Genomic DNA, 144,179 nt, shown 5'->3' on the forward strand with positions numbered 1-144,179 from the left:
CATTTATTTATTGACTTTATTTAACTAGGCAAGTCAGTTAAGAACAAATTCTTATTTACAATGACGGCCTACTCCGCCAAACACAGACGACGCTGGGCCAACCAATTGTGCGCCCTATGGGACTCCCAATCACGGCCGGATGTGATACTGCCTGGATTCGAACCAGGTACTATAGTGACGCCTCTTGAACTGAGATGCAGTGCGCCACTCGGGGTAATGGAGATCAAACACAAATCAAATAAAAAAAATACTGTGTGGTAGAAATGATTGTTTTCCCATTGAGAAATAGGCTTTACGGCTATTTTCATGCAGACGATTGTGTCAAGTTACCTACCCTCTGATGTCATCGATGTGCGACTTTACAAGTACTTTTTGAACAGGGGAAGCTAACGTTCGTGTGAAAGGTAAAGTGGAAACATCACATATGCTGAACGTTTATTTAATTTAGTGGTGCTGTGTTATGTCATGACAGCTGTGATGTCACATGCGTTATTAGCAAAGATTTCGCCAATGACATCAAGCTAAAGCGTTTCGATAGTTGAGTTGACATGCTAACTTAACTAGCATAGCATAGCTTCAGCGTTCTGGTAAACACATGGTTAGTCCTTTGCTAGATTTGACTTCTGTCCTATTAATTAAAATAAAGACATCCAAATGTAAACGTTTATTAATATCATGACTATTTATAGGTCTACCCGTTACTGTAGCTACATATTAACACCAGATGTGATTTAACAAAGACGTGTTATCGATTACTGGGAGTTAAGGTTAATTAGGTCGCCTGGAAACCCGACGTTGAATTCTGGCAGGTAGAAATTAGCCTTTGAATCAGGAAAGTTAAGTCTTACGACCTCTTCAAGCCAGAATGTTAAATAAAATGATATTTGAACGTACTTAACCGGTTGGTTGTGCTGGTTGGTCCTGTTGGGGTAGGAATGTGAGCCAGTATATCCACAGGAAAGTGTAATTACATGAAAAGTTTCAAAGCGTTGGTAACAGTAGTGAGTTCAGATTAACATCACCTGAAGGATCCGCACGAGACGCATGCATACCTGCCGAGTTCGTGTTTACATGGGTCTGCGCATGTCTCAGGTGATTTAGTCTGGTTTCAATTTACCCTACTCTCCCCACCAATTTACCCTACTCTCCCCACCAACTTACCCTACTCTCCCCACCAACTTACCCTACTCTCCCCACCAATTTACCCTACTCTCCCCACCAATTTACCATACTCTCCCACCAACTTACCCTACTCTCCCCACCAACTTACCCTACTCTCCCCACCAACTTCCCCTACTCTCCCCACCAATTTACCCTACTCTCCCCACCAACTTCCCCTACTCTCCCCACCAACTTCCCCTACTCTCCCCACCAATTTACCCTACTCTCCCCACCAATTTACCCTACTCTCCCCACCAATTTACCCTACACTCCCCACCAACTTACCCTACTCTCCCCACCAACTTACCCTACACTCCCCACCAACTTACCCTACACTCCCCACCAACTTACCCTACTCTCCCCACCAACTTACCCTACTCTCCCCACCAACTTACCCTACTCTCTCCACCAGTCATAGATACCAACAATTTTTGGTTAAATTACATTATCTGGTGTAATAATCTATAGCTACCAGTTACTTTTACTGTATCAAAACATTCTGCATTGTATTATTTTTTTATTTTTTTTACAGCTAGCTATGTACAGGGTCATTTCACTGTTAGCAAAATATACCAGCTTATGTAGTATTTATTTATATGAAGTATATATTCTGCTTCACCCCAGGTATGCCAATGTGATCATGGCCAGCAGGCAGTGGTGTGAGGGCCACTCCACCCCAGTGCTTTGTGTGGGGGCCTCTGGGGGTCCGGAGGGTCTCCTAGCCTCTGGCTCAGAGGAGGGTGAGGTAACAGTGTGGAACCAGGAAGGAGCGGTGTTAGCTAGTCTCCGTCTGCCCAGCGGGGATGATGTGACCAGCGCTGTGTTCTCGCCGGCGGCTCCAGGCCTGTTGTATGTGTCCCACGGGGAGATGGTGAGTGTACTGGACCCTAGGAGCCTGACCGGGGCGGTAGAAGAGCTGCAGGGTGCAGGAGAAGAGGAGATCAACTCTCTGGCTCTGAATGAGACAGGCTCAGCTCTGGCCGTAGCTGATGACTCAGGGGTGGTGAGGGTGCTAGAGCTGCCGGGGGGCAAAGTAAACAGGACGCTCCGCAGACACACCAACATCGTCTCATCTGTGGCTTTCCGCCCTCTCAGGCCCAACAACTTGGTCTCAGCCGGGCTCGACATGCAGGTGAGACGACTGGAGACGGAGAAAGAAAGGGCATGCTTGAGAGTTATCCTGTTTGACTAAGTAAGCATGTCTTGACCCCTTCTGTCCTCAATCTCTTGCAGGTGATGTTGTGGAGCCTGCAGAAGACCCGCCCCGTCTGGACCCTCAACCTGCAGGAAATGGCTGAGGAAGAGGAGGGCCATCAGCAGAAGGCCGGTCAGCTCTTCAACCCACCTCTGGCCCACTGCGTCTCTGTAGCAACCTGCGGGAACGTTTTGGCCTGCGCCGCCGAGGACGGACGTGTGCACCTGATGCGGGTCGGCAGTGGCTCCAAACTGGACCAGCAGGGGGCCATCAAGGCCCACAGCCATGGAGCCTCACAGGCCCACTTCCTCAGCTTCTTACCCCACCCATACTGGCTGGTCACTGGGGGCAACGACGGCATGGTGGCCCTCTGGGACCTCAGTCAGAACCCGGTAGTTACTGTTGAGGATAAGGGCAAGCCACAAGCAGCGCCAGTCCACCGCAGAAGACCCAAGGCCAGGGCTAAAGCCAAACTCCAGTCCCAGGCTAAGCCCCAGCAGGCAAAAGAGGAGACTAAGAAGGAGAGGGAGGAGGAAGAGGTGGAGGAGGGCAGCAGTGTGGATCAGTCACCAGGCACAGAGGAGGCCCTGAAGTCAGGACCTAAACTCAGCTTCAGCCATGGGGACAAGGTGAACTGGGTGTGTCCCACTCTGCTGAGAGGGGAGCCCAGCCTTGTGGTGGCTGACCAGAGCCCTAACCTGTCTGTCTACTCTCTGGCTGGTCTATAGACCTAACCTGTCTGTCTACTGTCTGGCTGGTCTATAGACCTAACCTGTCTGTCTACTGTCTGGCTGGTCTATAGACCTAACCTGTCTGTCTACTGTCTGGCTGGTCTATAGACCTAACCTGTCTGTCTACTGTCTGGCTGGTCTATAGACCTAACCTGTCTGTCTACTGTCTGGCTGGTCTATAGACCTAACCTGTCTGTCTACTCTCTGGCTGGTCTATAGACCTAACCTGTCTGTCTACTCTCTGGCTGGTCTATAGACCTAACCTGTCTGTCTACTGTCTGGCTGGTCTATAGACCTAACCTGTCTGTCTACTCTCTGGCTGGTCTATAGACCTAACCTGGCTGTCTACTCTTTGGCTGGTCTATAGACCTAACCTGTCTGTCTACTCTTTGGCTGTAGCAATATACAGACTGCCTTACCTTGTATTACTTACTAGTTTAAGGGGCCCTCCTTCCTCTGAGTTTTGCTCACTGAGCGATAGTATCATCAGCCTGTCTGTGTAAAAAGACTGGCTGACAGAACCTTCTCTAACCAGAGGCATCCACCTAAAGGAGGGCTGAACAATGTCTTTATCAGCAGGGTTCTCCCTTTCAAAAGACTGAAACACTGACCATCTGACAGGACTGTACCATGACAAACCAGGGGGGTGAAGACAGGTCCATCTGATAGGACTGCACCATGACAAACCAGGGGGGTGAAGACAGGTCCATCTGATAGGACTGTACCATGACAAACCAGGGGGGTGAAGACAGGTCCATCTGATAGGACTGTACCATGACAAACCAGGGGGGTGAAGACAGGTCCATCTGATAGGACTGTACCATGACAAACCAGGGGGGTGAAGACAGGTCCATCTGACAGGACTGTACCATGACAAACCAGGGGGGTGAAGACAGGTCCATCTGATAGGACTGTACCATGACAAACCAGGGGGGTGAAGACAGGACCATCTGACAGGACTGTACCATGACAAACCAGGGGGGTGAAGACAGGTCCATCTGATAGGACTGCACCATGACAAACCAGGGGGGGGTGAAGACAGGTCCATCTGATAGGACTGTACCATGACAAACCAGGGGGGTGAAGACAGGTCCATCTGACAGGACTGTACCATGACAAACCAGGGGGGTGAAGACAGGTCCATCTGATAGGACTGTACCATGACAAACCAGGGGGGTGAAGACAGGTCCATCTGATAGGACTGTACCATGACAAACCAGGGGGGGTGAAGACAAGTCCATCTGATAGGACTGCACCATGACAAACCAGGGGGGGTGAAGACAGGTCCATCTGATAGGACTGTACCATGACAAACCAGGGGGGTGAAGACAGGTCCATCTGATAGGACTGCACCATGACAAACCAGGGGGGTGAAGACAGGTCCATCTGATAGGACTGCACCATGACAAACCAGGGGGGTGAAGACAGGTCCATCTGATAGGACTGTACCATGACAAACCAGGGGGGGTGAAGACAGGTCCATCTGATAGGACTGTACCATGACAAACCAGGGGGGTGAAGACAGGTCCATCTGATAGGACTGCACCATGACAAACCAGGGGGGGTGAAGACAGGTCCATCTGATAGGACTGTACCATGACAAACCAGGGGGGTGAAGACAGGTCCATCTGATAGGACTGTACCATGACAAACCAGGGGGGGTGAAGACAGGTCCATCTGATAGGACTGCACCATGACAAACCAGGGGGGTGAAGACAGGTCCATCTGATAGGACTGCACCATGACAAACCAGGGGGGGGTGAAGACAGGTCCATCTGATAGGACTGTACCATGACAAACCAGGGGGGGTGAAGACAGGTCCATCTGATAGGACTGTACCATGACAAACCAGGGAGGTGAAGACAGGTCCATCTGATAGGACTCTACCATGACAAACCAGGGGGGGTGAAGACAGGTCCATCTGATAGGACTGTACCATGACAAACCAGGGGGGTGAAGACAGGTCCATCTGATAGGACTGCACCATGACAAACCAGGGGGGTGAAGACAGGTCCATCTGATAGGACTGCACCATGACAAACCAGGGGGGTGAAGACAGGTCCATCTGATAGGACTGTACCATGACAAACCAGGGGGGGTGAAGACAGGTCCATCTGATAGGACTGTACCATGACAAACCAGGGGGGTGAAGACAGGTCCATCTGATAGGACTGCACCATGACAAACCAGGGGGGGTGAAGACAGGTCCATCTGATAGGACTGTACCATGACAAACCAGGGGGGTGAAGACAGGTCCATCTGATAGGACTGTACCATGACAAACCAGGGGGGGTGAAGACAGGTCCATCTGATAGGACTGCACCATGACAAACCAGGGGGGTGAAGACAGGTCCATCTGATAGGACTGTACCATGACAAACCAGGGGGGTGAAGACAGGTCCATCTGATAGGACTGCACCATGACAAACCAGGGGGGTGAAGACAGGTCCATCTGATAGGACTGCACCATGACAAACCAGGGGGGTGAAGACAGGTCCATCTGATAGGACTGCACCATGACAAACCAGGGGGGTGAAGACAGGTCCATCTGATAGGACTGCACCATGACAAACCAGGGGGGTGAAGACAGGTCCATCTGATAGGACTGCACCATGACAAACCAGGGGGGGGTGAAGACAGGTCCATCTGATAGGACTGTACCATGACAAACCAGGGGGGGTGAAGACAGGTCCATCTGATAGGACTGTACCATGACAAACCAGGGGGGGTGAAGACAGGTCCATCTGATAGGACTCTACCATGACAAACCAGGGAGGTGAAGACAGGTCCATCTGATAGGACTCTACCATGACAAACCAGGGGGGTGAAGACAGGTCCATCTGATAGGACTGTACCATGACAAACCAGGGGGGTGAAGACAGGTCCATCTGATAGGACTGCACCATGACAAACCAGGAGGGGTGAAGACAGGTCCATCTGATAGGACTGCACCATGACAAACCAGGGGGGTGAAGACAGGTCCATCTGATAGGACTGTACCATGACAAACCAGGGGGGTGAAGACAGGTCCATCTGATAGGACTGTACCATGACAAACCAGGGGGGGTGAAGACAAGTCCATCTGATAGGACTGCACCATGACAAACCAGGGGGGGTGAAGACAGGTCCATCTGATAGGACTGTACCATGACAAACCAGGGGGGTGAAGACAGGTCCATCTGATAGGACTGCACCATGACAAACCAGGGGGGTGAAGACAGGTCCATCTGATAGGACTGCACCATGACAAACCAGGGGGGGTGAAGACAGGTCCATCTGATAGGACTGTACCATGACAAACCAGGGGGGTGAAGACAGGTCCATCTGATAGGACTGTACCATGACAAACCAGGGGGGGTGAAGACAGGTCCATCTGATAGGACTGTACCATGACAAACCAGGGGGGTGAAGACAGGTCCATCTGATAGGACTGCACCATGACAAACCAGGGAGGTGAAGACAGGTCCATCTGATAGGACTGCACCATGACAAACCAGGGGGGTGAAGACAGGTCCATCTGATAGGACTGTACCATGACAAACCAGGGGGGGTGAAGACAGGTCCATCTGATAGGACTGTACCATGACAAACCAGGGGGGTGAAGATGGATGCCGATGTTTGATCAGCTCAACAATGATAAGACTGTGCCATGTCAGGATCAGGCAGATGTTACTGTGCTAGTTTAGCCGTTTCCTCCCTCAACTTGCCTCTGACTGGACTTAACACCAATGTTTTCCAACTCCAGTTCTCAATTACCCCCCCCCCCCTCCAACACTACACATTTTTATTGTAGCCCAGGATAAGCACACCTGATACCTCTTGTCAACCAATCATCAAGCTCTCAATGAGCTGAATGAGGTCTGTTTTGTTTTTCTTCAGGGCTACAACAACAAAACCGTGTACGGCTGAAAGTACTGGAGGACCGGCCGTTGGGGAACACTGACTTATACCAAAGTCCTCTGTCTCGCAAACACACCTGAACCCTCGCTTGACAATATGTACAAACCAGATGTGCCACTGAAAAGGATATGATTCCATTTATCCAGGAAACAATCTCACTTCATTAGCCACTAATCTTGTTGCTAGTTTTTGGTGTGATAAGATGTTTGTCATCAGTTTTACTCCAATGGAGCTTATTACAAATGTGCTGAGTGGAGTTTTTTCTTTCCTGAATGTATATATACATGTACACTATATATACAGCAGTATGTGGACAACCCTTCACATTAGTGGATTCGGCTATTTCGGCCACACCGGTGTATAAAATTGAGCACACATCTATGTAATCTCCATAGACAAAACATTGGCAGTAGAATAGTCTGTACTGAAGAGCTCAGTGTCTTTCAACGTGGCACCGTCAAAGGATGTCACCTTTCCAACAAGTCAGTCAGTTAAATTTCTGCCCTGCTAAAGATGCCATGGCCGAGCACACAAGCCTAAGATCAACCATGCGCAATGCCAAGCGTCAGCTGGAGTGGTGTAAAGATCACCGCCATTGGACTCTGGAGCAGTGGAAACGTGTTCTCTGGAGTGATGAATCACGCTTCACCATCTGGCAGTCCAACGGACGAATCTGGGTTTGGAGATCGCGAGGTAGAATGCTACCAGCCCCAATGCATAGTGTAAAGTTTGGTGGAGGAGGAATAATGGTTTGGGCTAGGACCTTTTACTTCCAGTGAAGGGAAATCTTAATGCTACAGCATACAATGATATTCTAGACGATTCTGTGCTTCCAAATTTGTGGCAACAGTTTTGGGAAGGCCCTGACCTCACTAATGCTCTTGTGGCTGAATGGAAGCAAGTCCCCGCAGCAATGTTCCAACATCTAGTGGAAAGCCTTCCCAGAAGAGTGGAGGCTGTTATAGCAACAAGGGGGGGGGGGGGGGCAACTCCATATTAATGCCCATGATTTTGGAATGAGATGTTCGATGAGCAGGTGTCCATACACTGAGTATACAAAACATTAGGAACACCTGCTCTGTCCATGACATAGACTGACCAGGTGAATTCAGGTGAAAGCTATGATCCCTTATTGATGTCACCTGTTAAATCCACTTCAATCAGTGTAGCTGAAGGGGAGGATGACATGTTAAAGAATGATTTTTTTTAAGCCTTGAGACATGGATTATGTATGTGTGCCATTCAGAGGGTGAACGGGGCAAGGCAAAAGATTTAAGTGCCTTTGAACAGGGTATGGTAGAAACTTGCCAGGCGCACCGGTTTGTGTCAAGAAATGCAACACTGCTGGGTTTTTCACACTCAACAGTTTCCAGTGATTGTCAAGAACGGTCCACCACCCAAAGGACATCCAGCCAATTTCACACAACTGTGGGAAGCATTAGAGTCATCATGGGCCAGCAACCCTGTGGAACGCTTTCAACACTTTGTAGAGTCCATGTCCAACCAACTGAGGCTGTTCTGAGGGCAGAGGGAGGGAGGAGGTATTAGGAAAGTGTCCATGTTTGTTTTACTCAGTGTGTTGCTAGGCATTGCGGCTTTTAAAGGCAATTTCTGATTGAGCCGACATATGCAAAGTTTACCGTGAATGGGATATCAGCAAATGCCGGAACATACCCTTTAAAAAGAGCCACAAAGCCCATGACCTACAATCAGATTGAATCTCACTGTATTTTTCATACAATCGAGTCTATCAGTCAAGATGTCAGCAGCTAGGTAAGGATGTGAGTTAGTCATAACAGGTCAAAAAAAAAGTGTGGCTTGATTTTTTTCCAATTAAAAAAAAAAAAGGTTTTGCAGTGTGTATGACTCAACCTCGTCAGTAAGCTTTTTCTTGCACAACTTTGTCACAATGGTTACGATGATGCACTCACCAATAAACCACAAAAACAGATTTTATTTACAAGCTGAATAAGACAAAAACATTTTTAAAAAAACATTCCTATTTGGCTAACAGTGATACAGATTCATGGTCAACTTCCCCTTTAAAAAAGGTGTTGGAACTACAGAATACACTGGACCACAATACAAACTGATGGAACATTCAACTTCCCCTTTAAAAAAAGGTGTTAGAACTACAGAATACACGGGACCACAATACAAACTGATGGAACATTCAACTAACCCATTCCAGAAAGGAACCAAAAACTGATTTGGGAATACAAACTGCTGTACCGTAATTTCCGGACTATAAGCCGCTACTTTTTCCCCAGGCTTTGAACCATATTAGCCGCTTAAACAATGACGCGGCTAATATGGATTTTTCCCGCTTTCAATTTAAAAAAATAAATAAAAAAACATTCTGTGACGTGCTTAGTTTTTTGGCGGCATGAAGCTTTCATTAGACCAATGAAATTGCCGAACGGGTTAAGGTCAAACAACTTTTTTTTTTACTGTTTAGATTAAATCGAGTGCTCTCAAACTTCCCATCATTCTGATTACGGTAGTCATTTTGTCACCCTCATCATGGCAAAGACACGGAGAAATGCATGTGATGCAGCTTTCAAGTTGAAGGCGATTGATCTGGCTGTTGGAAAAGGAAATAGAGCTGCTGCACGGGAGCTTGGTCTTAATGAGTCGATGACAAGCCGTGTTTCGTTAAAGCCTATTTATTTTTGTTACAAGCCGTGTTTCGTTAAAGCCTGTGTAAAGTTAATTTGTTTCAATGTACCGGTAGGCACCTGCGGCTTATAGACATGTGCGGCTTATTTATGTTCAAAATAATTTTAAAAAAAATATTCAGTGGGTGCGGCTTATATTCAGGTGCGCTCAATAGTCCAGAAATTACGGTAATCTAAATGCAGAAATCCGATAGGTCGTCTGAGGTGGGTTTAGTGAAATATCTCATCACATTCACAGGATATCATGATTGATGGGTTAGTTAAATGCTGATGAGGGAAACAAAACAAATAGACAAACGATAGTATAAATATATGTTGACATTGTTTCATAGCCGTGGGTGAGAGTATCCACTATGAAAAGGACGGGTCATTTGCTAGACAAAAAGTAACATCTGCTAGAGATGAGCAAAGCAACAACAAAAAAATAGAAATTAATCAGATCTTTTCGCAAAATTACCATTCAATACATCAAGTACCGCTGCTGACCTTGTGATGTCAGCACAACTCACTTCCATAGTGTAGTTGTGTTGAGTCTGGAGTTCTGAGGACCGACGAAGATACCTGATATGCTGAGAGACCTTAGCCTAATTCCCCATAATGCACCCCACTCAAGAGCTCTTGGCCAAAGTAGTGACCTATGGGAACTAAATGGTCACTAATGAGACCCAGTCATCTCACAGCCTCGCCAGGCTCTTCTCGAGGCTGGCGATGTCTGCCTCCCTGTCCTCCCCCTTGCTGCCTCGGGCGCTGCACTCCAGGAACTCCACCTTCATGGGCAGCTGGCTGAACTCAAAGTCCTTGCCTTTCTTCCCCAGGTGCACGCTGGCCCCCGCAGACCCATCCTGGGCGCTCAGAGCCGCAGACCGTGTCACTTTCAGTGTGTTCCTGAGGGGAAACGGTAAAGGTTAGGATCAATTCATTCTGTAGAATCACACTTCCATTTAAAATTATTGCTGTGACTTTAACAATAACAAAATATATTTTTTTATGGCAAAAAAAACAGAACGATTCGGTCCTTAAACTAGTTGTATGTAAAATATTATGCTACAGCTTAGTAAATAAATACATGCGACTCTGGATGACAACAGTAATGTTTGTTTCCAACATTAGGACTGTTCTAAAGAAGTTAAATCCGTTTCCTTGCCATGGTACTAACGAATGTCGTGACACTGGTACCATCCCGGCCCTGGTGTTGGTAACAGGAGGATTGCTTGCGTGTCTTTCTCAACTGGTACCATCCCGGCCCTGGTGTTGATGTTGGCAGAACTGTGAACCCCGTCTAACTTTTTAAGAGTACCAGACGCACGCGGCAAATTGGAGATTCAACTCGCAAATCTAGTGCCAAGGCATTTTAGAAGCATTGCCTCTATAGCTGATACCAGACACTCATTCATTCTTCATCACTCAGTCTTCTAAACTCACGACTCCATTTAATGCCAAGATGTTGATTTTTTTTATTATACTTTTGTAATGCTTTTTGTGACGTGAATCATAATTACAGTTGCAGTTTATCAGGGTGCGTGATCCTCGTAATGTTACGTGGAAAATAAAACTAATGGGACGCAGAATTAAATGTAGATCATACCTCACACAAAAATGTGACCAGTTCATTTTCGTTATTTGCATTTCATTTCTTTCACTAGCAAAATGCGAGTGAACTGTTGTCACTTTAGATAGACATTCAGTGGGCTCTAATGTTCTCTAACGTTAGCTTGAAACAATTAAGTGTTTCCCTTTCCACAACACACGGAGTCCAAAAGGGATTCGTAACGGCAGGGTGACTTACAGCTCTTTCTCCAGCTGCTGACGAATCAGCTTAGCAGATTTTGCCATGGTGATATCTAGAGAGATGGAAAATATATGAAGTAACACTTTTTAAATCATTAACACACACACACAACGTCATCCTGGGGAGGGTTTTTTTTGTAGAGGGTGATGGAGGGTTTGACAAGTGATGTGTCACCTTGCTTGTTGCAGGCCACTATCAGAGAAGGGACATTCCTGGACACTACACTGTCAGTCAACAGGAAGTACAGGAACTCAGCCACGTCTCTCACTTCCTTCTGGAAGATGGCACTGTCCACCACAAAGACCATGGCTCTGCAGTCAGAGAGAGGAGAGAACAAAAAGACAAAGTGAGAGGGCCTCTCTCAGGATCTTCATCTTAGGTCAAGCACTGCATGTTACTCCTATTACAGACCTCCCCTGAACACCTGAAATACAAACACCATATTATTTATATTCATTATGGATCCCCATTACGTCGGCCAAACCCAGACGACGCTGGGTCAATTGTGCGCCGCCCTATGGGACTCCCAATCGCAGCCGGTTGTGATACAGCCTGGAATTGAACCAGGGTGTCTGTAGTGACGCCTCAAGCACTGAGATGTTATCATGTGTGTGTACAGCATCTCTTCACAGTCTCCGCTGTTCCATAAGGTGTATTTCTATCCATTAGAAGAAAAATACAATCTGATTCTACTGCTTTTATGAGTTACTTGATGTGGAATAGAGTTCCATGTAGTCATGGCTCTATGTAGTACTGTGCGCCTCCCATAGTCTGTTCTGGACTTGGAGACTGTAGAGAGACCTCTGGTGGCATGTCTTAGATAAGTTATAAACCTCCCATGGACACCTTACACCTGAAATACAAGCACCATATTATAAAACCTCCCCTGAATACAAAGATTTTTCATCTTTACTCACCTGGCAGCTGACTTGAACTTCTCCACATACTGAGGCCGAAGACTGTCATGTCCAGGTAGGTCAATCAGGGTCCAGCTGCTTCCCTGCACGGCGTCGTACAGAGTACAGGGGGACGGTCAAGCCGGTGTGTGACACATTAAGACAAATGCATTTGTCTTTAATAATGTAAAAGTTCTAAACAGCCATTCCTGAACCTTGAACTCACTCCCTCACCACAGCCGTTTCCTCCTTACCCTCTCGTTCTTGGCTTTGTAAGGGGCACTGCTGTCTGTGATGGAGGTCTGGGTTTTCTTGAACTTTCCTGACAACAACTGCAAAACAATGACCATCCATCAGTATCATACACCTTCTGCCATCTGTAAATAGTTGGACTGGACATGCCATGTGTTGACCGGAAGTACTCACTCGACTAAAGAGAAGGGTCTTTCCAGAATCGCAGAGACCAACCAGCAGCACAGCACTTTGGACAGTTTTTCTGCTTTGTAAGTACTTCAACAACACTGAAATGTAAACCCAATAACAGCAGGTTTGGTTTTAACGACCATACAAAGCAGACGAGCACCTGACAAAGAGTAACTAGTACAGTAACGTTAACTAGACAGGTCGCTAGTGACACCTTTAATAGCAGGCTTGATAAAAGACTAAAAGTTTGTTTTTAAAATATTATAGCATAGAAAGCCAGCAGGCTGAAGCCAGGCTAGCTAGCTAGCTAACGCTGTGGGTCCAAACTCCGGTCCTCGAGTACCTCCACAGTACGTTTTTATTGTAGCCCCGGTAAAAACGTGTCAACTAATCCTCAGGCCGTCAATAAGTTTAATGAGGTATGTTTGTCCGGGGCTAAAACTAAATTGTGTGTTTTTGAGGATACCCAATGACTGGATATGGGCAACACTGTGTTAACGTGAACTGGAATGAATTTAGCTAGTTAAATTAGCTTGCTAAACTTACCGAAAGTGATGACAACAACAGCCAAAGAAACAATAATTCCGATAATAAATATGGGGTCTTGGTCTTCCAACATCTTCTTTAAAGCGTCTAAATGAAGCTCAAAGGGTTTTTCTCTCGCTTCCACGTCTATGTTGTCCTCCATATTGATGCCGGTCTCTGTAGCCATATCAGCCTCCGTATCTGAGCTGTCACTTCACCGAGGACACGTGTACATGCTGCTTCTTCTTCGGGATTAGGTTGGCGAATTGCGTCCAACGTCTAAGGTGCTTACACCGCCACCTACTGTACTGGAGTGTGAGGCCAGTCACGGTCTACCTACATTAAATGATCTGCATTAGTCCTGTTCCTCTAAGAGAGTGAAATAGATCCCTAGACACCACTTCCCTTTCCTCCCCCCACTACACCACCCAAACCCCCTCTAGAGCCCTAGACACCACTTCCCTCCCCCCACTACACCACCCAAACCCCCTCTAGAGCCCTAGACACCACTTCCCTCCCCCCACTACACCACCCAAACCCCCTCTAGAGCCCTAGACACCACTTCCCTTTCCTCCCCCCACTACACCACCCAAACCCCCTCTAGAGCCCTAGACACCACTTCCCTTTCCTCCCACCACTACACCACCCAAACCCCCTCTAGAGCCCTAGACACCACTTCCCTTTCCTCCCCCACTACACCACCCAAACCCCCTCTAGATCCCTAGACACCACTTCCCTTTCCTCCCACCACTACACCACCCAAACCCCCTCTAGAGCCCTAAACACCACTTCCCTTTCCTCCCCCACTACACCACCCAAACCCCCTCTAGCCTCTCTAACCCTCTAGAGCCCTAGACACCACTTCCCTTTCCTCCCCCCACTACACCACCCAAACCCCCTCTAGAGCCCTAGACACCACTTCCCTTTCCTCCCACCACTACACCACCCAAACCCCCTCTAGAGTCCTAGACACCACTTCCCTTTCCTCCCCCACTACACCACCCAAACCCCCTCTAGAGTCCTAGACACCACTTCCCTTTCCTCCCCCCACTACACCACCCAAACCCCCTCTAGAGCCCTAGACACCACTTCCCTTTCCTCCCCCACTACACCACCCAAACCCCCTCTAGAGCCCTAGACACCACTTCCCTTTCCTCCCCCAACTACACCACCCAAACCCCAACCCAGTCCAGCCTCTCTAACCCTTTCACACAATCTCTCCCTATCTACGTCATACAGTTCAGAAAATATCGACACATGCTCCACCGTTTCCTCCACTAAACACTCATCCAACAGACCTGTATCATGTCTCCCTATCATCCACAATGTGGCATTCAAACCTGTGTGGCCAAACCGTAGTCTACCCTACACAACTTCCTCTCTCCTACATCCCATACTCCCCACCTCTTCCTTTACTGAACGTTGCACGCGATAAAATTACCTCCCCTTACTATTTATTTATTTATTTATTTATTTATTTATTTAACCTTTATTTAACTAGGCAAGTCAGTTAAGAACAAATTCTTATTTACAATGACGGCCTACCAAAAGGCCTCCTGCGTGGTTGGGGCTGGGATTAAAAATACAAATAAATGAAATAAAAATATAGGACCAAACACACATCACGACAAGAGAGACACCACAACACTACATAAAGAGAGACCTAAGACAACAACATAGCAACACAACATGACAACAACATGGAAGCAACACAACATGTTAGCAGCACAAAACATGGTACAAACATTATTGGGCACAGACAACAGCACACAGGGCAAGAAGGTAAAGACAACAGTCCCACTGTTGCTCAGTTGGTAGAGCTTGGCGCCTGCAACGCCAGGGTTGTGGGTTCGATTCCCACGGTGGGCCAGTATATAAAAATGTAATAAAATGTATGCACTCTACTATAAGTCGCTCTGGATAAGAGTGTCTGCTAAATGACTTAAATGTAACAACAATACATCACACGAAACAGCATCCCACCCCTTTTGCCAAAGATGGAGCCCTTTTGCCCTGGTCCAGAACTTCACTTCCCTGCTGCCCAGCGGGACCTGAATATCCACCCCTCTCTCTCTCCTCACAGCATTCTTAGCCACAACATCGGCCTTCTCTTTTTACCCTCCAATCCCATCGACAGCACCATCATCTCCATAAACAAGTCTGTCCTATCCGACATGGCCGTCTTCACACGACTCTACACTGCAGCCCAATCAAAGCAGATCACCACTCTGAGTTGTTTCACCTTCGCCCATCTCAAACCTAGAATCATGGCCATCAACTCGGCCGCATACACTTGACACAATCAGTTAAATTGTTATGTACTCACTCGGCGGCAGGTAGCCTAGTGGTAAGAGTGTTGGGCCAGTAACTGAAAAGTTGCTGGATCAAATCCCTGAGCTGACAAGGTAAAACATTTGTTGTTCTGCCCCTGAGCAAGGCATGGATGTTGATTATGGTAGCCCCCCCCTGTACCTTCTACAACTGACTAGGTCTTTCCCTATCATGGGTTCTGTCGTCACCTCCCATTCACACCTCCCTGCCACCGCTGCAGGTGTCAACTACCAAGTATGACTTTGTACCCCTTTCCACATTTGTTCTCCTTACCATCATTAACACGCACTCGTCCCGTTATCTGTAAATTCTTCAATGCGTACATCCCCAGAGTTCATTATTGGCATTAAAATCACCAAACCATATTACCTTCCTACCCCTTCACGTCTAATCAGTTCCTTCTAACTGTGCTAACAGGAGAGGTTTGTAGGGGTTATAGAAGACAGCTATTACAATGTTACCTCTATTCACACATATTTCTATCACCACACATTCTAATATCTCCAAAATACTGTGTACGTACGCCATCCCCTCTTTTACCAACGTAGCACGACCCCCACCTGACCCCTCCACTCTATGACACCGTACAGAACTGAATCCCGGAATCACAAACTCCAGTTGACAATCTTCTTCTTCTACTTCTTCTACATCTACTACTTCTTCTTCTTGAGTTTTTATGGAAGACTACATATTGATGTATTGCTGGTATCTACTGTACGGGGATAGTGAAACAGAAATATTCCAGAGTTCCAAAAAACAATCAGCCGACACTCACAAAATTATGCCTATTTTCTCAGATTTAAATGTGACAAAGTCCACCTTCTAAACATGCAACATGTCAGGATCTCTCTGTTGACAAGGAACATCATCTGGTGTCTCTAGTCCTGCTACCATTACTTCTTCAACTCCACTCCTTTCCTCCACTCTTCGCACCGTCTTCGGAGAGGAGACATGCTGGACAGTCCTTATTCTCAACACCTCCAGAGAGGAGACATGCTGGACAGTCCTTATTCTAACCACCTCTAGAGAGGAGACCTGCTGGACAGTCCTTATTCTCAACACCTCCAGAGAGGAGACATGCTGGACAGTCCTTATTCTCAACACCTCCAGAGAGGAGACCTGCTGGACAGTCCTTATTCTCAACACCTCCAGAGAGGAGACCTGCTGGACAGTCCTTATTCTAACCACCTCCAGAGAGGAGACATGCTGGACAGTCCTTATTCTCAACACCTCCAGAGAGGAGACCTGCTGGACAGTCCTTATTCTAACCACCTCCAGAGAGGAGACCTGCTGGACAGTCCTTATTCTCAACACCTCCAGAGAGGAGACATGCTGGACAGTCCTTATTCTAACCACCTCCAGAGAGGAAACCTGCTGGACAGTCCTTATTCTAACCACCTCCAGAGAGGAGACCTGCTGGACAGTCCTTATTCTAACCACCTCCAGAGAGGAGACCTGCTGGACAGTCCTTATTCTCAACACCTCCAGAGAGGAGACATGCTGGACAGTCCTTATTCTCAACACCTCCAGAGAGGAGACCTGCTGGACAGTCCTTATTCTCAACACCTCCAGAGAGGAGACCTGCTGGACAGTCCTTATTCTAACCACCTCCAGAGAGGAGACATGCTGGACAGTCCTTATTCTCAACACCTCCAGAGAGGAGACCTGCTGGACAGTCCTTATTCTAACCACCTCCAGAGAGGAGACCTGCTGGACAGTCCTTATTCTCAACACCTCCAGAGAGGAGACATGCTGGACAGTCCTTATTCTAACCACCTCCAGAGAGGAAACCTGCTGGACAGTCCTTATTCTAACCACCTCCAGAGAGGAGACCTGCTGGACAGTCCTTATTCTAACCACCTCCAGAGAGGAGACCTGCTGGACAGTCCTTATTCTCAACACCTCCAGAGAGGAGACCTGCTGGACAGTCCTTATTCTAACCACCTCCAGAGAGGAGACCTGCTGGACAGTCCTTATTCTAACAACCTCCAGAGAGGAGACCTGCTGGACAGTCCTTATTCTAACCACCTCCAGAGAGGAGACCTGCTGGACAGTCCTTATTCTAACCACCTCCAGAGAGGAGACATGCTGGACAGTCCTTATTCTAACCATCTCCAGAGAGGAGACATGCTGGTCAGTCCTTATTCTAACCACCTCCAGAGAGGAGACCTGCTGGACAGTCCTTATTATAACCACCTCCAGAGAGGAGACCTGCTGGACAGTCCTTATTCTAACCACCTCTAGAGAGGAGACCTGCTGGACAGTCCTTATTCTAACCACCTCTAGAGAGGAGACCTGCTGGACAGTCCTTATTCTAACCACCTCCAAAGAGGAGACCTGCTGGACAGTCCTTATTCTAACCACGTCCAGAGAGGAGACATGCTGGACAGTCCTTATTCTCAACACCTCCAGAGAGGAGACCTGCTGGACAGTCCTTATTCTAACCACCTCCAGAGAGGAGACCTGCTGGACAGTCCTTATTCTCAACACCTCCAGAGAGGAGACATGCTGGACAGTCCTTATTCTAACCACCTCCAGAGAGGAAACCTGCTGGACAGTCCTTATTCTAACCACCTCCAGAGAGGAGACCTGCTGGACAGTCCTTATTCTAACCACCTCCAGAGAGGAGACCTGCTGGACAGTCCTTATTCTCAACACCTCCAGAGAGGAGACCTGCTGGACAGTCCTTATTCTAACCACCTCCAGAGAGGAGACCTGCTGGACAGTCCTTATTCTAACCACCTCCAGAGAGGAGACCTGCTGGACAGTCCTTATTCTAACCACCTCCAGAGAGGAGACCTGCTGGACAGTCCTTATTCTAACCACCTCCAGAGAGGAGACATGCTGGACAGTCCTTATTCTAACCATCTCCAGAGAGGAGACATGCTGGTCAGTCCTTATTCTAACCACCTCCAGAGAGGAGACCTGCTGGACAGTCCTTATTATAACCACCTCCAGAGAGGAGACCTGCTGGACAGTCCTTATTCTAACCACCTCTAGAGAGGAGACCTGCTGGACAGTCCTTATTCTAACCACCTCTAGAGAGGAGACCTGCTGGACAGTCCTTATTCTAACCACCTCCAGAGAGGAGACCTGCTGGACAGTCCTTATTCTAACCACGTCCAGAGAGGAGACCTGCTGGACAGTCCTTATTCTAACCACCTCCAGAGAGGAGACATGCTGGACAGTCCTTATTCTAACCACCTCCAGAGAGGAGACCTGCTGGACAGTCCTTATTCTAACCAGCTTGGTCTCTTTCAGCCTAACAGGACACTTCAGAAATTCACCTGCATGTTCACCATCACAATTACACCATTTGGGCTCAGCTGGGATACACCTATTTTTCAGTGACAATTGACAAAACTATAACTTGACTAATAAGACCCAGAAAAAAACTATAAACCAAAACATATTTTTCATTTCAGTTAAGAACAAATTCTTATTTACAATGACGGCCTACCAAAAGGCAAAAGGCCTCCTGCGGGGATGGGGGCCTGGGATTAAACATTTTATAAAAATATAGGACCAAACACACATCACGACAAGAGAGACAACACAACACTACATAAAGAGAGACCTAAGACAACAACATAGCAAGGCAGCAACACATGACTGAAACAAGACAACATTTTCTCTGTCACTTAAACCTGATTACTATGTGGACTGGACAAGAGTTTTTGGAGAGATTGAGAGCTTTTCAGTGATAAGCACAATTACTAGGACTCGCCACACACAGCACACACAGCACACACAGCACACACAGCACACACAGCACACACAGCACACACAGCACACACAGCACACACAGCCTGGCCTAAATCAGCTGGTGAACTGCAGGGGGTGCAGACAATGGGGTGTGGGCAGACATGCAGACACATCTCGCTTGGTTAGCTAACCAGTCACCACCAGCCTTCTAGTTAGATACCCTTTGACTGGTTAAGAAACGCAAGCTGTTTTACCAAACTAAAAACAATTAAGTTTCAATAGTAAAACAACAGTCTAGCTATGTTTTTTTACACCCTTGAGTATTAAAACGCTATTGAATTTGTATCTCGCTCAACCCTTGCACTTTTCTCAACTTTTTTTCTTAGCCAGGTTCTGTAGCCAACGTAGTAGCCAAGTCTTCCTCTTTTCCTCACAGAAAACATCTTGATTCTATCCTTAACCATTCAAAAGATATCACCCATAATATATTTTACATTTAATTAGTCACATACAAATTCTTATTGACAATGATGACCTACCGGGGAACAGTGTGTTAAATGCCTTGTTCAGGGATAACAACAGATTTTTACCTTGTCAGTTCAGGTATTTGATCCAGCAACCTTTTGGTTACTGGCCCAATGCTCTAACCACTAGTCTACCTGCCACCCACACCAGTGCTATGTTTTTCTCCAAGTTTAGATAGCTGGCTAGATTAACTAACAATCAAAACATTTCTAGCTGACATGGCTAATTGAGTGACTGACATAAAAGGAAAAACTGCTGATGCCCAATTTTTTTTCTTGAAATTTCACCTGGTGTATTCTATTATTCTTACTCTCAATACTAAATTGCGATCCCGACTGAGTTCCAAAAATAACTGCCTATGGCTGGAGCCAGCCCTGAGAGGCCAGCAGCCTGGGAGAGAAGGGTGCAACTGCAGCCCGCAATTCGGGGAGTTCCTGCATGTGGGCATTCCTGCATCTGCAGGAACCCGTCTTTATACTTCTATTGGTCAATTATTAAGCTAGGACAGGTGGGAGGTGGGGATGCTCCAGAACAGTAGGTGACAGCAATGCACCGTGGCGTTGGATGCCAACCCCCGATTAACCCCACAGATGAAGAAGAGGCGGGGGTACACCGGTAGATAAGATTTGTATGACTAACCCGGAAGTGTCCTTCGCCCCCGCCTGTCAGGCACTCTTATTCACTGTTTTCCCTCAGTTCTGTTAACGACGGCGAAGACAGGTATCGCCCCCGGCTCCTGGCAACACCGGTAGACAGTTTCCTTCACCCCCGGCCTTTTTGGGCACTGTTTTCCCTCAGTTCTGTTAACGATGGTGAGGGCAGGTGCTTGGCAAGCGGGAGAAAAGGACAATGTCTAAACGGCACATGCTAACTAGCGAAGAGCACATGGGAGGAGGGGGACGAAACAACTCAGATAATACTTTTATTTCCCTTTTTGACCCACATTCATGATGATGTCATGCTAGAGAGGTGGTGTTCATGAAAGAACCAATGGGATGCTGGAGGGGTGGGGGGGGGGTGAAGGAATGATGAAGGAATGACGAATTGTGGGCTGCAGTTGCACACTATTGGCCTGGGAGGACGGGGGGAGTTATTCCTGGGAGGACGGGAGGAGTTATTCCTGGGAGGATGGGGGGAGTTATTCCTGGGAGGACGGGGGGAGGCATTCCTGGGAGGACGGGGGGAGTTATTCCTGGGAGGACGGGGGGAGGCATTCCTGGGAGGACGGGGGGAGTTATTCCTGGGAGGATGGGGGGAGTTATTCCTGGGAGGACGGGGGGAGGCATTCCTGGGAGGACAGGGGGGAGGCATTCCTGGGAGGACGGGGGAGTTATTCCTGGGAGGACACGGGGGAGTTATTCCTGGGAGGACAGGGGGGAGGCATTCCTGGGAGGACGGGGGAGTTATTCCTGGGAGGACAGGGGGAGTTATTCCTGGGAGGACAGGAGGGAGGCATTCCTGGGAGGACAGGGGGGAGTTATTCCTGGGAGGACAGGGGGGAGTTATTCCTGGGAGGACGGGGGAGTTATTCCTGGGAGGACGGGGGGAGTTATTCCTGGGAGGACGGGGGGAGGCATTCCTGGGAGGACGGGGGGGGTTATTCCTGGGAGGACGGGGGGAGTTATTCCTGGGAGGACGGGGGGAGTTATTCCTGGGAGGACGGGGGGAGTTATTCCTGGGAGGACGGGGGGAGTTATTCCTGGGAGGACGGGGGGAGTTATTCCTGAGAGGACGGGGGAGTTATTCCTGGGAGGACGGGGGAGTTATTCCTGGGAGGACGGGGGGAGGCATTCCTGGGAGGACGGGAGGAGTTATTCCAGGGAGGACGGGGGGAGTTATTCCTGGGAGGACGGGGGGTGGCATTCCTGGGAGGACGGGGGAGTTATTCCAGGGAGGACGGGGGAGTTATTCCTGGGAGGACGGGGGGAGGCATTCCTGGGAGGATGGGGGAGTTATTCCTGGGAGGACAGGGGGGAGTTATTCCTGGGAGGACGGGGGGAGGCATTCCTGGGAGGACGGGGGAGTTATTCCTGGGAGGACGGGGGGGAGTTATTCCTGGGAGGACGGGGGGAGGCATTCCTGGGAGGACGGGGGGAGGCATTCCTGGGAGGACGGGGGGAGGCATTCCTCGGAGGACGGGGGGAGTTATTCCTGGGAGGACGGGGGGGGAGTTATTCCTGGGAGGACAGGGGGGAGGCATTCCCGGGAGGTCAGGGGGAGGCATTCCAGGGAGGACAGGGGGGAGCGATTCCAGGGAGGATGGGGGGAGTTATTCCTGGGAGGACGGGGGGAGTTATTCCTGGGAGGATGGGGGGGGCATTCCTGGGAGGACGGGGGGAGTAATTCCTGCAGGATGGGACCTGTGTACTTTAGATACAACAGACACGCTCAGTAGTAACTGATTTTAGATTCTGTCAGTAGGGGGCGATCTAACCAGAACAATAACGATGCACTGTGTCACACCCTGATCTGTTTCACCTGTCCTCGTTATTGTCTCCACCCTCTCCAGGTGTCGCTTGTTTTCCCCGGTGTATTTATCCCTGTGTTTCCTGGCTCTCTGTGCCAGTTTGTCTTGTATGTCCAAGCCTACCAGCGCTTTTCCCCGGTTTCCTGCTTTGCCGTTTCTCCTTTTGCTAGTCCTCCCGTTTCTGACCCTTGCTTGTTTTCTCTGGACTCCATGCCCACCTGCCTGACCATTCTGCCTGCCCTGACCTCGAGCCTGCCTGCCCTTAGGTACCTCCTGATCTGGTTTTGACCTTTTTGCCTGTCCACGCCCATTCTCTTGTCTATTCCTTTTGGATTAATAAACATCTTAAACTCCAACCATCTGCTTCCTGTGTCTGCATCTGGGTCTCGCCTTGTGTCACGATAATATATTATACTTACTGTATAATACTACAGATCAGGGTATTATATATTATAGTTACTGTATAATACTACAGATCAGGGTATTATATATTATACTTACTGTATAATACTACAGATCAGGGTATTATATATTATAGTTACTGTATAATACTACAGATCAGGGTATTATATAGCAATGTATCCGTGTATATGCCATCGAGATATTAGCAAAGATACCTCCAAAATGTTTAGACCGACATTAATTCCAAAATTTATTGGAATGAATTCCGATTAAACACATTGATATTGTGATTTTTAAGCTAGATATTCATACAATTATAATTTTTTAGAATGTTTTAAACAGAATTAAAGAGGTTTCGCTACCAAATATGATGAAAATGTTCTTCCAATTTAGGTTTAAAAAAGAGCACATAACCTATTAAAAATGGTCCATGTGGATGTGACAGGCTCTGCATGCCTTTATAATCCATAGGATTAAGTGAAATTGTTTAAAAATCCTTGCGATTTAACCTAAACATGAGAAGCAGCGGCTTTGCTTCCCAAACTCTCTCCTCTTGAGACAGAGAGAGCGAGAGACGGTGCTCAGTTGTGATGTTCTACCTCACATCTGCGCGCTTTTTACGCGCACGGTGGGAAGCTAATTAAAGTGGATATCTGACTCCTTCATCCTCGCAGGGGGTCAGACGTCAGAGTAACGTTTAAAACGCAGATATCTTCCATGTGCATGATGGTGTGATTCATTTCACTTGAGTTGTTGGGTTAAAGCACTCTGTCTTGAAGTCACTCTGCACCATGACGAACTCATGAGCGCTTAGCGTACAGTGGATTTTTTTGGGGGAAAGCAATCGCCCCCCATCTGGAAAAAGAAAGGTTTCAAACGCACATTTTCAAAACTCATCGAAAACTCGCCCTACAACAAGTAGCACTTCTGAACTCTGTCGAGATGGCAATGTCATCGCTCCCGTGCGCTCTGTGCATAATATGGATATGTCTGATCTGTCATTCGACGGGAACGAGATTTATTTACCAGTTTCCCGGCGTAACTGTTCAACGTGTCAACTCGGAGCGGAGCCCGAGTACCGGTTCACCACACAGCGGATCAAACACCCAGCCCAGGTGAGCACGTCATTACGGACGGAGAGGATCTTTTTTCGGGGATGGCCAGGGTTTAGCCAAGTAACATCATTTATTTACAATGTCACCATAGGAAGAGTGATGTCAAAATGTTTATTGACTATTGATGATCAGCCCTAAGCGGAAACGGGCAAGAGGTGACGCTTTCTATTATTGTATGATCGACATCTCCTATAGTGGGTAAAGAGATAGATTAATGGGATACGGGAAAAGGTTTTGGAGTGTTTGAGAACCTTACTAAAAAGGTAGTAGTCAGTGTGACCTGTGATAGATGTTTAAGATAACAAGTCTCATATGATCTGTCTGTGATTACAGGAACTGGTGCCAGTTCACAGTGTCGAGGACGGTGACATGCCAGGTGCGCAATGGGACAGAGACCACGGTACAGAGAGTGTTCCAAGGCTGCCGCTGGCCAGGACCCTGCTCCAAACTCATCAGGTAGGACTGGATGGACCAGACGACCCCAGAGTCCTGTTTTGATATAAATGTTGTATTTTATAGTGTATATAGTAGTACTAGTCCAAATGATGGCGTTCCTGTCAGCTACAGGACCGTGGTCAGGCCTTCTTACAAAGTGGACTATCGGCAGGTCACTGCTCTGGAGTGGAGGTGCTGTCCTGGGTTTGTAGGAGATCAATGTCAAGTAGGTGAGCATCCACACTTATAATCATGCCCTCTATCCTACCTCGCCCTAATGTAAACCCATATAACCCTCTATCCTACCTCGCCCTAATGTAAACCCATATAACCCTCTATCCTACCTCACCCTAATGTAAACCCATATAACCCTGTATTCTACCTCACCCTAATGTAAACCCATATAACCCTGTATCCTACCTCGCCCTAATGTAAACCCATATAACCCTCTATTCTACCTCGCCCTAATGTAAACCCATATAACCCTGTATCTAATGTAAACCCATATAACCCTGTATCTAATGTAAACCCATATAACCCTGTATCTAATGTAAACCCATATAACCCTGTATTCTACCTCACCCTAATGTAAACCCATATAACCCTGTATCCTACCTCGCCCTAATGTAAACCCATATAACCCTGTATCTAATGTAAACCCATATAACCCTGTATCTAATGTAAACCCATATAACCCTGTATCTAATGTAAACCCATATAACCCTGTATCTAATGTAAACCCATATAACCCTGTATCTAATGTAAACCCATATAACCCTGTATTCTACCTCACCCTAATGTAAACCCATATAACCCTGTATCTAATGTAAACCCATATAACCCTGTATTCTACCTCACCCTAATGTAAACCCATATAACCCTGTATCTAATGTAAACCCATATAACCCTGTATCTAATGTAAACCCATATAACCCTCTATTCTACCTCACCCTAATGTAAACCCATATAACCCTGTATCTAATGTAAACCCATATAACCCTGTATTCTACCTCACCCTAATGTAAACCCATATAACCCTGTATCCTACCTCACCCTAATGTAAACCCATATAACCCTGTATCCTACCTCGCCCTAATGTAAACCCATATAACCCTGTAATCTACCTCACCCTAATGTAAACCCATATAACCCTCTATTCTACCTCACCCTAATGTAAACCCATATAACCCTGTATCTAATGTAAACCCATATAACCCTCTATTCTACCTCACCCTAATGTAAACCCATATAACCCTGTATCTAATGTAAACCCATATAACCCTCTATTCTACCTCACCCTAATGTAAACCCATATAACCCTGTATCTAATGTAAACCCATATAACCCTGTATCTAATGTAAACCCGTGTAATCAGTGATGTAGTGGTAAAAAGAAACATGAGTATAAAGTGATTAGCGGTCGCGTTGTGAAAGTAACTCTCCTTATACTTTCAATGCATTTTTGGATAAACTGTTTTTACTTGTGTCTATCCTCCACTGGTTACAACCCTCTACCTTAATCCTTTTCCTCAGTAATCTCAGTAATCTTAGTTCAACAACAAAGTACTGTATGTACTCTATGTGAGTTTTGATGGCATTAGCCAGTTGCTGTTGTATGGGACTGTAACAGACTCGACATGAGTATGGCACATCTGAGGTACAAGTACAGAGTAAGTGAGATAGCCGTTAGCTGGCACACGACGGAGAAAAGTAACGGTGTGAAGTATTGAAGCTACTGTCTGATGAACTGCTGGGTGATGTACTGCTACAGTACTGTAGCTATGATGAACTGCTGGGTGGTGTACTGCTACAGTACTGTAGCTATGATGAACTGCTGGGTGGTGTACTGCTACAGTACTGTAGCTATGATGAACTGCTGGGTGATGTACTGCTACAGTACTGTAGCTATGATGAACTGCTGGGTGATGTACTGCTACAGTACTGTAGCTATGATGAACTGCTGGGTGATGTACTGTAGCTATGATGAACTGCTGGGTGATGTACTGCTACAGTACTGTAGCTATGATGAACTGCTGGGTGATGTACTGCTACAGTACTGTAGCTATGATGAACTGCTGGGTGGTGTAATGCTACAGTACGGTAGCTATGATGAACTGCTGGGTGGTGTAATGCTACAGTACGGTAGCTATGATGAACTGCTGGGTGGTGTACTGCTACAGTACTGTAGCTATGATGAACTGCTGGGTGGTGTAATGCTACAGTACTGTAGCTATGATGAACTGCTGGGTGATGTACTGCTACAGTACTGTACATTTTACATTACATTTTAGTCATTTAGCAGACGCTCTTATCCAGAGCGACTTACAGTAGTGAATGCATACATTTCATACAATTTCATACATATCATACATTTTTTTCTGTAGCTATGATGAACTGCTGGGTGATGTACTGCTACAGTACTGTAGCTATGATGAACTGCTGGGTGGTGTAATGCTACAGTACTGTAGCTATGATGAACTGCTAGGTGGTGTACTGTAGCTATGATGAACTGCTGGGTGATGTACTGTAGCTATGATGAACTGCTGGGTGATGTACTGTAGCTATGATGAACTGCTGGGTGATGTACTGCTACAGTACGGTAGCTATGATGAACTGCTGGGTGGTGTAATGCTACAGTACTGTAGCTATGATGAACTGCTGGGTGATGTACTGCTACAGTACTGTAGCTATGATGAACTGCTGGGTGATGTACTGTAGCTATGATGAACTGCTAGTTAGCAAAATCCAGGAAAGCGACGTTCAATTCTACAACCATCTAGAACAGTGGTTCTTAACCTTGTTGGAGGTACTGACCCCCACCAGTTTCATATGCGCATTCACCGAACCCTTCTTAATTGGAAAAATGGCTCTCTTCACCTTGAATTCAGCGAGCGTTGTGTTCTTGTATTGTCCATCTCCATGCAGCTTAAGGAAGTGTTCTCTTAGTTTTGCCGGTGCTAGACTAGAATTGCTCAACTTGGCATTGCAAATCATGCAGTTAGGACGCTGACTCTCATCACGTTCCGTTATACATGTGAATCCATATTGTACATATTCGTCCGACCACTTTCTTTTTTTGCTCGACATAGTTAGTATGAAGGGATTAAAATATTAAGAAAGAAATCACACGACGTACCATCACGACAGTCACAATTCGACTACTGAGCGTGCCAAATTCCCTGCAGCACAGATAGGCCAAGCGATGTTGCGTGATCACCTGCAGCCAATGATGGCCAAGCGGGGCGTGTCATCACGAATCATATGAGTCGGGTGTGTGTCTTGACCTCCGCCGAACCCCTGAGACTGACTCACCGAACCCCTGGGGTTCGATCGAACCCAGGTTAAGAACCACTGATCTAGAAGGAAGAGACTCCCAAACCTTCCATAACAAAACCATCACCTACAGAGAGATGACCTGAAGAAGAGTCCCCTAAGCAAGCTGGTCCTGGGGCTCTGTTCACAAACACACCCCACAGAGCCCCAGGACAGCAACACAATTAGACCCAACTAAATCATGAGAAAACAAAAAGATATTTTCATTATACATTGGAAAGAATTAACAGAAAAACAGAGTAAACTAGAATGCTATTTGGCCCTAAACAGAGAGAACACAGTGGCAGAATACCTGACCACTGTGACTGACCCAAACTACCTAACCTCCTGCCAAATGTATGACCATATTAGAGACACATATTTCCCTCAGATTACACAGATCCATAAAGAATTCAAAAACAAACCCAATTCTGAGAGTGAGAGAGAGAGCTGACTATCCATGATATCAACGTGATAGTTTTAACCATGTTTCAAGGCTATATAGTGTTTACATTTACTTGTGTTTACAAACATTGGCATAAAACAAGCTTCCCACTGGGCACAGAAATTAAACATCTATTAAATTAAACATCTATTTAATTGAAATGACTAGGAAACAATGTTGATTCAACCAGTGTGTGCCCATTGGGTCTATTCGTCAAGAATGAATGAGTAAATATCAGTAATTTATACGTCCAAAAGTAGAGTCAATCTTCCATATCTCCCCTCTAATGGTCATGGAAAGGTTTTGGGAAGGTAAGGTGATCCTAGATCACTGCCATCGGTGGGACACCTTCTGTTTATCCCCACTAATCATCTTTGAAGGCCAAAGTTGATCGGGAGTCCTGTAGGGCGGCTCACAATTTTCCCAGCATCGTCTGGGTTTGGCCGGGGTAGGCCGTCATTGTAAATAAGAATTTGTTCTTAACTGACTTGCCTAGTTAAATAAAGGTTCATTTTTTATTTATTTTTTAAGTAAAAAAAAAGACATTGTTTTCTCAGCCCTGTCTGTGTCCTCTGGTAGCTGGGTCATGGTGGATATTTCAGAAGACTGGCTGATACATCAATCAAACTGCCCGCTTGTTGTCCTCTCTCCTCCTCTCTCCCCTTCTTTCCTCTTCTCTTCTCCTCTCTCCTCCTCTCTCCTCCTCTCTCCTCCTCTCTCCTCTTCTCTCCTCCTCTCTCATCTCCTCTCCTCTTCTCTCATCTCCTCTCCTCTTCTCTCCTATCCTCTTGTCTCCTCCTCTCTCACTTCTCTCCTCCTCTCTCACTTCTCTCCTCTTCTCTCTTCTATCCTCTTCTCCTCTCTCCTCTTCTCTCCTCCTCTCTCCTCTCTCCTCTTCTCTCCTCCTTTCTCCTCTTCTCTCCTCTTCTCTCCTCCTCTGTCCTCCTTTCTCCTCCTCTCTCCTCTTCTCTCCTCTTCGCTCCTCTTCTCTCCTCTTCTCTCCTCCTCCCTCCACTTCTCTCCTCCTCTGTCCTCCTTTTACCTCTTCTCCTCTCTCTCTTCTCTCCTTCCTCTCTTCTTCTCTTATTTTAGCCTTATTTTCTCTACTCTCATCTTCCCCTCTATAAAATACACCACCATTGATCGTTTTGTTCTCAATCAATGTTTCCATAATGGATTCTTGCTGAGGCAGGAAAAAGGTGTATATTTGTGTGTGCTTCCTGCTTGTGTGTGCTTCCTACTTGTGTGTACTTCCTGCTTGTGCGTACTTCCTGCTTGTGCGTACTTCATACTTGTTTGTACTTCCTGCTTGTTTGTACTTCCTGCTTGTGTGTACTTCCTGCTTGTGTGTACGTGGGTCAGTGTGTGTAGTGTAGAAATATCATGGCATGGGAAACATTTGGGAGAAATGTGGAAGTAATTTAGCTGCCGTTGGCCCCTGGCCCCTCTCCACTCTTTCTTAGCGGCACCTTGATGCCTATCTCCACACACTAACAAGGTAATGGGGCTGTGTGAGGAGGAAACTCTTTAGAGGCAATGCCAGGACCTACCCTGGAGTCGCTTTACTGGCAAGACAAGAAAACATCCACATAGTGCACTTCCCCAACACTTACTGAATAGACAACCTCTCAACTCCTGCATACATAACCAAAACTTTAACAACCTTACTGAGTAGACAACCTCTCAACTCCTGCATACATAACCAAAACTTTAACAACCTTACTGAGTAGACAACCTCTCAACTCCTGCATACATAACCAAAACTTTAACAACCTTACTGAGTAGACAACCTCTCAACTCCTGCATACATAACCAAAACTTTAACAACCTTACTGAGTAGACAACCTCTCAACTCCTGCATACATAACCAAAACTTTAACAACCTTACTGAGTAGACAACCTCTCAACTCCTGCATACATAACCAAAACTTTAACAACCTTACTGAGTAGACAACCTCTCAACTCCTGCATACATAACCAAAACTTTAACAACCTTACTGAGTAGACAACCTCTCAACTCCTGCATACATAACCAAAACTTTAACAACCTTACTGAGTAGACAACCTCTCAACTCCTGCATACATAACCAAAACTTTAACAACCTTACTGAGTAGACAACCTCTCAACTCCTGCATACATAACCAAAACTTTAACAACCTTACTGAATAGACAACCTCTCAACTCCTGCATACATAACCAAAACTTTAACAACCTTACTGAGTAGATTTTTCTACTCCCAAAGCGATAAATTAATATATTCCCATGTGCTAACCTGCAGGTTAATACCTGAATCCTTTTAACAGTTTAACACCCAGGAGGAGCTTCATGAAAATGAGGGAGGACATTAAGGAGGAATTATTCAGTTGTCAATCATGTATTACTGTAACGTTGTAGGTGATCCTTGCTAAGAGTTTTGTAGGGTTTAATATCGACAGTGCTTCACAGTTCCATTATTCAACACCTCTCCTATCTAGCTCTAATCGCCTCTCCTCCCCCCTCAGCTCTCCCTTCCTCGCCTCCCAACCTCAGCTCTCCCTTCCTCTCCTCCCCCCTCAGCTCTCTCTTCCTCTCCTCCTCCCTCAGATCTCCCTTCCTCTCCTCCCTCAGCTCTCCCTTCCTCGCCTCCCCCCTCAGCTCTCCCTTCCTCTCCTCCCCCCTCAGCTCTCCCTTGCTCTCCTCCTCCCTCAGCTCTCCCTTCCTCTCCTCCCTCAGCTCTCCCTTGCTCTCCTCCTCCCTCAGCTCTCCCTTCCTCTCCTCCCCCCTCAGCTCTCCCTTCCTCTCCTCCTCCCTCAGCTCTCCCTTCCTCTCCTCCCCCCTCAGCTCTCCCTTCCTCTCCTCCTCCCTCAGCTCTCCCTTCCTCTCCTCCCCCCTCAGCTCTCTCTTCCTCTCCTTCCCTGGGTTCTCCTTTCCATTTCTCTCTCTCTGTCCCTCTCTACCAACCCTCTCTCCGTCTCTCCTCCATTCTGTATTTCCTCTCTTCTCAGTTAAAGTAATAAAACAGCACCATATCCCCCATGTGGTGTAATGTTTGACTCTGAGAGGGCGCAATGAGTAATGTGTCTGCCATTTGGCTGTTCTGAGAGCAGACAGAAGCCAGACAGTCACAATTGACCCCTAGGCGGTTCGGGAGATCCGTACCTGATCCTGGACCTGTCAGTATGTCAGTTTGTCTGTGTCCTAAGGGCATCTATCTGAACAGTCTGTAGTTGTAGTGTCCTGATGAGGTGTGGATCAACAGTCTGTAGTTGTAGTGTCCTGGGCCAGATGAGGTGTGGATCAACAGTCTGTAGTTGTAGTGTCCTGATGATGTGTGGATCAAGAGTCTGTAGTTGTAGTGTCCTGATGAGGTGTGGATCAACAGTCTGTAGTTGTAGTGTCCTGGGCCAGATGATGTGTGGATCAAAAGTCTGTAGTTGTAGTGTCCAGATGATGTGTGGATCAACAGTCTGTAGTTGTAGTGTCCTGGGCCAGATGATGTGTGGATCAACAGTCTGTAGTTGTAGTGTCCTGGGCCAGATGTTTTGGCTGTGAAGCAGTCTGGATGGTAAACTGATGAACCGTTGCATTCTGAGAGTATGAGAGAATGACAGAGAGTGTGTGTGTGTGTGTGTGTGTGTGTGTGTGTGTGTGTGTGTGTGTGTGTGTGTGTGTGTGTGTGTGTGTGTGTGAGTGTGTGTGTGTGTGTGTGTGCGTGTGTGCGTGCGTGTGTGTGTGAGAACATGAGAGCATGAGAGAACGAACGGTCCAGTCTCATTGGCCCTGTTGTGACAGCCCCTGGCATGCTGAGCTGGTAATGTCTGTGACTGAATGGGTCCCTTCTAATGAATCCATAGATGTTATGATGCAGTCAGTCACTACAGAACCTGCCCACTGGGCACAGACGTCATTTCAACGTCTAGTTTTGGTTTACATTTGGTTTGAGTTGTCAACTAACTTGAATTCAACGTGAAATCAACCAAAAATCTCACCATGTCATTGGATTTAGGTTATAAGTTAGGTGGAAAAAATACAAAATTCCCTTACGTGGATTACTTTTTGGCAAATCCAAATGTTTTCCACGTTGATTCACCGTCATCACGTTACATTTATTGGTTGAAATGATATGGAAACAACGTTGAGTCAACCAGTTTTTGCCCAGCGGGTGGCTTTGGTCCTGAGCATGCTTTCGATGCATCCTCTGTAATATAATACCGTGCTACTAACCTCGGTTAACACACAACTAAAGTCTCACCTACTGTAATTGGTCAGTTGCTCGATTTAAGTTCTGAGTCCATAAGTTTTAAGAGAAGAGATGAAGAGATGAGCTGAACCAGAACGAGGAGCTCCACCCTCTTTCTATGCATGTTACGGGCAGGTCTATTGGCCAAACGTCCCCTCCCCTTACGAAATATGGAAGATGCTAACACCTGAGAAATCGTGATTGGTCCAAATAACCAGTGATGAAAAGCCCAAGCACCAGAACTATTGTCGCTCGTTAGCTATGGAGCCCATAGTATAGATATATATAACCTTAGTGTAGATCAATATAACCATAGTATAGATCTCTATAACCATAGTATAGATCTCTATAACCATAGTATAGATCTCTATAACCATAGTATAGATCTCTATAACCATAGTATAGATCTCTATAACCATAGTATAGATATATAGTGGCTTGTGAAAGTATTCACCCCCATGGCATTTTTCCTATTTTGTTGCCTTACAACCTGGAAATAAAATAGATTTTTGGGGGGTTTGTATCATTTGATTTACACAACATGCCTACCACTTTGAAGATGCAAAATATTTTTTATTGTGAAACAAACAAGAAATAAGACAAAAAAACTGAAAACTTGAGCGTGCATAACTATTCACCCCCCCAAAGTCAATACTTTGTAGACCCACCTTTTGCAGTAATTACAGCTGCAAGTCTCTTGGGATATGTTTCTATAAGCTTGGCACATCTAGCTACTGGGATTTTTGACCATTCTTAAAGGCAAAACTGCTCCAGCTCCTTCAAGTTGGATGGGTTCCGCTGGTGTACAGCAATCTTTAAGTCATACCACAGATTCTCAATTGGATTGAGGTCTGGGCTTTGACTAGGCCATTCCAAGACATTTAAATGTTTCCCCTTAAACCACTCAAGTGTTGCTTTAGCAGTATGCTTAAGGTCATTGTCCTAATGGAAGGTGAACCTTCGTCTCAGTCTCAAATCTCTGGAAGACTGAAACAGGTTTCCCGAAAGAATTTCCCTGTATTTACGTATGTATATATATATATATATATATATATATATATATATATATATATATATATATATATATATATATATATATATATATATATATATATATATATATACTATGGTTATATATATCTATACCATGGTGTTATATTTATATATATATAAATAAAACCATGGTATAGATATATATAACCATAGTATAGATCTACATTATATATCCATAGTATATATATATATATTGTAATGAAACAGCAAGGAGCAGGTTTCGACCAGGGTCATTACAATATATATAACCATATTATAGATCTATTTAACCATAGTATAGATCTATATAACCATAGCATAGATAGATATATAACCGTAGTATAGATCTATATAACCATAGTATAGATATATATAACCGTGGTATAGATCTATATAACCATAGTATAGATATATATAAACGTAGTATAGATCTATATAACCATAGTATAGATATATATATATAACCATAGTATAGATATATATAACCGTAGTATAGATCTATATAACCATAGTATAGATATATATAACCGTGGTATAGATCTATATAACCATAGTATAGATATATATAAACATAGTATAGATCTATATAACCATAGTATAGATATATATATAACCATAGTATAGATATATATAACCGTAGTATAGATCTATATAACCATAGTATAGAACTATATAACCACAATTTGAGTTTGCTATTCACAAGAGGCATTACCTGATGTGAACCACGCCTCGAACAAACGGGATCTCAGAAGACCTAAGATTAAGAATTGTTGACTTGCATAAAGCTGGAAAGGGTTACAAAAGTACCTCTAAAAGCCTTTCATGTTCATCAGTCCACGGTAAGACAAATTGTCTATAAATGGAGAAAGTTCAGCACTGTTGCTACTCTCCCTAGGAGTGGCCGTCCTGCAAAGTTGACTGCAAGAGCACAGCGCAGAATGCTCAATGAGGTTAAGAAGAATCCTAGAGTGTCAGCTAAAGACTTACAGAAATCTCTGGAACATGCTAACATCTCTGTTCACGAGTCTATGATACGTAAAACACTAAACAAGAAATCCCAGTTCATGGGAAGACACCACAGAAGAAAGAACTGCTGTCCAAAAAAAACATTGCTGCACGTCTGAATTTCGCAAAAGAGCATCTGGATGTTCCACAGCACTACTGGCAAAATATTCTGACAGATGAAACTACAGTTGAGTTGTTTGGAAGGAACACACAACACTACGTGTGGAGAAAAAAAAGGCACAGCACACCAACATCAATACCTCATCCCAACTGTAAAGTATGGTGGAGGGAGCATCATGGTTTGAAGCCGCTTTGCTGCCTCAGGGCCTGGACAGCTTGCTATAATCGACGGAAAAATGAATTCCCAAGTTTATCAAGACATTTTGCAGGATAATGTTAGGCTATCTGTCCGCCAATTGAAGCTCAACAGAAGTTGAGTGATGCAACAGGACAACGACCCAAAACACAGAAGTAAATCAACAGCAAAATGGCTTCAACAGAAGAAAGTACGCATTCTGGAGTGGCCCAGTCAGAGTCCTGACCTCAACCCGATTGAGATGCTGTGGCATGACCTCAAGAGAGCGGTTCACACCAGACATCCCAAGAATATTGCTGAACTGGAAAAGTTTTGTAAAGAGGAATGGTCCAAAATTCCTCCTGACCGTTGTGCAGGTCTGATCCACAACTACAGAAAACATTTGGTTGAGGTTATTGCTGCCAAAAGAGGGTCAACCAGTTATTAAATCCAAGGGTTCACACACTTTCCCACCCTGCAATGTGAATGTTTACACGGTGTCTTCAATAAAGACATGAAAACGTATAATTGTTTGTGTGTTATTAGTTTAAGCAGACTGTGTTTGTCTATTGTTGTGACTTAGACGAAGATCAGATCAAATTTGATGACTTATTTATAAAAATTCAAAAAATTGTACCTTTTATTTAACGAGGCAAGTCAGTTAAGAACAAATTCTTATTTACAATGAAGGCCTAGGAACAGTGGGTTAATTGCCTTGTTCAGGGGGAGAACGACAGATTTGTACCTTGTCAGCTCGAAGGATTTGATGTAGCAACTTTTTGGTTACTGGCCCAACGCTCTAACCACTAGGATACCTACCTCCTCTACACTCTAACCACTAGGATACCTGCCTCCTCTACACTCTAACCACTAGGATACCTGCCTCCTCTACGCTCTAACCACTAGGTTACCTGTCTCCTCTACACTCTAACCACTAGGTTACCTGTCTCCTCTACACTCTAACCACTAGGATACCTACCTCCTCTACACTCTAACCACTAGGATACCTACCTCCTCTACACTCTAACCACTAGGCTACCTGCCTCCTCTACACTCTAACCACTAGGCTACCTGCCTCCTCTACACTCTAACCACTAGGCTACCTACATCCTCTACACTCTAACCACTAGGATACCTACCTCCTCTACACTCTAACCACTAGTCTACCTGCCGCCCCAATTTATGCAGAAATCCAGGTAATTCCACAGGGTTCACATACACAGTACAGATCTATGGTACCGAATTTCAGCCCGCGAGAAATTACCGTACTACTAGCACACTTGGAAAACCTGTCAAGCGCTTGGAGATCAACTGATTCATTGAATTATCTTTGTTAGTATTGGGCTGTAACAAAAGCCTGCACACCTTGTGAGACATAGGGACTGGTAGAGCATGGTGTTTTGCAACGCCAGGGTTGTGGGTTCAATTCCCACGGGGGACCAGTACGGGAAAAAAAATGTATGAAATGTATGCATTCATTACTGTAAGTCGCTCTGGATAAGAGCGTCTGCTAAATGACTAAAATGTAAATGTAATGTAAATGTAGAATTGCAGAACACTGTTATAGAGCCTAGGTTTGGTTGTGAGTGGTCAGTAGGCTGGCATGGGGACGAGAAATGCCGTATGGTCTCGCTGTGGAGAGCTTGGTATCCTGGTTTGGGCACAGAGTGTTCAGCGCCTCTCGCTCCTGTTGCCAGCGATTGCCGACCACATGCTGGTCCTGGGCAGACACAGCACAGACTGCTGGGAAACGGCCAGCCCTGGGAGGCTGTCTATGACATGACACCCTACCAGATAGACACACATACTGTACACTCGCTCACACTGCCCACCCCTCTGTGTATCTTGGGGAAGTGACAACATTCTCTTTCCTGTGTCTGTCTCTTGTGGGTTGCGTGCCTTAGCAATGAGGATGGTCCAATGCGCACGCACACACACACGCATTCACACACGCACGCACAGGCACACACGCGCACGTGCACACACACGCACCGCACACTGCACTTGCTCCATGAACCTTATGCATCTTCAATAGAGCTCAGCAGCTGCTTTATCCAATTGTATTGAATTAATTAATCAATGTATAGATAATACATAGTTAAAACACTAAATTAAAATACGCTGAATTATTCACAAGCAGGTCAAAAAATACAAACACAGCAAGAGGATAAGCATTGTACTATAACACACAGGGGTTTATCTTTATACTATAACACACAGGGGTTTATCTTTATACTATAACACACAGGGGTTTATCTTTATACTGTAACACACAGGGGTTTATCTTTATACTGTAACACACAGTGGTTTATCTTTATACTATAACACACAGGGGTTTATCTTTATACTATAACACACAGGGGTTTATCTATAACACACAGGGGTTTATCTATAACACACAGGGGTTTATCTTTATACTATAACACACAGGGGTTTATCTTTATACTATAACACACAGGGGTTTATCTATAACACACAGGGGTTTATCTTTATACTATAACACACAGGGGTTTATCTATAACACACAGGGGTTTATCTTTATACTATAACACACAGGGGTTTATCTTTATACTATAACACACAGGGGTTTATCTATAACACACAGGGGTTTATCTTTATACTATAACACACAGGGGTTTATCTTTATACTATAACACACAGGGGTTTATCTATAACACACAGGGGTTTATCTTTATACTATAACACAAAGGGGTTTATCTATAACACACAGGGGTTTATCTATAACACACAGGGGTTTATCTTTATACTATAACACACAGGGGTTTATCTTTATACTATAACACACAGGGGTTTATCTATAACACACAGGGGTTTATCTTTATACTATAACACACAGGGGTTTATCTTTATACTATAACACACAGGGGTTTATCTTTATACTATAACACACAGGGGTTTATCTTTATACTATAACACACAGGGGTTTATCTATAACACACAGGGGTTTATCTATAACACACAGGGGTTTATCTTTATACTATAACACACAGGGGTTTATCTTTATACTATAACACACAGGGGTTTATCTATAACACACAGGGGTTTATCTTGGCAGAGAGGATGGGAAATTCAATAAACAATAAAAGGTATGATTTATATTTAGTAAAGAGATGGCTGTAGAACTACACTATAGTGTATGTTATGATTGTGGATATTACTTAGAGGACCCGTTGTATCTGTTAAGTGATGCGGGTGAGGTTATGATGTCGTTAGGACTACCTCCTATTGCCACAGCCTGTTTCTCTATTCCTACTTCTATAGTTAGGTATCTGTAATACATTATCTGTAATACATTACCTGTAAGACATTATCTGTAAGACATTTTATGTAAGACATTTTATGTAAGACATTATCTGTAAGACATTATCCATAATATATTATCTGTGATACATTATCTGTAATACATTGTCTCTAAGGCATTATCTGTAATATATTATCTGTAATACATGATCTGTAATGCGTTATCTGTACGACATTGTATGTAATACATTATCTGTACGACATTATATGTAATACATTATCTGTACGACATTATATGTAATACATTATCTGTACGACATTATATGTAATACATTATCTGTAAGACATTATATGTAATACATTATCTGTACGACATTATATGTAATACATTATCTGTAAGACATTATATGTAATACATTATCTGTAAAGACACATGATGCACAACAGGAACCTGCAGTATTTATGCAACAAGAAATGATCATGGAAAGGACTTTCCACAGCTATGTGTGACAGGGTGTGTTCTGCAGGTGTGTGTGTAGTGCAGTGCATTCTGGGCTCAGTGGAACTTCTATATATTCTCTCTGTTGTTTGACTCAACCGCCTGAGGATCTATGGTGATCAGGTTACCGTCTGTCTTCAGACTCATTTACATAATCTTATAGTCTGTTACATCCTGGTTCATATTCAGTAATTATATACAGATGTAGGATTTTCATTTGAGCCAGTTTGCTATAGCAGGAAAATAATACTGCAGCAACAGGAAATGTGAATTATTATGTGGATTATAAGTAATGGACATTGTAAGGGTTGATACATTTTTTCGTGAAAAAAAATCAAGTCTGAGATGTATAAAAGTGGAAATGACAAAAATTCAGAAGCCCCTTTTTTCAAAAACCCAAATACAATACAAGTTTTAAGTTTCCTGCATTGCAGGAAAGTTATGCCGCAACAGGGTGATCAAATTAAGATCTTACATCTGCAGTGGATCATAGAGCAGGATCGTTCACATGCTAAAACATGGTACCATATTAAAAAAACAACAACAGGCTGGGCAGCACCTCCTACTGGAGAATGTATCTATCTGCAGATACTCTTTGGTCTCCCATCGAGTGATTTATAACCAAGCCCTTGCCCTGCCCTCCTTAGCGATGATATTTGTCACTGACTACTACAAATGTACTATTGTGAGAATGATTGTTGAGAGATCTCCACTTAAAAAAAAAAAAAAGAATAGATTTTACTGTTGTTGTCAAAGTCATTCTAAGGTTTAAGGGGGTAGGTTTAACAGAGCAAATGAAATGTAATCATACTTTATCAGTTATGTATCATCACTAATATTATTTATGCCTGTGTAACATTTATAAAGTCATCAACAGCTATTGTTTCAATTCAGCCCAGGGTTCAAGTTTAACATAGTCTTCAAGGAAGTAGGGTTTCAGACGTTTTTTGAAAAATGGGCAGGGACTCCGCTGTCCTGACTTTAGGGGGAAGCTTGTTCCATCATTGGGGTGCCAGGACAGAGAGTTTTGACTGGGCTGAGCGGGAGCTGCCCTCACGTAAGGGTGGGAGGGCCAAGAGACCAAAGGTGGCAGAACAGAGTGCTCAGGCTAGGGTGTAGGGTTTGACCTCAGGCTAGGGTGTAGGGTTTGACCTCAGGCTAGGGTGTAGGGTTTGACCTCAGGCTAGGGTGTAGGGTTTGACCTCAGGCTAGGGTGTAGGGTTTGACCTCAGGCTAGGGTATAGGGTTTGACCTCAGGCTAGGGTGTAGGGTTTGACCTCAGGTTGGGTTGTAGGGTTTGACCTCAGGCTAGGGTGTAGGGTTTGACCTCAGGCTAGGGTGTAGGGTTTGACCTCAGGCTAGGGTGTAGGGTTTGACCTCAGGTTGGGTTGTAGGGTTTGACCTCAGGCTAGGGTGTAGGGTTTGACCTCAGGCTAGGGTGTAGGGTTTGACCTCAGGCTAGGGTGTAGGGTTTGACCTCAGGCTAGGGTGTAGGGTTTGACCTCAGGCTAGGGTGTAGGGTTTGACCTCAGGCTAGGGTGTAGGGTTTGACCATAACCTGATTTATTCTTTAACTTATATCTTTGGTTGAGATAGAGACGTGAATCCATCTCCTTCAAATGTTGATATTTGGTTGCATTGACAACCAAACACAATTCAACATCCCTTTTGAAATACAATAAATAGCCCATTAACTTGTTGACAAGTTAACAAATGATTTGTTGGATTCACGTCTCCAACTCATCCAAAAATAAAAGTTCAAGAATGGGATTTAGCCAGTGGCTCAGATGAAACTATCCAAGCAGTAAATACATCTCCTTTAAACGTTGATATCTGGTTGTGTTGTCAACTAAACACATTTCAATATTACTTTAAATACAGTAAATAGCCTAAAGTTAAGGCTGTCTTATAAACTAATGTTTACATTCAACCTTAAAATGTGGCCATGTAACTGTTACTCATTTTAAGGTTACTGTAACTATAAATGTCTACTTATGTAGTAGTATATGTTCAAGATAACATGCAAAGGTCGTAGGTCAGTGGAGATGTTCACAATCTGCACAGAATCTCCAACAGCGTTGATCACTTGCTCCATGTACTTTAATGTAATCTCAACTAGCTACAATCCAGGGGATTTGGTTCTGCTATTAGACCAAGTACAGTAATAATGCATTCATACAGTAAATCCTATAAATACATTAAATCTGACATTTTGTTCCCATTTGAACTTTGTTGTGCTTTTAAATGGTTGAAAGTGCAGTGATAACATGTTTAGATGAGAACTAAACCAAAAAATCAGACATGGTTTTTCTATTGGAATCTGGTTGTGCTTTTAGATGGTTGAAAACATACTGATAACACATTGTAAATTCAACTAACTTTCGGCTGTCTTTTTGAGTGGGTGTATATAGGTTGTAATCTCAATAATCAACGTCTCAACCAAATATTACCGAATGATCCACGTTGAAATGACATGGTGTGTCCAGTGGGGAGTTGTTCTTGTTTTGTCAGTAAAGTTCCCAAAAGTGTATCTGTTTGTAGAACTAGACAAAAACATGAATGTAATCAGACAACTCCTCTGAGAATTTAAACAGGAAAATGTAGTTAGTTTGTTTATTTAGCGCAATACCTTGTTACTGTAATAACTACAGTATAATGGACTACGTAATTAAATCCTATCCCACAAACTCAGATCATTCCAAGAAAAATAAATAGAACGAGACTCCAGATCTTTGTGTTGCCATGGTGTCATTGTGTTGCCATGGTGTCTTTGTGTTGCCATGGTGTCTTTGTGTTGCCATGGTGTCATTGTGTTGCCATGGTGTCTTTGTGTTGCCATGGTGTCTTTATGTTGCCATAGTGTCTTTATGTTGCCATGGTGTCTTTATGTTGCCATGGTGTCTTTGTGTTGCCATGGTGTCTTTATGTTGCCATGGTGTCTTTATGTTGCCATGGTGTCATTATAGATCCCAACATACTTCCTCTGTAGGTTGTGGTTCCACTATAAGCGCTGCGTTAGCGTTCACACAACGGAACTTTGCCTTTCTCTGCTCCACACGTTGGTGTAGATTACCTCTGGCTCACGTTCATGACACAAAGACTTGTCTCTGTGGTGCGTGTTTATGACATGAAGACTCGTCTCTGTGGTGCGTGTTTATGACATGAAGACTCGTCTCTGTGGTGCGTGTTTATGACATGAAGACTCCTCTCTGTGGTGCGTGTTTATGACATGAAGACTCGTCTCTGTGGTGCGTGTTTATGACATGAAGACTCGTCTCTGTGGTGCGTGTTTATGACACAGTAATGACTCCAGATCCCAACATACTAAATGGTTTTAAATGGTTAAGGGTGCACCCATCCTGCCCCTGGGGGATGGGTAAGAGCTGAAATAACCCTGGATGATGGGTAAGAGCTGAAATAACCCTGGATGATGGGTAAGAGCTGAAATAACCCTGGATGATGGGTAAGAGCTGAAATAACCCTGGATGATGGGTAAGAGCTGAAATAACCCTGGATGAGAACAGAGAGGGAGAGAGGGTCATATCAGTTCAGTGCCCTAACCAAACCCCCCCCCCTGCACTGTACCCTGAACACTCCATATCGATCTGTACATACATCACCCCTATACACCCTACTGTACTGATACTCAGTGCAATTACTAATTGGGTTCATTTTGGTCTCACTGAAGTGGCTAGATAAACAGTACTGAGTGTGTGGGCAGATTCATGACGGAGGAATGTGTTTGGTTGAGCCCTTGATTGGTGCTTCTGTTTGTGGATGCTTATACCAATGGTAAACCAACACTTTGGACCCCCTCCCCCACCCCACACACACACACACACCTAAACCCTGCCTGTCCTATTTCAGACCAGAAACCTCAATGGCTGCCAGTGGAACCCTGTGTACCGTGGTTAAACCATGATATAGGGAAGCCAGAACAGTTTCAGCTCGTTTTGTTGTTGCAATGACTAGTTATTTATGACTGCTAGTTGTCCATGGCAATGGCATTCTACATCATTAGGTTTGAGTGGCCAGATGTGTCTGCGGAATGGGGAACATTCCGGAACACTTCTGTTCTAGACTTTCTAGAACAGAACATTCTATTTACAGGCTTTACTCATAGACTAACGTTCCTCTGTGCATGTCATGTAGTTTACTCAGAGGTGACCAGGTTATTATACAAGTGGTGTATTGATTACACCATGGACCAGATTATTATACAAGTGGGGTTTTGATTACACCATTATTGTGGGAACCAGTAGATTAGTTGATATGGTCTTGACTTGTGTTTTCTCTCAAAACAATTAGATGCCAATAAAACCTATTGGATTCATTCATACCCCTCAGAATGTTGCTGTAGAAAGTGTGTGTGTGTGTGTGTGTGTGTGTGTGTGTGTGTGTGTGTGTGTGTGTGTGTGTGTGTGTGTGTGTGTGTGTGTGTGTGTGTGTGTGTGTGTGTGTGTGTGTGTTGGAGAGAAAGAGGGAAAGATGATGTTTAGTCTGTCTGAGTGTGATTTAATGAAGAAAATATTTAAGAATAGCTAATAAATTCATGGATATTGTTTTACGGCTATTGTTCTTTTGTATGTCTTTTGGCTTCCCAGTAGCGGTGCTATAACCCACTGCCAAGAGAGGCTGTGTCTGTGTGTGTGTCTGTCATCTCCTCTCTCCTCTCTCTCTCGTTGCAGAGTGTATGAACTGCACCGGCTTCACTGACATGAACAGCAGACTGAACTACATCGAGTCCAAGGTAAGAATGAAGGACAGAAGGAAAGGAGAACAGAGGACATGGAAGAAAGATGGCTGGTTGAAGATGATAAAGAAAATGAGGATTATGATGGACAGAAGATTACATGTCACATCAGTATATTTAATCTGACCCTGGCTCTTTGTTATTCCAGATTAAACTGCTAGACGGGGCAGGTTCACCGTCACCGTCCGTCAACAACTCAACAGATAACGAGGTGTACACCCCTAACCCCACCCCCATAGGCCCTCCATCCTACCTGCAGCCAGGTAACACCCCTAACCCCACCCCCATAGACCCTCCATCCTACCTGCAGCCAGGTAACACCCCTAACCCCACCCCCATAGGCCCTCCATCCTACCTGCAGCCAGGTAACACCCCTAACCCCACCCCCATAGGCCCTCCATCCTACCTGCAGCCAGGTAACACACCTAACCCCACCCCCATAGACCCTCCATCCTACCTGCATCCAGGTAACACACCTAACCCCACCCCCATAGGCCCTCCATCCTACCTGCAGCCAGGTAACACACCTAACCCCACCCCCATAGACCCTCCATCCTACCTGCAGCCAGGTAACACACCTAACCCCACCCCCATAGACCCTCCATCCTACCTGCAGCCAGGTAACACCCCTAACCCCACCCCCATAGGCCCTCCATCCTACCTGCAGCCAGGTAACACCCCTAACCCCACCCCCATAGGCCCTCCCTCCTACCTGCAGCCAGGTAACACCCCTAACCCCACCCCCATAGACCCTCCATCCTACCTGCAGCCAGGTAACACCCCTAACCCCACCCCCATAGGCCCTCCATCCTACCTGCAGCCAGGTAACACCCCTAACCCCACCCCCATAGGCCCTCCATCCTACCTGCAGCCAGGTAACACCCCTAACTCCACCCCCATAGACCCTCCATCCTACCTGCAGCCAGGTAACACACCTAACCCCACCCCCATAGACCCTCCCTCCTACCTGCAGCCAGGTAACACCCCTATCCCCACCCCCATAGACCCTCCATCCTACCTGCAGCCAGGTAACACCCCTAACCCCACCCCCATAGGCCCTCCATCCTACCTGCAGCCAGGTAACACCCCTAACCCCACCCCCATAGGCCCTCCATCCTACCTGCAGCCAGGTAACACCCCTAACCCCACCCCCATAGGCCCTCCATCCTACCTGCAGCCAGGTAACACCCCTAACTCCACCCCCATAGGCCCTCCATCCTACCTGCAGCCAGGTAACACCCCTAACTCCACCCCCATAGACCCTCCATCCTACCTGCAGCCAGGTAACACCCCTAACCCCACCCCCATAGGCCCTCCATCCTACCTGCAGCCAGGTAACACCCCTAACCCCACCCCCATAGGCCCTCCATCCTACCTGCAGCCAGGTAACACCCCTAACCCCACCCCCATAGGCCCTCCATCCTACCTGCAGCCAGGTAACACCCCTAACCCCACCCCCATAGGCCCTCCATCCTACCTGCAGCCAGGTAACACACCTAACCCCACCCCCATAGACCCTCCATCCTACCTGCAGCCAGATAACACCCCTAACCCCACCCCCATAGACCCTCCATCCTACCTGCAGCCAGGTAACACACCTAACCCCACCCCCATAGACCCTCCATCCTACCTGCAGCCAGGTAACACACCTAACCCCACCCCCCATAGGCCCTCCATCCTACCTGCAGCCAGGTAACACACCTAACCCCACCCCCATAGACCCTCCATCCTACCTGCAGCCAGGTAACACCCCTAACCCCACCCCCATAGACCCTCCATCCTACCTGCAGCCAGGTAACACCCCTAACCCCACCCCCATAGACCCTCCATCCTACATGCAGCCAGGTAACACCCCTAACTCCACCCCCATAGACCCTCCATCCTACCTGCAGCCAGGTAACACACCTAACCCCACCCCCATAGACCCTCCATCCTACCTGCATCCAGGTAACACACCTAACCCCACCCCCATAGATCCTCCCTACTACCTGCAGCCAGGTAACACCCCTAACCCCACCCCCATAGACCCTCCATCCTACCTGCAGCCAGGTAACACCCCTAACCCCACCCCCATAGACCCTCCCTCCTACCTGCAGCCAGGTAACACCCCTATCCCCACCTCCATAGGCTCTTCATCCTACCTGCAGCCAGGTAACACACCTAACCCCGCCTCCATAGGCTCTTCATCCTACCTGCAGCCAGGTAACACCCCTAACCCCACCCCCATAGGCCCTCCCTCCTACCTGCAGCCAGGTAACACCCCTAACCCCACCCCCATAGGCCCTCCATCCTACCTGCAGCCAGGTAACACCCCTAACCCCACCCCCATAGGCCCTCCATCCTACCTGCAGCCAGGTAACACCCCTAACCCCACCCCCATAGGCCCTCCATCCTACCTGCAGCCAGGTAACACCCCTAACCCCACCCCCATAGGCCCTCCATCCTACCTGCAGCCAGGTAACACCCCTAACCCCACCCCCATAGGCCCTCCCTCCTACCTGCAGCCAGGTAACACCCCTAACCCCACCCCCATAGGCCCTCCATCCTACCTGCAGACAGGTAACACCCCTAACCCCACCCCCATAGACCCTCCATCCTACCTGCATCCAGGTAACACACCTAACCCCACCCCCATAGGCCCTCCTTCCTACCTGCAGCCAGGTAACACCCCTAACCCCACCCCCATAGACCCTCCATCCTACCTGCAGCCAGGTAACACCCCTAACCCCACCCCCATAGGCCCTCCATCATACCTGCAGCCAGGTAACACCCCTAACCCCACCCCCATAGACCCTCCATCCTACCTGCAGCCAGGTAACACACCTAACCCCACCCCCATAGACCCTCCATCCTACCTGCAGCCAGGTAACACCCCTAACCCCACCCCCATAGACCCTCCATCCTACCTGCAGCCAGGTAACACCCCTAACCCCACCCCCATAGGCCCTCCATCCTACCTGCAGCCAGGTAACACCCCTAACCCCACCCCCATAGACCCTCCATCCTACCTGCAGCCAGGTAACACCCCTAACCCCACCCCCATAGGCCCTCCATCCTACCTGCAGCCAGGTAACACCCCTAACCCCACCCCCATAGACCCTCCATCCTACCTGCAGCCAGGTAACACCCCTAACCCCACCCCCATAGGCCCTCCCTCCTACCTGCAGCCAGGTAACACCCCTAACCCCACCCCCATAGACCCTCCATCCTACCTGCAGCCAGGTAACACCCCTAACCCCACCCCCATAGGCCCTCCATCCTACCTGCAGCCAGGTAACACCCCTAACCCCACCCCCATAGGCCCTCCATCCTACCTGCAGCCAGGTAACACCCCTAACCCCACCCTTATAGGCCCTCCATTCTACCTGCAGCCAGGTAACACCCCTAACCCAACCCCATAGACCCTCCATCCTACCTGCAGCCAGGTAACACCCCTAACCCCACCCCCATAGACCCTCCCTCCTACCTGCAGACAGGTAACACCCCTAACCCCACCCCCATAGACCCTCCCTCCTACCTGCAGCCAGGTAACACACCTAACCCCACCCCCATAGGCCCTCCCTCCTACCTGCAGCCAGGTAACACACCTAACCCCACCCCCATAGGCCCTCCCTCCTACCTGCAGCCAGGTAACACACCTAACCCCACCCCCATAGGCCCTCCATCCTACCTGCAGCCAGGTAACACCCCTAACCCCACCCCATAGACCCTCCATCCTACCTGCAGCCAGGTAACACCCCTAACCCCACCCCCATAGGCCCTCCATCCTACCTGCAGCCAGATAACACCCCTAACCCCACCCCCATAGACCCTCCATCCTACCTGCAGCCAGGTAACACACCTAACCCCACCCCCATAGACCCTCCCTACTACCTGCAGACAGGTAACACACCTAACCCCACCCCCATAGACCCTCCCTACTACCTGCAGCCAGGTAACACACCTAACCCCACCCCCATAGACCCTCCCTTCTACCTGCATCCAGGTAACACACCTAACCCCACCCCCATAGACCCTCCATCCTACCTGCAGCCAGGTAACACACCTAACCCCACCCCCATAGACCCTCCATCCTACCTGCAGCCAGGTAACACACCTAACCCCACCCCCATAGACCCTCCCTACTACCTGCAGACAGGTAACACACCTAACCCCACCCCCATAGACCCTCCCTACTACCTGCAGCCAGGTAACACACCTAACCCCACCCCCATAGACCCTCCATCCTACCTGCATCCAGGTAACACACCTAACCCCACCCCCATAGACCCTCCATCCTACCTGCAGCCAGGTAACACCCCTAACCCCACCCCCATAGACCCTCCCTACTACCTGCAGCCAAAGCTGTATCACACAGCCATACATCACCTCTGGGGAGGTTACCTCTCAACATGGTAAACACATTGTTCTGGTTCTGGTCCATAGGAGGAAGAGGACCACCAGGGCCAATCGGACCACCAGGAATTCCAGGCCCAGCTGGCGAGGCAGGGGTTCCAGGACAGACCGGACCGACAGGTGATCCATCCTGGTATTCCTCTGATGGGAATACATGACATTCGTTCTGGCTTTTCAACATTGTTCAGCATTGTCTTGCGTCAGAAGACAATGCATGTTCAGGTCATTATCTTCAATATCTGAATGCCTGTTGTTGTGAGATGATATGTCCCCTCTGATTCCCAGGGCCAATGGGAGAGAGAGGAAGACCAGGAGAGATCGGTCTTCCAGGCCTCCCCGGACCTCCAGGCCCTCCAAGGCCACGTCCCTCCTCTACCCAGCCGAGGGGTGACATGTTTGGGTTCGACGAGCAGGGTGAGTGGACCCCCCCCCCCGCAACCACCCTCATTACCATCTCAGCCTCAGTAGATTGTATTGTTTTCTATGAGCTCTTCCTGTCAACTACGATTGGAACACTGGCCAAGGAACAATGAATGCAGAACAAGGTGGAGACAGGGCACAGCTGGAAATGCATGCGCTGTAACTGAATATATGTTCATATCCATGAAGGAGAAGCAATTAGTTATAACCACTGAGAGGGCCTCAGAGTATCTATCCTCCTCAAAATAGCATTGTTTGCTTCAGCCTGTAACAAAGACATTACATTAATAGTTAAAATGCATCCGGTTGCTATTTACCAGGGTCCAAAAATGTCTCAAGTACAGAATTACTACAACAGGAAATACTGGGTTGAATGAAGTTGATTGTTTCCTTGTGTTCACATTCAAACTGCAGATGCTAACAGCTACAATGGGTTTCTATCACCACTGGCCACTGCAGATGCTAACAGCTACCATGGGTCTCTATGGCCACTGCAGCTGCTAACAGCTACCATGGGTCTCTATGGCCACGCAGCTGCTAATAGCTACCATGGGTCTCTATGGCCACGCAGCTGCTAACAGCTACCATGGGTCTCTATGGCCACGCAGCTGCTAACAGCTACCGTGGGTCTCTATGGCCACGCAGCTGCTAATAGCTACCATGGGTCTCTATGGCCACGTAGCTGCTAACAGCTACCATGTGTCTCTATGGCCACTGCAGCTGCTAACAGCTACCATGGGTCTCTATCTCCACTAGCCACTGCAGCTGCTTACAGCTAATTTATATTCATGTCGATCTCTATTTCACAATAAATACCCATTCTAGACTTTAAACTGAAATATCATGTGATTAATTCATACCAGGACCGGTATCCAAATACATACAGTAACTATTTTCCATGGATGAGCTTGTGATGGTGACTAGAATGGGTCAGACAGGGCAAACACAGGTTAATGTGCCATAATTCAACACCGGGGGGCAGTACAGGCTGACTGGGGTTACCAGTATTTGGCCAAGCTGCAAAATCAAAAGGTTAAAGTTAGGGTTAGGCATAAGGTTAGCAGTGTGGTTAAGATTAGGGTTTAGATTAGGGTTAATATTAGGCTTTAGATTATGGTATAGATTAGGGTTAAGATTAGGGTTTAGATTAGGGTTTAGATTAGGGTTTAGATTAGGGTATAGATTAGGGTTTAGATTAGGGTTTAGATTAGGGTTAAAATTTAGTGTGGGTCTTGGTCTAGATCTGGATCTGTGGAGAGGAGAGGAGAGGAATGGAGAGGAGAGGAGAGGAGAGGAGAGGAGAGGAGAGGAGGGAAGGCAGGAGAGGAGGGGAGGGGAGAGGAGAGGAGAGGAGAGGAGAGGAGAGGAGAAGGCAGGAGAGGAGAGGAGAGGAGAGGAGAGGAGAGGAGAGGAGAGGAGAGGAGTAGGCAGGAGAGGAGAGGAGAGGAGAGAGGAGAGGAGAGAGGAGAGAGGAGAGAGGAGAGGAGAGGAGAGGAGAGGAGAGGAGAGGAGAGGAGAGGAGAGGAGAGGAGAGGCTGTTGGCTGTGTTAGCTGCTGGAGCCAGCTGGCTGTAAATCACAGCTCATTTGTAAACTGTCAGCACAGCAGTCTGCTTTTGGAAACTCAGAACCAGCCAGGAGCCAAATCCCAGGCTCGTATAGAGCGAGGATGGAGGGGAGGCTCTGCCACTCATAGGCCCTCCTGATGTGGCTAGAGGGAAACTGCAGCAGCAGCTGGAATTAGTTCCAGACGGACGGATGCTTCCACCAGTGCACTTTAGCTTAGTTTTAGTTAAGTGTGCTGGGTGGGGTTGGGGATGTTTGGGTTAAAGCTCACGGTTAGAGTGAAGAGGAAGTGATTCGTGGTTTAGACTAACACAGAAACATATATACACACTTGCATTCACACAGGACAACACATACTAGACAGGACAACACATACTAGACAGGACAACATATACACACAGGAAAACACATACTAGACAGGACAACACATACTAGACAGGACAACACATACTAGACAGGACAACCCATACTAGACAGGACAACACATACTAGACAGGACAACATATACACACAGGACAGCACATACTAGACAGGACAACACATACTAGACAGGACAACATATACACACAGGACAACACATACTAGACAGGACAACACATACTAGACAGGACAACACATACTAGACAGGACAACATATACACACAGGACAACACATACTAGACAGGACAACACATACTAGACAGGACAACCCATACTAGACAGGACAACCCATACTAGACAGGACAACATATACACACAGGACAACACATACTAGACAGGACAACACATACTAGACAGGACAACATATACACACAGGACAACACATACTAGACAGGACAACCCATACTAGACAGGACAACACATACACACAGTACAACCCATACTAGACAGGACAACACATACTAGACAGGACAACACATACACACAGTACAACACATACTAGACAGGACAACACATAAACACAGTACAACACATACTAGACAGGACAACACATACACACAGGACAACACATACTAGACAGGACAACATATACACACAGTACAACACATACTAGACATGACAATCCATACACACAGGACAACACATACTAGACATGACAATCCATACACACAGGACAACACATACTAGACAGGACAACACATGCACACAGGACAACACATACTAGACAGGACAACACATACTAGACAGGACAACACATACTAGACAGGACAACACATACTAGACAGGACAACATATACACACAGGACAACCCATACTAGACAGGACAACCCATACTAGACAGGACAACACATACTAGACAGGACAACATATACACACAGGACAAAACATACTAGACATGACAATCCATACTAGACAGGACAACACATACTAGACAGGACAACATATACTAGACAGGACAATCCATACTAGACAGGACAACACATACTAGACAGGACAACACATACTAGACAGGACAACATATACACACAGGACAACACATACTAGACAGGACAACACATGCACACAGGACAACACATACTAGACAGGACAACACATACTAGACAGGACAACACATACTAGACAGGACAACATATACACACAGGACAACACATACTAGACATGACAACATATACACACAGGACACCACATACTAGACAGGACAACACATGCACACAGGACAACACATACTAGACAGGACAACACATACTAGACAGCACAACACATACTAGACAGGACAACATATGCACACAGGACAACACATACTAGACATGACAATCCATACTAGACAGGACAACACATACTAGACAGGACAACATATACACACAGGACAACACATACTAGACAGGACAACCCATACTAGACAGGACAACACATACACACAGTACAACCCATACTAGACAGGACAACACATACACACAGGACAACACATACTAGACAGGACAACATATACACACAGTACAACACATACTAGACATGACAATCCATACACACAGGACAACACATACTAGACATGACAATCCATACACACAGGACAACACATACTAGACAGGACAACACATGCACACAGGACAACACATACTAGACAGGACAACACATGCACACAGGACAACACATACTAGACAGGACAACACATACTAGACAGGACAACACATACTAGACAGGACAACATATACACACAGGACAACACATACTAGACAGGACAACACATACTAGACAGGACAACACATACACACAGTACAACCCATACTAGACAGGACAACACATACTAGACAGGACAACACATACACACAGTACAACACATACTAGACAGGACAACACATACACACAGTACAACACATACTAGACAGGACAACACATACACACAGGACAACACATACTAGACAGGACAACACATACTAGACAGGACAACATATACACACAGGACAACACATACTAGACAGGACAACACATGCACACAGGACAACACATACTAGACAGGACAACACATACTAGACAGGACAACACATACTAGACAGGACAACATATACACACAGGACAACACATACTAGACATGACAACATATACACACAGGACAACCCATACTAGACAGGACAACACATACTAGACAGGACAACACATACTAGACAGGACAACATATGCACACAGGACAACACATACTAGACATGACAATCCATACTAGACAGGACAACACATACTAGACAGGACAACATATACACACAGGACAACACATACTAGACATGACAATCCATACTAGACAGGACAACACATACTAGACAGGACAACATATACTAGACAGGACAATCCATACTAGACAGGACAACACATACTAGACAGGACAACACATACTAGACAGGACAACATATACACACAGGACAACACATACTAGACAGGACAACACATGCACACAGGACAACACATACTAGACAGGACAACACATACTAGACAGGACAACACATACTAGACAGGACAACATATACACACAGGACAACACATACTAGACATGACAACATATACACACAGGACAACCCATACTAGACAGGACAACACATACTAGACAGGACAACACATACTAGACAGGACAACATATGCACACAGGACAACACATACTAGACATGACAATCCATACTAGACAGGACAACACATACTAGACAGGACAACATATACACACAGGACAACACATACTAGACATGACAATCCATACTAGACAGGACAACACATACTAGACAGGACAACATATACTAGACAGGACAATCCATACTAGACAGGACAACACATACTAGACAGGACAACACATACTAGACAGGACAACATATACACACAGGACAACACATACTAGACAGGACAACACATGCACACAGGACAACACATACTAGACAGGACAACACATACTAGACAGGACAACACATACTAGACAGGACAACATATACACACAGGACAACACATACTAGACATGACAACACATGCACACAGGACAACATATACACACAGGACAACACATACTAGACATGACAATCCATACTAGACAGGACAACACATACTAGACAGGACAACATATACACACAGGACAACACATATTAGACATGACAACATATACACACGACAACACATACACACAGGACAACACATACACACGACAACATATACACACAGGACAACACATACTAGACAGGACAACACATACACACAGGACAACACATACACACGACAACACATACACACAGGACAACACATACACACGACAACATATACACACAGGACAACACATACTAGACACGACAACATATACACACAGGACAACATATACACACAGGACAACACATACTAGACAGAACAACACATACTAGACACGACAACACATAGTCATGGAAATGTACCTCCATTGATAAAAGTACTTTACCCTAGCAGTTTCCCCTAGCAACACACACACACACAAAAATGCACACACACACAGACACACACACACATACAGATACACACACACACAGAAACGCACATACACACACAAACACACAGACAGACACACACACAGACAGACACACACACACACACACACACAAATGCACACACACACAGACACACACACAGAAACGCACACACACACACACACACACATATATACAAACACACAGACAGACACACACACACACACTACAAGGGAGAAGTGTTGGGTCAGGGGTCCTACAAACTTTAATGAAACACCATTGAGGAATTTACAGCAGTGGTACAAGGCTTCTCAGAGGAGAAAGGGGAGGACCATCATCTTCCTCAGTGAATTTCATAGAAATAAAAATGGTAAACATTTAGAAAGTTATTCCTTTTTAGATAAAACTATACTAAATATATTCACGTCACCAAATAATTGATTAAAACACACTGTTTTGCAAAGAAGGTCTACAGTAGCCTCAACAGCACTCTGTAGGGGAGCACCATGGACGGTTAGCTTCCGTCTTCCTCTGGGTACATTGATTTCAAATGAGAGTATCATGTAGTAGCCTAAACCTACCGCTGTTACATTGAACTGGGTGAATGGAATATAAATGACAGTCATCCATTATGCAGTAATAGAAATGAAACATTACCGACCTCCACTGTGGAACAACTACGGTAAATACTGTATTTCTTGTTTGTGTTTTAAATCAGAGGAGACCACTCTTACTCCAACTCTTCCTGACTTCGTAGCTGGCCCTCCCGGTCCACCTGGTCCCCTTGGACCCACAGGTACAACTTCATTTCTGTGTGTATAAGTATCTGTGTCCCTGCAAAGTTTGTCCCCCTGCAAGTGTGTGTCCCTGAAGGTGTGTGACCCTGCAAAGTGTGTGTCCCTGCAAAGTGTGTCCCCCTGCAGGTGTGTGTCCCTGCAAGTGTTTGTCCTTGCAGGTGTTTGTCCTTGCAGATGTTTGTCCTTGCAGGTGTGTGTCCCTGCAGGTGTTTGTCCTTGCAGGTGTTTGTCCCTGCAGGTGTGTGTCTCTGCAGGTGTTTGTCTCTGCAGGTGTTTGTCCCTGCAGGTGTGTGTCCCTGCAGGTGTTTGTCTCTGCAGGTGTTTGTCCTTGCAGGTGTTTGTCCCTGCAGGTGTTTGTCCCTGCAGGTGTGTGTCTCTGCAGGTGTTTGTCTCTGCAGGTGTTTGTCCTTGCAGGTGTTTGTCCCTGCAGGTGTTTGTCTCTGCAGGTGTTTGTCTCTGAAAGGTGTTTGTCTCTGCAGGTGTTTGTCCCTGCAGGTGTGTGTCCCTGCAGGTGTTTGTCCCTGCAGGAGATTGTCCTTGCAGGTGTTTGTCCTTGCAGGTGTTTGTCCATCCAGGTGTGTGTCCCTGCAGGTGTGTGTCCCTGCAAGTGTGTGTCCTTGCAGGTGTTTGTCCCTGCAAGTGTTTGTCCCTGCAGGTGTTTGTCCTTGCAGGTGTTTGTCCTTGCAGGTGTTTGTCCCTGCAGGTGTTTGTCTCTGCAGGTGTTTGTCCCTGCAGGTGTTTGTCCTTGCAGGTGTTTGTCCTTGCAGGTGTTTGTCCTTGCAGATGTGTGTCCCTGCAGGTGTTTGTCCCTGCAGGTGTTTGTCCCTGCAGGTGTTTGTCTCTGCAGGTGTTTGTCTCTGCAGGTGTGTGTCCCTGCAGGTGTTTGTCCCTGCAGGTGTTTGTCCTTGCAGGTGTTTGTCCCCGCAGGTGTTTGTCCCCACAGGTGTTTGTCCCTGCAGGTGTTTGTCTCTGCAGGTGTGTGTCCCTGCAGGTGTTTGTCCCTGCAGGTGTTTGTCCTTGCAGGTGTTTGTCCCCGCAGGTGTTTGTCCCCGCAGGTGTTTGTCCCTGCAGGTGTTTGTCTCTGCAGGTGTTTGTCCCTGCAGGTGTGTGTCTCTGCAGGTGTTTGTCTCTGCAGGTGTTTGTCCTTGCAGGTGTTTGTCCCTGCAGGTGTTTGTCCTTGCAGGTGTTTGTCCTTGCAGGTGTTTGTCCCTGCAGGTGTTTGTCTCTGCAGGTGTTTATCCCTGCAGGTGTTTGTCCTTGCAGGTGTTTGTCCTTGCAGGTGTTTGTCCTTGCAGGTGTGTGTCCCTGCAGGTGTTTGTCCCTGCAGGTGTTTGTCCCTGCAGGTGTTTGTCTCTGCAGGTGTTTGTCTCTGCAGGTGTGTGTCCCTGCAGGTGTTTGTCCCTGCAGGTGTTTGTCCCTGCAGGTGTTTGTCTCTGCAGGTGTGTGTCCCTGCAGGTGTTTGTCCCTGCAGGTGTTTGTCCTTGCAGGTGTTTGTCCCCGCAGGTGTTTGTCCCCGCAGGTGTTTGTCCCTGCAGGTTTTTGTCTCTGCAGGTGTTTGTCCTTGCAGGTGTTTGTCTCTGCAGGTGTTTGTCCTTGCAGGTGTTTGTCCCCGCAGGTGTTTGTCCCCGCAGGTGTTTGTCCCTGCAGGTGTTTGTCCCTGCAGGTGTTTGTCCCTGCAGGTGTTTGTCTCTGCAGGTGTTTGTCCTTGCAGGTGTTTGTCTCTGCAGGTGTTTGTCCTTGCAGGTGTTTGTCCATGCAGGTGTGTGTTTTTATCAGTGTTTTTCTCTCTAAGAACTACAAGTACCATCAACATGAATATGTTCTGGAACTGTTTCTGTGACATCACAGGTCCCCCTGGACCAATCGGACCAGCAGGAGTTCCAGGTCTCCCAGGGCGAGACGTGAGTACCAAATAGTCTAGTATAATGTCAGAGATGTTACTATGGTCAAGGTCAGGGTAACATTACATAGTAGAGATGTTACTATGGTCAAGGTCAGGGTAACATTACATAGTAGAGATGTTACTATGGTTATGGTCAACATTACATAGTAGAGATGTTACTATGGTCAAGGTAACATTACATAGTAGAAATGTTACTATGGTCAAGGTAACATTACATAGTAGAGATGTTACTATGGTCAAGGTAACATTACATAGTAGAAATGTTACTATGGTCAAGGTAACATTAGATAGTAGAAATGTTACTATGGTCAAGGTAACATTACATAGTAGAGATGTTACTATGGTCAAGGTAACATTACATAGTAGAGATGTTACTATGGTCAAGGTAACATTACATAGTAGAGATGTTAATATGGTCACGGTCAACATTACATAGTAGAGATGTTAATATGGTCAAGGTCAGGGCAGTGTGAGCCTGGCTATGTGAGGGAGGTGTCTGATACCTCTTCCTGTTTGTGTGTTTCAGGCAGAGGGAGGCCTCCAAGGCACGGCTGGGGCTCCTGGGTCTAAAGGAGACGCAGGGGAGAGGGTGAGGCAAAATGTTACCCCTAATGTTCTCATTAGAAAACACTGGACTGCTTTAGAATGAATTTGTTATGAAAGTTTCAGTGAGTTTATTCCAACACTGTCTTTGTTCCAGTTTGAACAACACATCTGTTTTGATCAGGAGGTAGACAGGATCTCTTTTAAAAACCTTGTGTTCAAATACTAAGTCTGCCTCCCAAATGGAGTAAACTAATTTGGACCAGGGTCCGTTTGCGACGCATCCATATTCAGCATATGTCAGACTTCACTGATCACAACAGTAAACTTCCCATTCAGCCATAATGAATCAGCCTGTGGCCCTGGCCAGACTTCACTGATCACAACAGTAAACTTCCCATTCAGCCATAATGAATCAGCCTGTGGCCCTGGCCAGACTTCACTGATCACAACAGTAAACTTCCCATTCAGCCATAATGAATCAGCCTGTGGCCCTGGCCAGACCTCACTGATCACAAGGGGAGGGGGGTTCTATAGTATGATAACATAGAGATATTATTTTAACATGTTCATACAAAGGATAATTTATCTATTTTATTTAGAATTTTTAAAACCACTTAAGGTATAAAACCAAAAAAATATTGAAAAAAAAATATTGGATGAAACATTTCAATTTGTTGTTACTGCTATTAGCCAATAGAAACACATTGAATAACAGATTATCTACATAGAACAATATATAGTCCAAAACAAAATCAAAAGGAAGTTCGTTCTGAAGTGTCTGTCCTATATCTGAGAGATATATAAGCCATTTGTTTATCCCTTTATTTTAGACACTATACTATCTCCGTATACTGTATACTTCTTTTCATTTAAAAAAAAACTGGTACTGGGGACCTTAACACTATTCTTGTGAGGCTTGTGGGCATCCTAGCAAAACAAAGAACACCATGGTGTTCGTGAGACTCTCATCTTTCAATAGATTGCTCATAATAGTTTTTTAGGCCAAACCGCCCGAACGATGCAGATGTTTTCGTGAGAAGACTGATTTTTTTTGGAGGGGTGGGGGGATGTCTCATGGTCTGACAAACACTGCTCTAGCTCTGTCACCTTTCAGAGGACATGGTGGATTGAGATGGAGCCCACGGGGGGGGAAAAAAAAAAAGATATCGCTAGCTTAAACAGACGGATTTTGATTAATTCGATTTCCCCAGGGGCGTGGAAATTGTAGGCCAACGGTTAATCAGCATATGGCCCTGGTCCGACCTCACAAATCACAACAATAAAGTCCAATTCAGCCATAATTAATCAGCCTGTGGCCCCTGGTCAGACCTCACTGATCGCAACAATAAAGTCCAATTCAGCCATAATGTTAAACCTAATCCCCTTCATCTGCTGTTATTAAAGAACAGAGGGTCAACCCGTACACGACCAGGTAGACGCGTTGGTGAGAACATCAAACAGACCAGTCATTGCGGTCCAACCTCAGTGGTGCTGATTCTCCCTGTGACACTAGCCACCAGTTTCTGCTTGCACTGCGAGAACATGATGAGCAATTAGACGGTGATGTTATGAATCTAAAGATGTTTTTCGGGGGGGGGGGAAAGTAGGTCCTCTGATCTGTGTTCCTCTCTCTCTCACCAGGGCCCTCCAGGATTAACAGGGGAGCACGGACAGCCTGTGAGTACTGGAAAGGCTGTTCACGCATGCACGCAACACGTGCGTGAACACACACACTCAGGCACGCAAAGAAAACGCCAGGGTTTCCATGTTAGCCAGCAATTGCCAGCTTTTGGCCGATAAAAAAAATTATGAAAAGTTAACTTCTCTGGGGTATGTGGGACACACACTATTCAACAGCCAGTGAAATAGCAGGGCGGCAAATTCAAAACAACAAAAATCTCAAAATTCAAATTTCTCAAACATACAACTATTATATCCCATGTTAAAGATACACTTCTCGTTAATCCAACCACATTGTCCGATTTCAAAAAGGCTTTACGGCGAAAGCATAACATTAGATTATGTTAGGACAGCGCCGATACAAGAAAAAACACACAGCCATTTTCCAAGCAAGGAGAGGTGTCACAAAAACCAGAAATACAGCTAAAATGAATCACTAACCTTTGATGATCTTCATCAGATGGCACTCATAGGACTTCATGTTACACAATACATGTATGTTTTGTTCGATAAAGTTCATATTTATATCCAGAAACCTCATTTTACATTGGAGAGTAATGTTCAGAAATGTTTTGCCTCCCAAAACTTCCGGTGAATGAGCACATCAATTTATAGAAATACTCATCATAAACGTTGATAAAATATTAAACTGTTATTAAAATAATTATAGATACACTTCTCCTTAATGCAACCGCTCTGTCAGATTTCAAAAAAACTTTGCAGCGAAAGCACACTTTGCAATAATCTGAGTACCGCGTTCAGACACGAAACCAAACCCGCCATTTTGTGGAGTCAACAAAACTCAGAAATAATATTATAAATATTCAGTTACCTTTGATGATCTTCATCGGAATGCACTCCCAAGAATCCCAGGTCCACAATAAATGTTTGTTTTGTTCGATAAAGCCTCCTTTTTGTTCGCGCATTCAGTCCACTACTCCAAAAGCGCGCGCAAAATGTCACGACGAAAAGTAAAATAAAGTTCTATTTACATTCGTAGAAATATGTCAACCGATGTATAGCATCAATCTTTAGGACATTTTTAACATAAATCTTGAGTAATATTCCAACCGGAGAATTCCAATGTCTTCAGAAACTAAAAGGAACACAGCTAACGCTCACGTGAGTGCGCACCTCTGAGCTCATGTCATTTTCTCACTCATCAACTTCCAGGCCCTCTTGTTCGCTCCATATTCACAGTAGAAGCATGAATCAATGTTCTAAATACTGTTGACATCTAGTGGAAGCCTTAGGAAGTGCAAAATGAACCCTAAGTCACTGTATACTGTATAGGCAATCACTTGAAAAACTACAACCTCAGATTTCCACACTTCCTGGTTGGATTTTCTCAGGTTTTTGCCTGCCATATGAGTTCTGTTATACTCACAGACATCATTCAAACCGTTTTAGAAACGTCAGAGTGTTTTCTATCCAAATCTACTAATAATGTGCATATCCTACCTTCTGAGCCTGAGTAGCAGGCAGTATTATTTGGGCACGCCTTTCATCCGGACCTCAAAATACTGCCCCCTACCCTAGAGAAGTTAATAAATAAAACTGTTGTCGGACAAAATGACCGGGATTAAAAAAATCCCATTGCAAAATAATGCTTTTTAGTCATTGATGAGAATACCAGTCTATGGAAATACATTTTCCCTTCATGCCTTATCAGTCTATAGGTTAATTTGCATAATTTCTTGGAATCCAATTGGCCTGTGTTTGTTTTCATTAGTCATCATATATCTTATTTATTCCAACACAATTATCACATGTGCACAGCACACATGCACAGCACATTTTGAGAGGGATTTCTCCTGCTGCTCCTCAGCTGGTTGCTGCTGGAGTAAAACATGTTCTTTTAGAACCCCATTCATTGTGTAACAATTCTAAATGCAATCGGGTGTTAAAAACAGTTTTGGTGCACAATTAAAAATAGCTCCTATTTTTTATTACATTTTACTCATTTAGCAGACGCTCTTATCCAGAGCGACTTACAGTAGTGAATGCATACATTTCATACATTTTTTTTCCCGTACTGGTCCCCCGTGGGAATCAAACCCACAACCCTCGCATGCAAACACCATGCTCTACCAACTGAGCCACACAGGCAATTGAAGTGGGCCTCCCATTCACCTTTCAAGTGCAGGCAACAGGCTATCAGCCAGTCACCCCACCACTTTACAATGCGAGCTGGAGGCAGTATGCATTTTGAAAACATACTTAATTGTTTGAAACGTGAATGTTTTATTTCATATTATGAGGCATGTCTTCCTTGCTTCAAAGTAGCCTATAGGCAAAATCCAACCATGGAAATCGTGGAGGCAATTATTTTATAAAGACTCCAAAGGCAGCGGGTGAGTTTCAATTTTGGGGAAGCCTACAATTTATCCTATCATTTCTACCATTCTGCGTGCTAGTTAAGATTTTCATATGCGCATTTTCGTGGAACAGTTTAATTTCAATACATGAGGCATGGAAGCCGAAGACAACGGCCTCCTGCAAAGCGGTCTACATTCCCAACGAGAGGCCCGGAGCGGATGCAAACAGCGAATAGTTTCATCACCCTGGAGCCTGATCTTCCTGTACCTTCGTCGCTGGGTGTACCTGTGTCTGGAGCCTGATCTTCCTGCACCTTCGTCGCTGGGGGTACCTGTGTCTGGACCCTGATCTTCCTGCACCTTCATCGCTGGGGGTACCTGTGTCTGGACCCTGATCTTCCTGCACCTTCGTCGCTGGGTGTACCTGTGTCTGGACCCTGATCTTCCTGCACCTTCGTCGCTGGGGGTACCTGTGTCTGGAGCCTGATCTTCCTGCACCTTCGTCGCTGGGGGTACCTGTGTCTGGACCCTGATCTTCCTGCACCTTCATCGCTGGGGGTACCTGTGTCTGGACCCTGATCTTCCTGCACCTTCATCGCTGGGGGTACCTGTGTCTGGACCCTGATCTTCCTGCACCTTCATCGCTGGGGGTACTTGTGTCTGGACCCTGATCTTCCTGCACCTTCATCGCTGGGGGTACCTGTGTCTGGACCCTGATCTTCCTGCACCTTCATCGCTGGGTGTACCTGTGTCTGGACCCTGATCTTCCTGCATCTTCGTCGCTGGGGGTACCTGTGTCTGGACCCTGATCTTCCTGCACTTTCGTCGCTGGGGGTACCTGTGTCTAGACCCTGATCTTCCTGCACCTTCGTCGCTGGGGGTACCTGTGTCTGGACCCTGATCTTCCTGCACCTTCGTCGCTGGGGGTACCTGTGTCTGGACCCTGATCTTCCTGCACCTTCATCGCTGGGGGTACCTGTGTCTGGACCCTGATCTTCCTGCACCTTCATCGCTGGGGGTACCTGTGTCTGGACCCTGATCTTCCTGCACCTTCATCGCTGGGGGTACCTGTGTCTGGACCCTGATCTTCCTGCACCTTCGTCGCTGGGGGTACCTGTGTCTGGACCCTGATCTTCCTGCACCTTCATCGCTGGGGGTACCTGTGTCTGGACCCTGATCTTCCTGCACCTTCGTCGCTGGGGGTACCTGTGTCTGCGGCCGCTGTGCCTACTCCTTCTCCTTCCCCTATGATTTCCAAGTCGACGTCAGCAACCTTCCGTGCCTGCCCTAGATCAAGCGGGGCATCTCCTAACGTCGGAGGCCTGCACCATCCTGTGAAGCATGGGAGTGGCCGATTTCCTTGTCCTTCTTGCCAGCCGTGATTTTGGGCAGCTCCATGGTAAGCAATGTCCTATCCTGGAGCTCGAGTACTTTACTAAAGCTGCTCCCGAATGTCCTACGCCATACTATCATAGTCCATGTGGGTTCAGTTCATCCCGACCATTGTGTTGCTGAGTCATCATAATGCTTTAGCAAATGTACATTATCCCAGGGGCATTGGTAGACACAATGTAAGTAACCTAATTTATGGCCCTATAACTGCCCTGAATGTCTCTGCTGATCCTACAATTATTGTATGCAGTAATCATGTGCCTATGAACCAGATTTATGCTATTAGCAGTGAGGTGATGTGCCCTAGAAGGAAGTCCACTGTGTGTAGATCACACTGCACTAACATAAATAACATGAGCACATCTACTGCTGCTAAGCTTCCCAGTAAAGCAATGGAAACAAGCAAGCATTTCAGAAAAGTGTTCGAAATAGCTCATGTTAACATATGTATCATGAAATTAATAACTTGCTAGTAACAGATGACATTCATATTCTGACTCTCTCTGAAACTCACTTAGAATAAACCTTTGATGATACAGTGGTAGCAATACAATGTTATAACATTTACAGAAAAGACAGAAATGCCAATGGTGAAGGTGTTGCTGTTGATATTCAGAACCATATTCCTGTAAAGATTAGAGAGGATCTCATGTTAAATACTGTTGAAGTAATCTGGCTACAGGTCCATCTGCCTCACCTGAAGCCCATTCTGGTGGGAAGCTGCTATAGACCACCAAGTGGTAACAGTCAGTATCTGGATAACATGTGTGAAATGCTTGATACTGTATGTGATATCAACAGAGGTATATTTTCTGGGTGATTTTAAATATTGACTGGCTTTCAACAAGCTGCCCACTCAAAAAAAAGCTTCAAACTGTAACCAGTGCCTGCAACCTGGTTCGGGTTATCAGTCAACCTGCCAGGGTGTTTACAAACAGCACAGGAATGAAATGATCAACATGCACTAAGACAGCACTCAACGAGCTGTATACGGCCATAAGCAAACAAGAAAATGTTAATCCAGAAGTGGCGCTCCTAGTGGCCGAGGACTTTAATGCAGGCAAACTTAAATCCATTTTACCTCATTTCTACCAACATGTCACATGTGCAACCAGAGGGGAAAAAACCTCTAGACCATTTTTACTCCACACACAGAGATGCATACAAAGGTCTCCCTCAACCTCCATTAGGAAAATCTGACTATAATTCTATCCTCCTGATTCCTGCTTACAAGCAAAAACTAAAGCAGGAAGTACCAGTGACTCGCTCAATACGGAAGTGGTCAGATGACGCGGATGCTACACCGCAGAACTGTTTTGTTAGCACAGACTGGAATATGTTCAGGGATTCATTCAATGGCATTGAGGAGTGTACCACCTCAGTCGCTGGCTTCATCAATAAGTGCATCGATGACGTCGTCCCCACAGTGACCGTAAGCACATATCCCAACCAGAAGCCATGGATTACAGGCAACATCCGCACCAAGCTAAAGGCGAGAGCTGCCGCTTTCAAGCAACGGGACACTAATCTGGACGCTTATAAGAAATCCCGCTATGCCCTCAGACGAACCATCAAACAGGCAAAGTGTCAATACAGGACGAAGATTGAATCCTACTACACCGGCTCTGACGCTCGTCGGATGTGGCAGCGCTTGCAAACTACTATGGACCACAAAGGGAAACCCAGCCAATAGCTGCCCAGTGACTCGAGCCTACCAGATGAGCTAAATGCCTTTTATGCTCGCTTTGAGGCAAGCAACACTGAAGCATGCATGAGAACACAAGCTGTTCCGGATGTCTGTGTGATTATGCTCTACGCAGCCGATGTGAGCGATCTTTAAACAGGTCAACATTCAAAAGGCCGCAGGGCCAGACGGATTACCAGGACGTGTACTCAGAGCATGTGCGGACCAACTGGCAAGTGTCTTCACTGACATTTTCAACCTCTCCCTGACTGAGTCTGTAATATCTACATGTTTCAAGCAGACCACCATAGTCCCTGTGCCCAAGAATGCGAAGGTAACCTGCTTAAATGACTACCGCCCTGCAGCACTCACGTCTGTAGCCATGAAGTTCTTTGAAAGGCTGGTCATGGCTCACATCAACACCATCATCCCGGAAACCCTAGACCCACTCCAATTTGCATACCGCCATGTTAGCAATTTATGTTATTCTTCAATAACACAAACTCCAAAACAAATCAGGGGGAGAAAAATAGATTTATTTGAGAAGGACAAATCAAGATGTTATGCAGGAAGGTAGATATTCAGATGTTCAGTCTCCCTTGTCCTCAGCTTTTCTCCACTGAACAAAGGAACAGTAGAGAGTAAATTCAACAGACATTAGACATTCCGCAACCTTAGTAGCGTCACAGGCAGATAGATGTTGCCTGATCACACTTACTCTGTCCAACTTTGACATACGCGTCCTGATATAGTTGAAACAAATTCCCACAAAGTGATCTATTAAAAGATAACCGCCCAACAGAGGGCATGTGTATTAACTAGGTGAGGTAACCACCCAACAGAGGCATGTGTATTAACTAGGTGAGGTAACCACCGAACAGAGGCATGTGTATTAACTAGGTGAGGTAACCACCCAGAGACATGTGTATTAACTAGGTGAGGTAACTACCCAGAGGCATGTGTATTAACTAGGTGAGGTAACTACCCAACAGAGGGCATGTGTATTAACTAGGTGAGGTAACCACCCAACAGAGGGCATGTGTATTAACTAGGTGAGGTAACCACCCAACAGAGGGCATGTGTATTAACTAGGTGAGGTAACCACCCAACAGAGGGCATGTGTATTAACTAGGTGAGGTAACTACCCAGAGACATGTGTATTAACTAGGTGAGGTAACCACACAACAGAGGGCATGTGTATTAACTAGGTGAGGTAACCACCCAACAGAGGGCATGTGTATTAACTAGGTGAGGTAACCACCCAACAGAGGGCATGTGTATTAACTAGGTGAGGTAACCACCCAACAGAGGCATGTGTATTAACTAGGTGAGGTAACCACCCAGAGACATGTGTATTAACTAGGTGAGGTAACCACCCAACAGAGGGCTTGTGTATTAACTAGGTGAGGTAACCACCCAACAGAGGCATGTGTATTAACTAGGTGAGGTAACCACCCAACAGAGGGCATGTGTATTAACTAGGTGAGGTAACCACCCAACAGAGACATGTGTATTAACTAGGTGAGGTAACCACCCAACAGAGGGCATGTGTATTAACTAGGTGAGGTAACCACCCAACAGAGGGCATGTATATTAACTAGGTGAGGTAACCACCCAACAGAGGGCATGTGTATTAACTAGGTGAGGTAACCACCCAACAGAGGGCATGTGTATTAACTAGGTGAGGTAACCACCCAGAGACATGTGTATTAACTAGGTGAGGTAACTACCAAGAGACATGTGTATTAACTAGGTGAGGTAACCACTCAGAGACATGTGTATTAACTAGGTGAGGTAACCACCCAGAGACATGTGTATTAACTAGGTGAGGTAACCACTCAGAGGCATGTGTATTAACTAGGTGAGGTAACCACCCAACAGAGGGCATGTGTATTAACTAGGTGAGGTAACCACCCAACAGAGGGCATGTGTATTAACTAGGTGAGGTAACTACCCAACAGAGGCATGTGTATTAACTAGGTGAGGTAACCACCCAACAGAGGGCATGTGTATTAACTAGGTGAGGTAACTACCCAACAGAGGGCATGTGTATTAACTAGGTGAGGTAACTACCCAACAGAGGGCATGTGTATTAACTAGGTGAGGTAACCACCCAACAGAGACATGTGTATTAACTAGGTGAGGTAACCACTCAGAGACATGTGTATTAACTAGGTGAGGTAACTACCCAACAGAGGGCATGTGTATTAACTAGGTGAGGTAACTACCCAACAGAGGCATGTGTATTAACTAGGTGAGGTAACTACCCAACAGAGGGCATGTGTATTAACTAGGTGAGGTAACCACCCAGAGACATGTGTATTAACTAGGTGAGGTAACCACCCAACAGAGGCATGTGTAATAACTAGATAAGGTGGTCGCTTATTAGTGTCATTGATAATCTCAAAATGAAGGAAGGTACTGCAGAACTAGGTACTCTAGCATTTTGATACTCACCCAAATTAGTACCAATAATCGCCTTATACCAACTAACATCTCTCCATATAACCAACATTTCCCTCTGGTTAAAAGGAATAGCCACTAATGGAATACCTGCCCTTGATGTGAACGGAGCAGACGTACCAAAACAACGACTGCTTTGATTGACTACTGTGGCATCGTTTAGAGAGAGGAGATAGAAACGTATTGACGCCCGAGTGTCCCTCATCCTGCTGATGCATCTCTGTGTTAGACATGGAAACACCACCCACGTCCTGTATTAGGAGGAAACGCACAAGGAAAATCATTTCAAACATCTTTCACTTGTCTGCAAGACAATAATATTCAATCGTCCTATTGTCAAGGTAATCATTCACCATGTCCCTTTAAAAGTGACCAGCTCTTCCACACTGGTATCAGTCCCATAGATAACTATTAGACATGACCAGCTCTGGTATCAGTCCCATAGATAACTATTAGACATGACCAGCTCTGGTATCAGTCCCATAGATAACTATTAGACATGACCAGCTCTGCTATCAGTCCCATAGATAACAATTAGACATGACCAGCTCTGGTATCAGTCCCATAGATAACTATTAGACATGACCAGCTCTTCCACACTGGTATCAGTCCCATAGATAACTATTAGACATGACCAGCTCTGGTATCAGTCCCATAGATAACTATTAGACATGACCAGCTCTGGTATCAGTCCCATAGATAACTATTAGACATGACCAGCTCTGGTATCAGTCCCATAGATAACTATTAGACATGACCAGCTCTGGTATCAGTCCCATAGATAACTATTAGACATGACCAGCTCTGGTATCAGTCCCATAGATAACTATTAGACATGACCAGCTCTGGTATCAGTCCCATAGATAACTATTAGACATGACCAGCTCTTCCACACTGGTATCAGTCCCATAGATAACTATTAGACATGACCAGCTCTGGTATCAGTCCCATAGATAACTATTAGACATGACCAGCTCTTCCACTGGTATCAGTCCCATAGATAACTATTAGACATGACCAGCTCTGGTATCAGTCCCATAGATAACTATTAGACATGACCAGCTCTGGTATCAGTCACATAGATAACTATTAGACATGACCAGCTCTGGTATCAGTCCCATAGATAACTATTAGACATGACCAGCTCTGGTATCAGTCCCATAGATAACTATTAGACATGACCAGCTCTGGTATCAGTCCCATAGATAACTATTAGACATGACCAGCTCTGGTATCAGTCCCATAGATAACTATTAGACATGACCAGCTCTGGTATCAGTCCCATAGATAACTATTAGACATGACCAGCTCTGGTATCAGTCCCATAGATAACTATTAGACATGACCAGCTCTGGTATCAGTCCCATAGATAACTATTAGACATGACCAGCTCTGGTATCAGTCCCATAGATAACTATTAGACATGACCAGCTCTGGTATCAGTCCCATAGATAACTATTAGACATGACCAGCTCTGGTATCAGTCCCATAGATAACTATTAGACATGACCAGCTCTGGTATCAGTCCCATAGATAACTATTAGACATGACCAGCTCTGGTATCAGTCCCATAGATAACTATTAGACATGACCAGCTCTGGTATCAGTCCCATAGATAACTATTAGACATGACCAGCTCTGGTATCAGTCCCATAGATAACTATTAGACATGACCAGCTCTGGTATCAGTCCCATAGATAACTATTAGACATGACCAGCTCTGGTATCAGTCCCATAGATAACTATTAGACATGACCAGCTCTGGTATCAGTCCCATAGATAACTATTAGACATGACCAGCTCTGGTATCAGTCCCATAGATAACTATTAGACATGACCAGCTCTGGTATCAGTCCCATAGATAACTATTAGACATGACCAGCTCTGGTATCAGTCCCATAGATAACTATTAGACATGACCAGCTCTGGTATCAGTCCCATAGATAACTATTAGACATGACCAGCTCTGGTATCAGTCCCATAGATAACTATTAGACATGACCAGCTCTGGTATCAGTCCCATAGATAACTATTAGACATGACCAGCTCTGGTATCAGTCCCATAGATAACTATTAGACATGACCAGCTCTGGTATCAGTCCCATAGATAACTATTAGACATGACCAGCTCTGGTATCAGTCCCATAGATAACTATTAGACATGACCAGCTCTGGTATCAGTCCCATAGATAACTATTAGACATGACCAGCTCTGGTATCAGTCCCATAGATAACTATTAGACATGACCAGCTCTGGTATCAGTCCCATAGATAACTATTAGACATGATGTTCTGACAGTCTGCCGGTAATGAGGAATTCTTCTTCCGTTTCACTGGTTGCACTGCACCGGTGATCTTGTATTGTTTCAGGTAAAGTCAAGGGATGTTACTGCAGCCTCAGACGATAGATTCTCATAACCTGTAACAAAGGAAACCAAAAAGGGAAAGTAACATGTCCTGGTTTCAAGAGAAATTGATTTTTCACATAGATTTTCCTAAGTAAGCGTGTCCCAATTTTCAGGAAAATGTTGGATATTTCACCTAGATATCCCTAGTATGATGACTGCTGTACACAACATAGAAGCTTATCAGATTCTGATCATCTTACTGTGCTTCTTCACTCGGTGATTGGCCCCCCGATTGCTAATCAATCAGTTCTTTATTCTCCAGGCGCCGCTTTGTCATCAAAAATGGACAAAAAAAGGATTTTCCCTGAACTTTTACTGCTGACTTCGTTATGAGCAAAACTTGATAAGGACCTTCCCATTTTGGCCCTAATGTGTCTGTCACATATTTTGTTTCTCATCACCCACTGTCCTGCCACTACGTCACGTCCCCCCTCGGGAGTTATTCCCCATTAGAGAGTTGTAAACGTCTGTTTTTCTCAAATCTAACGTGCCTGGTATTATCACATTGTCCATTGTAGTAACTATAGTAACAATTCATGCCCAGCCCGCCCCCCCCCCCCCCCCTCTCCACAATACTTGAACCGTCTGGGTATAAGATAAACTCAGGGTTTTCCAACGGATGACTCTATAAACCCATCAGAGAGCTGATCCAAAACCAACTCACAACAGTCGTGTTCAAGTAATGTGGTATCTGTAGGATACATCGGAGTAGCTGGATTACATGGTGTCTTTTCAACTATACCCATGTCCCATAGATCTTTACTCACTGCTTTAGTAACGTTCATAGCTTCCTGGCTAATGGGATATTGTTTTGTGCCGCAAGGTGGGGAAACACCTGTCAGGCACACTGGTTCCACACTGGTTCCACTGGTTCCACTGGTTCCATATCCATAAGTTCCACACACATTTTTCTTCGTAGTCCAAATAGCATGGTTCTGAACTGTAGATTCCTGCATCAATCTTCATTGGACCAATATAAATTGATAATGGTTTGGTTTGTTCATATCTGTCCCCCCCACACCCCACCCCTACTCCTATTGCTCTCATCTTCTTGCCTGTGTACTCAGGACACATATGTTTTGCATAAGATATGGGCAATACAGTGACTTCAGCGCCCGTATCTACTAAAAAAATCTACTGCAAAGTTGTTATTAACCATAATGTTCACGTATATTCCATCCGATTTCATATGTACACCAGCTGAGATGGGACGTAAGATCCCTATTAGTTTACCTCCACAGCATCCAGAAAACTCTGCTGCTGAGCCGGAGAGAGCTTCTTAAATTTCTGCACCAACATTGTGTCATTGGGGATGTTGTCTTGTTTACATTTTCCCTTAGATGGACCCTTCTTCTCCTGACCACTTCTTATAAAATCACGGTTTTCTTTTCCCGACATTCTCGTTGCCAGTGACTAGAAATAATGACATACGCCAGGTTTCTCTTTTACTGAATGAATAATGTTGTTGGTTTCACTCGGAACCTGAGCTACTCTGATAACCACGTCTCGTAGACGCTTAAAAAAGGTTTTTGACCATTCAATCCAACTGTTTTGGAGATGCTGATTTATGTGTGATTATTTTCTCTAGAGGTTTGTCTTTGCTTTCCTTTCACAGCCTGTGTTCTGGTCGGCTTTAAGACATCGTTTGTCACTGCTGTCAGTATCTGTTGACTCAAAGACAGGCAGTGCTGACCAGTCGCTTGAAACCTGATCTGCCTTGCACAACTCAGTGAGGATAGATTGGGAGAACAGAGAGGCCACAGGTGGGGGGGGTCACATCTGACTTTTTCGCCCGTGTCTCCTGCTGCAATAGTTGAATTTCTCCTTTTAAGGTCTTTATTTGTTCACCAAGAGCTTTCAAACTATAATTTTCTCTCTGCAATGTCATCATATTAAATTCAAAAGTTGTATAATATGTATATGTATATATATATATTTATATATATATATATGTGTATATATGTGTATATATGTGTATATATGTATATATATGTATATATATGTATATATATATATATATGTATATATGTATATATGTATATGTTTATATATTTATCCCCAAAATATATATATATTTATATAACTCCTTTTAAGGAGTCAAGCCTCTTCTAGAACACAAATAGTCTCTGTAGGGCCTAGCTAGACGACACCATTCTGCATACTTCTGGCCCTTCTTTGGACACTGCGTTAACAACCCTCCAGATGAGCTTCAATGCCATACAACTCTCCTTCCGTGGCCTCCAACTGCTCTTAAATGCAAGTAAAACTTAATGCATGCTCTTCAAACGATCGCTGCCCACACCTGCCCGCCCGTCCAGCATCACTACTCTGGACGGTTCTGCCTTAGAATGTGGACAACTACAAATACCTAGGTGTCTGGTTAGACTGTAAACTCTCCTTCCAGACTCACATTAAACATCTCCAATCCAAAATTAAATCTAGAATCGGCTTCCTATTCCGCAACAAAGCCTCCTTCACTCATTCTGCCAAACATACCCTCGTAAAACTGACTATCCTACCGATCCTTAGACTTCGGCAATGTCATTTACAAAATAGCCTCCAACACTCTACTTAGCAAATTGGATACAGTCTATCACAGTGCCATCCGTTTTGTCACCAAAGCACCATATACTACCCACCATTGCGACCTGTACGCTCTCGTTGGTTGGCCCTCGCTTCATATTCGTCGCCAAACCCACTGGCTCCAGGTCATCTATAAGTCTTTGCTAGGTAAAGCTCCGCCTTATCTCAGCTTGCTGGTCACCATAGCAGCACCCACCAGTAGCACGCGCTCCAGCAGGTATATTTCACTGGTCACCCCCAAAGCCAATTCCTCTTTTGGCCGCCTTTCCTTCCAGTTCTCTGCTGCCAATGACTGGAACGAATTGTAAAAATCATTGAAGCTGGAGACTCTTACCTCCCTCACTAGCTTTAAGCACCAGCTGTCAGAGCAGCTCACAGATCACTGCACCTGTACACAGCCCATCTGTAAATAACCCATCCAACTACCTCATCCCCATACTGTTATTTATTTTATTTATTTTGCTCCTTTGCACCCCAGTATCTCTACTTGCACACTCATCTTCTGCACATTTATCACGCCAGTGTTTAATTGCTATATTGTAATTATTTATCCACTATGGCCTATTCATTGCCTTACCTCCGTGATCCTACCTCATTTGCACTCACTGTATATAGATTTTTTTCTATTGTATCGTTGACTGTATGTTTGTTTATTCCATGTGTAACTCTGTTGTTGTATGTGTCGAACTGCTTTGCTTTATCTTGGCCAGGTCGCAGTTGTAAATGAGAACTTGTTCTCAACTAGCCTACCTGGTTAAATAAAGGTGAAATAAAAAAATATATATATTTTAAATGAGGCAGTGCCATGACTAAACCAGTGAGAGGAACCAATTAAGTTCCTGACTAGTAACAGAGATGTATTGGCTTTTCTAGGTACAAGGAGTCGACTCAGCATAGGAGGAAGGTATAAATATATGTGCTTGTGTAAAAATGTCTTTGTCTTTGCAGCTGTTTGACCCAGTGGGTGAATATCCTTGGTTTGAGCTTTTACTAGTTGTCTGAGTTTACTCTGTTTGTCAGAACCTAACAAAATAAACCAAACGTTTAACAGGCTGTGAACTCTGAAAATGCATGTATTAACAGATAATAGAGTAAGCAAATGACGGGGATTGAAAGTACATTTATTACTGGTGACATATGTAACGGGGAATTTATATTAAAAAAATAAAAGGACAAACAATTCGTACAATGAAGGTGCAAGAATTGGCTGGAGACAGCTGAGCCATTCTTGACAGAGACTTGCCTATATCTTCGCCACACACCCCTCCCCTTCTTGTTGTCTCAACATTTGAAATTATACTCAAGACACATTATCGTCACACATATTTTAAATGTTTTTCACTGACAGCCGCAACTCAATAATCAGCTAGGCCTATTGCAAAGCAAGCTGCCCAAATTGCGTGCTTCCCAAATAGGCAGAGGCCTACAAGCTTATGATTTGAAATAATCCACAGCAAAAAAAGAAAATCCTTTGTGTCTAAGTCATGCTTGAATGATTGTATTTATTTCTGTATATACAGGAGTAATTATATAAATTTGACAATTTTATTTCAATTTTCTTAACTATCGGACCCACCGCTATACCATTTCTGTCCTGTTCTATTGTTTTCATATCAACTTAACCAGTATTTCTCTCCCATCCTAGTGTTTGCATCTTTAGATTGCCCCTCTTTCTACGTTTCTAACAGCGATTTTCTCCATTGTCACATATGGAACCGCTATCATGTGTTCTATTTAGAATGGTGTTTTCCCCAGGTGTTCTGTTTAGAATGGTGTTTCCCCAGGTGTTCTGTTTAGAATGGTGTTTTCCCCAGGTGTTCTGTTTAGAATGGTGTTTCCCCAGGTGTTCTGTTTAGGATGGTGTTTCCCCAGGTGTTCTGTTTAGAATGGTGTTTTCCCCAGGTGTTCTGTTTAGAATGGTGTTTCCCCAGGTGTTCTGTTTAGAATGGTGTTTCCCCAGGTGTTCTGTTTAGAATGGTGTTTTCCCCAGGTGTTCTGTTTAGAATGGTGTTTCCCCAGGTGATCTGTTTAGAATGGTGTTTCCCCAGGTGTTCTGTTTAGAATGGTGTTTTCCCCAGGTGTTCTGTTTAGAATGGTGTTTCCCCAGGTGTTCTGTTTAGAATGGTGTTTTCCCAGGTGTTCTGTTTAGAATGGTGTTTCCCAGGTGTTCTATTTAGAATGGTGTTTCCCAGGTGTTCTGTTTAGAATGGTGTTTCCCCAGGTGTTCTGTTTAGAATGGTGTTTCCCAGGTGTTCTGTTTAGAATGGTGTTTCCCCAGGTGTTCTGTTTAGAATGATGTTTTCCCAGGTCTGTTTAGAATGGTGTTTCCCCAGGTGTTCTGTTTAGAATGGTGTTTTCCCAGGTGTTCTGTTTAGAATGGTGTTTTCTCAGGTGGTCTGTTTAGAATGGTGTTTTCTCAGGTGTTCTGTTTAGAATGGTGTTTTCTCAAGTGGTCTGTTTAGAATGGTGTTTCCCCAGGTCTGTTTAGAATGGTGTTTCCCCAGGTCTGTTTAGAATGGTGTTTTCCCAGGTGTTCTGTTTAGAATGGTGTTTCCCCAGGTGTTCTGTTTAGAATGGTGTTTTCCCAGGTGTTCTGTTTAGAATGGTGTTTCCCCAGGTGTTCTGTTTAGAATGGTGTTTCCCCAGGTGGTCTGTTTAGAATGGTGTTTCCCCAGGTCTGTTTAGAATGGTGTTTCCCCAGGTGGTCTGTTTAGAATGGTGTTTCCCCAGGTGTTCTGTTTAGAATGGTGGTTTCCCAGGTGTTCTGTTTAGAATGGTGTTTCCCCAGGTGTTCTGTCTAGAATGGTGGTTTCCCAGGTGTTCTGTTTAGAATGGTGTTTTCCCAGGTGCCCTGTTTAGAATGGTGTTTCCCCAGGTGTTCTGTTTAGAATGGTGTTTCCCCAGGTGTTCTGTTTAGAATGGTGTTGTCCCTGGTGTTCTGTTTAGAATGGTGTTTTCCCAGGTGTTCTGTTTAGAATGGTGTTTCCCCAGGTGTTCTGTTTAGAATGGTGTTTCCCCAGGTGTTCTGTTTAGAATGGTGTTTCCCCAGGTGTTCTGTTTAGAATGGTGTTTCCCCAGGTGTTCTGTTTAGAATGGTGTTTCCCCAGGTGTTCTGTTTAGAATGGTGTTTCCCCAGGTGTTCTGTTTAGAATGGTGTTTCCCCAGGTGTTCTGTTTAGAATGGTGTTTCCCAGGTGTTCTGTTTAGAATGGTGTTTCCCCAGGTGTTCTGTTTAGAATGGTGTTTTCCCAGGTCTGTTTAGAATGGTGTTTTCCCAGGTCTGTTTAGAATGGTGTTTTCCCAGGTGTTCTGTTTAGAATGGTGTTTTCTCAGGTGTTCTGTTTAGAATGGTGTTTCCCCAGGTCTGTTTAGAATGGTGTTTCCCCAGGTGTGCTGTTTAGAATGGTGTTTTCCCAGGTTAATATTGGCTGCTTTATTACATGAGTTGCATGTTCTGCTAAGATGCGTTACTATATATCTGTGAATACTGTTATTCTGAGCACAGTGGATGGATGCCCTAATAGGTGATGCATCCAATGCAGATGGGTCCGGTACATTTCTCAAATGGCTGGTAAATTTAAATCTTCCCAGTCACGTTGTCTGGCGTCACATTTTCCTAACGGTAAACCCTGGCACACTTGCACACACACACGCACACACACATAAACACACACACACACACATGGATTTGACCTCCTAGTCTTGAACATAGTATTTCACGCCGTATTCAGACGTTATGCATATTGTAGGTAGGATAGTCTATGTTTGTTGCCTCTGTTATTTTATTTATTTTACCTTTATTTAACCAGGTAGACCAGTTGAGAACAAGTCCTTTATTTAACCAGGTAGGCCAGTTGAGAACAAGTCCTTTATTTAACCAGGTAGGCCAGTTGAGAACAAGTCCTTTATTTAACCAGGTAGGCTAGTTGAGAACAAGTCCTTTATTTAACCAGGTAGGCCAGTTGAGAACAAGTCCTTTATTTAACCAGGTAGGCCAGTTGAGAACAAGTTCTCATTTACAACTGCGACCTGGCCAAGATAAAACAAAGCAGTGCGACACAAACAACAACACAGTGTTACAGATGGAATAAACAAACATACAGTCAATAATACAATAGAAAAATCTGTGTACAGTGTGTGCAAATTAAGTATGGAGGTAAGGCAAATAAATAGGCCATAGTGGCGAAATAATTACAATTTAGCAAATTAACACTGGAGTGATAGATGTGCACATGAGGATGTGCAAGTAGAAATACTGGTGTGCAAAAGAGCAGAAAAACAAAACAAATATGGGGATGAAGTAGGTAGTTGGTTGGATGGGCTTTTTACAGATGTGCTGTGTACAGCTGCAGCGATCGGTAAGCTGCTCTGACAGCTGATGCTTAAAGTTAGTGAGGGAGATATAAGTCTCCAACTTCAGTGATTTTTGCAATTCGTTTTGTAATGATAATGTATGTGTCAATGTGTTTACAGGGGCAGTCTGGGCAGAAGGGAGATCCAGGAGAGGGTTTACCTGAGGTATGCACTGCATTATGTATTTATGGCTCTTTTTGCCCATGGAGGTGTCTGTCTCTGTCTGTCTCTCAGAGAGGGAACTGAGGGAGTGTCTGTCTGTCTCTCAGAGGGTGAACTGAGGGAGTGTCTGTCTCTGTCTGTCTGTCTGTCTGTCTCTGTCTGTCTCTCAGGGGGGCGCTGAAGGAGTGTCTGTCTGTCTGTCTCTCAGGGGGGCACTGAAGGAGTGTCTGTCTGTCTGTCTCTCAGGGGGGTGCTGAAGGAGTGTCTGTCTGTCTGTCTGTCTTGAAGGAGTGTCTGTCTGTCTGTCTCTCAGGGGGGCGCTGAAGGAGTGTCTGTCTGTCTGTCTCTCAGGGGGGTGCTGAAGGAGTGTCTGTCTCTGTCTGTCTCTCAGGGGGGTGCTGAAGGAGTGTCTGTCTGTCTGTCTCTCAGGGGGGCGCTGAAGGAGTGTCTGTCTGTCTGTCTCTCAGAGGGGCGCTGAAGGAGTGTTTGTCTCTGTCTGTCTCTCAGGGTGGAGCTGAAGGAGTGTCTGTCTGTCTCTCAGGGGGGCGCTGAAGGAGTGTCTGTCTCTGTCTGTCTCTCAGGGGGGCGCTGAAGGAGTGTCTGTCTCTGTCTGTCTCTCAGAGGGGCGCTGAAGGAGTGTCTGTCTCTGTCTGTCTCTCAGGGGGGTGCTGAAGGAGTGTCTGTCTCTGTCTGTCTCTGTCTGTCTCTCAGGGGGGCGCTGAAGGAGTGTCTGTCTCTGTCTGTCTCTCAGGGGGGCGCTGAAGGAGTGTCTGTCTCTGTCTGTCTCTCAGGGGGGTGCTGAAGGAGTGTCTGTCTCTGTCTGTCTCTGTCTGTCTCTCAGGGGGGCGCTGAAGGAGTGCAGCAGCTGAGGGAAGCTCTCAAGATCCTGGCAGAGAGAGTTCTGATTCTGGAACATATGATTGGCATCCACGGTAAAGTGGGAGGGGTTTTTGATTCTGGAAGACATGATTGGCATCCACAGTAAAGAGGGAGGGGTTTTTGATTCTGGAAGACATGATTTGCATAATAGTATTGATTGGGTCAAGGCGATAGAGTGAGACTCTATCTCTCCATTGTCCTTTTCTGTATGCAGAGAGTCCAGTGGAATCAGGCTCTGGACTGGAGAGCCTACCAGACTCCATCTCATTTCCCGCCATCAGGACCAGGAAGGCCGAGTTCACCATCAAGACAGGACGACTTCAGCCTCTCCAACTCTCCTCCAATCCTCAAGGAAACAATCTCCCTGTAGAGGTGGTCAGACAGAGACGAGGTCTTTTTTAAGACACCAATGAAAGTGTTTTGATTTTTTTTAGGGGGTAGATCAGCTTTAATATTGCAGATAGATTTCACCTTTCATCAATGTAATTGTCTGCATCATTTCCAAACCCCCATACATTGTTTTAAAAAAAAATATATATATATATACACAGTATATGTGCATTCAGAAAGTATTCAGACCACTTTACTTTTTCCACATTTTGTTACGTTACAGCCTTATTCTAAAATTGATTAAATTGTTTTTTGCCCTCATTAATCTACACACAATATCTCATAATGACAAAGCGAAAACAGGTTTTTAAAAATGTTTGCACATTTATTACAAATAAAAAACATCACATCACATTTACATAAGTATTCAGACCCTTTACTCAGTACTTTGTTGAAGCACCTTTGGCAGCGATTATAGCCTCGAGTCTTCTTGGGTATGATGCTACAAGCTTGGCACACCTGAATTTGAGGAATTTCTCCCATTCCTCTCTGCAGATCCTCTCAAGCTCTGTCAGGTTGGATGGGGAGCTTTGCTGCACAGCTATTTTCAGGTCTCTCCAGAGATGTTAGATCGGGCTCAAGTCCGGGCTCTGGCTGGGCCTTTCAAGGATTTTCAGAGTCTTGTCCCGAAGCCAGGTTTGCCTAGATCGGTTCCCAACGTGAGGGATGGAGGACGAGGTGTGGGGTGAATTCCTGGTTACACTGTCAGTGATTTATTTAGAATTCAAGGAACACTTAGCCAGCATGGCTATCAGAGCATTCTGCAGTGATACGCCATCCCATCTGGTTTGCGCTTAGTGGGACTATCATTTGTTTTTCAACAGCACAATGACCCAACACACCTCGAGGCTGTTTAAGGGCTCTTTGACCAAGAAGGAGAGTGATGGAGTGCTGCATCCGATGACCTGGCCTCCAAAATCAACGGACCTCAACCCAATTGAGATGGTTTGGGATGAGTTGGATCGCAGAGTGAAGGAAAAGCAGCCAACAAATGCTCAGCATATGCGGGAACTTCTTCAAAACTGTAGGAAAAGCATTACAGGTGAAGCTGGTTGAGAGAATGCCAAGAGTGTGCAAAGCTGTCATCAAGGCAAAGGGCGCCTTCTTTGAAGAATCTAAAATCTAAAATATATTTTGATTTCTTTAACACTTTTTTGGTTACTACATGATTCCATGTGTGTTTCTTCATAGTTTTGATGTTTTCACTATTATTCTACAATGTAGAAAATAGTAAAAATAAAGAAAAACCCATGAATGAGTAGGTGTGTCCAAACTTGTGATAGGTACAGTATATATACATATATATTTAAGTATATTTTCCTTTATTATGTTCCCCTAACCTTCCCACCTCCCCTAATTGGAGTAAACTAATGAACAACAACACTTAAGCTTCTACTTCCAGCTTATACATATTATATACATTTTACATACATACTATAAACATTTTACGGTGTCACGCCCTGACCTTAGAGAGCTGGGTTTTTTCTCTGTTTGGTTAGGTCAGGGTGTGATGTGGGGTGGGCATTCTATGCATTTTATTTCTTTGTTTTGGCCGAGTATGGTTTCCAATCAGAGGCAGCTGTCTATCGTTGTCTCTGATTGGGAATCATACTTAGGCAGCCTTTTTCCCCACCTGTGTTTGTGGGTAGTTGTTTTCTGTTTTGTATTTTGTACCTGACGGAACTGTTGGCTTTTCGTTTTGTTATTTTTGTTCGAGTGTTTCTTTGTTTAATAAATCATGAGCACTTACCACGCTGCGCTTTGGTCCACTCCTTCCGACGAAAGTCGTTACATACGGACACAATGTATTTTACAATAGGAATCTTTTGTTTGTTTATTATCCCATTCTTCATCTACCTTCGGCCTCTCCCATCTAGCTCTGAAGACCATCCAGTCTCATGCTTCATCTACACTCTACCTCTCCCATCTAGCTCTGAAGACCATCCAGTTTGATTTCTATTTGCCATATATTTTTAACTTGTTATGGATAGGGGGCAGTATTTTCACGGCCGGATAAAAAACGTACCCGATTTAATCTGGTAATTACTCCTGCCCAGAAACTAGAATATTCATATAATTAGTAGCTTTGTATTGAAAACACTCCAAAGTTTCTAAAACTGTTTGAATGGTGTCTGTGAGTATAACAGAACTCAAATGGCAGGCCAAAACCTGAGAAGATTCTGTACAGGAAGTACCCTGTCTGACCATTTCTTGGCCTTCTTTGTCATCTCTATCCAAAACAAAGGATCTCTGCTGTAACGTGACATTTTCTAAGGCTCCCATAGGCTCTCAGAAGGCGCCAGAACGTTGAATGATGACTTTGCAGTCTCTGGCTGAAAAACAGTAGCGCATTTGGTAAGTGGTCGATCTGAGAACATAGAGACGGGTGCACGCGTGCACGTGAAGAGTCCATTTTAGATTTTGAGTCTTTGAACGAAAACAACGACTCCCGGTCGGAATATTATCGCTTTTTTACGAGAAAAATCGCATAAAAATTGATTTTAAACAGCGTTTGACATGCTTCGAAGTACGGTAATGGAATATTTTGAATTTTTTTGTCATGATACGCGTCCGTGCCGATACCCTTCGTTACCCTTCGGATAGTGTCTTGAACACACAAACAAAACGCCGCTATTTGGATATAACTATGGATTATTTGGAACCAAACCAACATTTGTTGTTGAAGTAGAAGTCCTGGGAGTGCATTCTGACAAAGAACAGCAAATGTAATCCAATTTTTCTTACAGTAAATCTGAGTTTGGTGAGTACCAAACTTGGTGGGTGTCAAAATTGCTAGCCTGTGATGGCGAGCTATCTACTCAGAATATTGCAAAATGTGCTTTCACCGAAAAGCTATTTTAAAATCGGGCACCGCGATTGCATAAAGGAGTTCTGTATCTATAATTCTTAAAATAATTATGTTTTTTGTGAACGTTTATCGTGAATAATTTAGTAAATTCACCGGAAGTGTTCGGTGGGAATGCTAGTTCTGAACGTCACATGCTAATGTAAAAAGCTGGTTTTTGATATAAATATGAACTTGATTGAACAAAACATGCATGTATTGTATAACATAATGTCCTAGGAGTGTCATCTGATGAAGATCATCAAAGGTTAGTGCTGAATTTAACTGTGGTTTTGGTTTTTGTGACATTATATGCTAGCTTAAAAAATGGGTGTCTGATTATTTCTGGCTGGGTACTCTCCTGACATAATCTAATGTTTTGCTTTCGTTGTAAAGTCTTTTTGAAATCGGACAGTGTGGTTAGATAAAGGAGAGTCTTGTCTTTAAAATGGTGTAAAATAGTCATATGTTTGAAAAATGGAAGTATTCGGATTTTCGAGGAGTTTGTATTTCGCGCCACGCCCTATCACTGGATATTGGAGCGGTGTTCCGCTAGCGGAACGTCTAGATGTAAGAGGTTTTAACTGTGCTATTTCATAAATGTTCTGAACCTATATACATTTTATGGACACAGTGTATTTTACATTAGTTATCTTGTTGTTTTTAGTCCCACCCTTCAGCTCCACTCAATCCCTCCCATCTATATCTTAACACATCCATTTTTATATATATAATTTGCCTGTGCTGTGCTGTGATGTTTCACAAAAGTTCTGAACCTTTGTATTCTCATAGTTTCTACAGATTGTAAATTAAGGATAAACAATGTTCCTAAAAGTGTTATTATATTATTAATTGAAGACTATGACTTTTCAAATCACCCAGCAGTGCTAATTGCAGAGTTAGCTCCAGGTAAATGTTGCAATTCTTCAGCCATTTCTGGACCTGCGACCAAAAAACAAGCTACAGTGCATTCAGAAAGCGGAAAGTATTCAGACTTTTTCTACATTTTGTTACGTTACAGCCTTATTCTAAAATGTATTAAATAGATGTTTTTCCTAATCAATCTACACACGATACCCCATAATGACAAAGTGAAAACAGGTTTTTATAAATGTTTTGCTAACCTGGCACTATCCCTGCGGTGAAGCACAGTGGTGGCAGCATCATGCTGTGAGGATATTTTTCAGAGGCAGGGACTGGGAGACTAGTCAGGATTGAGGCAAAGATGAATGGAGCAAAGTACAGAGAGATCCTTGATTGCTGGTTGTAATTTTGAGTAGAGCAGACATTTACATATATTTTTGTTAGATGCATGTGTGACATAACTCCACCAGCCCTATTTATGAAATAATTTACAGATTATACTTTTTTGTATTATTATTATTCTTTTTGTATCAATTAGTATATCTGAGTTTAACCACAATATTTGTTGTATTATTTCTTTTTTTCTTTTTTGATTGATTTAAACAAAAATTGCACTTTTCGATCCCTTTTTTAAAAAATAGCGATATTTTTTGAGATTGTTTCATTTTCAAATAACCGAAAGTGAGAGGTTGTAATCTAAAAAAAAGGGAAAAAGGTCATTCTTGAACATGGGGTGAGACATTCTTCCTAATCTGCTAGAGAACCAGTTTGGGATTTAAGTATAAGTATAACTTTTGTATGACTGAAGCCTTTAGTGAGACGTCTAATGCATTAATATTTATTCATTTCTGCCCTCCGAATTCATATTCATTATATAAATAGGCCTGTTTAATTTTGTCTGGGTTGCCGTTCCAAATAAAATGGAATATTTTTTGCTCATATAATTTAACAAACAGGCCATAAGGGGATATGACTAAAGAGTTAATCATTGTGATTTTTTCACAAATAGACATGTATTTTCCTTTCCACAGTAGCAAGATCTTATCTATTTTTGCTAACTTTATATAACAATGTATTGCAGTGAGATCATTTCTTTTGGGATATGAATACTGAGTATGTCCACATCACCGTCAGACCATTTTATTGGTAAACTACACGGTAATGTAAAATTTTTATTTTTTTTCTGATCCAATACGTAATATAATACACATCATAATTTGGTTGTAATCCAGAGAGGCTAGAAAAAGTATCTAGATCCTCTATGAGGCTGTGGAGGGATTCTAATTGGGGATTTAAAAGAAAACATGAATCATCAGCGTACAATGACACCTTTGTTTTTAAGCCTTGGATTTCTAACCCCTTAATATTATAGTTGGATCTGATTTTAACAGCTAACATTTCCATAATAAATAGATATGCCGATAGCGGACAACCTTGTTTTACTCCTCTTGACAGTTTAATACTTTCTGAGATGTAGCCATTATTTATTATTTTACACCTAGGATTATTATACGTTAACTTTAAGCCATTGTATAAAGGATTCTCCAAAATATAAATATTCCAGGCATTTATATATAACTTCCAGTCATACTTTATCAAAAGCGTTTTCAAAGTCAGCTATGAATACCAGGCCTGGTTTCCCAGATTTTTCATAGTGTTCTGTTGTTTCCGGTACTTATCTTATATTATCTCCAATGTATCGTCCAGGTAAAAAAACCCATGTCTGATTAGGTTGAATAATATCTGACAATACCTTTTAAATTCTATGCGCTATGCACTATGCTAGAATTTTTGCGTTACAGAACTGAAGTGTACGAGGCCTCCAATTTTTTTAAATGGACTGGATCTTTATATTTACCACTTGGATCCTGTTTCAGTAATAATGAAATCCGACCTTCTTGTTGAGTATCTGATAATCTATCATTTTTATAGGAGTGGTTAAAAACTGCTAATAATGTTCCACTGAATATGTAAAAGAAAAAGTTTGGTATCCTTCCACTGGTATGCCATCCAGCCCTGGAGTTTTCCCGGATTTAAAGGCCTTGATTGCATCAAGAAGTTCCTCCTCTGTAATTTTACCTTCACATGAGTCTTTCTGTACGGCTGTTAATTTTACAATATTAATAGGAAACAAATCCATACAATTAGCTTGAGTTACCGGAGATGGAGGAGACTGAAACAAAAACACATGCTTAAAATACTGTGCTTCCTCTATCAAAATATAGTTTGCTGAATCATGGGTGACGCCGTCATTTGTAACAAGTTTCAGTAAATTTATCATTTCTATGTTGAAGATTAAAAAATAATTTGGTGCATTTTCCCCCATATTCCATCCATTTCGCTTTATTTTTAAAATATATTACACTTGATCTTTTTTGAATAAGTTCCTCCATTTCTTTTTGTTTTTCCTCTAACTTATTCTGCGCCCGTGTATGTGTGTGCGTTTGTGTGTGTGTATGTTGTGTGTGTACGAGTGTGTGTGCCCATGCATGCGTCCATTCGTGTGTGTGTCTGAGAGGGCAGCGGAGGTCAGGGAGGAAATGGGAAAGTATACTATCAAAAAGCCTGCAGAAAGTAATCCTTTAAATATTCCATGACTGGATGTGAAATTTTTACAAATATACTAGTACTGTATTCTTTCTTCTGGGCACAAGTTGAACACATTGAATCAACATGTATTCATACTGCCGTGGGTTTTACCTCTGTGGAACACAATCGTTCAATTCATTGCTTAACATTAACACATGGGGTGCTGAGCACTCTAGTTCATTTCCTTTATGGAATTTATGTTTTATGTAATTAATGTCTATTCCTTCCCTTCCTCTATTTAAAAACATCTGGGAATGAACCATACAGCCTGATGTCATGTTGTGGTCAGTATGAATGAACCATACAGCCTGGTGACATGTTGTGGTCAGTATGAATGAACCATACAGCCTGATGATATGTTGTGGTCAGTATGAATGAACCATACAGCCTGATGTCATGCTGTGGTCAGTATGAATGAACCATACAGCTTGATGATATGTTGTGGTCAGTATGAATGAACCATACAGCCTGATGTCATGTTGTGGTCAGTATGAATGAACCATACAGCCTGATGATATGTTGTGGTCAGTATGAATGAACCATACAGCCTGATGACATGCTGTGGTCAGTATGAATGAACCATACAGCCTGATGACATGTTGTGGTCAGTATGAATGACCCATACAGCCTGATGATATGTTGTGGTCAGTATGAATGAACCATACAGCCTGTTGTCAGTATGAAGGACTCCCTTCCCTTCCCTACTGTGTTAAACACACACACTGCCTGTCTGCCTGCCTGTCTGTCTGTCCGCCTGTCCGCCTGTCTGCCTATCTGCCTTTTTTCTTTCATTCTGTAAAACTCTCAGAGCTGTGGTTTGACTTCTCTGAGAGCTGAAACCAGACTATGCTCTGTGCTGTTCTGCAGGTTTTTGGATAACCTTCCTGCTCACCTCATGTTGACCTGTCAGAGCCACTCTCCCTCCTCTGCCCTGTTAAAGCTGAGGTGAAACATGACTGCCAAGCAGCTCCGCTAAAAATAACTGGAATGAAATGGATAGCATCTGGTGCACACAAAGAAAATAAGTAAAAAGTGGAACAATTGTATTTTGGCTCAGCTGAAACCACCTGGCTCAAACTCTGAGGCTCTGTCAGATGTCCTGCTGCTGTGGCTGGGTTCTGATCGGTTGTGGCTGGGTTCTGATCTGTTGTAGCTGGGTTCTGATCTGCTGTGGCTGGGTTCTGATCTGCTGTGGCTGGGTTCTGATCGGGTGTGGCTGGGTTCTGATCGGCTGTGGCTGGGTTCTGATCTGCTGTGGCTGGGTTCTGATCGGATGTGGCTGGGTTCTGGTCTGATCTGCTGTGTCTGGGTTCTGATCTGTTGTGGCTGGGTTCTGATCTGCTGTGTCTGGGTTCTGATCAGCTGTGGCTGAGTTCTGATCTGCTGTGGCTGGGTTCTGATCTGCTGTGGCTGGGTTCTGATTGGCTGTGGCTGGGTTCTGATCTGTTCTGATCTGTTCTGCTCTGTTTTTGTTCGTTTTTTTATAAAAAAATATATATATTTTGAAGGAAGTCCGGCGTGGTCTCAACTTCCTGTTCGTTAGGATAGTATAATACACCAGGTATCATTTAGACACGGTTGGGCATCAGCAGTTTCCTCTTGTTATGTCAGTCACTGACAGTCACTCAATTAGCCATGTCAGTTGACATTTTATAGATTGCTAGGTAAGTTAGTTTAGCCATCTATCTAAATCTTGTAGTCATCATGGCAGAATTACTGACCGGGTAATGATGTTGATGTTGATGTACTCCTTTTATTACATAAAATGGCGGCAGGTGCCCTAGTGGTTAGAGCGTTGGACTAGTAACCAAAAGGTTGCAAGATCAAACCCCTGAGCTGACGAGGTAAAAATCTGTCTTTCTGCCCCTGAACAAGGCCACTGTTCCTAGGCCATCATTGTAAATAAGAATTTGTTCATAACTGACTTGCCTAGATAAATAAATAAAAAACATACATTTTCAGTGTAACCCCTGTAACGAATACATATTTTGTGTACAATTGTGAGGGCTTTGCGTGGTTATCGTTCTTCAGTCTGTATTTCTAGACAAGCCTACTTTTGCATGTTTCGTTTTTTTCCAGAAAGCTTTTGATTTTGTAAATAGAGATTTGTTTTAGCCTATAGTTTGTTAAAGACAGGGGGTTGATGGGAAATTTTCTCAACCAATCCAGTCTCTTTACAAAGTACCAATTGCCTGTGTGCGTGATTAATGAATATCGTACAGATTGGTTTCCCCACACACCCTCGGGTGTAAAACAAGGAGACGCCTTACCACCGACTTTGTTTGCTTTGTTAATAAATGATTTGGCAAAAGAAATTAAACAGTTAAATATTAGAGTAAGATATGATGTTGAAAGGCTAAGTACACTTTTATATGCTGATGATATTATTTTGATGGCAGGAACTGAACAAGACCTGCAGAACTTGTTATTATGTCCAGTCTGTTGGTGTAAAAGATGGAGGCTCATAATCAACCAGACTAAAACACAGATAATGACTTGGTGTAAAAGATGGAGGCTCATAATCAACCAGACTAAAACACAGATAATGACTTGGTGTAGAAGGTGGAGACTCATGATCAATCAGACTAAAACACAGATAATGACTTGGTGTAAAAGGTGGAGACTCAGGATCAACCAGACTAAAACACACATAATGACTTGGTGTAAAAGATGGAGACAGGATCAACCAGACTAAAACACAGATAATGACTTGGTGTAAAAGATGGAGACTCAGGATCAACCAGACTAAAACACAGATAATGACTTGGTGTAAAAGATGGAGACTCATGATCAACCAGACTTAAACACAGATAATTACTTTTAGAAAAGATACTATGAGAAGTGTTTTTCAGTTTTGTTTTTGGTGAAGACATTCTGGAGTTTACTAGCATTTATAAATATCTGGGTGTTTTTATTGATGAACATATTACCTTTCTATACGGAACATCTGCCCTGGCCGACTCAGCAAGCAGAGCTCTTGGGGGAAAATATAGGAAAAACAAAAACAATCAAAGATATTGGTTATGCCACTTATTCCAAACTGTATCAGACATGCGTGTCTCCTGTTCTGGACTATTCAGCAGGAGTGTTGGGTTGCTAGGAGGTATCTCAAAAACAAACATGTTCATAACAGAGCAGTATGTTACTTTTTAGGGGTCCACAAGTTTGCACCTATACTTGCAATAACTGGGGGCATGGGCTGGGAGCCCTGTGAGGTGAGATGGAAGGTGTGGATGGTGAGACTTTGGAATAGACTGTAGGTCAACTGCCAGAAGAGCTAATACAGTTTTTCTATGGGATCTATCTATAGGGGGAGCCTTGGCAACTGAAATGTCTGACCTTTTTCAACAGTCTGACTGTGAACATCTGTACGAAAACCAAATTAAGGGAGACATAGATATGATTAAAAAAACAACTGTTGATGAAATATGAAGAAAAAAAATGGTGGAGGAGATTAATCATAAACTCAAAATGAGAACCTTTTGTTTGATTAAGGGTGAATTGGTGTGTGAGATCTATTATGTATAACCTACCTAAAAGCAAGACATCGCTATGTGCACAGGTACGATCAGGGATATTTCCTCTGTGTATTGAAACAGGTCAGATCAGGGATATTTCCTCTGTGTATTGAAACAGGTACGATCAGGGATATTTCCTCTGTGTATTGAAACAGGTACGATCAGGGATATTTCCTCTGTGTATTGAAACAGGTACAATCAGGGATATTTCCTCTGTGTATTGAAACAGGTACGATCAGGGATATTTCCTCTGTGTATTGAAACAGGTACGATCAGGGATATTTCCTCTGTGTATTGAAACAGGTACGATCAGGGATATTTCCTCTGTGTATTGAAACAGGTACGATCAGGGATATTTCCTCTGTGTATTGAAACAGGTCTGGTGGCTGAGTGATGAGGAGACAGACCACCAGATATACCCTGGCATTATGTGGCTGAGTGATGAGGAGACAGGCCACCAGATATACCCTGGCATTATGTGGCTGAGTGATGAGGAGACAGGCCACCAGATATACCCTGGCATGATGTGGCTGAGTGATGAGGAGACAGACCACCAGATATACCCTGGTATTATGTAGCTGAGTGATGAGGAGACAGACCACCAGATATACCCTGGCATTATGTGGCTGGTGTGTAGATGGTGTGTATAGATGGTGTATATAGATGGTGTATATAGTTGGTGTATATAGATGGTGTGTGTATATAGATGGTGTGTGTATATAGATGGTGTATTTAGTTGGTGTATATAGATGGTGTATATAGATGGTGTATATAGTTGGTGTATATAGATGGTGTATATATATAGATGGTGTGTGTATATAGATGGTGTGTGTATATAGATGGTGTATATAGATTGTGTATATAGATGGTGTGTTTATATTGATGGTGTATATAGATGGTGTGTATAGATGGTGTATATAGATGGTGTGTGTATATAGATGGTGTGTGTATATAGATGGTGTGTTTATATTGATGGTGTATATAGATGGTGTGTATAGATGGTGTATATAGATGGTGTGTGTATATAGATGGTGTGTGTGTATATAGATGGTGTGTTTATATTGATGGTGTATATAGATGGTGTGTATAGATGGTGTATATAGATGGTGTGTGTATATAGATGGTGTATATAGATGGTTTATATAGATGGTGTGTGTATATAGATGGTGTGTGTATATAGATGGTGTGTATAGATGGTGTATATAGATGGTGTGTGTATATAGATGGTGTATATAGATGGTGCATATAGATGGTGTATAAAGATGGTGGGTGTATATAGATGGTGTATATAGATGGTGTATATAGATGGTGTATATAGTTGGTGTATATAGATGGTGTGTGTATATAGATGGTGTGTATATAGATGGTGTGTGTATAGATGGTGTGTGTATATAGATGGTGTATATAGATGGTGTATATAGATGGTGTATATAGATGGTGTGTGTATATAGATGGTGTGTGTGTATATAGATGGTGTGTGTGTATATAGATGGTGTGTGTATATAGATGGTGTGTATATAGATGGTGTGTATATAGATGGTGTGTGTATATAGATGGTGTGTGTATATAGATGGTGTGTGTATATAGATGGTGTGTATATAGATGGTGCATATAGATGGTGTTTGTATATAGATGGTGTGTGTATATAGATGGTGTATGTAGATGGTGTGTGTATATAGATGGTGTGTGTTTATAGATGGTGTATATAGATGGTGTATATAGATGGTGTATATAGATGGTGTAAATAGATGGTGTGTATATAGATGGTGTGTATACAGATGGTGTGTATATAGATGGTGTGTATAGATGGTGTATATAGATGGTGTATATAGATGGTGCATATAGATGGTGTGTGTATATAGATGGTGTGTGTATATAGATGGTGTATATAGATGGTGTAAATAGATGGTGTAAATAAACGGTGTGTATAGATGGTGTATATAGATGGTGTATATAGAAGGTGTATATAGATTGTGTAAATAGATGGTGTGTATATAGATGGTGTGTATATAGATGGTGTGTGTGTATATAGATGGTGTGTGTATATAAATGGTGTATATAGATGACGTATATAGATGGCGTATATAGATGGTGTAAATAGTGTGTATATAGATGGTGTGTGTATATAGATGGTGTGTATAGATGGTGTATATAGATGGTGTGTGAATATAGATGGTGTGTGAATATAGATGGTGTGTGAATATAGATGTTGTGTGTATATAGATGGTGTGTGTATATAGATGGTGTGTGTATATAGATGGTGTGTGTATATAGATGGTGTATATAGAGTGTGTATATATGGTTTATATAGATTGTGTGTATAGATTGTGTGACATAACCACAACCTGTTGTTATAAACCCCAAGTCACTACCTCTGTTATAAACCCCTAGTCTCTACCTGTTGTTATAAACCCCTAGTCACTACCTGTTGTTGTTATAAACCCCCTAGTCACTACCTGTTGTTATAAACCCCTAGTCACTACCTGTTGTTATAAACCCCTAGTCACAACCTCTGTTGTTATAAACCCCTAGTCACTACCTCTGTTATAAACCCCTAGTCACTACCTGTTGTTATAAACCCCCTAGTCACTACCTGTTGTTATAAACCCCTAGTCACTACCTGTTGTTATAAACCACTAGTCACTACCTGTTGTTATAAACCCCTAGTCACAACCTGTTGTTATAAACCCCTAGTCACTACCTGTTATAAACCCCTAGTCACTACCTGTTGTTATAAACACCTAGTCACTACCTGTTATAAACCCCTAGTCACTACCTGTTGTTATAAACACCTAGTCACTACCTGTTATAAACCCCTAGTCACTACCTGTTGTTATAAACACCTAGTCACTACCTGTTGTTATAAACCCCCTAGTCACTACCTGTTGTTATAAACCCCTAGTCACTACCTGTTGTTATAAACACCTAGTCACTACCTGTTGTTATAAACACCTAGTCACTACCTGTTGTTATAAACCCCTAGTCACTACCTGTTGTAAACCCCTAGTCACTACCTGTTGTTATAAACCCCTAGTCACTACCTGTTGTTATAAACCCCTAGTCACTACCTGTTATAAACCCCTAGTCACTACATGTTGTTATAAACACCTAGTCACTACCTGTTATAAACCCCTAGTCACTACCTATTGTTATAAACACCTAGTCACTACCTGTTGTTATAAACCCCCTAGTCACTACCTGTTGTTATAAACCCCTAGTCACTACCTGTTGTTATAAACCCCTAGTCACAACCTGTTGTTATAAACCCCTAGTCACTACCTGTTGTTATAAACCCCTAGTCACTACCTGTTGTTATAAACCCCTAGTCACTACCTGTTGTTATAAACACCTAGTCACTACCTGTTGTTATAAACCCCTAGTCACTACCTGTTGTTATAAACCCCTAGTCACTACCTGTTGTTATAAACCCCTAGTCACTACCTGTTGTTATAAACCCCTAGTCACTACCTGTTGTTATAAACCCCTAGTCACTACCTGTTGTTATAAACCCCTAGTCACAACCTGTTGTTATAAACCCCTAGTCACTACCTGTTGTTATAAACCCCTAGTCACTACCTGTTGTTATAAACCCCTAGTCACTACCTGTTGTTATAAACACCTAGTCACTACCTGTTGTTATAAACCCCTAGTCACTACCTGTTGTTATAAACCCCTAGTCATAAGGTATAGTTCTCTATACCTTATGGCAAAGGGTGTAGAATTGCAGGAAATTAGCGCTAACACTTTTGCATAATTGTCACGAGAGGGGCCGCTAAAATGTTTTGTTTGCAAGGTGGGGGGGGGGGGGGGGGTATGGGTGTGGGTACGCAGACCTACAACCACTGCAGCCCTTCATGATGAGTTCCAGTTTTTTTGTGGCCCCCACCCCCATCAAAAATGCCCATCCCTTGCCTAGGGTGACTAGTAGTGTAGTTATCTGGTTATAGGCTATTTACACAAGAGGAGCTCCACCCCTCATCTCCTCCGTTCAACTTCCTGCTCCTCTCCTGGCAGTGCGTCCCCATAGAGATAGATAGAGGACTCATCTTGGTGGAACCCCCTCATCTCCTCCGTTCAACTTCCTGCTCCTCTCCTGGCAGTGCGTCCCCATAGAGATAGATAGAGGACTCATCTTGGTGGAACCCCCTCATCTCCTCCGTTCAACTTCCTGCTCCTCTCCTGGCAGTGCGCCCCCATAGAGATAGATAGAGGACTCATCTTGGTGGAACCCCCTCATCTCCTCCGTTCAACTTCCTGCTCCTCTCCTGGCAGTGCGCCCCCATAGAGATAGAGGTGTCAGTGTCCGTGTATAGGTGATGAGGAAAGGAGTCAATCGCAGGACACCGAACTGAGTTAAACATAAGTAATTTACTCAAATAAGAATTCAGCATACAAAATCCACGCAGGGAAAACAAGAACTACAAACACAACGAACAAAACCAACAGTAAAACAATAACGCACAAAACATCATGATGACCAGAGGGTTTAAATAGGGAAGTAATCATAACCAAATGGCAACCAGGTGTGAACAATCAAGACATAACCAATCGACAAAGAAACATGGATCGGTGGCAGCTAGAAAGCCGGTGACGTCGACCTCCGAACGCCGCCCGAACAAGGAGAGGCACCAACTTCGGCGGTGCCTCTCTTGGTGGAAGCTCTCAATGGCAATGTCCATGTTAAAACGGGTAATATCCATCTAGAGTTCTCTATCTCTGTGCGTGCCCTCTTACTCACTCTCCTTGTGTTCTCCGTGGGTGATGATGTAACACAGGTTCTTGTAGTCAAGGTTACCGGCCACATCCAGGTGGTTGACCTGCAAAGAGGAATTTCGAACAGACACAGCTCTGCTCTGTTATCCCCAATACTACCTTTAGGGGGAACTGTCTTCTAGGGAGTTTTCCTAGACACGGCTTCTACCTCTGCATTGCTTGCTCTTCGGGGTTTTAGGCAGGGTTTAAATAAATGTTGAATTTTTGAATTTAAGTTGAATTTGAGCAGTCCATAAACAGCTAAACATTAGGTTAACTGAACTATCTTCTGGTTCATAAACAACTAAACATTAGGTTAACTGAACTATCTTCTGGGTTATAAACAACTAAACATTAGGTTAACTGAACTATCTTCTGGGTCATAAACAACTAAACATTAGGTTAACTAAACTATCTTCTGGGTCATAAACAACTAAACATTAGGTTAACTGAACTATCTCCTGGGTCATAAACAGATTAACATTAGGTTAACTGAACTACCTCCTGGGTCATAAACAGATTAACATTAGGTTAACTGAACTATCTGCTGGGTCATAAACAACTAAACATTAGGTTAACTGAACTACCTCCTGGGTCATAAACAGATTAACATTAGGTTAACTGAACTACCTCCTGGGTCATAAACAGATTAACATTAGGTTAACTGAACAATCTGCTGGGTCATAAACAGATAACGATGACTAACCCCATTCCGTACAAATTTGCGCAATCGCGACACTCAGAGGCTTCAATGAAAACGAATGGGACTGTAGCGACTGTGTTGACATCACAAATCTGGGGCGTGAACTAAGTTTCTATTCAAGCGTTGATTGACATGGTAACGGACCAATAGTATTGGGGAAAAGTTGAAAAAAAAACAGACCCCTCCGACGCTGTACGTTAAATTGTGACGTGTCATGAGTAACTAACAGCACCCATAATGCAACTCATTCTGTGTTGTACAGCCGCTCTCCACCAGGTGTAGCACTTCTCTCACCATTTAAAAACAAGAAGGGGACAGAGACAGAGACAGAGAGAGAGACAGGGTAAGGGACAGGGACAGGGACAGAGACAGGGACAGAGACAGGGACAGAGACAGGGTAAGGGTAAGGGACAGGGACAGGGACAGAGACAGGGACAGGGACAGAGACAGGGACAGGACAGGGTAAGGGACAGGGACAGGGACAGGGACAGCGACAGAGACAGGGACAGAGACAGGGACAGGGACAGAGACAGGGACAGGGACAGCGACAGGGACAGGGACAGGGACAGGGACAGAGACAGAGACAGAGACAGAGACAGAGAGAGAGACAGGGTAAGGGACAGGGACAGGGACAGAGACAGGGACAGAGACAGGGACAGGGACAGGGACAGAGACAGGGAGAGAGACAGGGTAAGGGACAGGGGTGGGACAGGGACAGGGACAGGGACAGAGACAGGGACAGAGACAGGGTAAGGGACAGGGACATGGGGGGATACCTAGTCATTTTTTGCGTCATCACTGCAGGCCATCATAACTCTCAAAAGCCGCTGTTACTTCTGAAGATAACTTTAGCAGCACCCTAAAAACCCGATTCAAATTCGACACAAACCTTCAAATAGGTATGTAATGACACATTATATAAACTCTTTATAGTGTTTTATTTACATTTTAGAGGCGATAAGTTGGACAGATTGGGTGAAGAAAGACGTTTCCCCACACGACATATCTCTCCTTTTCACTATCACGCCATAGGTTTCACTTCCCAGCTTCCCCACCCGCTCGGCTGAGGGACCTTTACAGATCTGTGTGGGCTACAGAGAAGAGGAAGTCATTCAACATTATCAATCAATCAATCAATCAATCAATCAATCAAATGTATTTATAAAGCCCTTCTTACATCAGCTAATGTCTCAAAGTGCTGTACAGAAACCCAGCCTAAAACCCCAAACAGCAAGCAATGTAGGTGTAGAAGCACGGTGGCTAGGAAAAACTCCCTAGAAAGGCCAAAACCTAGGAAGAAACCTAGAGAGGAACCAGGCTATGAGGGGTGGCCAGTCCTCTTCTGGCTGTGCCGGGTGGAGATTATAACAGAACATGGCCAAGCTGTTCAAATGTTCATAAATGACCAGCATGGTCAAATAATAATAATTACAGTGGTTGTCGAGGGTGCAACAAGTCAGCACCTCAGGAGTAAATGTCCGTTTACACTACTACTATTGTTCTCAGAGTGAGTCCATGCAACTTTCTTTGTGATTTGTAAAGCACATTTTTACTCCTGAACTTATTTTGGCTTGCCATAACAAACAGATTGACTACTTATTGACTCAATACGTTTTAACTTTTTAATTTTTAATTGATAAAGACATTCTAAAAACAAAATTCCACTTTGACATGATCAACACATAAGCCTGGTGTCATCATACGTCTTTGTGCAGTTAACCTAATGTTTAATGTTAACTAACTCACTTTTGTACACCGCGCTGGTCCGTACAATTTATCTCATTTTAGCCCCCCCCAAAAACGTAATACTTCCAGATCAAATATAATGTTAATACCGTTGTAAAGCACAATTTCTCCCCTTTCCAACAAAATCAATGACGAGACCTTCATGATGCCCGTCTCTGCGTGATTCAAGAAGACAATGAGCTCCGTCGGGTCTTTTTAAAAATGGCGGGTGAGGAAGCGAAACCTACTGCGTGATAGTGAAATGAGAGATATGTTGTGGGGAACTGGGGCACGTTGGCATGAGACTAGTGAACTGGGGCACGTTGACAAGAGACTAGTGAACTGAGGCACGTTGATATGAGACTAGTGAACTGGGGCACGTTGACAAGAGACTAGTGAACTGAGGCACGTTGATATGAGACTAGTGAACTGGGGCACGTTGATATGAGACTAGTGAACTGGGGCACGTTGATATGAGATTAGTGAACTGAGGCACGTTGATATGAGACTAGTGAACTGGGGCACGTTGATATTAGACTAGTGAACTGGGGCACGTTGATATGAGACTGGTGAACTGGGGCACGTTGATATGAGATTAGTGAACTGGGGCACGTTGATATGAGACTAGTGAACTGGGGCACGTTGATATGAGACTAGTGAACTGGGGCACGTTGATATGAGACTAGTGAACTGGGGCACGTTGATATGAGACTAGTGAACTGAGGCACGTTGATATGAGACTAGTGAACTGGGGCACGTTGATATGAGACTGGTGAACTGGGGCACGTTGATATGAGATTAGTGAACTGGGGCACGTTGATATGAGACTAGTGAACTGGGGCACGTTGATATGAGACTAGTGAACTGAGGCACGTTGATATGAGACTAGTGAACTGGGGCACGTTGATATGAGACTAGTGAACTGAGGCACGTTGATATGAGACTAGTGAACTGGGGCACGTTGATATGAGATTAGTGAACTGGGGCACGTTGATATGAGATTAGTGAACTGGGGCACGTTGATATGAGACTAGTGAACTGGGGCACGTTGATATGAGATTAGTGAACTGGGGCACGTTGATATGAGACTAGCAGGCCACTGGGGGAAACAGCTGCAGTCCTTTTGATCACTAATGAGATCAGACGTTTCTACACCACAGTGACTGAATGCACTGCATTCGCACACTCACACACACACACACACACACAGCCACACACAGCCACACACAGACGCAGTGGGCCTGTGGTCCATGTGTTGGCTCAGTACACAGCGTGATATCTTGTTTTGTGGACACATGGGAGTGAGGGAGGCAGACAGTGGGTGATATTCTATTTATTTTATTTGTTTCAAATCTGACAGGAAGATGGATTATTGCAAACACAGGAGCCATCAGAGGTCCGGAGTGGAGGTCCATGGGGCAGCGGGACGGAGCCACGAGAAACCAGCCGTCAGATTACCGCTCCCCGCCCGCTGCCATGGGAACCCAGCTCCGTTTATTTGTCTTGGGGTTCTGTTGTTTCATATATTTTCTCATGCCTTTGATGTATGGAACATGAAAGTTTCCCTATAGAAATGTATGTAGGCATTGTGTTCAACAGAGGAAATGAAGGAGAGAAGGAAACAAGGAGAGAAGGAGACAACTAGAGGAGAGAAGGAGACAACTAGAGGAGAGAAGGAGACAACTAGAGGAGAGAAGGAGACAACTAGAGGAGAGAAGGAGACAACTAGAGGAGAGAAGGAGACAACTAGAGGAGAGAAGGAGACAACTAGAGGAGAGAAGGAGACAACTAGAGGAGAGAAGGAGACAACTAGAGGAGAGAAGGAGACAACTAGAGGAGAGAGGGAGACAACTAAAGAAGGAGAGAAGGAGACAACTAAAGAAGGAGAGAAGGAGACAACTAGAGGAGAGAAGGAGATAACTAAAGAAGGAGCGAAGGAGACAACTAGAGGAGAGAAGGAGACAACTAAAGAAGGAGAGAAGGAGACAACTAAAGGAGAGAGGGAGACAACTAGAGGAGAGAAGGAGACAACTAGAGGAGAGAAGGAGATAACTAAAGAAGGAGAGAAGGAGACAACTAGAGGAGAGAAGGAGATAACTAGAGGAGAGAAGGAGACAACTAAAGAAGGAGAGAAGGAGACAACTAGAGGAGAGAGGGAGACAACTAGAGGAGAGAAGGAGACAACTAGAGGAGAGAAGGAGATAACTAAAGAAGGAGAGAAGGAGACAACTAGAGGAGAGAAGGAGATAACTAAAGAAGGAGCGAAGGAGACAACTAGAGGAGAGAAGGAGACAACTAAAGAAGGAGAGAAGGAGACAACTAGAGGAGAGAGGGAGACAACTAGAGGAGAGAAGGAGACAACTAGAGGAGAGAAGGAGATAACTAAAGAAGGAGAGAAGGAGACAACTAGAGGAGAGAAGGAGATAACTAGAGGAGAGAAGGAGATAACTAAAGAAGGAGAGAGGCAGATAACTAAAGAAGGAGAGAGGGAGACAACTAAAGGAGAGAGGGAGACAACTAGAGGAGAGAAGGAGAGAGGGAGATAACTTAAGGAGAGAGGTAGACAACAAAAGAAGGACAATAGGAGACAACTAATGGAGATAAGGAGAAAGGGAGATAACTAAAGAAGGAGAAAAGGAGAGAGGTAGACAACTAAAGAAGGAGAGAGGGATATAACTAAAGGAGAGAGGGAGATAACTAAAGGAGAGAGGGAGATAACTAAAGGAGAGAGGGAGATAACTAAAGGAGAGAGGGAGATAACTAAAGGAGAGAGGGAGATAACTAAAGGAGAGAGGGAGATAACTAAAGGAGAGAGGGAGATAACTAAAGGAGAGAGGGAGATAACTAAAGAGAGCATAAAATACAGGAAGAGTTTTGTGTATAGTGTTGTATAGTACCGCACCTGCTGTCTCTAACTCTGAATGATCGGCTACGAAAATCCAACTGACATGTATTCCTGATGGTGCTGACCTGTTGCACCCTCTACTGTCACGCCCTGATCTGTTTCACCTGTCCATGTGCTTGTCTCCACCCCCTCCAGGTGTCGCCTGTCTTCCCCACTTATCCTCCGGGTATTTATACCTGTGTTTTCTGTCTGTCTGTGCCAGTTCGTCTTGTTTGTTCAAGCTTACCAGCGTTTGTCCAGTCAGCCTCTCTTTTTCTTGTCCTCCTGGTTTTTGACCCTTGCCTGTCCTGACCACTCTGCCTGTCCTGACCACTCTGCCTGTCCTGACCACTCTGCCTGTCCTGACCACTCTGGCTGTCCTGTACCTTTTGCTCCTTCTCTGGATTATCGACCCCTGCCTGCCTTGACCCGTCGTTTGCCTGCCCGTTGTAACAATAAACACCGTTACTTCACACAGTCTGCACATGGGTCTTACCTTGATCCCTGATACTCTACAACCAATGTGATAATTATTTGACCCTACTGGTACTCTATGAACATTTGAACATCTTGGCCTTGTACTGTTATAATCTCCACCCGGCACAGCCAGAAGAGGACTGGCCAACCCTCAGAGCCTGGTTCCTCTCTAGGTTTCTTCCTAGGTTTTGGCCTTTCTAGGGAGTTTTTCCTAGCCACCATGCTTCTACATCTGCATTGCTGGCTGTTTGTGGTTTTAGGCTGGGTTTCTGTATAGCACTTTGAGACATCTGTGGATTTAAAAAAGGCCATATTATAAATACATTTGATGGTTGTGGCTCACTGTAAATCAATATGGTTCTCAAAATGTAACCGATTTCACAGTGATTGTGTTAACATCTTTCATGTCTTGATGTTCAGTAGAAATACTTTTTACCCTCCACTCTGCTGAGGGATAAAGAGAAACATCTGGTGCTACTATAATTAGATTACTATGTACAGTATTTAGCCATGGGCATCAGTGAGGAATGGCCCTGTTGCAAGGAAAACACTGGTGAAATCAGAAGTGAAAAAAGGCTCTGTGGAATACCATTCATTTAGACCAGTGGTAAACTTGTTATAGTCCTGTACCCCTTCAAACTTTCAACCTCCAGCTGTACCCCCTCTAGCACCAGGGTCAGCGCACTCTCAAATGTTGTTTTTTGCCATCATTGTAAGCCTGCCACACACACACACACACACTATACGATACATTTATTAAAACATAAGAATGAGTGTGAGTTTTTGTCACAACCCGGCTGGTGGGAAGTGACAAAGAGCTCTTATAGGACCAGGGCACAAATAATAATATAATAATCATTTTGCTCTTTATTTAACTATCTTACATATAAAACCTTATTTGTTCATCAAAAAGTGTGAATAACTCACCACAGGTTAATGAGAAGGGTGTGCTTGAAAGGATGCACATAACTCTGTAATGTTGGGTTGAATTGGAGAGTATCTCAGTCTTAAATCATTTTCCACACACAGTCTGTGCCTGTATTTAGTTTCCATGCTAGTGAGGGCCGAGAATCCACTCTCACATAGGTACGTGGTTGCAAAGGGCATCAGTGTCTTAACAGCACGATTTACCAAGGCAGGATACTCTGAACGCAGCCCTATCCAGAAATCTGTCAGTGGCTTTTGAATAAATTACATTTTCACAGAACCTCTTGTTGCAATTTCGATGAGGCTCTCTTGTTCAGATATCGGTAAGTGGACTGGAGGCAGGGCATGAAAGGGATAACGAATTCAGTTTGTGTCATCCATTTCGGGAAAGTACCTGCGTAATTGTGCACCCAACTCACTCAGGTGATTCGCTATATCACATTTGACATTGTCCGTAAGCTTGAGTTCATTTGCACACAAAAAATCATACAATGATGGAAAGACCTGTGTGTTGTCCTTGTTAATGCAGGCAGAGAAGAGCTCCAACTTCTTAATCATAGCCTCAATTTTGTCCTGCACATTGAATATAGTTGCGGAGAGTCCCTGTAATCCTAGATTCAGATCATTCAGGCGAGAAAAAACCTCACCCAGATTGGCCAGTCGTGTGAGAAACTCGTCATCATGCAAGCGGTCAGACAAGTGAAAATTATGGTCAGTAAAGAAAACTTTAAGCTCGTCTCTCAATTTAAAAAACGTGTCAATACTTTGCCCCTTGATAACCAACAAACTTCTTTCTGTATGTTGTAAAAGCGTTACATGGTCGCTGCCCATATCATTGCATAATGCAGAAAATACACAAGAGTTCAGGGGCCTTGCTTTAACAAAGTTAACCATTTCCACTGTAGTGACCAAAACGTCTTTCAAGCTGTCAGGCATTCCCTTGGCATCAAGAGCCTCTCGGTGGATGCTGCAGTGGACCCAAGTGGCGTCGGGAACAACTGCTTGCATGCGTGTTACCACTCCACTATGTCTCCCTGTCATGGATCTTGTGCCATCAGTACAGATACCAACACATCTTGACCACCAAAGTCCATTTGATGTCACAAAGCTGTCCAGTACTTTAAAAATATCCTCTCATGTTGTCCTGGTTTCCAGTAGTTTGCAGAAGAAGATGTCTTCCTTAATTGACCCCCCATAAACGTAACGGACATATACCAGGAGCTGTGCCAGGCCCGCCATGTCTGTTGACTCATTCAGCTGTAACGCATATAATTCACTGGCTTGTATGCGAAGCAGTAATTGTTTCAAAACATCTCCTGCCGTGTTACTGAGGCGTCGTGAAACAGTGTTGTTTGATGGAGGCATTGTCTGTATAGTTTTTGGGCCTTTCCCCCCAGCATTGTCCCAGCCATATCCACGGCAGCAGGAAGAATTAAGTCCTCCACAATAGTATGGGGCTTGCCTGTCCTAGCCACTCGGTAGCTCACCATATAAGACGCTTCTAGCCCGTTCTCATTAATGGTATCTGTTGCTTTTATACATGTCTTACTACTCGAAAGTCTTCTTTAATCTCGCTCAAAAAACTCCTGTGGCTTATTTTTCAAATTGTCATGTTTTGTATCTAAATGTCTGCGCAAAAGTAAAGGTTTCTTGCGAGAGAGTAACGGTTAATGTGATTGGATGTTAATTGTTTGACTAGGCTACCTGTACTTGACATTGTGTTGTTATTTAGCTGAACACGAGATGGTATATATTTTTTTTTTGCAGTGAAACGAGGCTACTCAGGTGAGGAAAAAAACCTCACCCAAATGTATAGCCCCATTGGAAAATATAAATGTACTTTTTGAAAATGTTAAGATTTGTATACAATTTTTATGTAAAAAAAAAAAAAAAGTGAATCACATTTTCATTTGGCGTACCCCTGGTTGGGCATACCTGAGTTAGAGGATCCGCTGAGAAGGAATCTCCTCTGACAAATCGTTACATACTGCAGCCTCCCTCAGGTCACTCATCGTCTTGTACAGATGTACACACACATTGTTTTGCTATCCTAAACCTAACCCTAAACCTAACTCCTAACCCCTAACCCTAAACCTAACCCTAACCCCTAACCCTAACTCCTAACCATAACCCTAAACCTAACTCCTAACTCCTAACTCCTAAACCTAACCCTAAACTTAACTCCTAACCCTAAACCTAACTCCAAACTCTATCTCCTAACCCTAACGCATAACTCCTAACCCTATCTCCTAAGCCTAACCATAACTCCTAACACTAACTCCTAAAACTAACCCTATCTCCTAACTCCTAACCCTAACTCCTAACCCTAACTCCTAACCCTATCTCCTAAACCTAACCCTAACCCTATCTCCTAACCCTAACTCCTAACTCCATCTCCTAACTCCTAACCCTAACCCCAACTCCTAACTCCTAACCTTATCTCCTAACTCCTAACCCTAACTCCTAACCCCTAACCCTAACTCCTAACTTCTAACCCTAACTCCTAACTCCTAACCCCTAACCCTAACTCCTAACTCCTAACCTTAACTCCTAACCCTAACCCTAACTCCTAACCCTAACTCCTAACTCCTAACTCCTAACTCCTAACTCCTAACTCCTAACCCTAACTCCTAACTCCTAACTCCTAACTCCTAACTCCTAACCCCTAACTCCTAACCCCTAACCCTAACTCCTAACTCCTAACCCCTAACTCCTAACCCTAACTCCTAACCCTAACTCTAACTCCTAACTCTAACTCCTAACCCTAACTCCTAACTCCTAACCCTAACTCCTAACTCCTAACCCTAACTCCTAACTCCTAACCCCTAACCCTAACTCCTAACCCTAACTCCTAACTCCTAACCCCTAACTCCTAACTCCTAACCCTAACCCTAACTCCTAACCCTAACTCCTAACCCCTAACCCCTAACTCCTAACCCTAACCCTAACTCCTAACCCTAACCCCTAACCCTAACTCCTAACCCTAACCCTAACTCCTATCTCCTAACTCCTAACCCTAACCCTAACTCCTAACCCTAACTCCTAACCCTATCTCCTAAACCTAACCCTAACTCCTATCTCCTAACCCTAACTCCTAACTCCTAACCCTATCTCCTAACCTAACCGTAACTCCTAACCCTAACTCCTAAACCTAACCCTATCTCCTAACTCCTAACCCTAACTCCTAACCCTATCTCCTAAACCTAACCCTAACTCCTATCTCCTAACCCTAACTCCTAACTCCATCTCCTAAACCTAACCCTAACTCCTAAACCTAACCCTATCTCCTAACTCCTAACCCTAACTCCTAACCCTAACTCCTAACCCTATCTCCTAAACCTAACCCTAACCCTATCTCCTAACCCTAACTCCTAACTCCATCTCCTAACTCCTAACCCTAACCCCAACTCCTAACTCCTAACCTTATCTCCTAACTCCTAACCCTAACTCCTAACTTCTAACCCTAACTCCTAACTCCTAACCCCTAACCCTAACTCCTAACCTTAACTCCTAACCCTAACCCTAACTCCTAACCCTAACTCCTAACTCCTAACTCCTAACCCTAACTCCTAACTCCTAACTCCTAACTCCTAACTCCTAACTCCTAACCCCTAACCCCTAACTTCTAACCCTAACTCCTAACTCCTAACCCCTAACTCCTAACCCTAACTCCTAACCCTAACTCTAACTCCTAACCCTAACTCCTAACTCCTAACCCTAACCCTAAACCTAACTCCAAACTCTATCTCCTAACCCTAACGCATAACTCCTAACCCTATCTCCTAAGCCTAACCATAACTCCTAACACTAACTCCTAAAACTAACCCTATCTCCTAACTCCTAACCCTAACTCCTAACCCTAACTCCTAACCCTATCTCCTAAACCTAACCCTAACCCTATCTCCTAACCCTAACTCCTAACTCCATCTCCTAACTCCTAACCCTAACCCCAACTCCTAACTCCTAACCTTATCTCCTAACTCCTAACCCTAACTCCTAACCCCTAACCCTAACTCCTAACTTCTAACCCTAACTCCTAACTCCTAACCCCTAACCCTAACTCCTAACTCCTAACCTTAACTCCTAACCCTAACCCTAACTCCTAACCCTAACTCCTAACTCCTAACTCCTAACTCCTAACTCCTAACTCCTAACCCTAACTCCTAACTCCTAACTCCTAACTCCTAACTCCTAACCCCTAACTCCTAACCCCTAACCCTAACTCCTAACTCCTAACCCCTAACTCCTAACCCTAACTCCTAACCCTAACTCTAACTCCTAACTCTAACTCCTAACCCTAACTCCTAACTCCTAACCCTAACTCCTAACTCCTAACCCTAACTCCTAACTCCTAACCCCTAACCCTAACTCCTAACCCTAACTCCTAACTCCTAACCCCTAACTCCTAACTCCTAACCCTAACCCTAACTCCTAACCCTAACTCCTAACCCCTAACCCCTAACTCCTAACCCTAACCCTAACTCCTAACCCTAACCCCTAACCCTAACTCCTAACCCTAACCCTAACTCCTATCTCCTAACTCCTAACCCTAACCCTAACTCCTAACCCTAACTCCTAACCCTATCTCCTAAACCTAACCCTAACTCCTATCTCCTAACCCTAACTCCTAACTCCTAACCCTATCTCCTAACCTAACCGTAACTCCTAACCCTAACTCCTAAACCTAACCCTATCTCCTAACTCCTAACCCTAACTCCTAACCCTATCTCCTAAACCTAACCCTAACTCCTATCTCCTAACCCTAACTCCTAACTCCATCTCCTAAACCTAACCCTAACTCCTAAACCTAACCCTATCTCCTAACTCCTAACCCTAACTCCTAACCCTAACTCCTAACCCTATCTCCTAAACCTAACCCTAACCCTATCTCCTAACCCTAACTCCTAACTCCATCTCCTAACTCCTAACCCTAACCCCAACTCCTAACTCCTAACCTTATCTCCTAACTCCTAACCCTAACTCCTAACTTCTAACCCTAACTCCTAACTCCTAACCCCTAACCCTAACTCCTAACCTTAACTCCTAACCCTAACCCTAACTCCTAACTCCTAACTCCTAACTCCTAACCCTAACTCCTAACTCCTAACTCCTAACTCCTAACTCCTAACCCCTAACCCCTAACTTCTAACCCTAACTCCTAACTCCTAACCCCTAACTCCTAACCCTAACTCCTAACCCTAACTCTAACTCCTAACCCTAACTCCTAACTCCTAACCCTAACTCCTAACTCCTAACCCTAACTCCTAACTCCTAACTCCTAACCCCTAACCCTAACTCCTAACCCTAACTCCTAACTCCTAACCCCTAACTCCTAACTCCTAACCCTAACTCCTAGCTCCTAACCCTAACCCTAACTCCTAACCCTAACTCCTAACCCCTAACCCCTAACTCCTAACCCTAACCCTAACTCCTAACCCTAACCCCTAACCCTAACTCCTAACCCTAACCCTAACTCCTATCTCCTAACTCCTAACCCTAACCCTAACTCCTAACCCTAACTCCTAACCCTATCTCCTAAACCTAACCCTAACTCCTATCTCCTAACCCTAACTCCTAACTCCTAACCCTATCTCCTAACCTAACCGTAACTCCTAACCCTAACTCCTAAACCTAACCCTATCTCCTAACTCCTAACCCTAACTCCTAACCCTATCTCCTAAACCTAACCCTAACTCCTATCTCCTAACCCTAACTCCTAACTCCATCTCCTAAACCTAACCCTAACTCCTAAACCTAACCCTATCTCCTAACTCCTAACCCTAACTCCTAACCCTAACTCCTAACCCTATCTCCTAAACCTAACCCTAACCCTATCTCCTAACCCTAATTCCTAACTCCATCTCCTAACTCCTAACCCTAACCCCAACTCCTAACTCCTAACCTTATCTCCTAACTCCTAACCCTAACTCCTAACCCTAACCCCTAACCCTAACTCCTAACTTCTAACCCTAACTCCTAACTCCTAACCCCTAACCCTAACTCCTAACCTTAACTCCTAACCCTAACCCTAACTCCTAACCCTAACTCCTAACTCCTAACTCCTAACCCTAACTCCTAACTCCTAACTCCTAACTCCTAACTCCTAACCCCTAACCCCTAACTTCTAACCCTAACTCCTAACTCCTAACCCCTAACTCCTAACCCTAACTCCTAACCCTAACTCTAACTCCTAACCCTAACTCCTAACTCCTAACCCTAACTCCTAACTCCTAACCCTAACTCCTAACTCCTAACCCTAACCTTAACTCCTAACCCTAACTCCTAACTCCTAACTCCTAACCCTAACTCCTAACTCCTAACTCCTAACTCCTAACTCCTAACCCCTAACCCCTAACTTCTAACCCTAACTCCTAACTCCTAACCCCTAACTCCTAACCCTAACTCCTAACCCTAACTCTAACTCCTAACCCTAACTCCTAACTCCTAACCCTAACTCCTAACTCCTAACCCTAACTCCTAACTCCTAACTCCTAACCCCTAACCCTAACTCCTAACCCTAACTCCTAACTCCTAACCCCTAACTCCTAACTCCTAACCCTAACTCCTAGCTCCTAACCCTAACCCTAACTCCTAACCCTAACTCCTAACCCCTAACCCCTAACTCCTAACCCTAACCCTAACTCCTAACCCTAACCCCTAACCCTAACTCCTAACCCTAACCCTAACTCCTATCTCCTAACTCCTAACCCTAACCCTAACTCCTAACCCTAACTCCTAACCCTATCTCCTAAACCTAACCCTAACTCCTATCTCCTAACCCTAACTCCTAACTCCTAACCCTATCTCCTAACCTAACCGTAACTCCTAACCCTAACTCCTAAACCTAACCCTATCTCCTAACTCCTAACCCTAACTCCTAACCCTATCTCCTAAACCTAACCCTAACTCCTATCTCCTAACCCTAACTCCTAACTCCATCTCCTAAACCTAACCCTAACTCCTAAACCTAACCCTATCTCCTAACTCCTAACCCTAACTCCTAACCCTAACTCCTAACCCTATCTCCTAAACCTAACCCTAACCCTATCTCCTAACCCTAATTCCTAACTCCATCTCCTAACTCCTAACCCTAACCCCAACTCCTAACTCCTAACCTTATCTCCTAACTCCTAACCCTAACTCCTAACCCTAACCCCTAACCCTAACTCCTAACTTCTAACCCTAACTCCTAACTCCTAACCCCTAACCCTAACTCCTAACCTTAACTCCTAACCCTAACCCTAACTCCTAACCCTAACTCCTAACTCCTAACTCCTAACCCTAACTCCTAACTCCTAACTCCTAACTCCTAACTCCTAACCCCTAACCCCTAACTTCTAACCCTAACTCCTAACTCCTAACCCCTAACTCCTAACCCTAACTCCTAACCCTAACTCTAACTCCTAACCCTAACTCCTAACTCCTAACCCTAACTCCTAACTCCTAACCCTAACTCCTAACTCCTAACTCCTAACCCCTAACCCTAACTCCTAACCCTAACTCCTAACTCCTAACTCCTAACCCCTAACTCCTAACTCCTAACCCTAACTCCTAGCTCCTAACCCTAACCCTAACTCCTAACCCTAACTCCTAACCCCTAACCCCTAACTCCTAACCCTAACCCTAACTCCTAACCCTAACTCCTAACCCTAACCCTAACTCCTATCTCCTAACTCCTAACCCTAACCCTAACTCCTAACCCTAACTCCTAACCCTATCTCCTAAACCTAACCCTAACTCCTATCTCCTAACCCTAACTCCTAACTCCTAACCCTATCTCCTAACCTAACCGTAACTCCTAACCCTAACTCCTAAACCTAACCCTATCTCCTAACTCCTAACCCTAACTCCTAACCCTATCTCCTAAACCTAACCCTAACTCCTATCTCCTAACCCTAACTCCATCTCCTAAACCTAACCATAACTCCTAAACCTAACCCTATCTCCTAACTCCTAACCCTAACTCCTATCTCCTAACCCTAACTCCTAACCCTATCTCCTAAACCTAACCCTAACTCCTATCTCCTAACCCTAACCCTATCTCCTAACCCTAACTCCTAACTCCATCTCCTAACTCCTAACCCTAACTCCTAACTCCTAACCCTATCTCCTAACCCTAACTCCTAACCCTAACCCTAACCTTAACTCCTAACCCTAACCCTAACTCCTAACCCCTAACCCCTAACCCCTAACTCCGAACCCTAACTCCTAACCCTAACTCCTAACCCTAAACATTAAATAGCCTATTTCCTTGTGGGGACTTTGCAAAATATCCCAACTTGTCATAATGATCCTTGTTTTAAGGAACCAAAAACACTGTTTGAATTCCTGAACCAAAAACACTGTTTGAATTCCTGAATCTGGCTCTGTTTAAACATGCTGAACACATTGAAGATGGCTCCCTTCTTCTTCCTAGCCTCCTTCAGACTCTTCCTAGCCTCCTTCAGACTCTTCCTAGCCTCCTTCAGACTCTTCCTAGCCTCCTTCAGACTTCCTAGCCTCCTTCAGACTCTTCCTAGCCTCCTTCAGACTCTTCCTAGCCTCCTTCAGACTCTTCCTAGCCTCCTTCAGACTCTTCCTAGCCTCCTTCAGACTCTTCCTAGCCTCCTTCAGACTCTTCCTAGCCTCCTTCAGACCCTTCCTAGCCTCCTTCAGACTCTTCCTAGCCTCCTTCAGACCCTTCCTAGCCTCCTTCAGACTCTTCCTAGCCTCCTTCAGACTCTTCCTAGCCTCCTTCAGACTCTTCCTAGCCTCCTTCAGAAACATAAAGACAGATGATAAAAGAGACTAGACCATCACACAGAGGGGATCATCAGAGCCAGTGATACCCAGTCCAGACCGTGGGACACAGCAGGGTTCAGGAGCCAGCCTTAATCAACTACAGACCGTGGGACACAGCAGGGTTCAGGAGCCAACCTTAATCAACTACAGACCGTGGGACACAGCAGGGTTCAGGAGCCAGCCTTAATCAACTACAGGCCTGTGTTTGAAGACAAGGTACCACCACCATTATGCCTGGAGTTATATAAGAGCGACTAGTTTAGAGACAAAACTTGCTTCGGGCAAGTCAAGTTCAAGTTTCATTTATTGCAATTGTATACATTAGAATTGTCATGTAGTGAAAAAACTTCTTTTTTTTAAACTCTGAAATATCTTGGACCGAAACGACTGAACCAATCAGACAACAGACAAGTAAGGAAAGAAATACAGTTAAATATACAGTAGCCTGGACAATATGTATGAGGGGGATTATAGTGCTGGATGTAGCCGCTGGTCACTGTGTGTTTGTGACCGGGAATCTCCTTTGATTGGCATTGCCCATGTCTAGTGGGATGGGATAAGTAGCAGCTGGTCAGCTGATCATGTCAGGGCAGTATCAAGGATACTGGGGTTAGCATGGCCATGAGGGTTAGCTGGGGGGGTTAGCTTAACCCATCCCACTGCCCCGTCCGTCAGTTTCAGGAATGCTTCCAAAAGCAGCTGTCAAACACACACACACACACACACACACACACACACACACTGATGAGGGCAATGTCTATGTTTCTTATACAGTCTGACACAACTCACTTCATAACATTACTGAACCCTGACTAATACAAATAAGTAACAGTGAATTACAGTTCTATGATGCTACAAAACGTTCATTCCCACGATCCACTGTTTGATAAATGGTGTTAAAGACAGTTCCTATGGAGTCCCTGCTACAGAATGGGTCGTGGGCTAGATATCTGACCAATCATGTTCACATATCGGAAGGTCAGAAAGCAGTCAGGTCAGGTCAGGACTCAAACCAGCGCTGAAGGTTGGGGATGGTGTTAGTCCGGAGTCTGTGATTCCGCACGGCGCGACACGCTGTGCAGTAATGCTCCGCCCAGAAGGCAGTCAGGTGTACGCTGTAGCTCCTCCTCCAGGCCAGGTGTCTCTGCAGGAGGGCGGGGCTCCGGCGTAGCAGCAACAGGTATTGGGCGAGCAGGCGGGGAGAAGGGAAGTCGTCCACATGGATAAAGGCCTCAGGGGGGAGGAAGCGTTCGTAGTTTTCCCGCGGCGGCCCGAGAACTACAGGAACGGCCCCGGCTAGTAAGGAGTTCCAGAGCTTCTCCGTGATGTAGTCGGTGTGCTGTGAGTTCTCCAACGCCAGATAAAACAGGTAGCGCCTCACCGTGCGCACCACAGTGCTGTCCTCTGGCAGTGGCACACCTGCACGCCCCAACACATCCACGCCAACGTAGTTAACAAGCCGACGGTAATACGCCACGCGGGCCTGCGACTCCGACCAGTTACTGATGACCCAGACCAGTAGGTGGGGCCGTCTGGGGCGTGTGTGTGGGAGGGCGTTGGCATGAGGGCGAAAGCGGGGAACCAGGTAGCCGTAAGGGAGGAATATATCTGAATCTGCACGGTAGGTCATGGTGAGATTGAACACGCCCTCAAACCTCCACAGACCACGAGTGTGAGACGGGGACTCAAAATTCATCCAAATCCATTTCTGGCCACGGGGTCGTGGGTCGGACGGGAGTGCCGTGGCGTTGGTCGTTATCTCACGGTGGTGCATGATGATGGCGTCGGCCCCGGGGTACATGCGTCGGTCGTCGGTCAGTATGCACCCACGGATTCCAAAGCGCACCTCACAGTCCGGCAGTCTACGGTAACGGCCGAAGGGGTGCGTCCACAGAAGAAGGGTGACATCTCTGGGTTCACCTTCAGCCAGAGGGAAGGGTTGCTGTCGCGGGTCCGGGAGATTGAGCAAACACACTCCAAGGAGGAAAAAGAGCGCACCGCCGAGAGCAACGAAACATGACGTTCTCAGAACAGTCACTCTACGTGTTTTGCTTCGGCGCAGACCGGGGCGCTTAGCAGCTCTGGGAGAGGTAGAACTACCCCCTGTTACCCACTGAGTAAGCCACTGAGTTATCTCCATGAAATCCAGTCAAACTTCCAGGCCTTATTTCCATTAAGTCATCCAGCACCCTCTTCCATTAACTCCAGAAACGTAATGTCCACTTCCCTGTAACATTCTCCTCTCCATTCAGCTGGTGTAGTCTAGAACTCAGAATAACTGTTCTCTCCATTCACCTGGTGTAGTCTAGAACTCAGAATAACTGTTCTCTCCATTCACCTGGTGTAGTCTAGAACTCAGAATAACTGTTCTTTCCATTCACCTGGTGTAGTCTAGAACTCAGAATAACTGTTCTCTCCATTCACCTGGTGTAGTCTAGAACTCAGAATAACTGATTTCTCCATTCACCTGGTGTAGTCTAGAACTCAGAATAACTGTTCTCTCCATTCACCTGGTGTAGTCTAGAACTCAGAATAACTGTTCTCTCCATTCACCTGGTGTAGTCTAGAACTCAGAATAACTGTTCTCTCCATTCACCTGGTGTAGTCTAGAACTCAGAATAACAGATGTCTTTCACCTGGGATTCCAAGGAGAAAAGTTACGGTCCTCCTTCTTTATCCCTTGGCTGTGAGAAAAACCAGTTGGCCCATTCTCAGGTAAACATCAAGTTCCTTTGTCTCTGCTCTGTCAGGAGAGATAAGGATCTCTGCCACTGGATAATGTGTAGACTAGTTTTACCTGAGTCGCGTTGTTGGTGAATGCATGAGCAAACGGTTCTGCGCAAAATACTTGACGTGGCAGGCAGCATGCGACTTCCTGTTACCGGTGAATGGGTTCTTTGTAGCCCTGAGAGGCTCTTTCAGGACAGCGAGAGTAAACATGCTGCCCTGCAGGGCGAGGACTGCTATGTAGCCCAGAGGTACTGCTTGGACCAACAACCATGGTTAAAATCCAGACCTCTTGGTAAAATCCATAGAACAGGGAAGCTGTACGTTTCAGAGTGAACAACATAGATAGACATCATTTAGGAGAAAGAAATTGCCTATACTGTGCTTGGACCAGGGGTTATTTTCCAGTCACTTTGTTCTGAAAAGAATTATTTTTTTTCGTTCCATTCCACTGTTCCCGACTAGCAAAATAAAGTTCTGAACTGGTTTGGTACAACAACAAAAAATCAACGGTTTATATCGTTCCTTTCTGTTCTTTTGAAACCTCTGAAATCGATGGTTGCTATGGCATGGGCAAGCTTTGGATAGTAGTTAGTTGGACATTGGACAGACAAGTATAGGGCACAAGATTTGGTTTAACACAAAACCAAGTATATCTGCGGAAAATAGGGGTGCTGTAGGGTGCTGAAAAATCAGAATTTAAAAAAATACATAATGAAATAATCTTCACAAAAGCAGTGCACTGGACCTTTACTACTCCTGTATTCAGGGCTGGTCCTGGCCATTATGCTGCCCTAGGAGAAACAAAACTATTGCCACCCCTGCAAAACTAGAAGTCTCAGTAAGCTAAATTAAGTTGAAAAGATGTCTAAAAAAACGTATTTTCCAGACGTTGAAGTTAGGTTCTGAATGAAAGATGAAAAGTTATTTTCTGTAAGTTTAAAATACATATTTTTCAGGACATTGAAAAATACATATTGTAATGAAACAGCAGGGAGCAGGTCGCGAACCCTCGACCTTCTAGCCCGAAGTCCAGCGCACTATCGACTGTGCCGCAAAAGCATTCTCGAACGGTCGTTACAGTATTTTCCGGAAGTTGAAATCAGGTTCATTTTCGGTTCTGAATGAAAGTTGAAAATAAGTAGACGTCTATGTTTGGGCCAAATCAACCGGACAAAATCTGAACCAACTGTTTCAGATTTGGTCCGGACCGGACCAAAAACCAATGTCCGTGTATGTGGAAATCAAGGCCGGTCAGGAACTGCACCAAAATGAGACATCCAAAAGGCGTCGGCGTTGGTCTGTGCTCACAGAGGTGTAGCCTACAGTGTTGTCTGAAATTGAGTTGTATGAATACCCATCTATGTGGTAGGCCTACCGTTTGTAAAACACAAAACAACGACTTCCGGACAAAATAACAAATAGATCTTCAAAAGACTTTGGCTCGTGCTTACTGTGGTATAGCCTACCATGTCGGCCCGCAATGGAATTTTATGAATGCCTATTACACAGTGGGAAATGCAGAAGTATTTTCTTTTTCGCTATGATCACCTTGTCAAAAAATGTTGGATTCAAACTTGAAACCACTGATCATAACAATGGGGTGAAACACCTGGACAACAGCTGTGATTGTCCTTTCCATATTGTCCATTTTATTTTGACCTGTCCTGTTTTTAGGATATGTTATTTGTTAACATGACAGCTCGTTTTTTTTTTTTTTGATATTGCGCCATTTAGATTAGGCTTTTTGATCGGAGAAACCTGCATGATGTTAAAAGTGTCCGTCTCATCCAGCCTGTAGGCTTGGGAAAAGGCCACATACTCTTTCTACCATTTCCTAAATCTGATACCTGATTTATGTTAGATTATCTTCTTGACGGAACGTTGGTGGAGCACCGCAGAGATGCGTCTCTCCAACAGCACCCGGAGAGGCACACTGGGAATGGACAAGCAAAATATTTTGCACCCCTGCCTTTGACAAAGTAGGCACAGCTTAAAAAATACCCATATGCCACAGGTTGAGAGAAATTGTCATTGTTTTAAGGGCAGAATTATGAGGTTTTATGTGCTGTCTTGGTCAGTTTAGCTCAGAAAATGCCACCCTCTTTAATCTGTGCCATAGGAGGCTGCCTAATGAGCAGTCCGGCCTTACTTGTATTAGCTGATCGATATTGCCCTCTGCATCACGGAAAACATTGTTTTTCTCTCACAAAAGGAGTGCACTAAGCCTTTACTACTCCTGTATTAGCGGACTGATAGGGCAGTTTGCAGCGTGGGGAGAAATCAACATGCGCACGATGGCCTGAAGTTTGCATGTTTTGGCAAGAGTAGACAGGCTACTTTCCTCTTGCGACGCTAATTTTCCACACAGTCCACCAGGGGGCTCTATTCACCCAGTATTGCTGTCGTTTACTTCTAGGCCTCATCAATTGCTTTTGGTATTTCAGAGGTATTTAGGAACAGGAGACTCAAACAGAACACATATAACACACATCAAGGTGAATAAAAGTGTCTTCATATTAAAACCAATCAAATGTCTCAAGGCTCTTATCCGGGTGCTTGTTTTAAAAGGCATAGGCCCACTCATAATGCACTTCAGTCTTCTTAAAATTGTCTGGCCTCCAGAGAAGCCATGTTTTATTTAAATGAATGAATAAATGAAAGGCCAGAGAAGACGCAGAGAGAGATTGAAAACGGTGTGAGATTTGAGATGTGAGCTGTGTGTTCTTGTAGAGGTCTGTGCTAGAAAAACAACCTACCAGCGAGACTAACTCTCTCTATAGACCTGCCAGGATGTACAGACTGTACAGACAGTCTCACTGTTCTGTCCCGTTGTGTGACAAGACACACACACACATGCACACAATGAGAGGAAGAAGCCGCCAGATGCAGAATGTCTCCAGTGGACTCCCCAGTCCATTCCCGACATCTAGTCCCTACATCCCCCTGAGAGAGACAGCTAACAGCCCAGTCAGCTGTACTTCCCATGTCCCATAACGAGCCTTGTAGTCCCTCTCTCTGCATTATTTAACTATTCATTCATGTGAACAGTTCTATTTCCAGACCATTCGTTTTTCTTCACGCATACAAGGAAGAGTTTTGCATGAAACGATTTAGAACACTGACTGAACACCATGTTGGAGTGAAGATAAACTGGCTTCCTGCAAAGATAAATCTGATTGGTTAGTGCTGGTACAGTCAATAATCCATTGAAGTATTGACAGAAGACTAATCAACTAGACACTACCAGTAGAGATGCAGTATATTACAGGAGACTGAGGCCAGCTCTCTGCTGTGCTTTTGTTTATTTCTGCTCGTCTGCCTGTCCAACAGATGAAGATAAGAGGACATATCATGTCAATGTGTTTGTTTGTCAGTTCGTGTGTGTGTGTGTGTGTGTGTGTGTGTGTGTGTGTGTGTGCGTGCGTGCGTGCGTGCGTGCGCGCGTGCGCGCGTGTGTGTGTGTGTGTGTTTAGGCCTGTTTCTCCCTGTGATAATACACACTCCTCAGGATAGGCCCCAGGCTCTTAACTCATCTTTATCGATTTTCTCTTTCTATTCTGTTCTCTTTTCTCTCCCTCTCTCCCAGGGGATGGAATGTCTCAATTCTTTCCAGGGAGGACCCAGACAGACAGAGAGAGAGAGAGAGAGAGAGAGAGAGAGAGAGAGAGAGAGAGAGGAGAGAGAGAGAGAGGAGGAGAGAGAGAGAGGAGAGAGGAGAGAGGAGAGAGAGAGAGAGAGAGAGAGAGAGAGAGAGAGAGAGAGAGAGAGAGAGAGAGAGAGAGAGAGAGAGAGAGAGAGAGAGAGAGAGAGAGAGAGAGAGAGAGAGAGAATGCAGAGGGGGTTCTGAGAGTGTGCTGGTCACTGAGTCCCTCGCTGACCCCTGATCTTGATCTTGACATCAGAGGTGACCCCTGGGGTCAAAGGTCATGTGAAAGTGCCGTTCCAACGATTCACTCCGCCGCCGGGTGATGATGATCTTGTCCAGCCTTCCCTAGCTGTCTGACGTGATTGGTGGGGGCGGCACATAGCCTAACAGTTAAGAGCGTTGGGCCAGTAACTGAAAGGTTGCTGGTTCGAATCCCTGAGCCGACTAGGTACTTAACCATAATTGCTCCTGTAAGTCGCTCTGGATAAGAGTGTCTGCTAAATTACTAAAATGCAAATGTAGTGGGGAGCTCAACCTCAGACCCCCCTCAGGGCCACACATCCATGTCTGCCTCTCCCCCACAACCACGGCCGGGCCCGCTAAGAGCATCCGCCCTCACAAGCTTAGTTAATGAGGAGAGAAAGTGAGACAGTAGCGAGAGGTTGTGAGTGAGAGCCAGAATATCTGTTTGTTTTAACAGCACACTCTGGAAAGGAGATATGACTGATGGCCCCTTTCAGCCTTGGAATTCAGATCAGATGTACATAAACTGCTTGCTAAAAGTACAATTCTAAATGACGCATCAGCAGATCACGCACATCCAAAAGCTAAAAAAAAAAAATGCAATATTCTTCGTATCATCTGACCTCACTACACAAACAACCGAGTTCCCCATTCCTGTGACTCCTTTGAGGGAAGTCAAGAATAACAACAAAAATTCATAAGCCTGTAGGTGTTCTCTCAAACCAGTCTTTCTGGTTGGATTGGGGAGCATCTTACCCTACCTAAGACAAGTCTAAGTCAACAGACAGAACAACATGAGGAAGAGCTCTTCTCCCTGAATCATGGCCTTAAGTTAAGTATGAAACTACTTATCAGCCCTGAACGCCCTCACTTAGAACATAAACAAACTGTTCAAAATAGCTTTAACCGTGTCATCAATGATGAAGTGAAGTAATTATTAAATAATTTTTAAAAAAAACAGCTCCAAATGTAATTGAAGGGGCACTATATCTTGGCTGTGAAATTATAAAATGTCTATGATTAGAATACAAAAAAAGCTATGAACTGTAATTTGACAGCCTAAAAGCCAGGCTCTCAAAGAGGCCATTAAAAGCCTCATTAGCCTAAAGGGCAGTCAGTCCGGTGGATTAAACACAAATAACTAAATTGGAAAATGCAATCAGGGCTCTGATTGATAAAAAGTAAATCATATACAAAAAAATGCAACACTTTAAAGGCCCAATGCAGCTGTTTTTATCGCAATATCAAATCATTTCTGGTTAACAATTAAGTACCTTACTGTAATAGTTGTACATTCAAATGGTCAAAAAGAAACATAAATCGTTTTTTTGTTGTTGCTATTTTTAGCTAAATCGTCATTCCAAGTTGGAAACTCTGGAATCTTTCTAGATCTTAGACTTTCCGACTAGAGGATCACTGGCATCATGATTTGACCTAGAGTTTGCAGTTGTATTGAAAGCACCATATTTCTCACTGCAATAATTTTGTTAGGACTGTCTGGGAGTGGTTCGAGTGGGAGACTGAAAACTAGCTGTTATTGGCAGAGAGTTTTATCTCCCTTTGTTACTGGTCTATTAACTAATTTACCGCCTGGTGATGTCACCAGGCAAGATGAAACTTAAAAGCTGACGAATAGAAGGTCCTGTGTAGATTGTGTGTTCAAGCAGCAGCTATCAGGAAATACGTCTATTCCATTTTTTTGCACACTTTTATAGTGTTAGTTTCATCAGCTGTTGTACAATATAATACAAAACATAGGGGGGGTGGGCATGTGTGTACTGCTATTACTAATTGTAATGATAAGCACAGCCTAAAGAAAAGTTATGACAATCGTAAAAAATCTTTGGATAAATGGTTAAAAGTTGTCATTTAAAATATATAAAACCAATGATGCACGTAAGTAAGACGTGTAAGCATGTGTTTTCTGAGTGAAAACCAAACAATATACTAAGAGCGTCAGTTCACGGTCCATATAGAAGATCCAGTCCATATTTTACCATCTAGAAAACTGCCAGCACCCACTCTACATGGCAGTGTTGAAAACAGTAGGTTCCCGTTCAGGAACAGCTCCGCTCCGTGTTTTCTGTGTTCCCCTGAACTCCAACCCTGACTCTCTCTGTCAGCTTCTCATTCCGTCTCAATATGCCTCAAGATGGCGGCCAATGCGGGATCAATGTTTCAATATTGGAAGCGCTTTGATTTACAACTACTGCAGGTCAGTTTCCATTCTCCTCATTTCACTTGATTTGTACCATTTCAATATTGTGTTGCTGAGTTCGGGTGCAATAGACGATATGTTTTGGGTCCGAATGGCTTTTCTGTCGGTATTTGTGTCCGCTTGTAGAGAGACAGAGCTCTTCTCCTATTGATGAAAGTGGTTTATGTCGCTGATCGGAAATTGATCCTCTTTGTTGAATTGCCATCGATCCGCCGGCGCCCTGGTGACGGTGCGGGGTAACGCCGTTACCGCATGAAACCACCACGCTGAGTCCCGAGCAGACCATCATATCCCCCACAAATACACGCGTCTCCTGGTCAACTTTTCTTGTTTAGCATGAAGTAGCTAGCCAGCTAGCTGGTCTGGTATTGTCAGCTTGGTCTGCAGCTTGTGTTTTGTTGGGTGTTTTGGAGAAAAAGGCCATTATTAAGTGCGGGTAAGAGAATAACGCTGTGATCCGTGATGACCTCTCCGGCTGTCAGATCACACAGACGCGTCGACACGTTTCAGTTTCACACTAACTTTGTAGCCCGATAGATTTGAACACATTCGGTGTATTTTTAGTGATGAACATGTTAAAACAGTCATCACTAATACAGAGAGGCTGATGCCTACATACAGACTCTAAATCACTGGCCACTTTTAATAAATGGATCACTAGTCACTTTAATAATGTTTACATCTTGCATTACTTATCTCATGTAAACACTATTTTATACCATCTATTTCGTCTTGCATATGCCGCTCGGTCATATATTTATTGCATATATTTATATATTCTTATTCCTTTACTTATATTAGTGTGTATTAGGTAGTTGTTGGGGAATTGTTAGATTACTTGTTAGATATTACTGCACTGTCGGAACTAGAAGCACAAGCATTTCACTACACTCACATTAACATCTGCTAACCATGTGTATGTGACCGATTTGATATCAAAACAACTAGTTTAGTTAGGTTAGTTAGCAGCTAAAGATAGCTTGTGTTGTTGTTGAAGCGTGCGTGGCAGCAGCTGGCTAAACCCTTTGAGCGCTCAGTCTCATCTTGTATTATATTACATTTTTAACGAACACCGAAAACATTAGTGTAGGAAATTGTATTTGTATGCCAGACAAGTGGCCCATTTTGGCCTACTTACTAGCAATCTACGTTATATATGTGGCATAACATTTCATTCTTTTTTTTAGTCAGGTAGGTTCTGAGTTTGGTTGTAGGTGGAAATGTACCATGTTGGGAGGGGAAAAAACAGCCGATTTTATAGTAGGGGGGGGGAATGGGTGAGACATATACTTATCACGTTCAATAAGGGCTTTAGTCTGATTCTCTGCTTGGCCATATGCGACTATGCTTCACTCATGATCTATAATCAAGGCTCCTCTTCATTTATCAAAATGGATTTGATCCATTCTGGTGTTGCCTGTGATTCATCTACAGATGAAATTATTTTTGTAATGTGCACCCCCCTCCCTCCTCCTTTTTTTTCCCCTCTTTGAAGTGGAGTGTCTACATTTTGTCTAGGATCAGTTTTTTCATACATTGACTGCCAGCGCAGTGCACTGCACAGCCAGGACATGAAATATGCATCGCATAAGTTTGTGATAAGGCCCTGAGTAATTATGGCAAATGCCCATCAGAAGTTGTTAGTCAGGACAGTGAATCTGGGATTCAGAGCTGCGGAGTAGAGGCCAGTAGGCCTGTCTGGATGATAGGAACCAGCCGGAGCTGTGTGCTCTCAGAACGGTCTGTCTGTCTGTCTGTCTGTCTGTCTGTCTGTCTGTCTGTCTGTCTGTCTGTCTGTCTGTCACGTACGTACGTACGTACGTACGTACGTACTCAGGCTTGTCAGTTGTTTGCAAACTTTGTAGCTGCCTCGCTCCCTCCCTCTCTGACCAGAAGCTGGTGCTTATAGTGGTGGATTCTGCCAGAGGCGTCATGCCCATAGGGGGCACATGGGCACCTGCCCCCCCTCACATTTCTCCTGTTTAATAATGTTATTACTATTAGACGCCTAGCAATTTTATGAAGTTGGCTTTAGCTAGCCTAGTTAGATTCCCAACTCCCACTATGTTACCAAGAAGCCAAATCAGGCTATCAATCAAGTTATAGCAGCCATCTTGTCTAAGTATCTTAGGTGGCAGACTTTAGGTTGCTAGACTACAAAAGCAAGCAATATCTAAATGTACTGAATAAGACTCGTATTCCTTTAAATCTTTTACCCAGATTTTAGCAGAGATTCAGATAATCAAATTTTGTTTCTTGAAGATGTAAAAGAACCACCCGTCAGAAGAATAGACGGCTGAAGAAGTACGCTTAAATATACAGTACAAAAAATGCATTAAATGAAATGCATTCACTACTGTAAGTTGCTCTGGATAAGAGCGTCTGCTAAATGACTAAAATGTAAAATGTAAATGTACATAAAAAGAGACATATTTTGACATTGCATAATGATTATGGCTCTAGATTGCAGGAAAAAAGCTGTTTCGGATTTTTTTTAAATACAAAATTCTCCATCTTACAGACTCTCCTGTATGCTGCTGCATTACATTAGGTGTGTTTTGTCATACATTCTGTAACAGCAGCACAACCGAACAGACATCAGTAGTTGGTGCGTTTATCAAGGGCTTAAATAGCAGCCTGCCTGTTCTTAGACATTAAAACCCCATTTGATCTGTGACTTTTTTATTCCCTCAATGAGAAACAGCTACTGGACAAAGACTGCTTTGAGCTGTTAGTTAGTCTCTCTAGCTCCCCAGGTTAGGGTTAGAGAGAGCTTTGAGCTGTTAGTTAGTCTCTAGCTCCCCAGGTTAGGGTTAGAGAGAGCTTTGAGCTGTTAGTTAGTCTCTCTAGCTCCCCAGGTTAGGGTTAGAGAGAGCTTTGAGCTGTTAGTTAGTCTCTAGCTCCCCAGGTTAGGGTTAGAGAGAGCTTTGAGCTGTTAGTTAGTCTCTCTGGCGCCCCAGGTTAGGGTTAGAGAGAGCTTTGAGCTGTTAGTTAGTCTCTAGCTCCCCAGGTTAGGGTTAGAGAGAGCTTTGAGCTGTTAGTTAGTCTCTCTAGCTCCCCAGGTTAGAGTTAGAGAGAGCTTTGAGCTGTTAGTTAGTCTCTCTGGCTCCCCAGGTTAGGGTTAGAGAGAGCTTTGAGCTGTTAGTTAGTCTCTCTGGCTCCCCAGGTTAGGGTTAGAGAGAGCTTTGAGCTGTTAGTTAGTCTCTGGCTCCCCAGGTTAGGGTTAGAGAGAGCTTTGAGCTGTTAGTTAGTCTCTCTAGCGCCCCAGGTTAGGGTTAGAGAGAGCTTTGAGCTGTTAGTTAGTCTCTCTAGCGCCCCAGGTTAGGGTTAGAGAGAGCTTTGAGCTGTTAGTTAGTCTCTCTAGCTCCCCAGGTTAGGGTTAGAGAGAGCTTTGAGCTGTTAGTTAGTCTCTCTAGCTCCCCAGGTTAGGGTTAGAGAGAGCTTTGAGCTGTTAGTCTCTAGCTCACCAGGTTAGGGTTAGAGAGAGCTTTGAGTTGTTAGTTAGTCTCTCTAGCTCCCCAGGTTAGGGTTAGAGAGAGCTTTGAGCTGTTAGTTAGTCTCTGGCTCCCCAGGTTAGAGTTAGAGAGAGCTTTGAGCTGTTAGTTAGTCTCTAGCTCCCCAGGTTAGGGTTAGAGAGAGCTTTGAGCTGTTAGTTAGTCTCTCTAGCTCCCCAGGTTAGGGTTAGAGAGAGCTTTGAGCTGTTAGTTAGTCTCTGGCTCCCCAGGTTAGGGTTAGAGAGAGCTTTGAGCTGTTAGTTAGTCTCTCTAGCTCCCCAGGTTAGGGTTAGAGAGAGCTTTGAGCTGTTAGTTAGTCTCTGTCTCCCCAGGTTAGGGTTAGAGAGAGCTTTGAGCTGTTAGTTAGTCTCTAGCTCCCCAGGTTAGGGTTAGAGAGAGCTTTGAGCTGTTAGTTAGTCTCTCTAGCTCCCCAGGTTAGGGTTAGAGAGAGCTTTGAGCTGTTAGTCTCTAGCTCCCCAGGTTAGGGTTAGAGAGAGCTTTGAGCTGTTAGTTAGTCTCTGGCTCCCCAGGTTAGGGTTAGAGAGACCTTTGAGCTGTTAGTCTCTCTGGCTCCCCAGGTTAGGGTTAGAGAGAGCTTTGAGCTGTTAGTTAGTCTCTAGCTCCCCAGGTTAGGGTTAGAGAGAGCTTTGAGCTGTTAGTTAGTCTCTGGCTCCCCAGGTTAGGGTTAGAGAGAGCTTTGAGCTGTTAGTTAGTCTCTCTGGCTCCCCAGGTTAGGGTTAGAGAGAGCTTTGAGCTGTTAGTTAGTCTCTGGCTCCCCAGGTTAGGGTTAGAGAGAGCTTTGAGCTGTTAGTTAGTCTCTCTAGCTCCCCAGGTTAGGGATAGAGAGAGCTTTGAGCTGTTAGTTAGTCTCTCTAGCTCCCCAGGTTATGGTTAGAGAGAGCTTTGAGCTGTTAGTTAGTCTCTAGCTCCCCAGGTTAGGGTTAGAGAGAGCTTTGAGCTGTTAGTTAGTCTCTCTAGCGCCCCAGGTTAGGGTTAGAGAGAGCTTTGAGCTGTTAGTTAGTCTCTAGCTCCCCAGGTTAGGGTTAGAGAGAGCTTTGAGCTGTTAGTTAGTCTCTGGCTCCCCAGGTTAGGGTTAGAGAGAGCTTTGAGCTGTTAGTTAGTCTCTCTGGCTCCCCAGGTTAGGGTTAGAGAGAGCTTTGAGCTGTTAGTTAGTCTCTGGCTCCCCAGGTTAGGGTTAGAGAGAGCTTTGAGCTGTTAGTTAGTCTCTCTAGCTCCCCAGGTTAGGGTTAGAGAGAGCTTTGAGCTGTTAGTTAGTCTCTCTAGCTCCCCGGGTTATGGTTAGAGAGAGCTTTGAGCTGTTAGTTAGTCTCTAGCTCCCCAGGTTAGAGAGAGCTTTGAGCTGTTAGTTAGTCTCTCTAGCTCGCCAGGTTAGGGTTAGAGAGAGCTTTGAGCTGTTTGTTAGTCTCTCTGGCTCCCCAGGTTAGGGTTAGAGAGAGCTTTGAGCTGTTAGTTAGTCTCTCTAGCTCCCCAGGTTAGGGTTAGAGAGAGCTTTGAGCTGTTAGTTAGTCTCTCTAGCTCCCCAGGTTAGAGTTAGAGAGAGCTTTGAGCTGTTAGTTAGTCTCTCTAGCTCCCCAGGTTAGGGTTAGAGAGAGCTTTGAGCTGTTAGTTAGTCTCTCTAGCTCCCCAGGTTAGGGTTAGAGAGAGCTTTGAGCTGTTAGTTAGTTTCTCTGGCTCCCCAGGTTAAAGTTAAAGAGAGCTTTGAGCTGTTAGTTAGTCTCTCTAGCTCCCCAGGTTAGGGTTAGAGAGAGCTTTGAGCTGTTAGTCTCTAGCTCCCCAGGTTAGGGTTAGAGAGAGCTTTGAGCTGTTAGTTAGTCTCTCTAGCTCCCCAGGTTAGAGTTAGAGAGAGCTTTGAGCTGTTAGTTAGTCTCTCTAGCTCCCCAGGTTAGGGTTAGAGAGAGCTTTGAGCTGTTAGTTAGTCTCTCTAGCTCCCCAGGTTAGGGTTAGAGAGAGCTTTGAGCTGTTAGTTAGTCTCTAGCTCCCCAGGTTAGGGTTAGAGAGAGCTTTGAGCTGTTAGTTAGTCTCTCTAGCTCGCCAGGTTAGGGTTAGAGAGAGCTTTGAGCTGTTTGTTAGTCTCTCTGGCTCCCCAGGTTAGGGTTAGAGAGAGCTTTGAGCTGTTAGTTAGTCTCTCTAGCTCCCCAGGTTAGGGTTAGAGAGAGCTTTGAGCTGTTAGTTAGTCTCTCTAGCTCCCCAGGTTAGAGTTAGAGAGAGCTTTGAGCTGTTAGTTAGTCTCTCTAGCTCCCCAGGTTAGGGTTAGAGAGAGCTTTGAGCTGTTAGTTAGTCTCTCTAGCGCCCCAGGTTAGGGTTAGAGAGAGCTTTGAGCTGTTAGTTAGTCTCTGGCTCCCCAGGTTAGGGTTAGAGAGAGCTTTGAGCTGTTAGTTAGTCTCTCTGGCTCCCCAGGTTAGGGTTAGAGAGAGCTTTGAGCTGTTAGTTAGTCTCTGGCTCCCCAGGTTAGGGTTAGAGAGAGCTTTGAGCTGTTAGTTAGTCTCTCTAGCTCCCCAGGTTAGGGTTAGAGAGAGCTTTGAGCTGTTAGTTAGTCTCTCTAGCTCCCCAGGTTATGGTTAGAGAGAGCTTTGAGCTGTTAGTTAGTCTCTAGCTCCCCAGGTTAGGGTTAGAGAGAGCTTTGAGCTGTTAGTTAGTCTCTCTAGCGCCCCAGGTTAGGGTTAGAGAGAGCTTTGAGCTGTTAGTTAGTCTCTGGCTCCCCAGGTTAGGGTTAGAGAGAGCTTTGAGCTGTTAGTTAGTCTCTCTAGCTCCCCAGGTTAGGGTTAGAGAGAGCTTTGAGCTGTTAGTTAGTCTCTCTAGCTCCCCAGGTTATGGTTAGAGAGAGCTTTGAGCTGTTAGTTAGTCTCTAGCTCCCCAGGTTAGGGTTAGAGAGAGCTTTGAGCTGTTAGTTAGTCTCTCTAGCTCCCCAGGTTAGGGTTAGAGAGAGCTTTGAGCTGTTAGTTAGTCTCTGGCTCCCCAGGTTAGGGTTAGAGAGAGCTTTGAGCTGTTAGTTAGTCTCTCTGGCTCCCCAGGTTAGGGTTAGAGAGAGCTTTGAGCTGTTAGTTAGTCTCTCTAGCTCCCCAGGTTAGGGTTAGAGAGAGCTTTGAGCTGTTAGTTAGTCTCTCTAGCTCCCCGGGTTATGGTTAGAGAGAGCTTTGAGCTGTTAGTTAGTCTCTAGCTCCCCAGGTTAGAGAGAGCTTTGAGCTGTTAGTTAGTCTCTCTAGCTCGCCAGGTTAGGGTTAGAGAGAGCTTTGAGCTGTTTGTTAGTCTCTCTGGCTCCCCAGGTTAGGGTTAGAGAGAGCTTTGAGCTGTTAGTCTCTCTAGCTCCCCAGGTTAGGGTTAGAGAGAGCTTTGAGCTGTTAGTTAGTCTCTCTAGCTCCCCAGGTTAGAGTTAGAGAGAGCTTTGAGCTGTTAGTTAGTCTCTCTAGCTCCCCAGGTTAGGGTTAGAGAGAGCTTTGAGCTGTTAGTTAGTCTCTCTAGCTCCCCAGGTTAGGGTTAGAGAGAGCTTTGAGCTGTTAGTTAGTCTCTCTGGCTCCCCAGGTTAGAGTTAGAGAGAGCTTTGAGCTGTTAGTTAGTCTCTCTAGCTCCCCAGGTTAGGGTTAGAGAGAGCTTTGAGCTGTTAGTTAGTCTCTAGCTCCCCAGGTTAGAGAGAGCTTTGAGCTGTTAGTTAGTCTCTCTAGCTCGCCAGGTTAGGGTTAGAGAGAGCTTTGAGCTGTTTGTTAGTCTCTCTGGCTCCCCAGGTTAGGGTTAGAGAGAGCTTTGAGCTGTTAGTCTCTCTAGCTCCCCAGGTTAGGGTTAGAGAGAGCTTTGAGCTGTTAGTTAGTCTCTCTAGCTCCCCAGGTTAGAGTTAGAGAGAGCTTTGAGCTGTTAGTTAGTCTCTCTAGCTCCCCAGGTTAGGGTTAGAGAGAGCTTTGAGCTGTTAGTTAGTCTCTCTAGCTCCCCAGGTTAGGGTTAGAGAGAGCTTTGAGCTGTTAGTTAGTCTCTCTGGCTCCCCAGGTTAGAGTTAGAGAGAGCTTTGAGCTGTTAGTTAGTCTCTCTAGCGCCCCAGGTTAGGGTTAGAGAGAGCTTTGAGCTGTTAGTTAGTCTCTAGCTCCCCAGGTTAGGGTTAGAGAGAGCTTTGAGCTGTTAGTTAGTCTCTCTAGCTCCCCAGGTTATGGTTAGAGAGAGCTTTGAGCTGTTAGTTAGTCTCTCTAGCTCCCCAGGTTAGGGTTAGAGAGAGCTTTGAGCTGTTAGTTAGTCTCTCTAGCTCCCCAGGTTATGGTTAGAGAGAGCTTTGAGCTGTTAGTTAGTCTCTCTAGCTCCCCAGGTTAGGGTTAGAGAGAGCTTTGAGCCTTTAGAGTTTCTTTCTTTCCCAGGTTTAGACTCTAAATGACAGTGTTATTACTACGCCTGCATTACTTTTAGCGAGATCTTACTGGAAAATAGAGGGTGACGATGAATATGGATGGAGAAGGTTTTAACGCCCTTAATAACAGTCTAGTACAGCTCCAGTTGAGTTTCTTTACGAGGCTTTTCTTCCTGAGATGCCTCAGTCAGGGGTGACGTCTCAAATAGACTCAACATGCATTGATTTCTTTCTACCTTCTTAAAAGTGTCCAATTCATAAAATGTGCTTAATTCATACACTACGTGTTAATAAGTATGTGGATTCAGCTATTTCAGCGACACCTGTTGCTGACATCGAGCACAAAGCCATGCAATCTCAATAGACAAAGATTTTCAGTTGAATGGCCTTATTGAAGAGCTCAGTGACTTTCAACGTGGCACGTCATAGGATGCCACCTTTCCAACAAGTCAAGTTCGTCAAATTTATTTGAATGGAAACTCTTAATGCTACAGCATACAGTGACATTCTAGACGATTCTGTGCTTCCAACTTTGTATCAACAGTTTGGGGAAGGCCATTTCCTGTTTCAGCATGACAACGCTCCCGTGCCCAAAGCGATGTCCATACAGAAATGGTTTGTTGAGATCGGTGTGGAAGAACTTGACTGGCATGCACCGAGCCCTGATCTCAACCCCATCGAAAGCCTTTGGGATGAATTGTAACGCCGACTCCGAGTCAGGCCTAATCGCACAACATCAGTGCCCGACCTCACTAATGCTGTTGTGGCTAAATGGAACCAAGTCCCCCGCAGCAAGTCCCCCGCAGCAATGTAGCAACATCTAGTGGAAAGCCTTCCCAGAAGTGTGGAGGTTGTTATAGCAGCAATGGGAGGACCAGATCCATGTTAATGCCCATGGTTTTGGAAAGCGATATTCCACAAGCAGGTGTCCACATACTTTTGACCATGTAGTGTATTTAGTCTGTACAGTAGGGCTCCCGAGGGGCGCAGCGGTCTAAGGCACTGCATCTCAGTGCAAGAGGCGTCACTACAGACACCCTGGTTCGATTCCAGGCTATATCTCAACCGGCCCACGTAGGCCAGCGCACATTTGGCCCAGCATTGTTAGGGTTTGGACGGGGTAGGCCATCATTGTAAATAATATTTTTTTTCAAAACCGGCCTTCCTAGTTAAAGGTTAAATAAAAAATAAATTAGGGTTCTTTGAAATCTGATCCAAACTCAATTCTGATGCAGGTACAGGCCCAGCCTCCAAGTCAGTATTAATATAGCTGTAACTGATGGTACAGGTCTACTGTAGAGACTGTAGAGTAGTCAGTATTAATATAGCTGTAACTGATGGTACAGGTCTACTGTAGAGACTGTAGAGTAGTCAGTATTAATATAGCTGTAACTGATGGTACAGGTCTACTGTAGAGTAGTCAGTATTAATATAGCTGTAACTGATGCTACAGGTCTACTGTAGAGTAGTCAGTATTAATATAGCTGTAACTCATGGTACAGGTCTACTGTAGAGACTGTAGAGTAGTCAGTATTAATATAGCTGTAACTGATGGTACAGGTCTACTGTAGAGTAGTCAGTATTAATATAGCTGTAACTGATGCTACAGGTCTACTGTAGAGACTGTAGAGTAGTCAGTATTAATATAGCTGTAACTGATGGTACAGGTCTACTGTAGAGACTGTAGAGTAGTCAGTATTAATATAGCTGTAACTGATGGTACAGGTCTACTGTAGAGACTGTAGAGTAGTCAGTATTAATATAGCTGTAACTGATGGTACAGGTCTACTGTAGAGTAGTCAGTATTAATATAGCTGTAACTGATGCTACAGGTCTACTGTAGAGTAGTCAGTATTAATATAGCTGTAACTGATGGTACAGGTCTACTGTAGAGACTGTAGAGTTGTCAGTATTAATGTAGCTGTAATTGATGCTACAGGTCTACTGTAGAGTAGTCAGTATTAATATAGCTGTAACTGATGGTACAGGTCTACTGTAGAGTAGTCAGTATTAATATAGCTGTAACTGATGGTACAGGTCTACTGTAGAGTAGTCAGTATTAATATAGCTGTAACTGATGGTACAGGTCTACTGTAGAGTAGTCAGTATTAATATAGCTGTAACTGATGGTACAGGTCTACTGTAGAGACTGTAGAGTAGTCAGTATTAATATAGCTGTAACTGATGCTACAGGTCTACTGTAGAGACTGTAGAGTAGTCAGTATTAATGTAGCTGTAACTGATGGTACAGGTCTACTGTAGAGACTGTAGAGTTGTCAGTATTAATGTAGCTGTAATTGATGCTACAGGTCTACTGTAGAGTAGTCAGTATTAATATAGCTGTAACTGATGGTACAGGTCTACTGTAGAGTAGTCAGTATTAATATAGCTGTAACTGATGGTACAGGTCTACTGTAGAGTAGTCAGTATTAATATAGCTGTAACTGATGGTACAGGTCTACTGTAGAGTAGTCAGTATTAATATAGCTGTAACTGATGGTACAGGTCTACTGTAGAGACTGTAGAGTAGTCAGTATTAATATAGCTGTAACTGATGGTACAGGTCTACTGTAGAGTAGTCAGTATTAATATAGCTGTAACTGATGGTACAGGTCTACTGTAGAGACTGTAGAGTAGTCAGTATTAATATAGCTGTAACTGATGGTACAGGTCTACTGTAGAGACTGTAGAGTAGTCAGTATTAATATAGCTGTAACTGATGGTACAGGTCTACTGTAGAGTAGTCAGTATTAATATAGCTGTAACTGATGCTACAGGTCTACTGTAGAGTAGTCAGTATTAATATAGCTGTAACTGATGCTACAGGTCTACTGTAGAGAAGTGGGGAGGGGGGAGGGGGGTCCATATGGAACTGAAGAGAATGTTTAGGAGGCAGTTGGCTTTGCTGTGTGTTGCCATGCCGACTTCGTCCCCTCATCACCATCATGGACCCGGGATAGAGCTGTCCTCAGTGCAGAAACTCAAGCTGAAATATACACCAAGTCTTGCTTGTAGTGTGACCATCACCCCACACAGTCCCCCTACCTCACCCACTGGACCCAGTAACTGGCTGGCTGACGACACTATGCCTGGACCCAGTAACTGGCTGGCTGACGGCACTATGCCTGGACCCAGTAACTGGCTGGCTGACGGCACTATGCCTGGACCCAGTAACTGGCTGGCTGACGGCACTATGCCTGGACCCAGTAACTGGTTGGCTGGCTGACGACACTATGCCTGAACCCAGTAACTGGCTGGCTGGCTGACGGCACTATGCCTGGACCCAGTAACTGGCTGGCTGACGGCACTATGCCTGAACCCAGTAACTGGCTGACTGACGGCACTATGCCTGGACCCGGTAACTGGCTGGCTGCACTATGCCTGGACCCAGTAACTGGCTGGCTGCACTATGCCTGGACCCAGTAACTGGCTGGCTGCACTATGCCTGGACCGAGTAACTGGCTGGCTGACTGCACTATGCCTCGACCCAGTAACTGGCTGGCTGACTGACGGCACTATGCCTGGACCCAGTAACTGGCTGGCTGACAACACTATGCCTGGACCCAGTAACTGGCTGGCTGACGACACTATGCCTGGACCCAGTAACTGGCTGGCTGACGGCACTATGCCTGGACCCAGTAACTGGCTGGCTGACGGCACTATGCCTGGACCCAGTAACTGGCTGGCTGGTTGACGGCACTATGCCTGGACCCAGTAACTGGCTGGCTGGCTGACGGCACTATGCCTGAACCCAGTAACTGGCTGACTGACGGCACTATGCCTGGACCCAGTAACTGGCTGGCTGCACTATGCCTGGACCCAGTAACTGGCTGGCTGCACTATGCCTGGACCGAGTAACTGGCTGGCTGACTGCACTATGCCTCGACCCAGTAACTGGCTGGCTGACTGACGGCACTATGCCTGGACCCAGTAACTGGCTGGCTGACAACACTATGCCTGGACCCAGTAACTGGCTGGCTGACGACACTATGCCTGGACTCAGTAACTGGCTGGCTGACGGCACTATGCCTGGACCCAGTAACTGGCTGGCTGACGGCACTATGCCTGGACCCAGTAACTGGCTGACGACACTATACCTGGACCCAGTAACTGGCTGGCTGGCTGACGACACTATGCCTGGACCCAGTAACTGGCTGGCTGATGACACTATGCCTGGACCCAGTAACTGGCTGGCTGACGACACTATGCCTGGACCCAGTAACTGGCTGGCTGACGGCACTATGCCTGGACCCAGTAACTGGCTGGCTGGTTGACGACACTATGCCTGGACCCAGTAACTGGCTGGCTGACTGCACTATGCCTGGACCCAGTAACTGGCTGGCTGGCTGACGGCACTATGCCTGGACCCAGTAACTGGCTGGCTGACTGCACTATGCCTGGACCCAGTAACTGGCTGGCTGGCTGACGGCACTATGCCTGGACCCAGTAACTGGCTGGCTGGCTGACGGCACTATGCCTGGACACAGTAACTGGCTGGCTGACGACACTATGCCTGGACCCAGTAACTGGCTGGCTGACGGCACTATGCCTGGACCCAGTAACTGGCTGACTGACGGCACTATGCCTGATCCCAGTAACTGGCTGGCTGACGGCACTATGCCTGGACCCAGTAACTGGCTGGCTGACGACACTATGCCTGGACCCAGTAACTGGCTGGCTGACGACACTATGCCTGGACCCAGTAACTGGCTGGCTGGCTGACGGCACTATGCCTGGACCCAGTAACTGGCTGGCTGACGACACTATGCCTGGACCCAGTAACTGGCTGGCTGGCTGACGGAACTATGCCTGGACCCAGTAACTGGCTGGCTGGCTGCACTATGCCTGGACCCAGTAACTGGCTGGCTGGCTGACGGCACTATGCCTGGACCCAGTAACTGGCTGGCTGACTGCACTATGCCTGGACCCAGTAACTGGCTGGCTGGCTGACGGCACTATGCCTGGAGCCAGTAACTGGCTGGCTGGCTGACGGCACTATGCCTGGACCCAGTAACTGGCTGGCTGACGACACTATGCCTGGACCCAGTAACTGGCTGGCTGGTTGACGGCACTATGCCTGGACCCAGTAACTGGCTGGCTGGCTGACGGCACTATGCCTGGACCCAGTAACTGGCTGGCTGGTTGACGGCACTATGCCTGGACCCAGTAACTGGCTGGCTGACGGCACTATGCCTGGACCCAGTAACTGGCTGACTGACGGCACTATGCCTGAACCCAGTAACTGGCTGGCAGACGGCACTATGCCTGGACCCAGTAACTGGCTGGCTGACGGCACTATGCCTGGACCCAGTAACTGGCTGGCTGACGACACTATGCCTGGACCCAGTAACTGGCTGGCTGACGACACTATGCCTGGACCCAGTAACTGGCTGGCTGGCTGACGGCACTATGCCTGGACCCAGTAACTGGCTGGCTGACTGCACTATGCCTGGACCCAGTAACTGGCTGGCTGGCTGACGGCACTATGCCTGGACCCAGTAACTGGCTGGCTGGCTGACGGCACTATGCCTGGACCCAGTAACTGGCTGGCTGACGACACTATGCCTGGACCCAGTAACTGGCTGGCTGGTTGACGGCACTATGCCTGGAGCCAGTAACTGGCTGGCTGGCTGGCTGACGGCACTATGCCTGGACCCAGTAACTGGCTGGCTGGCTGGCTGACGGCACTATGCCTGGACCCAGTAACTGGCTGGCTGGTTGACGGCACTATGCCTGGACCCAGTAACTGGCTGGCTGGTTGACGGCACTATGCCTGGACCCAGTAACTGGCTGGCTGGCTGACGGCACTATGCCTGGACCCAGTAACTGGCTGGCTGTTTGACGGCACTATGCCTGGACCCAGTAACTGGCTGGCTGCACTATGCCTGGACCCAGTAACTGGCTGGCTGGCTGACGGCACTATGCCTGGACCCAGTAACTGACTGGCTGGTTGACGGCACTATGCCTGGACCCAGTAACTGGCTGGCTGACGGCACTATGCCTGGACCCAGTAACTGGCTAACTGACGGCACTATGCCTGAACCCAGTAACTGGCTGGCTGACGACACTATGCCTGGACCCAGTAACTGGCTGGCTGACGACACTATGCCTGGACCCAGTAACTGGCTGGCTGTCGGCACTATGCCTGATCCCAGTAACTGGCTGGCTGACGACACTATGCCTGGACCCAGTAACTGGCTTGCTGACGACACTATGCCTGGACCCAGTAACTGGCTGGCTGACGGCACTATGCCTGGACCCAGTAACTGGCTAACTGACGGCACTATGCCTGAACCCAGTAACTGGCTGGCTGACGACACTATGCCTGGACCCAGTAACTGGCTGGCTGACGACACTATGCCTGGACCCAGTAACTGGCTGGCTGTCGGCACTATGCCTGATCCCAGTAACTGGCTGGCTGACGACACTATGCCTGGACCCAGTAACTGGCTTGCTGACGACACTATGCCTGGACCCAGTAACTGGCTGGCTGACGACACTATGCCTGGACCCAGTAACTGGCTGACTGGCTGACGACACTATGCCTGGACCCAGTATCTGGCTGGCTGACGGCACTATGCCTGGACCCAGTAACTGGCTGGCTGGCTGACTGCATTATGCCTGGACCCAGTAACTGGCTGGCTGGTTGACGGCACTATGCCTGGACCCAGTAACTGGCTGGCTGACGGCACTATGCCTGGACCCAGTAACTGGCTGACTGACGACACTATGCCTGAACCCAGTAACTGGCTGGCTGACGACACTATGTCTGGACCCAGTAACTGGCTGGCTGACGACACTATGCCTGGACCCAGTAACTGGCTGGCTGACGGCACTATGCCTGATCCCAGTAACTGGCTGGCTGACGGCACTATGCCTGGACCCAGTAACTGGCTGGCTGACGGCACTATGCCTGGACCCAGTAACTGGCTGGCTGACGACACTATGCCTGGACCCAGTAACTGGCTGGCTGGTTGACGGCACTATGCCTGGACCCAGTAACTGGCTGGCTGATGACACTATGCCTGGACCCAGTAACTGGCTGGCTGGCTGACTGCACTATGCTTGGACCCAGTAACTGGCTGGCTGGTTGACGGCACTATGCCTGGACCCATTAACTGGACCCAGTGTTTTCCATTAGTGTCGGCTAATCAGTGGGTTACAGACATTTTCAGCTGGCTATATTTCCACTTCATATTAATAACTAGGCTACTTTTAATCGAAAAGTTTAAATTCGCTAGTCCGTCAAGCCCTCTCCTGCTACGATGAATGATATGCTTCTTCTAGCAAGCTATTGATACGATAGACTCCTGTTAGTCACAAAGTGAGCGACGATAGGGAAACGCAGCAGAGAGGACGAGGTGAAGCGAGAGGTTTCACTTTCGCCAAAATATGTCCTAAATAAAACAGTGTTTCTATAGGACCTTAGCTTGTCGCCTGCCTTCCCGACTTTGGGACAATAACTCCCATTGTTAGGGTGGCGACATGAGCATCTCATCATTACACACAGATCTCCGGTTACAGTCTTATTTCTTTACACAGAGGAGGGAGAGAGAGTGATGTTCGTGAATTTGCACGTCCCTTGTAATGTAAGTGATAACAGTGAGTTAATCCTGTTTTGTTTTATTTTGCGTGTTTCATAGGCCTACTGAAGTCAACCATGGAGATATGACCTATAGTAGACTATTTACTGTGTGTTGATTGGCGACCGAACAGGAAGTGGTGACTAGTTTATAAACGGTGTCAAACTGACTGAATAAAAACCCTCTCTTATATCCCTTTGCTATTCATGAATCATTACCATGTGGTTATATGTCCATAGTATCACATTAGGACAGTAAACCAAAGAATTTCCCAGGTTTCCTTTCCTAGGACGTCAGGGCCTCGCCAGACAGTGACGCTGAAGTGAGTGACTCGTCTCGTTAGTCAGTGTAACTTACCGAATCGCATCTGTGAGGGAGCCGTTCATTTGACTCCCTAATTTGCGTAGGCTACTGATATTGGCCCCGAGGCTTTTTGGTGATTTTTCTGAAAACATTTGATGAAGATGGTGAATCATCACTGCAGGAACAATAGGTAGACGAGAGCCTCATTCTGGTCCAAATATGATCATTAGGGCCCTCAAGGAATCCAGAACATTACAATAGAATGTATTGACCTCAGCAGTGAATCAACTAAATGTATTGAAAATGAATTACTTTCACCAAGTGAACAGAATGCATCAGTGATTTGTTTTTCCTGCAACAAGAACGTGCGTCCGTGTGTGTGTGTGTGCGCAGTGCGTGTGACTACCACTTTGCGTAGCTGTTAGCGATGATGCTAATGAAAACAGTCTTCTGGTAGGTAGAAAGGCTTTCTCAAAAACCTTCTCAGTTAAATGTTGGACGGTCCTGCACGGTTATCCCAGCCTACAATATATTAAAATGCTCAGAATTGAAGAAATGTGTACCTTTTTTTTCCTCTCATCTCTATCAGGAAGCCTGAAAGAACAGGCTGAATGGGAAGGGAGATTATATTCATGAGTTCGCCTTGACTGACAGCTCTTTGAAACCTTGTGGTCATTGCCAGGTAGCAAGGAAAACAATGGATCACATGTCATTGATGACAAGGTCAAAAAATGGGCCACATGTCATTCCAAGCCTAAATAGTATGCCTCACTCTCTTTTTCTCCTCAAAATGCTCTCATGGTCAACAGAGCTGGTCATGGGCTGTTGGATATCAGACAGACAGCAGCAATACACCACTGAGTTTCTATTGTTTTGTCACTAATTACAGAATTACATTTAGGGGCGGCAGGTAGCCTAGTGGGTTAGAGTGTTGGACCAGTAACCGAAAGCATGCTAGATCGAATTCTTCGAGCTAACAAGGTACAAATCTGTCGTTCTGCTCCTGAACAAGGCAGTTAACCCGCTGTTCCCCGGTAGGCTGTCTTTGTAAATAAGAATTTGTTCTTAACTGACTTGCCTAGTTAAATAAAGGTTAAATAAACATTGTAAAAAATAAAAACAGAATACACTTCACTGACACAGTTCTTCATCAGAATTAGTTAAGCCTGAGACTCCTTCTTCATCAGAATTAGTTTAGCCTGAGACTCCTTCTTCATCAGAATTAGTTTAGCCTGAGACTCCTCCTTCATCAGAATTAGTTAAGCCTGAGACTCCTTCATCAGAATTAGTTTAGCCTGAGACTCCTTCTTCATCAGAATTAGTTTAGCCTGAGACTCCTTCTTCATCAGAATTAGTTAAGCCTGAGACTCCTTCTTCATCAGAATTAGTTTAGCCTGAGACTCCTTCTTCATCAGAATTAGTTAAGCCTGAGACTCCTTCTTCATCAGAATTAGTTTAGCCTGAGATTCCTCCTTCATCAGAATTAGTTTAGCCTGAGACTCCTTCTTCATCAGAATGAGTTTAGCCTGAGACTCCTCCTTCATCAGAATTAGTTTAGCCTGAGACTCCTCCTTCATCAGAATTAGTTAAGCCTGAGACTCCTTCTTCATCAGAATTAGTTAAGCCTGAGACTCCTTAGAAGCTTCGACATAAAGGAATGTACATGAAAACAGCATACAGTAAGTGTACTGAACAATGTATTAATGCTTCTTCATTAGCGTTTCTAAATGACAATATGTCCAGGGTTGTATTTATTGATCTGACATTCTATTTGATCATTTACAATAGACCAGCATAGCCAAAATATTGATCAACATGAACACTCATCAGAAATAATGGTGAGACATCATTTGACAGATCATTTGTTTTGTTTATTAGAGCCATAAGCCTGGTATAGGCACCTGGTCACCCTACAGTGTACAGGACCACATTGATTCGTACAATTTGTAACACTAATCTCCCATCTGAATGCTTGAAAAAAAGGGGGTCCTGGGATGGACAGATCAGGCCTCTCACACTGGGCAGACAGGGGTCCTGGGATGGACAGATCAGGCCTCTCACACTGGGCAGACAGGGGTCCTGGGATGGACAGATCAGGCCTCTCACACTGGGCGGACAGGGGTCCTGGGATGGACAGATCAGGCCTCTCACACTGGGATGGACAGATCAGGCCTCTCACACTGGGCGGACAGGGGTCCTGGTATGGACAGATCAGGCCTCGCACACTGGGCGGACAGGGGTCCGGATGCTTTAGTCCAGGTCTGGGAGGAGATCCCTCAGGAGACCATCCGCCACCTCATCAGGAGCATGCCCAGGCGTTGTAGGGAGGTCATACGGGCACGTGGAGGCCACACACACTACTGAGCCTAATTTTGACTTGTTTTAAGGACATTACATCAAAGTTGGATCAGCCTGTAGTGTGGTTTTCCACTTTAATTTTGAGTGTGACTCCAAATCCAGACCTCCATGGGTTGATACATTGGATTTCCATTGATTATTTTTGTGATTTTGTTGTCATCACATTCAACTATGTAAAGAAAAAAGTATTTAATAAGATTATTTATTTCATTCAGATCTAGGATGTGTTGTTTAAGTGTTCCCTTTATTTTTTTGAGCAGTATATATATACTCTCTCCCTCTCAGGCTCTCTCTCTCCCCATAATACTCCAACTTTCCATCCCCAGCCCCTGAATAGTTCAGTTCAGTGAAGGCTAACAGCCTTTTTCCACCAGGACCCTGAACTAAGCCCTGTTGTAAAGAAGGGCCAGTCTGTTTAGCAGTTAGGGTTTATTGATTTACTTTTAAAGGGGGAGGCTGTTTTCTCCGTGTCCAGTCCACAGGGGCTCTAAATGTTTCATAGGTTCAAGGAGGTCATTATTTAGATGCCTTAAGTGGTGTAGCATGGTATACCTAAACCTCTGTATATTAGCGCAGCCCCATTACAGTGTGAAAAGCCATCTCCATTTACTCATTCCCTGTCTGGGCTGCATTAGCTCCCTTGTCCCCACTCATGCTTGCACACAAGTTAACACACTTTAATAATGCAACACGGCATCTGGAAATGTTGAACCTGTTCTTCGTTACTGTTCTCAAAACAATGTCCCTGCAGGATAAAACACTTCACAATGGAAGAAGATACCGCTAGTTTCCAGCTTTAATTGTAGACTAACGTTCCTTGCCAGCTTACAGCTGAATTCACTAACTTATTACTTTTGTTTGTGATAATATGCAGACCATAACGCAAAATATGCTGATTTCAAAGCTGATTCTCTCCAAAAACTTTATTAATTCATTTTGTTTCCCTCACCGCCAAAAACGAGTTAACTTCTTTGTCATTCTTTGCCTCCCGTCTGGTTTCCACTAGATTCCACAGCCACAAAGTCAGATTCCGCAGCCACAAAGTCAGATTCCGCAGCCACAAAGTCAGATTCCGCAGCCACAAAGTCAGATTCCGCAGCCACAAAGTCAGATTCCGCAGCCACAAAGTCAGATTCCGCAGCCACATTCTGCCTCGCAAATGTCATTAATTTTTAATGAGACAGTGCACACTTTTAGAAAATAACAGATTGCTTCTTCTATGAAAATGTTGTTAGTCAGTACAATAAAATATTATCACAGTAGTTACCAATAAAATCAGTTCTATATGGAAGGGATTGTTTGTCATCTGTAGTCGCATGATATCAGCTAAAAAATAGTCTCAACTTTTATTGAATAATATGCTTTCACCTGTATTATGAATAGACCCAGACTACATCTGGATTTACCTAGTTCATCAATATAGATTTACCATTCAAATAAACAATTACCATTTTGTTGTTTTGTAGTTAGATTAGTTAAAATCAAAGGCAAACTGATTTTGTATAATTTGATTCGATTAATGCATAGATGGCTGTCTTAAAACAATGTACATACATCTTTATCATATGTAATGATGTTGAACTCTAAAGATGGCCGACGATTGAACAGAGCAGTAGCTGAGTTAATCTGTCTGGATCAAGTGCCATTCTGTGACTTTGGCTAATAATACGCCTTTTTCTCTTGTGTGGTATTGTTTTGGTATCGAGTAGTGTGTTACTAAACCTGGTATCGGTAATGGAAGTCAAAATTCTGTTATCATAACAACACTAGTCTTTCCCATCCGAAACAGTTCGGCAACGGTTTTTCTACTGTCGGTAGCCGAAGACCAAAACATCACAAGATGTCGTCATCATTTATGCATAATCTGTTCTGAAGTCGGTAGCCCCTTCGTCTGTGATTGGTCAACAGTAGGAATTCTTCAATTTTAAGTGTTTGTCATTCAACGAGAGACGAGTTGCTTTCATAAAAAAATATATATATTTCTGAAATACTGCACCCAACATCTTGGAGAGGGTTACAGCCTGCCGGCCCCGGAGAGGGTTACAGGCTGCCGGCCCCGGAGAGGGTTACAGGCTGCCGGCCCCGGAGAGGGTTACAGGCTGCCGGCCCCGGAGAGGGTTACAGGCTGCCGGCCCCGGAGAGGGTTACAGGCTGCCGGCCCCGGAGAGGGTTACAGGCTGCCGGCCCCGGAGAGGGTTACAGGCTGCCGGCCCCGGAGAGGGTTACAGGCTGCCGGCCCCGGAGAGGGTTACAGGCTGCCGGCCCCGGAGAGGGTTACAGGCTGCCGGCCCCGGAGAGGGTTACAGGCTGCCTCTGTTAGGCCTCTAAAGATAACATGGAGACTGACCACAGAGAACCTGCTCCAATCTAATTATTATTATTCAACTGCGTGTGTGTGTGTGTGTGTGTGTGTGTGTGTGTGTGTGTGTGTGTGTGTGTGTGTGTGTGTGTGTGTGTGTGTGTGTGTGTGTGTGTGTGTGTGTGTGTGTGTGCTTAGCTTGCATACTGATGTGTATCTTACCATTGGCAGTTAGGTTAAAACATCCAAATGGATCATATGTCTGTGCTAGAAGATTCCGGTTAAGGAGGGAGATGTGAACTGTCATTTAATGTGCTGCACGTGACACTATTAACTTCCCACTTTGCATGGACTAACCGCTTCTGGAACGCTGCCCATGCAAAGGGAACATGGAGCCAGTTTTTTTTGCCTGAAACCTCTGTAAGCACACAGTGGGTGAACGCAGGAAGCTTGTTATCAAGGTAGATGTAGCAGAATAGAGTACAGGGCTGCCTAGGCCAGGTCTTTATCCTGTTACTGGCTTTGCTCTCTGCTTGTCCTCAAGGTGATCTATGATGTCGTTCCATTACGACGTCTGCTCTACTGATCTCCCCCCCCCACCCCCACCCCCAGACAGTGCTTTGACCTTTGAACTCAGTAGCTGTTATACTTAAACTGGGGTCATAGTCCGTGAACCACCGTCTCACTAGCCTGACTTTTAGAGAAAACAGATGATGGCCTTGCCATCTGCCCAGTCTCAATGATCTTGGCTTTGAACTTTAACAACTGTAATAACAGGCTGGTGTAGAGTGTTGAACTCCTGTAATAACAGGCTGGTGTAGAGTGTTGAACTAATGAACTCCTGTAATAACAGGCTGGTGTAGAGTGTTGAACTAATGAACTCCTGTAATAACAGGCTGGTGTAGAGTGTTGAACTAATGAACTCCTGTAATAACAGGCTGGTGTAGAGTGTCAATCTCCTGTAATAACAGGCTGGTGTAGAGTGTTGAACTCCTGTAATAACAGGCTGGTGTAGAGTCTTGAACTCCTGTAATAACAGGCTGGTGTAGAGTGTCAATCTCCTGTAATAACAGGCTGGTGTAGAGTGTCGAACTCCTGTAATAACAGGCTGGTGTAGAGTGTCGAACTCCTGTAATAACAGGCTGGTGTAGAGTGTCGAACTCCTGTAATAACAGGCTGGTGTAGAGTGTCGAACTCCTGTAATAACAGGCTGGTGTAGAGTGTCGAACTCCTGTAATAACAGGCTGGTGTAGAGTGTCGAACTCCTGTAATAACAGGCTGGTGTAGAGTGTCGAACTCCTGTAATAACAGGCTGGTGTAGAGTGTCGAACTCCTGCAATAACAGGCTGGTGTAGAGTGTCGAACTCCTGCAATAACAGGCTGGTGTAGAGTGTCGAACTCCTGCAATAACAGGCTGGTGTAGAGTGTCGAACTCCTGCAATAACAGGCTGGTGTAGAGTGTCGAACTCCTGCAATAACAGGCTGGTGTAGAGTGTCGAACTCCTGCAATAACAGGCTGGTGTAGAGTGTCGAACTCCTGCAATAACAGGCTGGTGTAGAGTGTCGAACTCCTGCAATAACAGGCTGGTGTAGAGTGTCGAACTCCTGCAATAACAGGCTGGTGTAGAGTGTCGAACTCCTGCAATAACAGGCTGGTGTAGAGTGTCGAACTCCTGCAATAACAGGCTGGTGTAGAGTGTCGAACTCCTGCAATAACAGGCTGGTGTAGAGTGTCGAACTCCTGCAATAACAGGCTGGTGTAGAGTGTCGAACTCCTGCAATAACAGGCTGGTGTAGAGTGTCGAACTCCTGTAATAACAGGCTGGTGTAGAGTGTCGAACTCCTGTAATAACAGGCTGGTGTAGATTGTCGAACTCCTCTAATAACAGGCTGGTGTAGATTGTCGAACTCCTCTAATAACAGGCTGGTGTAGAGTGTCGAACTCCTGTAATAACAGGCTGGTGTAGAGTGTCGAACTCCTGTAATAACAGGCTGGTGTAGAGTGTCGAACTCCTGTAATAACAGGCTGGTGTAGAGTGTCGAACTCCTGTAATAACAGGCTGGTGTAGAGTGTTGAACTAATGAACTCCTGGGGCGGCAGGATAGCCTAGTGGTTAGAGCGTTGGGCCAGTAACTGAAAAGTTGCTGGATCGAATCCCCGAGCTGACAAGGTAAAAATATTTTGTTCTGTCCCTGAACAAGGCAGTTAACCCCTGTATGCCGTCATGGTAAATAAATATTTGTTTTTAACTGACTTGCCTTGTTAAATAATAAATTAATAAAAACCTGATATAACCGCTGTTGCAGCAGTGCTGTGGTAGTAAACTATTTAAATGCAGAGATTTTTTAAGGCTAGTTAACTTTTTACAGGGCATCTTGTCCCTATATAATTGTATTGTTTTTTTTTTACATTTCAGTAATTTAGCAGACACTCTTATCTAGAGCAACTTACAATTAGTGAATTCATTCATTCAACACAAGTCTTCACCACTGAGAATGTCAGGCTTTGGTGACTGACTTGTTGCTACGGTGCAGATGAACACTCAAGTTTGTGTGTTTTTCTAACACCTGAGCAAGCTTCTCCCACTGTTGTCTTTTTATACCAGGGTCTTGTTGAGTGAATGGGTTTATGGGACAGTCAGCTCGACTACCTTCAGGATCACTATGCACATGGATTTGCCTCAGTCCACCGTGTGTGTGTGTGTGTGTGTGTGTGTGTGTGTGTGTGTGTGTGTGTGTGTGTGTGTGTGTGTGTGTGTGTGTGTGTGTGTGTGTGAATTATGTCAATTCAATGTAGAGGCATAGGTAGTGTCATTGGTTTCGTGCTGTCAACGTGAAGTCCTTTTAGAAGGGCGTTGGCATGCTTCATTTCGGCTGGCGCCTAGCCGAACTAGTATACTCCCTTTAAAAGACCTTCGCTTGAAAAATGAGAAGTGGCAATAGTACTGTTTTGTCCATCTTGAGACACTGTAGCCACTGTACACTTCCTCAAAAAATAGTCTTAATTAATGTAAGAAATCTGTCATTGATGTGTACGTTTTTTTTCCACCGACGTGATCTGTCGTCGTACCCCTGATGGCGAGCTTGAAAGCGCCTCGGCTACGGCGTGTTTGTCGTCTGAAAAGGTACACTACGGCGTTTTAAACCTCTGGGGAAACCTCTGGGGAAACCTCTGGGGAAACCTCTGGAAACGCCACTGAAGGACATTAGCTTGTCTGTAAAGGAATACGCGGGACTAGCGTCCGTCACTAGGCAACCAGAAGTGTCAATCAAATGATCTCGACCTGCCTGCCTGCCTGCCTGCCTGCCTGCCTGCCTGCCTGCCTGCCTGCCTGCCTGCCTGCCGGCAGACCACTCACTCCTCAGAAAAGTACTTTTGAAGTTTATTAAATATATTGACTTACCAATACTTTCAATAGAAAGAACACATCTATCTACCCTACCATTAAAAAATAATAATAATAATAAAAAATAAATAAATAAAACAGTAGAAAAGCAACACAACAAATCAATCAATCAATCAATCAATCAATCAAAAAGTGCCAATGACTGGAACGAACTACAAAAATCTCTAAAACTGGAAACACTTATCTCCCTCACTAGCTTTAAGCACCAGCTGTCAGAGCAGCTCACAGATCACTGCACCTGTACATAGCCCATCTATAATTTAGCCCAAACTACTACCGCTTCCCCTACTGTATTTATTTATTTTATTTATTTTGCTCCTTTGCACCCCAGTATTTCTACTTTGCACACTCATCTACTGTCAAATCTACCATTCCAGTGTTTTACTTGCTATATTATATTTACTTTGCCACCATGACCTTTTTTGCCTTTACCTCCCTTATCTCACCTCATGTGCTCACATTGTATATAGACTTATTTTTCTACTGTATTATTGACTGTATGTTTGTTTTACTCCATGTGTAACTCTGTGTTGTTGTTTGTGTCGCACTGCTTTGCTTTATCTTGGTCAGGTCGCAGTTGTAAATGAGAACTTGTTCTCAACTAGCCTACCTGGTTAAATAAAGGACTTGTTCTCAACTAGCCTACCTGGTTAAATAAAGGACTTGTTCTCAACTAACCTACCTGGTTAAATAAAGGACTTGTTCTCAACTTGCCTACCTGGTTAAATAAAGGTGAAATAAAAATAAATGTAAAAAAATCAACAACGTTTATGGTTGTCAGGGAAACAATGGTGAATATTCTACACAGGAGCAGAATTCTACTGTCTGAAAAGGTGTAGACGCTTCTGATGCGTCACAACAACAAAAAACTTGTCTGAAAAGTTAACAATTGTCGCTATCGACCCGTTACCGTAGCGGTGTCCTACTGCATGACAATGGTATTGAGTCGCGCAATTTAAAAAATAATATGTTTGGGGTAGTATTTTTCAATGGGAAAAAACCTACATGAAAACGTCACTCGTTGAATAACAACAAAGACTTTATTGAAGAATCCCTACTGTTGACCAATCACTGACGAAGGGGCGTAGACTTCAGCTCTGACCTTCGGCTTTCCTCCACAAATGATTAGGTGTTCCCGAACAGCCGAGGAAAAAACACACTCACCGAAGACCAAAACGAACAACTTCACAAAATGTCATTATAATACTGTATATGCAGTAATTCTAACAAACTGTTTTGGCTGGGAAGCATGCGGACGCTTTAAGTCTATGTGTGGTAGAGGGAGAGCCGTGCAGCCCAGGGGGACTGTAGGCCGAACCTGAGTTTAGCCTCTCAGGGTTATTAATAGAGCTATAGCTCAACTCCCAGGGTCCTCGCTGATTAAATCCAGATGTGGGGATCTGGGAGAGGAGGACAGTCATGAGCGAGATGACAGAGGAGGAGGGTGGATCAACACACTGATTTTGATAAGTGAATTAGGTTATTTGTGTCTGTTGTGTTTCTCATGAGAACACTTCCTCCATATACTACTTTCTGTACATTTGACCAACTTCGTCTGTTGATCGTTGTGTGACTGACTCTACCTCCACGATTTAGCCTGTGTTTAGCTTGTTATTCTCTCATCTGAGGTCGGCTTACGTTTTATGCTCTAATCCTTCCCGGTGATGAGCGTTATGATTGGGGATAGAGCATTAATAAACTCTCTGAACTACAGGGGACCCAGATTTACACTTTAGGGTCAACTTGATCCCAGCTTGTTCTGCTGATCTACAGTTGACTAATCCCCATAGCTCTCCCTGCTCCCGGTTTCACTTTTTTGTTTTTCCCCCTATCTGTGCGCTCGTCACCAATCTCCTCTCAGTGACACAGAATGGCTTTTCAGCAGGATGGATATATTAGTTCAGAGATGAAAGGCGCGATGGTTCTCTGTGTCTCTGTGTCTCTCTCTCTGTCTCTCTCTCTCTCTGTCTCTGTCTCTCTCTCTCTGTCTCTCTCTCTCTGTGTCTCTCTCTGTGTCTCTCTCTGTGTCTCTCTCTGTGTCTCTCTCTGTGTCTCTTTCTCTCTTTCTGTCTCTCTTTCTCTCTCTCTGTCTCTCTTTCTCTCTCTCTGTCTCTCTTTCTCTCTCTCTGTCTCTCTGTCTCTCTCTCTCTCTGTCTCTCTCTCTCTCTGTCTCTCTCTCTCTCTGTCTCTCTCTCTCTCTGTCTCTCTCTCTCTCTGTCTCTCTCTCTCTGTCTCTCTCTCTCTGTCTCTCTCTCTCTGTCTCTCTCTCTGTCTCTCTCCTGTCTCTCCTCCTCTGTCTCTCTCTCTCTGTCTCTCTCTCTCTCTGTCTCTCTCCTTCTCTCGTCTCTCTCTCTCTCTGTCTCTTCTCTCTCTATGCTCTCTCTCTCTCTTGTCCTCTCTCTCTCTCTGCTCTCTCTCTCTGTCTCTCCTCTCTCTGTCTCTCTCTTCTCTCTGTCTCTCTCTCTCTCTGTCTCTCTCTCTCTCTGTCTCTCTCTTTCTCTCTCCTCTCTCTCTTCTGTCTCTCTCTCCTCTCTCTCTTCTGTCTCTCTCTCTTCTCTCTCTTCTGTCTCTCTCTCTCCTGTCTCTCTCCTCTGTCTCTCTCTCTGTCTCTCTGTCTCTCTCTCTCTCTCTCTGTCTCTCTCTCTCTGTCTCTCTCTCTCTGTCTCTTTCTCTCTCTCTGTAGAGAGGAAGCCTCTGTGTTTCTAATGTGGTCTTTATTGTTGCTGAAACTTCTCACTACCTTCTGATCCCATCTCAAATCTCAATATCCTAGCCGTTTCACTCTGTAAATGCAGGAATGAAAAATCTCTTTTTTTTTTTTTTATTAGGATGAATTATCCCTGACTGGCCTCTCTCCAGCCCCCTGCCCCTCTCCAGCCCCCTGCCCCTCTCCAGCCCCTCTCTCTCCAGCCCCCCTCTCTCCAGCCCCTCTCTCTCCAGCCCCTCTCTCTCCAGCCCCTCTCTCTCCAGCCCCTCTCCAGCCCCCCCTTACCCTCTATGACCCACAACTCTCTGTTATACTTCCTCCATTCTAAAACCATCATACTCACTTCCTGTTATTGAGCCAGTCTCCTCTAATAGACTCATTAGGTCAATATCTCTGTAGCAACACACTAATAGCATAGCAATGGCTCAGACAGGTCTCCATCAATTAAACTCACTGCTTGTTACCTGAAAATCCATTGCACTCCCTTTTTAAATTCTCTCTAGTCTCAAACATGAACACAGTGAAGCAGTTTTCCTGTGCTCCGCAATCCGTTCATTCTGGAAGTCAGGATAGGAAACTCAATGAATCCTCATTGTCAGTAGGTAGGATTCCATTGAACCGGGTTTATTCAATCAAAAGCAGCGTTACAAAAAAAACTAATTACGTCGTGCGTAATGGAAACAGCAGATATAGGAGACATGTTCTAAAGATCGACGACATTTTGAATCCGTTCGACGGGTGGATTGTTTTTCTTCTTTTCTCAGTGTTTTTTTTAATAATTTTTTTTAATAAATGAGGAAGGTGTTTGCGTGACACGTGATGTCATCACCTAGCCTAACTATAATGCTCCGCTCCACAGTTAATTGTAAATACCTACTGCTTGCCAAATAAATGTTTCAGAATGCCAGAATAGCTTCGCATTAATTTTCTGGTTGGCTGGATGCAAGTTTCACCATGCAGTTATTTCAGATCTACGGGAGTGCACGAGAATGATCAGCTCTATGGGAGTGCACGAGAATGATCAGCTCTAATGATCAGCTCTACGGGAGTGCACGAGAATGATCAGCTCTACGGGAGTGCACGAGAATGATCAGCTCTAATGATCAGCTCTACGGGAGTGCACGAGAATGATCAGCTCTACGGGAGTGCACGAGAATGATCAGCTCTACGGGAGTGCACGAGAATGATCAGCTCTACGGGAGTGCACGAGAATGATCAGCTCTACGGGAGTGCACGAGAATGATCAGCTCTACGGGAGTGCACGAGAATGATCAGCTCTACGGGAGTGCACGAGAATAATCAGCTCTACGGGAGTGCACGAGAATTGTTAGAATATGGCAAATGTTAGTCCCATAATTTCCTTCTTTCTATGCTGGCTTTCGCGTGCTACCTGAGACATGAAACAGATAGGTGGGAGGGCATACAGGCTGGCGCCAATTTATTAACCTCTCTTGGGGAGGTGGGATGCTAGCGTCCCACCCACGGGACACACTATTCAACAGCCAGTGAAAAATCAGAGCGCCAAATTCAAAAACAACAAAATGTCATAATTCAAAGTTCTCAAACATACGACTATTTTACCGCATTTTAAAGATATACTTCTCCTTAATGTAACCACATTGTCCGATTTCAAAAAGGCTTTACGGCGAAAGCATAAAGTTAGATTATGTTAGGACAGGTACAACACAGGAAAAACCACACAGCCATTTTCCAAGCAGGAGAGGGGTCACAAATACCGGAAATTCAGCTAAAATTAAGCACTAACCTTTGACGATCTTCATCAGATGACACTCCTAGGACTCAATGTTAGACAATACATGTATGTTTTGTTCAATAAACTTCATATTTGTATCCAAAAACAGCA

The 144,179-nt window shown here is 44.9% G+C and overlaps 5 protein-coding genes and 1 long non-coding RNA gene across 13 annotated transcripts in view; 3 read left to right on the forward strand and 3 right to left on the reverse strand.

Moving 5' to 3' along the window:
• The window catches only part of LOC115206662 (uncharacterized), a 3,777-nt gene extending 2,681 nt beyond the window's left edge, over positions 1-1,096 (reverse strand). The window contains exon 1 of the long non-coding RNA XR_003880834.1: positions 895-1,096. This is a non-coding gene — a long non-coding RNA (uncharacterized LOC115206662). The remainder of the gene's footprint in view (positions 1-894) is intronic.
• wdr53 (WD repeat domain 53) lies at positions 322-7,243 on the forward strand. Of its 4 annotated transcripts, none has more exons than XM_029773842.1 (4): positions 322-404; positions 1,786-2,293; positions 2,395-3,076; positions 3,299-7,243. In XM_029773842.1, exons 2-4 carry the CDS (start codon positions 1,802-1,804, stop codon positions 3,304-3,306), a joined length of 1,182 nt encoding a protein of 393 aa, XP_029629702.1. In that variant the 5' UTR covers positions 322-404; positions 1,786-1,801; the 3' UTR covers positions 3,307-7,243. The 4 variants fall into 4 exon arrangements, with proteins under 4 accessions (XP_029629702.1, XP_029629704.1, XP_029629701.1 ...); XM_029773844.1 differs by having other exon boundaries at positions 2,395-2,985; positions 6,967-7,243; XM_029773841.1 differs by having other exon boundaries at positions 2,395-7,243.
• A 2,773-nt stretch (positions 7,244-10,016) lies between these two features.
• LOC115206663 (signal recognition particle receptor subunit beta) lies at positions 10,017-13,534 on the reverse strand. The gene is made up of 7 exons (XM_029773845.1): positions 13,320-13,534; positions 12,777-12,871; positions 12,605-12,682; positions 12,372-12,454; positions 11,629-11,765; positions 11,452-11,506; positions 10,017-10,550 (listed from the first exon to the last, which is right to left on the reverse strand). The coding sequence occupies exons 1-7, from the start codon at positions 13,483-13,485 to the stop codon at positions 10,340-10,342; spliced, it is 825 nt and encodes a 274-aa protein (XP_029629705.1). The 5' UTR covers positions 13,486-13,534; the 3' UTR covers positions 10,017-10,339.
• Positions 13,535-23,356: 9,822 nt separating this feature from the next.
• On the forward strand, positions 23,357-77,022 carry LOC115206664 (collagen alpha-1(XXVI) chain). 5 transcript variants are annotated; one of them, XM_029773846.1, is made up of 14 exons: positions 23,357-23,843; positions 24,177-24,299; positions 24,405-24,508; positions 43,035-43,096; positions 43,248-43,362; positions 47,525-47,614; positions 47,780-47,908; positions 54,079-54,156; positions 56,006-56,058; positions 56,587-56,649; positions 58,248-58,283; positions 75,607-75,651; positions 76,490-76,580; positions 76,742-77,022. In XM_029773846.1, the coding sequence occupies exons 1-14, from the start codon at positions 23,671-23,673 to the stop codon at positions 76,927-76,929; spliced, it is 1,350 nt and encodes a 449-aa protein (XP_029629706.1). In that variant the 5' UTR covers positions 23,357-23,670; the 3' UTR covers positions 76,930-77,022. The 5 variants fall into 5 exon arrangements, with proteins under 5 accessions (XP_029629706.1, XP_029629708.1, XP_029629707.1 ...); XM_029773848.1 differs by having other exon boundaries at positions 24,405-24,504; XM_029773847.1 differs by having other exon boundaries at positions 24,411-24,508.
• A 30,246-nt stretch (positions 77,023-107,268) lies between these two features.
• LOC115206666 (alpha-(1,3)-fucosyltransferase 4-like) lies at positions 107,269-109,647 on the reverse strand. The gene has a single exon (XM_029773852.1). The coding sequence runs from the start codon at positions 109,120-109,122 to the stop codon at positions 107,983-107,985; it is 1,140 nt and encodes a 379-aa protein (XP_029629712.1). The 5' UTR covers positions 109,123-109,647; the 3' UTR covers positions 107,269-107,982.
• Positions 109,648-115,689: 6,042 nt separating this feature from the next.
• LOC115206667 (homeobox protein cut-like 1) overlaps positions 115,690-144,179 on the forward strand; it is a gene marked incomplete in the record, with an annotated part of 109,749 nt that continues 81,259 nt past the window's right edge. Inside the window, 1 exon segment of the mRNA XM_029773853.1 lies at positions 115,690-115,816. Within this exon segment, the coding sequence (XP_029629713.1) occupies positions 115,754-115,816 (63 nt within the window).

The sequence above is a fragment of the Salmo trutta genome, chromosome 13 (assembly GCF_901001165.1).
Source record: "Salmo trutta chromosome 13, fSalTru1.1, whole genome shotgun sequence".
In the NCBI taxonomy this organism is placed as follows: domain Eukaryota; kingdom Metazoa; phylum Chordata; class Actinopteri; order Salmoniformes; family Salmonidae; genus Salmo; species Salmo trutta.

Coding starts and splice junctions, on each gene's coding strand:
- LOC115206664 (XM_029773846.1), top strand. CDS start 23,671: ATGGCAATGTCATCGCTCCCGTGCGCTCTGTGCATAATATGGATATGT. Junction 24,300..24,404: donor CCCTGCTCCAAACTCATCAG/GTAGGACTGGAT, acceptor CGTTCCTGTCAG/CTACAGGACCGTGGTCAGGC. Junction 58,284..75,606: donor CAGGGGAGCACGGACAGCCT/GTGAGTACTGGA, acceptor ATGTGTTTACAG/GGGCAGTCTGGGCAGAAGGG.
- wdr53 (XM_029773841.1), top strand. CDS start 1,802: ATGGCCAGCAGGCAGTGGTGTGAGGGCCACTCCACCCCAGTGCTTTGT. Junction 2,294..2,394: donor CAGCCGGGCTCGACATGCAG/GTGAGACGACTG, acceptor AATCTCTTGCAG/GTGATGTTGTGGAGCCTGCA.
- LOC115206663 (XM_029773845.1), bottom strand. CDS start 13,485: ATGGCTACAGAGACCGGCATCAATATGGAGGACAACATAGACGTGGAA. Junction 12,455..12,604: donor ACAAAGCCAAGAACGAGAGG/GTAAGGAGGAAA, acceptor GACGCCGTGCAG/GGAAGCAGCTGGACCCTGAT. Junction 10,551..11,451: donor CAGCAGCTGGAGAAAGAGCT/GTAAGTCACCCT, acceptor GTTTCCCCTCAG/GAACACACTGAAAGTGACAC.
- LOC115206666 (XM_029773852.1), bottom strand. CDS start 109,122: ATGGAGATAACTCAGTGGCTTACTCAGTGGGTAACAGGGGGTAGTTCT.